General features: G+C 41.5%; 2 protein-coding genes across 31 annotated transcripts in view; one reads left to right on the forward strand and one right to left on the reverse strand.

Annotated features, from left to right (window-relative positions):
* Positions 1–18,301: 18,301 nt before the first annotated feature.
* Positions 18,302–96,854, forward strand: CD44 (CD44 molecule (IN blood group)). 25 transcript variants are annotated; one of them, XM_039866860.1, is made up of 16 exons: positions 18,302–18,521; positions 52,433–52,598; positions 56,130–56,263; positions 61,103–61,171; positions 63,310–63,549; positions 69,558–69,683; positions 70,412–70,567; positions 73,768–73,896; positions 75,244–75,372; positions 78,276–78,377; positions 80,146–80,235; positions 81,080–81,274; positions 84,417–84,482; positions 87,589–87,660; positions 89,985–90,063; positions 95,925–96,854. In XM_039866860.1, the coding sequence occupies exons 1-16, from the start codon at positions 18,455–18,457 to the stop codon at positions 96,127–96,129; spliced, it is 2,025 nt and encodes a 674-aa protein (XP_039722794.1). In that variant the 5' UTR covers positions 18,302–18,454; the 3' UTR covers positions 96,130–96,854. The 25 variants fall into 25 exon arrangements, with proteins under 25 accessions (XP_039722794.1, XP_039722802.1, XP_039722812.1 ...); XM_039866868.1 differs by having other exon boundaries at positions 18,303–18,521; positions 70,412–70,552; XM_039866878.1 differs by having other exon boundaries at positions 18,303–18,521; positions 70,433–70,567.
* An 18,282-nt stretch (positions 96,855–115,136) lies between these two features.
* Positions 115,137–144,179, reverse strand: part of SLC1A2 (solute carrier family 1 member 2) — a 139,440-nt gene continuing 110,397 nt past the window's right edge. For 3 of the 6 annotated variants that reach the window (XM_039867043.1, XM_039867033.1, XM_039867040.1), the window contains 3 exons: positions 140,592–140,726; positions 128,397–128,628; positions 115,137–124,460 (listed from right to left, as the gene is read on the reverse strand). In XM_039867043.1, the coding sequence (XP_039722977.1) occupies positions 124,389–124,460; positions 128,397–128,628; positions 140,592–140,726 (439 nt within the window). In that variant the 3' untranslated portion in view covers positions 115,137–124,388. Of the gene's footprint in view, positions 124,461–125,167; positions 125,239–128,396; positions 128,629–140,587; positions 140,727–144,179 lie in introns of those variants that run through there. The other 3 variants (XM_039867044.1, XM_039867048.1, XM_039867052.1) reach the window with 3 other exon arrangements.

Here is a 144,179-nt window from a genome sequence, read left to right on the forward strand (position 1 = left end):
CTACCTTGCATTTTGCTTGGGCATTTACTTTATACCATTCATGGTAGTTCAGCTGTCATTGATTGGTTCAGGAACGGGCAGTCCTAACTCATTTTGCATCAGTGGGATCTGAGGAGAGGTTTGCTCAGGATTGCTGGGAAAGAGAAATTTTTTTTTCTATGTGCTGGATGCATCTGGCAGCCATGTTACAGCCATGCAGATGGCCACCGTGAGAGCAGCATGAACACAGAGTGGGGGAGAACCCAGAGAAGACAGAAACAGACATGGAGCCCTGATCACACTGTTTCTGGAATTCCCCTGCCTTTGGACCTCCAGTGTGTGACACTTTTTATAGCCTAATCCAGTCTGAGACATTCTTTCGTTACTTACGGCGCAGAGAATCCTAACTGATACACCCACCTTTCCATCTTTACCTCCAACCGCACAGTAAAACTTGCCTGTTTTGAAATTTCCCTACACAGTCCCATCTTGGTGCCTTTGCTCATTCTTATCTTCACCTGGAATTTCCCAGACTCTACTTGGTAAAGTCTTTTGCATTCTTCAAAGTCCAGATTCAAAAGCACTGACTCATTCTTTCATTCAGAAGGACTCTCTTCCTTCCTGAATTTCCTAGATGCTTTGTATCTACCTGATAGCATTAGAACTTTCAGCTTCACAGTATGCTCATTTGCCTCCTGCCTGGATTGCATATTCCATCGAGCCCGTTTTTTTTTTTCATCATCTTTGAATCCTTTAGTCTGGAACCAGGTATCTTGGTAGATATTTGCTGCATTCATTTGTGGAATTCAATACAAATGAAAACCAAATCTCAAATGATGGTAACAAAAATCATCATTGTTCTGTAAGGCAGAAAGGAATGAGATCTGTCTGGGTTGAGAAGTGTGGAAAAGATTCGTAGGTCATGTGATGTGCCCCCAGTGGATAAGTAGAATTTAGATAGGTGGGGTCAGGGGAAATTTTCCATGGAGAGGGTCAAGCAGGTACAAGGGATCTGTTTCTCAGTTCTTCTAACCATTGCAGTGTGTTTGAGAGGTTTTCTGTAACTGTTGGGAAGTGTGGCCTCCGTAATGAAATTCTAGTAGGTGGAAAAGGAAAAAAATAGGTTTCGTCTAAGTGGAAATGGTGTCTTCATCTTTCATATGATTATAATATAAACAAAACAGAAGTGGCAACTGGGGATAGGGTAGGAGTATCTTGAGATGGTTCTCTATAAGCCCAACCAAGTATGGGCTGAGGTGGGGACAGGGAGGAATGTTTCACTTATCACCATCATTCCTCTCGGTATCCAGCCACTCACTCTGTTTCAATGGGCTTAAGTGAATTGCTATAAAGGAGATTGTCTACATGGGTACGATGACAGACACATTGCTATATATTCATCAACCATCTCATCTTCTCTGTGGTCACATAAGACAACTACATTTCTTTGACCTCTTACATTCAAGTGCTGCCACGTGACCAGTTCTTGCCAGTAGAATGTGAGTGGCAATGATGTATGCCCCTTCCAAGCCCAACCCTTAAAATGGCCCATTTTCCTTGCTCTTTCTCTTGGTTTGCTGTCTGTCTGAACACAGAAGCTCCACTAGAAGATTCCAGGGGGGCCTTAAGGTATGGTAAAGCCACCGGATGGAAGAAACCTGGATCCCTGAATCACTGCTTGGAGGAGAACTGCCCAGGAATGCTGCTTGATGGAGAATATCTGCATTGAAACTTGTATAAGAAAGAAAGTTCTACTGTGTAAAGCCACTAAAATGTTGAGGTTGTTTGCTAATTAGCCAACCCTGTCTAATGTGGGTGGTAAAGAGAGGGCTTAGCAAAATCTCAGGGCACAGGTAGATGGCAGTTCTACCCAGATGATCTGCAAGTGATAGGTAAGAGATTTTTACCTGATGGCCAGGAGGACAGCTAGTACAAGCCCTCAGCACTGGAAAGGTTCGATGTTTACTCAACTGGCAAGGGATGGTTTGCTATCTTTCTTAACGTTGATTACAAATGACACCTCCTGGGCAGAGGCTGGGCAGTCTCTGGACACTGGCTCTACTCCTTTTCTTGGGGTCCCATCTCGTGTTATTACATAATAGTTCTTTTAGGTCCAGTAGACCTTCTACCTGATAATGCTCCTCTGACTCTCCTCCCAAACCACCAACCACAAAAAATGAGCCCATTTAAAGTCTTATTAACTGTTTATGGGATGGAGATGAGTGCCTATGTCACTCCAAACTCTCAGCAGTGCATATTGTCAAACTTTAATTTAAAAATACTTTTATTATAGTAAAAAATGCATAACAAAAATGTTACCATCTTAACCATTTCTAAGTATACAATTCAGTGACATTAGGTACATTCACATTGCTGTGCAACCAATCTCCAGAACTCTTCTGTCTTGCAAAACTTAAAACAACTCCCCATTTCCCCTGCCCTCCAGCCCCTGGCAACTACCATTCTCCTTTCTGTTTCTATGAATTTGACTATTCTAGATACCTCACTTAAGTGGAAGCGTGCAGTACTTGTCTTTTTATGACTGGTTTATTTCACTTAACATAATGTCCTCAAGGTTCTTTCGTGTCGTAGTATCGTCAGCTTTCTTTTTAAGACCGAGTACTATTCCATTGTACATATATACCACGTTTGGTTATCCATTCATCCACCAATGGACACCGGGTTGCTTCCTTTTAGCTATTGTGAATAATCCAGCTATGAACAGGGTTGTGCAAATATCTCTTCAAAATCCTGCTTTCCATTCTTTTGTCTATATACCCAGAAGTGGAATTGATAGATCATATGGTAATTCTATTTAGAATTTTTTTCTAGGAACTAACACACTGCTTTCCGTAATGGCTGCATCACTTTACCTTCCTACCGACAGTGCAAAAAGATTATAATGTCTCCCTATCTTTTCCAGCACATGTTTTAGTAGCCATCCTAATGGGCATGAGGTGACATCTCACTGTGGCTTTGATTTGCATTTTCCTAATGATTAGTGACGTTTAGCATTTTTTCATGTTTCTTGATTTGATCTGCTTTAATTTTTTATTCGCATTTTTTCATTACATTTGGAAGTCAAAGAGAAACCCTTATTCCAATGATGAGATGTTTCCACTTTCCAGCTTTACAGGGACTACCCCAGCTTTGCAAACCACTGCACAAGTCTGGAATGAATTACATCTTAGCAGTGGTAGGAAAAGCCCATGTTCTGCTCACGCTCACCAGATGCAAGGTTTACACAGCACTTCGTCGTTTACACGTTATCTCACTTGATCATCATGGGAGCCTCTCAAGGTGCAGAAGACTGATGAGGAAATTGACTTTCAGAGATGAGAACACAGAATTAGGAGATTGGTTTGTTTTTTTTTTGAAAATCATAACCATTGAAAAAATGCCTAGGGATGCAAAATAGACATGGTTGGCTGCCTACCCAACATCCATTCTCCCCTTTTCCTTTTGTCAGAGCCCTGGTTTTGTAGGGTTTCACCCTATCTAGACATAGCTCCATGAGTAGGTCTAAGACAATAATGGTGGTTCCATCCTGTTGCTTATAGACATTGGTTTAGTAATGTCCAATACAGTGTGAGGGGGATTTTAGGAAAGACTTCTTCATTTAAAAAAAAGGTAAAACAGACCAATAATGGCCCTTTTCTTTTTCTGAATGAGGCAGTTCCTAGGTAGGATGCCTGGAATTGCAATATCTGTTTTAGGACTACAAGTGGGACCAGTCTTTGGATGAAGCCAAGGGGCAGTTGACAGAGCAGAAGGATAGAAAGAATCTGGGTTCAATATCGCTGAGTCAGTGGTAATACCACATTAGGATGTTCCCTTTTTGTGATGTGAAATAATACATTCCCTTATTGCTTGGGCAAGTTTTGAATTGAGATTTTTGTGTTTTTTGTTTGTGTGGTGTTTTTGTGTTTTTGTTTTTGTTCTGCTGCTGTTGTAATTCTTTTATGTGATGGATGGAATTATAAATTGACAGGAAAGTAGTGCGAAAACATGATTCAAGAGCTGTAAACATCAGAGCTCTGTAACTTTGTCTGGGGAGTTCCAGCTGTTGACCAACACTGTAAAACGGAACATTCTCCCCCGGCTCCGCCCCCTCCCTCTGTTTCAGACATGCCTGCCTGCAGCGAGGGTCCCTTCTGGGCTACCATCCACTCTGTGGCAAGTGGGGGAAGCCTGAATGGTTTTTTTTTGCATGGGCTGGGTGGGGGTGCAGTGCTTCAAGTTCATTTCAGAAGGCGGTATTAGAAAGCTCCTCGTGGCTAAGTATTTAAGCCATATTCTTTTCTTCAGCTTTCCCTAGTAATGAAGCTGGTGTCTTAATCTCCATCTCTCTGACTTCTGAATATATTTCTTATTTGGTTTTGAACTCAGGAAGGAAGGTGAAAGGCATTATTCATTGAACCCCTAAACCTTAACCCAAACTGCAAAATCAAAATTGATATTTAATTTAACACAAAATATCACGTACATCTACTCTTCTACTGCTCGCATATAGTCTGCTGCTCCTATGTAATTATATTTCTTGCAGGAGGGGGTGAGGTGGTTTTAATATGTCTGATGTGATCTCAAGTATGGCTTCCAAAATTAAGAGGGTCGGGGTCCCACAAAGGCCTTTAAAAAGCCTTCAAAGAGATGAAGTAAGGACTGAGATTTGACTGAAGTCAGACTTGGGATGGAGAGTAGATTTGTGAAGGAAGCAGGTGACACAGTTGAGAGTTATGAGTGGAGTGAGAAGTTCTAAAATAATTTGACCTGTTGGATGATTGCAGCCCAGCCTGTGTTTACCTCTAGAAAACATCCTGAATTTCAGCCACATGATGTTGAGTCAAAAGGAACAGAGAAATCATGTCAGTGGTAACAGTAGTCATAGCAGCAGTAGTGCTATTGCTAGTGATAGCTAATGTATATGGAATTTAAACTGTTTCATTATAGTCAATGATTTTACCCACCCTCACTATAACCCCATGGATTAAATATTATATATTAACCTTGTTTTACATTGGACGAAACTGAGACTTAGAGAGAGATTAAGTAGTTTGTCCCACGTCACAGATAGCAAGTGCCAAACCTGGGTTTTGAACCTGGTCATAGGGACTCTATTCTTAATATTCACTCCATGTTGCATTCAAACTGTTCATAACCATTCCCATTCCTGGTAAATTTTCTGGGGAAATAATTCAATAGAAGCAAAAACCTACATGCATAAAAATTTCCTTTAGAATGCTTCATGTAACTGTGACCAGGGGAAGCAATTTAAATGTACACCAGCAGGGAGGTATTTTAATACGCTCTGCCACATCCAGTCTATGGATGCTAGACCTAATTTTAAAATGACGATTCTGGAGCTTACATTGAAAAATGAGCACCACAGACAACAATGCTCAGGGAACAAAACAGAAGAGAAAATGATGCGTACACCATGATGGCAACCATGTAAAAAGGAAGAATCTGCCCATATGTGATCCAAAACTGAAAGCAAATATGCAAAGCAAAAATAACTTTTAATAACAAGTGATATCTAGATGACTTTTTTTTTTAATATAGCGAAAAATGTTTTCAACATTGCAGATGCACTACCTTGTCAGTAAAAGCAGAAGAGACCTGCACTAGGTGTCGTGGGCGGGGTCACGTGTTTGTACACTGGCTAGTTCACTGGTGGGCGGTGGGGTCCCTGGGCATGATTGGAGGAGCTTCATGCCTCTCAGCCTCCACCCAGCCAGCAGCTTTTATCTTGACCTTGAGAAGGTGGCGATCTAGTCACATTTTCCTTCTCTCCTGATCCCAGGTCTCATATAACTTGAGGCAGACGCTGAAGTCCTGAGTGCTGGTTCCTATAAGCACCCCACAGGGGAGGGAAGCTTTGGCCCTGCCTCCAGACAGCTTGAAATCTGAAGCTTCGTGTAGCTGAGAGGTTTCCCAAAACTTGCCCAAGATGCTGGTGACATCACTGAGACATGGGAGGAGAAGCGCATGGGCCGGACAAGGGAGGAGTCAAAGACTTATACACCATAAACTTTTCTGGAGGAAATGACATGCAAATGAGTAAAGAGCAAGCAAGCAAGAAACAAATGCTAAGGTGCTGGTGGTAAGATACTTTCTTGGATGGTTAAGATAGAAATAGACAGTCTAATTAGCCCGTTTTCTCAGTCTTAAAGGCTCTCACTGCAGTGGAATGAATAAGAAAGAGGCCAGGTTTCATCTGTGGCTCCACTGCTTCCTAGCTGTGTGACTGTGGGCAAGCCACTTAACTTCTCTGAACCTCAGATGCTTTATCTGTAAGTGGCAACAGCCATGCAACCTAAAATTCAGTGGCTCTCCTGAGGAAGCCATTCTCCCAGTGCCTTCTAATAACCTAAATGGTACTTTTGTTGTCCTCCCTTTCTCCTTGGAGATGGAGCTCTCCATAACCAGAGATAGCTAAGCATTTCTTATGCCCTCCGCACCCACCCCGTGGGATAACTCCCTGTCTTCCCAGCAAGAGACCAGAGAAGCCTGTTACTGCTTCCTGAGGAAAGGGAAAGGGGTAATACGGGGCTGTCCTCAGGCTGCACCCCAGAGCCATCCTATTGCTCAGAGGGTGAGTTTCCAGATTGCGTGTGATGAGAATGGAAACGCACTAAAGACCTGAATCAGGCCGCCAGGGGCTGATGCTCTGTGGGTGGGGAAAGAGAAAGGGACAAACCCAGGCTGAGGAGCTGGCAGAAGGGCAGACCAAGGTGGGAGGAGAGAGAGAGAAGTTTTAAAAGGTCATATATACGGCTGGTGGGAGGGGAAGCCAGTCAAGAGATAGGAATGAAGAAAAATGGAGAGAGGCTAAGCAATGAGGACGTGATGAGGGCAGGGGAAAGAGAAAAGGAAACAAGTCAGGAGGAAAAGAGAAGTTAAAAGAAGAAAGAAAGAAAGGGAGTGAGAAAGATGAGAAGTATCTGAGAAATTGATAGAACTCCCATCATCCCTCTGTATCCTACAGACCTCATCCACTCATGCCCAGCACAGGTGCAGTACAAATACAATGTTGAAGGGAGCTGGCACCGGTCCCTGTTTCTCCACAGGGTGAGGCAATAGAAATGCCACTATTGGATTTGTCTGTGGAGATTCAAGACCCACTTTCCTGGGGGTCCCGCTGCCCCACAAGGCTAAACCAGAATAAAGAAAGTTTTCCATCCTTGAGCTAGGGCCAGCCATGACTCCAACAGTGCCAGTCATCGTTGGCATAGCCCCATCCGGACTGGGAGGAAGGACAGTGCTTACTTCTGAGAAGGTCATACTAGGAACAATTGAAACAAAAGCCAAAAATGTCTAAACGCTCTCTCTCTGGGGTTTCTCTCTGATTTTTCCTGAGTATTCAAAGTTCTCATGCCCTTGCCAAACTTCTGGTGATAAACGGTCTTCTAAATTAATTGACCCAGAGGCGAAAGAGACTGAAAAGGCTTTAAAAGTTCAGAAAGTAGACATTGGGGCATCAACTGGCTGGCAGAAGAGGGGCCAACAGGACCTTCTCTGAAGGACATAACATGGTGGCCCTGCCTCCTGCCACCTCCCAGGTCTACCACCTCCCCTGCATCACTTCAGAGGCCACTCAGAGCACTTGCAAAACTGGGTCAGTTCCCCCTCCTCCCGTTTCCCACAGAACTGGGGTGAGAATGGGTGGGACTTCCTTCCCATTTCCACTGCAGGCAGAATGGGGCACAAAGCACGGGGCGGAGAGTGCCCTCAGGGCCAGGGTGCTTCCCTAGAGATGATGTCAGAGCCACTTACCGCGCATGTGCACCTGAACGCACTGGTTAGGCTTATTATGTTTTAATAAAGTTTTAAAATAAGATCGTTGTTTGCTTCAAAAGTAATACATACACATTATAAAGAATGTATATGTACAATAATACCTATACGAATCTCTATTGGAGAAAAAAAAAATCTCCAATATGTAATAATAGCATCGTGGTTATGTTATTTTAAAGAGCCCTTATCTTTTAGAGATAACATATTGAAATATTTACAGATAAAATATGATGTCTGGAATTTGTTTCAAAATAATGCAGTAGTGTGGAAGGAAGTAGGAGGTGCAGATAGATAAAATAGGCCATGAGTTGCTAATTGTTGAAGCTGGGCGATGGGTACATGGGAATTTATTATACTTTTCTCACTACCTGTATGTCTGTATTTATGATTAAAATTTTCCATAATTAAAAAATTTTTAAAGATTTTCATCTTTCTTTTTTGTGCTAGATGTATCCTCCCATTAAAACTTCATTCACTCATTTGGGAAAAAAAAAAATCAATAATCCCACCCCATATTCTTCCAGTCCTTTTTCTATATGTAGATATACATAGAGAGAAATTGTACTTTATTGGGATTTAGAACAATGCATTGAAAATAAGATCTTTTGGGGCGGGGGGGTTGATATTGATATTTTATACATTCTATTCCAGGGATTTCAAAATTATGTTTTGCATTAATTTCTTTGGGAAATTTCTTTTTAAAAGCGGGGCGGGGAGGTGTCTGTAGTCAAATGATGCTGGAAAAAACTGCATACCATGGCCCTCTCTTGGAAACTTACAATGTGTGTAAGTATTGGAATATGTACGATTGAAGGATAGGGGAGACAGGGTGTGCTCAGCACTGATCTGCAGTGCCTGGCATAGTACCTGGCACTAGCTAACACTCAACAAATGGTTGATAGGCAAAAAAACACAAAGGCTCTGCAGTAAGGAAACCCGTTAACTTATATTTAATTCAATCTTTCCCAATTATATTTCTCAAATATATTTGTCTATGAAAGCATTTTATTGAGGAGGATCCTATATTAACATCCCTTGGGAATTTTGGGAAAATGGTCTCAAAGTATTTTTAAAATAGTATTAACACTAGTGATTTGGCAGAGAAAGGCAAAGGTTTATAGTCTGGGCCTACACGGACCATCTCCTTGCCTGTAGACTGTGTACAAGTTCCCACATGGCCAATCTTGGAATCAAACCCATACTGGCACCACGTTATCCTTCTTTTTGCCTCAAACCTTCTCCCAGTGTCTGCAGCTGGACTTACCCAGAATTCAAGTGGAGGGTGAAGAAGGAAAGTGAATAGGAACTCTTGGAAGAGGTAGGCATGCTCAGTGACGAGCGTCAACCTCGTGACTCTTTTTTTATCATTGTGGCATGGCAGGTGGAGTAAGCCTAGGGAAAAAGTGAAGAAACAGAGCATCTACTCAGGAACTCTACATCAAGAGAAGGAATTGTGCAAGAGACTCAGAGGAGGAGCCAGGTTAGGGAGAGAAGTGTAGCAAAAACAACAGCTTATTAAACTTCATGTTCTCCTCTTTCCCTTGGACTCCATTTCCCAGCTTCCTTATAGTCAAGTATGACTAGAACCCAGTGGAATGTGAGTTGGTCCCATAACAGGCTTGGCTCATTAAAAACCTCCCAAACACTGCTCCTCCATGCTCTTTTTCCTTCCACAAATCGAATGGAAATGATCTCAGCAAATTTGGAAGGCATGCGTTGAGAATTTCAGAGCCTCCATCAGCCTGAATCCTCCATCTCTCTCCGTCTTTACCCAGAAACCCTATGAGTGTTAGATGACCCCCAAATTTTTTTTTCTGTGTTCGAGCTATTATATATTGTTGAGTTCATTTATTAGTAGCTAAAATTAGACTACAAAATACAGAAAGAGAAATCTATCTGAAAGGTAGAATAAAAGATAGGCTAGGGAGTATCTATAAAGCCAAGAAAGAATAGAATTTAGAAAAAGAATGAATCCATAGTAATAGTAACTACATCTAGACATGAACAACTAGAACTTGAGACATGAGATCAGCTGGGGGTTGGTGAGCTTCTGGGCATATTTTTTCTGTTTGATTAAAGGAGAGAACCATATGATGAAAGATCCTTTTCTTCCTGTCTACCTCCTTTCTTCAGTTTTGGACATTGTCATGTGAGGATGTAATGCCTGAATCTGTGGCAATTATTTTGTAACATGAGGCAAACAGCATGAGACTGGAAACTAGCAGGCTAAGAGTAGTACAGAGGGTGAACTAATTTTCTGTCTGCGACACTACGATTGAGCTACTGAACCAACCCTGGAATAACCTTTCATTCTATTTTCGGTTACTAAAAAAAAAAAAAAATGAAGTACTCCTTTAAAAAAATAATAACTATAATTTTTCAGATCCTGCTATATTCCAAACCTTATGTTAAATAGGTAGATTGTTATTGTTACATTAACAATGGATATATTGTTACATTCATGCTTTAATTTTCACAATAATTATGTAAAGCATTAAATGAGGAACTTAAGCTTTATGAAGTTGAATAAATTGCCCAAGATTATACAGCAAATAAATAATGCTCTTCAGCATCATATAATATTGCATCCAAAATGATAAGTCTATAGAGCCAGATAGGTACAAAGAGCCCATTTCAGGATGGTGGATGGGAGTGGATCATGGGAAGAGAAAGGTTTAATGGGCTTGAGGTAACCATCTAACAAAACTATCCATCAAGATCTCACTCCTTTTAGAGTCTTTCTGAATTATACTCATCTCCCTCACTACTCTTAGAACTCCTTCATTATTTACTACTCCTCATCCAGCTCGTTTACAGTAGGCTGCCTTGGAGCGTCACTGGACTTTCTTTAAAGTTGACTTATATGCTAGATTTTTATTGTTTACTTACATTAAGTTCTTCTCTACCTTTCGGCACATCTAAGTGATGGAGAATTACCCTTCCCCAGCCTCCTTGCAATTAGATGGGGTCATGTAACTAGTTCTAGCCAATGGATTTTGAGCAGAAAATGGCATATATTGTTACTGAGATGAAGCATGTAATCACTGGTGTGAGAGGACTTCTACTGTTCTCTTTCCCTGATTTCAGCAACTGTGTTAGAAATGGTGGTGCCATAAAATCAAAACACCCAAATCACTGAGCTACTGCGTGGAAGACGGCTGCCTTGAAGAATTGCCTGGACTCGCAGCATACTAAGCATGGCAAGGAGTCACTTGGGTGATTGTGTTAAGCCATTGAGATTTTGGCGATGTTGTTACTGCAGCATAACCTGGACTATCCTGAATAATACCGCTTAATATTTCATTCTGATCAGAGATAGCTAATATTGATTATTCATGTTATCCTTGCTCCATCTTGCAGATGTGATATATACTATTAACCCATTACTGAACTCTTATCAGTTGAGCTTTAAGTCCTCAGAATCTTTCTCATCACATTGATGGTTGTAGGAGGGCATAGCTCTGGTTGATTGGAAGACTTTTATTTCCCTTCATGTCATAATGGATTCATGTCTGTGCCTTTTGTCCTTCTTCCACTTCTCATATACTTTCTTAAGATGTCTCTTTTTTTCTCTCTCTCCCTCCCCCTCCTTCACCACATCCTCTCCTAATTAAGTTCAGTTCAAGTCTCTTTCTCACCCACGCAATGCCTGCTAAAGCAGCAGTCTACCGTGGGTTCTGGCCTGGCCTCCCATCCAATTTCAGCACCCATTCCCTTTCTGCAGGAGTTGATGATAAGCCCCATCAGGACTTGGCTGGAACCTCACACCTGTACAGTGAAGCCCAGAAGTTTTACCCTTTGGGTGTTTAGAAGAGAAGCAGCTGTTACCATTTGCCAGCTTAAAGGTTTTGCCTTTGAAATAGACTGCAGGGCATGGCACGTTCAGACAGAAAGGGGCTTTCTGGAGAAGTCCTAGGAAGACAGGACTCAGAAGACCTGCCATTCATTTGGATTACATGCAACTGTGGGCAAATCATCAGAAATGTCTAGTTTCTATAACAGTGAAGAAGTAATTGCATTCTTTGGGTATAATTGTATGATATGGAGGAGAGGTCGTAGGAGCTACAAGGTAGTGAAAAGAGCATGGAACTTAGATTCAGAAGACCTGAGATTTTGAGTCAGAAGTCTGAATTTAGGACCCAAATTTAGGCACATCCCCTATTCATCTTAGCCTCTGTTACTTTATTGTAAAACAGTGATGGTTTCCTATTCATCAAATTTTTTTGTTTGCAACAGAAACTAGTTTAAGCTGCTATCAGGAGAATCAAAAGGGTTTATTGAAGGACATCAGGGTGCATCACGGAAGTCAGGGGCAAGAATGGATGAGAACAAGGAACCTGAAAAGTGTCAAAACTCAAGTTTTTCTTCTTTCTTCTGAGTTTCTGCCATTTTCTCCTTGCTTCTGTTTTTCCATTCTTGGGGAGGTATATGGTTACCCCACAGCTTCCAAGTTTGTCTCTTATAGGTTCAGCCACACTTCCATTCCAAATTTCTAAAGAAAGACTCTGATTGGCACAACTTACATCAGCTGTCCAATCAGTCATGTGATTGGGAAATAGGGTAACATAGTGAAATTATGGCTGCCAGGGGACTACTTTAAGCACTAATCGGAGAAGGATCTAAAACATGGGGGCTGGGCCAGCAATCCAGAAAGTGTCTTATAAGGAGTCCAGTCACTGAATGAACTCTCAGGTGCTCTACACAGAGACTAGTGCTCATTTCTAGGCAGGATACAGCTATCTCACAGTGACACTACACGGAATGAAGGCACAGGTCTATGTAAATTAAAAATTTTCTAGTAAGTAACCAAGGTCTGAGTCTATGCATTTAAAGTTGCTCCATTATAAGAGGCTAATGTTTCAGTGAAAATAAACATTTTCCACCCTGTACCTTAGCAACCTCTTCTCTACCTCCCAAACTCCAATAAACAAAAGCCTCCAAGGGAGCTCTTTCTTCTTAAAAGAAATTCACTGGAATAAAATTCAGTGAAAACTAATTAAGACTCCACCAAATTACCCTTAACTCAGGAATCAGGAATGGGTCAAAATTTTCTATTTCTACATCTCTTAATAGCAAGAAAGATTTCCTTTAAATAAAATGAAGATGTGACTTTGGATAAGTCACCCAACCTCCCTAAGGCTTGCTTTCTTTATCTGTAAAGTGGGAATGAAATTTTCATAGGGTTGTTGTGACAACTAAATGTCATTAGATTTGACTTGTATTGAGTACTGGTGGTTAGCTGCAGTGTTGACAATAATGGTAGTTGTGGTGTTGGTGTTGGTGATGGTGGTGGTGGCGGTGATAATAATAACATCAGTGGCAGAATGGTGATGATTAATTATGACAGAATCAAGAATGTTTAACTTTTTCTCAGCACAGCGTAATCACATAGTAAGTAAATGAAGTGAACAAACAATTTTCAGACACCCCCTCGAGGGTATTAGTCACTGTTTATATATTAACCCTGAATGTGATCAACGCAAATTATGCTTAAATGTTCATTAATGCTGATACTTTAAAGCCTTCCAAAAGATGTTTAACTAACAATTTGTTGGGAATGGAGAGAAGATGAATAAATAAGAATTTTAGTTACTACATGTACTTAAAAGAAATACAATTACATTACTTTTAAATAATAGTGCATACAATATACTCTTTCATTTGTCTTCCTCCCTATTAGCTTGCTACATAAAGTCACACATCATTAATTCAAATTTCATCTTCAAAAAGTCACATTTAGATGGTAACATAAAAAAATTAGTTACCATCCAATTATGGGATTTGGTCCTATTGGTGGACTATTTTAACACCAAAGGTCTGTGTAAAACCCACTTTGCAACTGATATGGACATATCTAGAATCTAGAGGCATCTTGTCCCCTTGGAATTTCCAGGGTGCGACAAACACGCAGACTACTTTAGATGCCATAATTTAAAAGCCTTAGTAACCCTAAGGCATCAGTTCCGTAATCACACATGGTTAGCTAGAGACTGATTCAACATCATTTTTTTATTGTGAATATTATTTCCCAAATTACCAGTTTATCTAGACTTTGCTAATAATTATTTCACTAGAGCCTTGTCACCACTGCTCATTTGCGTATGTAGAATTCACATAGTCAGAGTAAACTAAGAACGGATTATTTTTGAGTTAAAGTTTAACTGGAACAGCACTTTTTTTTTTTTTTTTAACCTTGCCAGATTACTCCTTCTTTGGGACACAGAATTGAATGTTGTCCCTTTAAGACTCTGGTGGTGTGCCGTGTTCATAATCCTCAAATCCCATGATTCAGCCCCACATTTCCCATCCTTGCTCCACACGTTCCTGCTCACATTTGGTTTAGATTTGACTTTTCTTGGCTTAAAAAAGAACAAGATTTATTACAAGGCAGAGGCCAGCAGTCTCCAATATTTTAGGAAAAAAATAAATACACAATCTCTAGTCTGCCACAGTGAACCATGCTCTGGCTCCACTGGGTCTTCTGAAAGAGGTCACCTAGATATGACACTTGCATTTGTCTAGAAAGTGTCAGGTTGTCTAAATGCTTCTATCTATTGGCTCAGGTGATTCCTGAAGTCACATCCTGTCCTCAGGTTATCGAGTCCCGCCATGAGGCAGGCATCCCTGTAAAGGGTCTTGATGACTTCTTTCACTTACTACTCAGAACAAACTGTGAGAAAGGTCATATTAACCTCATTTTGTGGATGGGATAACTGAAACTCCCAGAGGTTAAGTGACCTGAGTAAAGTCACCGGCTGATAAGAGCTCGGAGAGCCAGTGATCAGACTTGGGCATTCTTAGTCCAAGGCTGCTGATTGCATCCTGGACTCCTTCCAAATATGTGATCTCATGTCAACCTAGATCAATTCAAGCTCTCTTTTTCAGTTTCCCACATCTCATGGTTTGTATAAAAAGGTATCTGGTACAACACACACCAGATATTGAGCATTTAAAATTAGTAAATTTAAGAACTTAATCTTCATGAAGGCTCAGAGAAGAGCATGGGACAGTCTTTGTGAGACCATTGGTGAGGGTAGGGTATCTGGACTGGACCGAGGATGAGAGTGGAGCTCAGAGAGGTGATCTAGGATTTCCCAAAGGCTGGCCCTGACTCAGTAAGTCACCAGGTCATTTTGAAATGAGTCAGTTGTGGCATGGGGGCAAACAAGCACAGCCCCTCACTAAACCATCTGGAAGCAGGCAGGTCAAATATTCTCCCTGGGAGAATAATCCTAATTACAATCCCCAGAATTTGCATGCCCCTCTACAGTTTGCAAAGTACTTTCACACCCGTTTCTTCATTTGCTAATTGCTTATGCTAATTGTTTACGGCATAAATGCAGAAGGGACCAGGATTCAAGATGACTTAGTCTAGTGGTTTTTATATATTTTTAAAAAAGTAAATCCTTTGTCAAAACGAAATCTCACATAGTAGTCTAGTGTATAAAATTGATATGAGTGGAATTTCTATGGTTGGAATGGGGACAGGGATAGGGGAGGCATAGCCCATGCTTAAGACTGCTTGGACCTCTGTGTCTGTTTCTGAGAGTCTCCAAGGAACCTCCAAGTTCCATAAAACACGGTGAGATGAAGATTGTTTCTAGTGAAGACCCATCCCGCTTCACTCCCCTCCTCCAAAAACAGAAAGCCGAACACGCGGGAGGTAACATGAGATGCCCAAGGCCACTCTTCCCCTAATATCTTTTCCGCGGAATTCACCAGGGCTGGTTTCTCAGATGGTTAATGCCTGAAGATCTACTTGGGAGCCAGTTTGCCCCGAGTTGTCTCAGGAAAGTGTCCTCTTGGTCACAGACAGCAGCAGGGCCAACTCGGCTACTACCCACAGCATTTCTCAAAGTGCCTGCTCTTCAGGTGGGGCACAGAGGTATTGCCTTCACTTCATACAGGCCACCCTTGAGTCATGGGCTGCCAGCCACTGAATGGTAGGGAGTTGGTCCAGTGAATTTTCAGCCCTAAACACTCTCCCTGAAAATGCAGGAGGAGCAGCCTCTCAGCACACGGTCTCTCCCCAACTAAAAAACTTACATTGAACTAGATAGTGGTTGTTATTGGCTGAATGTTTGTTTCCCTCTAAAATTCCTATGTTGAAATCCTAAGTCCCATGGTGATGATATTAAGAGATGGGGCCTTTGAGAGGTAGTTAGGTCCTGAGGGTGGGGCCTTCATGAATGGAATTAGTGCCTTTATAAGAAAAGACACACAAGAGCACTTCTCCCCACTTCCTCTCTGCCTCATGTGAGGACAGGAGAAGATGGCCATCTGCAAACCAGGGAGAGTGCTCTCACCAAAACTCAACCATTTCGACACCCTAATCTCAAACTTCTCAACCTCCTGTACTGTAAGAAATAAATTTCTATTGTTTAAGCCACCCAGTCTGTGGTATTCTGTTATAACAGCCTGAACTAAGAGAGTGGTGATGGCTGCACAATTTAAATGCTTTTGAAGAGTTAAAATGGCAAATTTCATGTTATGTATATTTTAACAAATAATAATAACAACAACGATAATAAAACTTACATTAGCTCCCTATTTCCTAGGGATCAAGTTCAAACTTCCTGGTACAGCTTATGACCCGGCCTCTGCTTACCTCTCCAGCCTTGTGTCTCGATATCCCCCTTAAACTCTCCTCTGATCGATGTCCAAACTGCTCTCCACTGCCTGAAGAAGCCATACACTTTCACTTTTCCATGTTCACTCACCATTTATGGCTTTTAGTAATAATAGCAAAGTTTATATATAGCGCTTATTCTATGTATATATACACACACATATCTAGTGCTTAATATATACAGGACTTTTGACTCATTAATTCTCACCAATTCTATGAAATAAATAGTTAGACTTGAGGAAATCAGAGCTAATTGACTTGTTCAAGGTCACACAACTATCGAGCAGCCAAGGCAAGGTGTGAACCCAGATATTATGGCTCCTGAGTCCTTGCTGTCGATCACTACATAGTACTGCCTATGGATGCTTTGTCCCTGCATTGTCTTCTGAAGAATTCCTTCTCCTTCTGGTTCAAATATCACCTCCACTGTGAAGTCCCCCACCCGTTGTTCCCTAAAAAAGGGCGCAGCTCTTTCTTCTTGGATCCGTAGCACTCTGTGCACACATATTGTGTGGTAATGGACTGCTGGTGAGTCCCTGCCAAAGTGTGAGGCCCCTGAAGACAGGGCAGGTCTTATTTCTCCTGATATCTTTGAGCGCTCACTACATGTTTGATGAATTAAAGATGGCCGAATACACTTTCTCTCAATTTTTCAATTTCTTTCAATAAATGACAAAATCGAAAGGGGATTACTTCCTCTCAGAAATTCTGGCATAGCTCCTTCTGGGTCTGGCCATGGTCATTGATAACCACTATCATTTTCTGGTATCTCAATAGGCAAGCAGACCATTAGGATTTACTTTCAGTAGTCCACATCAACAATAAATACTGCTTTGCTTTTTGAATATTGAACAGTATGTAGAGGTAGACATGAAATTATAATGCAAATATGATTTTTCAAACTCAAAACGCCTCTCTGAAGGATGGATACAGTGATGAACAGATAAGTGGATGGATGGATGGAGGATAGATGAATGTGAATTTGTGAAGAAATATGAAAAAAGAAAGCATATGGAAAGACAGTTGAGAAGTTGTATGGGAGGATGATTGGATAGGTGAAAGGAAGTGTGGTTGGATAAGTGATGGACAGGAGGATGGATGAATGTGTGAACCCTGAAGGGAGGTAAGGAAAGATGGGCTGGGAGATAAACAGATGGAAGGAAGAATATTTGGGAGGATGAATAAGAGTGTGGGTGAGTGAATGGATGGATGGGTGGATGAATCCAGGTGCCAGCCTGAGACTGGAGAATGACACATGGATTAGTGGAACCAAATGCCAGCCCCAAGGCTGGCCAGCATCATCTTTCTCTGAGCAGTCCTAATAAGGAGCAAAAATCCACCTGAGCCATGTGGACTTAGCTGCTCTTTCACGGAAAGAAGAAATGAGCTCTTCCTCCCTCCTCTGGGAAGAGTCGCTCTCCATCCCTCCTCCCTACCGTGGGCAGGGAAGCACCGCTATCCAGTGCAGGACCTCGCCTCTCTCCCAGCTCCTCTCCCAGACTATCCAGCTGCCTGTGAAACCCAGAAAGAATCATCCTCCGTCCAGATTCAAAGAGAAACTTAGCGGAAAGAGTCCTGAGGCTGAACCCAGTGGCGTGAGGTTTCAGGACTCAGTCGCTCTCCTTCCTGAGGCCGCTCTTCCAGCCGGCGGGCGAGCTGTGGGGAGAAGAAAGCCGGTGCGTCCCAAGGCACCCGCGGCTCTCCTGGCGCCCGCCCAGCCTGCCCCGATTTACAGCCTTCTTAGAAAACGGGGAGGAGGCGCAGAGGCCCGCGCAGAGGAGAGCTGATACGTTTTGAAACCTCTGCCTGCTGCTTAGTCACAGCCCCCCTCGCTTGGGTGTGTCCTTAGCTAGCTCCCTCCCTCTCTCTCTTAGGTCATTTCTGAATAAAAACTGCAGCCAACTTCCGAGGCGCCCTCATTGCCCAGCTGGACCCCAGCCTCTGTCAGGTTCCGGCTGCCCTCCTCGCCCCGTCCTCCGCCCGCCCCCCACTCAACGCAAGAGGACCCTCCACCTCCACTCGCTTGCTCCCGTGGTCCGCTGTAACACCATGGGCAAATTTGGGTGGCGCGCAGTCTGGGGACTCTGCCTTGTGCAGCTGAGCCTGGCGCAAATCGGTGAGTGCCCACCGGGGCAGCGGGAGGGAGTGGCATGCGTGGCCGGGACAGACCCAACCGCTGCGCAAACTGAGTTGGCCCTGGGGACCGGAGTCAAGAGGGCGGTGAGCGGCTTGGATTTGGTTAAGGAGGGCTAGGATTTGCGCTAAGCTGCTGGAGTTTGTTGGTGTGAAGTGCGGTTTTGTTGAAAGGAAAAAAGAAAGAGAGAAGAAAGTTTGCTGGGCAGGCTGTCGGCGCGCAGTTTGGGGCGAGGTCGTCAGAGTCTGAGCACGGGGCAGAAAGTAACTGTACCCCTGGATGCGCGCAGCCGGTGTTTCGACTAAGAGGCTCCTGTGCCCAAGGGCGCTCCAAGCCCGACTAGGCTATGGCCGGGCAGGGCAAGGCTAGAGCCGTTGGTGAGATGGCCGTAGTGGTAGGTACAGTTGCATGTGTGAGGGATGGTGGCAATGAGCTGGGTGGCTATTTCCAGGAAGAGATCCTGGCTTCCTGTAGCTCCCCACTGCGCCTGGATTCCAAAGCTCTTACAGTTGGCTCCAGTCACTATCTTAGCGCTAGTGGGAACATGAACCAGTTCTGTGGTGAGGCTCTGGGTCTCCACAGGTGCCAGCCTGGGGCAGGGAGTGTGAGTCGGAAAGGCAAGGACTGGGTGAGTCACTCAGTCCTTGTAAACTCCTGTTTCTGCCAATCAGTTAGGGAGAAATCCAGACAGTAATGTGGCTCATATCCCACTCTGGCAACCTCAGGGGAGGAACTGGTGCCTGGGCACCAAGGTTGCATCAGGGTCCCCAGAGCTGGGCCTGCCAAAATCCCATTCAGACAAAGTCTATGACTTTCAGTGGTTGTGGAGGGGGTGGCTGCGTGTGAGGTATTCTGGTGAGGCTGAACTCCAAGCGTTCCTTTTCTTTGTCTATATATGTACAGATAATTACATGGCTGATTTGCTTATCGCTAGCGAAATTAATTTTTCTTTTAAGAAGTGCCAGCTGGGTCATTAAAACAGCTCAGCCTATGGTTAATTCTACCCAGCAAGCATTTATTAAACTTAGTTCTGGGGTACCAAGAAAGTAAAAGACAGAGTCTTTTTAGACTGTGAATAAGTGAAGATCTAGGATTTAGATTCCTGAAATAATACTAACAAGAGGAAGAACAGTGCTAGCCATCATTTTTTGCACACTTTCGCTATGTCAAGCACTGTGATAAATTCTTTACATGTGTTATGTCATTTTACCTTTATGACGGTCCATGAGAAGTGTCCGGTTACTAGCCCTGTCTTACAGGAGGGAAACAAACCGAAGCTCAGGAAGGTTAAATGACTTGCTGGTGTTCACACAGCCAGAGAATTGGTGTTCATATGAACCCAGGCCCATTAGCCTGTGCTTAGTCAAAATATGTTAGACTGTATGTATGTCTGAAAGGTTTTGGGGGACAGAGGGCTTGTAATGGACCAGAGGCCTCAGCAGAGGCAAGGGCTGGAGATCCAACAAGCCCTTGAAAGGCAGAAACACTTGGGATGAGAAAGAAGAGGGAAACTTGAGTACAGGAAGAGTCCTGGCCCTGGCCTCAGAGAAGAGGGGCCTCTAGGGAAGTTTATTTGTATGTTACCTTCTGGTGATGTCTTCTGCTTTGTTTTTGAGGATTCTGACTCCCAACTCCTTCTAACCTGTCTGCCTGATACTTCTAAAGGACCCTGTCCCCCAAACCTTTGTCACTGTCCTGATCCTTGCGATTCTCCCGAGACTAGCAGGCTCACTCCTGCCCCACGTTTCTATGGTTGCTTTGGGCAGCATCATTTGGAAGAGGCACAAAAAAGTGCCGGTAACAATAACTGCCTGGGACCTGGCTTTCATGTGCTCATAAAGTTGTTTGGCAGGAACTAAGACTTGGAAAGGAGATGTGACTTAACAGTGGGCTTGGGCTGGGCAGACAGAGAAGGGAAGGAGAAAGGGAGCGGGGAGAAGGCACTGTCGTTGCCCCTCTCCGAGGCATGGTGGGCTCTGGAAGACAACAAGGAAACTTTAGAAAGGCACAAGACTTCGGGGAGGAAGAAAGATCCAATCCCCATAACAGAAAGCAAAAAGTAGAGAAGTAGCCAAATATTGTTAAACCACATTGTACCCAGAAACCCTGAGTTAGAGAACAGATACCTTGAACTAGGTGCCACATGGGGGAGCAAGAAAGTGGCCCTTGGTGGAGAGTGGGGTGAGCCCCCCTGCACGCCTCTCCTCCTCCTTTCCTTTGTGGGGCAGAGGTCGTTGCTAGGAAATCGCGCCCCTAGTGTTGAGAAAGAGGAGTGCATCTGAGAGCTCTGGGACTTGAGCGCCGCATGCGCCTTTATGCTCCCTCTGAGCATTAGAGACCCCTCTTGCTGGGAGTTGGAGCTTTGGCAGTGTTTTCCCAGGTGAAGGAGGAAGGAAGCAAAGCTCCATCACTGCTGAAGTTAGCATCGATTAATTCAGTTATTTGCCAGATATACACTGGATATCTACTTCCTGCAAAGGCAGGATGCCAGGTAGGCGTGTTTGAGGCTGGCGGCTAGTAGGAAAAGGTTCTATTTTCTTCCAAATTAACCCACGCAGGAGGGGATGCTGCGCAGCCTGAAATTCTTAGTCTATGACAGACCGCCCGTCCATTCATTCAAGAAATATTTCTTGACTCATTGACATAAATTCAGAGCCGAGGATGCCAAGGATCATTCGGAAAAACCCCTTGTTTTTCCCTGGGAGGAAACAGACTCTGAAAGAGAGGGAGGTATGACTTCCCCTCTCTCTAACAGTGTTAGGGCAGGACACTTTTCATACACTGGTCTCTGAAATACCACTATCATCGAGGACTGTAATGATAACTGTAATGAGGACTGCAGAGGGTGAACAGGGCGTGGTCTAGTGATGTTTCAATCCTTAAATACTATCTTAAACACTTACGACATTTTTTAAATTTTAATCCACAACATACCCAGTTAGAGTTTCATATTGGAATAAGGAGATATATAGTTCTCATATATAAACCATAAAGCAAAGTTTGATACTCAAAGTGTCCTGGGGTTTCCAGCGCCTCTTGGACCATTGCTGGATCCCTCAGAGTTAGGAGTACCTCAGTTTTAAAAGCCTGACACTCGGCTACTGAACCATATGCTGCTGTGCAGAGTCCTAAGTCCCTAGGAAGTACCATTTACTGAGCACCATTTCTATATTAAGCATTCAGTAAGGGGTTAGCATACGTTATCATATAGAAGCCTCACAACAGCCCTATATACATTTAGCACTTTCTTAACTCCATTTTATAAATAAAGAATTTGAAGTTCAGGGAGGTGGGGGAGTTGGGATCCGCCATTGTCTAATATCCCCCACATTAGACTACAACTTCTGTGCTCCTTTGATTTATTACTTTGCCTCTGGCAGACTTTGGATATTGTGTGTGGTTCTCCTACCCTCCCCATCCCTTATGGCCAGCTAACATGAAGCCTGGCATGGGTGTCTTCGCTCTCTTGGCAGGCTGTGGACTTTTGGCTGCCCTGCCCTACCCTGCCCTGGCCTGTTTCTCCCCAGGTTTGGCCACAGCTGTCAAGAGATGCCAACCTAGTCATTTGTTACTAAAATAAGTCCCTTCCCTTATCAGAGTCCAGCTGCCCTTCTAGACATGCTCTCATTTGCAGGCTTGGAAAAAAGGGAGAAACTATTCCTTATCTAAGAGACAAGTTAGGGCAATGCCCTCCAACTGAAAATTAAGAAAGAGGCCCTACACGGGCTCTACGCTGACTCTGCCAGCTTTTAGATGCATTGACCCAGAAGGCTCCCTGGTTCCGTGCTCATTGGAAACCCTCAGCATTTAGCATGAGCTTCAGTAGGGGGAAGTCTTGAGGCCCCAGGGGGTGGGCTGACATCGTTCTCCACAAAAGTCAAGGACCTCGAACTGAAATCAAGGTGGAGCTCCAGGTGGCATGTAACCACCCGGGTGAGATTTCAGATCAGCGGGCGTTTCAGATGGCTCCCGGCTGAGGTCCCCTCACCTACCTGAGCCTCCTCAGCCTTCCGCCCTGGCTGTGGCTGAGGCAGGGGCGGCAGCTGCGTCTTCCCAGCCCCTCCCTTTTTAACTGACTCCACCCAGAGGCTGACAGGGAAGTAGCTCTTGTAAAAGCATAAGTGAAGCAGGTGGCAGATGCTGCCAGACAAAGCCTAGGGGATCTTTTCTGCCTCAGAGAGAAATTCTGGGGGCTTGTACAGCAAGAAACTGATGACTCAATTTCTTTTGTGTCTCTCCTTGAATGGGAAGCACGTGTTCTTTAGAATTACCAGGGTAGGCTAATGCCGCCTACCTTAAAATTAAAACCCACTTTTCACTCATGTAGCAAGTTGAAATTTTTCTATGAAAAGTATACTCTCCCAAAGCTGGCCAATAAGGGTTTGGGAAGCCAGCCCGATTTGCCAGAGTAAGGAAGAGGTGCTTTCTAAAGTTTGTGGTTGTGGGTTTGGCCTGGCATGGAGACAGCGATCATGCATTGCAGACTTTCCAGAGTCAGGGTTTTGAATATGCAAACACTCTACCAATTGACACATAGTATATATTTTGACCAAAAGTTTATATATTTTTCTATAAATAAATGCATGGCTTCAAGTGATTAAAAGTCAAAACTCTTACAAGACTTTTTGCATAAATAAATCCACATCTTCACAACTCTTTAATCAGTCTAATGTCTCATTAAATTGACGTTTGGTTCAGAAAATGTGTACTTTCGAGAAAAATATTTATTATTCTTCTGTTTTTTCATTTCTTGATCACCCCAATATATGAAGTACCAGGAAAAGACACATATTTGATTTTTGCCTGCTAGATGTGGACATACATACATGGTTATGTCTATAAGTAGATGTGCATCTGAATGCACGTGTCTACACATAATGTGGGTCTTGCTCGTCAATCATTAAGCATTTATAAGGTGTCTTCTGTGGGAATTAAATGTATGAGATGTGGGCCTTGCATTCAAGAACTTTATGGTTCTACATGTGTAACACAGGGCAGTTGAGTGATAGCCTGGCCAGTTTAGATGGTAAGGCTAATGGCATTGTCAAGTTGAGGCACAGCAAGGAGGACTGGAGGAATCAATGACAGAGGAGCTGTCAATGCAGACAAGATAGGATTTGAATATATGAACAAGAGGGAATGAGAAAGGGGTGTGTGTATTTGTGTTACCCTGCTATTAATTTACCCACCCTCAAATAAGTTAATTAACTTTCTAGATAATATATCCAACAAATGCTTATGCACTGCCTACTCTGTGCACCAGGTGGATAGGCACTGGAGAGGGTATTGTCAGGAGCACACAGTCCTTGCCCCTGCATAACTCATAGTCTAGCCTAGAGTTTCCTGGTAGAGGCTGACTGTGCATCTCTGGCTTCTACATGCTAGGTTCTGGTGGTACATCCGCCCACCTCAGGGGTGACAACAAAAAATACCTTCAGACATTGCCAGATTAGGGGAGGGGTTAAAGTTGCCCCCAGCTGAAAATCCCTGGTGTAACAGGATGGCAGCCATCCCAGTAACCTCATCTGTGACAGTGTGGTATGTCGTTCCGAAAAGTCACCAGTTAATTAGCCTTAAAGCTTCAGAGTGAAATCGTGCAGGAAGGCCTTGTGATTTGGGGGGTTCATGGAGTGCTAATGACTTTCACACTCCTTTAAGGAGAAACCCCGAACCCGACATATAATTTCTCTTATCTGTATTCTGCAGCACTGTGGATGCCCATGTCATAAAGGGGATGTGTGTGTGTGTGTGTGTGTGTGTGTGTGTGTGTGTGTGTGTGTGGTCCCAGAGCACAGTGCTGGTCCACAATTGTTACCAGTAATTGTTGAACTGAAATGAATGTCTAGAATATAGAAATATCTCTATCCATATATATGGCCACATGTTGGACAGTACACCTGAGATGCAAATATGTTTATGTTTATGCGATGATAATGGTGATGCTGTCTTGCTCAGGGCAGGCCCAAGGAGGGCGTTTGGCTGGCCAGCTGTCCATCGCAGAGCTCATGTTTGGTCTCCCCAAAGAGGGAGATCACCTATCTGTTTGCGGCTTTGGTGGCTGCTTGCTGTGGCTGGGATGTCTGAGTAAGGACAGGGTTACTAGACTCCTGAGCTGAGAAGGGAGTGGGAGCCAGGCAGGATGATAACACCAACCCTGAAATTTAAGCCTCAAAATAAAACACTCCCCAGCAGCCACCCGCTTAGAGGTCTAGTTATTTTAGAGATGCTGATCTGAGTTTGGACTCCTTGGGTGAGAGGCTCCCACCCATCCAGTGCCTATGCCTGCTCTGGAAGGCGGCGGCAGCTGGGAGAGAGGCAGAAGAGTTTCACAGAGATTCTTGCCCTCTTTGTGGGTCTCCTGCAGCTACTAAAGGGGCAATTCTTCAGGGAAGCCTGACATCTGACAGGGAGCCACTTTGGCAATGACGAACCTCTCTGCAGAGCTTACCAAATCTGAAGTGATTGGTAGATGACCCCGCTACCCATGGATCATCTGCCCAGTGAGACTCGGAGATGGAGTCAAATGCGAAATGAGGGGATGGGTGCTGTGAGTGAACAGAATCTCATGATGCCAAATCTCCCCGAGTTTGGGGTGTACTGGCTACCTGGATATGTTGTCCTGAGGCAGGTGTCCCTCCTAAGTGCAAGTGTGGGAAGACAGGTCCTAGGTGGCTGGAGAGAGGCTGAGTCACCAAGGAGGTGATTTGGAAAACTCAAGCCCTAAAAACCTACCTTGAGTCTTCGGCTTTTGAGAGCGTAGATTAATTGGAAAACTCCAGTGGGAAGAGAGATCATTCCCACAGACCAGTAATTTTGAGCATTTGCCGTGGTGTGTCATTGCCAGTCTCCTTTGGCGGTGCCTAAAAGTTCATCTTTCTTTCCCACAACCTTTCCTGAAATTTAAAGCTCTTATACCTTTTGCACTTGCTTCTTTGCAAATAGCTGTATGCTTTTGTGATACCATCACCACAATCAGTAATAATGGCAAACAGCGTGCTAACCGTGTGCCAGGACCATTCTAATTGTTTCCTATATACTAACTTGTTTAATATATTCCTAGTAACATATTTCTATATACTAATACATTGCTATATGCTAACTTTTAATCCATATACCAACCTTACGAGGGAGTGCTATTATTATCCCTCTTTTACATATGAGAAAACTGAGGCATAGAGAATTTAAGTAACTTGCCCAAAGCCAAAGAGCCAGTAAGCAATGGAGCTGGCATTCAAACCCAGGTAGCCTGGCTACTGGGTTCACGCTCTTAGTCATTACAGTACTGTGTTTCTTTTAGTATATCAGGATGTCAGGGTGCCCCCAGAAACTCAAATGATGACAACTGGTAACGCTCTGGTTGTTTTCATAAACCCCACTTGGGAATCGGGTGGGGTAGACTCCTAATGTCCACGGAGCTGCTTTTGCCCTCCTTTTTCACACGTGGTGTCCAAAGAGGAGCCCGAGACTGCAAAATGAAAAAGACATTGTAACGGAATCTTCTTCCCATTCGTACTCTGAGTGGCTCATTCGTTCCAGTCCCTAGATAGACGTTCTGATCTCTTCCATGTGATGGGAAGTTGAAAAGACTGTAGGACTGAAAGGGATGGTGAATTGAATTGTTTGTTCATTATCACATTATTACTTGTCGCCTGGATGAAAGGAGAAGGTCGCTGGTTAATATTTCTCTATCATATAGGACTTTGGCTCTTGATTGGACAAAGCTGGGAAATGAGTCAATCAAATAGCAATAAAATTTTTGCCTTCAACTTAAATCTTTGCCTTGGTGCCAGGGCCTTCTCTCCACCAGCTAGCATTAATGAGGGCAGGAGGGAAACTCTGAGAGAGGAGGTTGTCAGGAATCAGGCTCCACTTACCAGGGCACGAGGAATTGAGCTAATGCTGGAAGTGTTCTACAGCCCCTTTTCCCAGCCACAACCCAAACCAGATGGCCTGGCTTCTGTATGGCCCAGCAGGTGACCAATGCATGGGGAGGTAGAGGAAGTGGGGAAGTATTTCCTCTGGGTGTTCTGACTGAGAAACAAACCACCAAGAAGGGAGGAGGCAAAGTCCTCTGAGGACATCTGACTTAATCTGCAGAAAGGGGCCCAGGCCTTTGGCCTGGAGACAGGAATTCATCATAGATTCCCCATCTGTTTCCATTTCAGTGCATCTCTTTGCACTTGAGCAGGTCTACAGTGCCTTCTAGAAGAACCCACACACCAGTCATGGATCTAGCAAGATTCTTTTTCTATTTCTTCTGTCAAAGAGAATCCACCAAGATATTAGAATGATGATGGTACAGCTTCTTCGCCTATGATCACCATTATGCAAATTGAGGTGTCAGGTAGAAACCAACAATTTCACGCAGTCAGTATCTGATCTCTTGCCTCTGGTCTAGAAGGTCGTTTCTGCTCAGGCCCCTGGCCCCAGTCTTCTTACACTTAGAAAGTATTAAATGAGCATCTCTTATATGTCAGTCACAACTGTTGCCATTGCTGAGTGTGCTCAGTCCAAGAAGCAGAATCTAACAGAGCTGAGCACCATCTCATAGGCTGCAGAGGCCAGTTGATGTCACAGTTAGCCCCACAGCCACCACTTCCCTGCAAGGGCAGACGAGGGTGCAGGAACCCACAAGAGTGCTCGTCACGCAGATGCAGACAAGAGTTTGGAGAGGGAAGTGACACTGCCATAGAAATCTCCTGCCCAGAAGTTTGTCTTTGCAGTGGATCCTCTGTCGTGAGACTTCCCAGTGTCAGTCTTAGAGGTCAGGTACATCACTCTAGACTTCCCCAAGTGACTTTCACTTTCCCTGTTGTTTCCTGGTTGTTTCTCTCTGACAATTCATAAAAACCCCACAAGCATATCTCTATCTAAAATGAAGTTCAAGGGATGCCTCTGAGCTGTGTTATGGCGATCTGTTCTCTTTTGCCCTTGAACGTATAAGCTTCTTATGGCAAAGCTCATGCTTTATGTATCTAGTGATACATTTTTGTATCACTAGTCCCCAACTGTCAGCACAGTTTCCCACATATAGTAGGTGCTCAATAAATATTTGGATAGCTGATTGAATGAATGGAATTTCTAGATTTGGCTAGCAAAGCTCTCTTTACCATTTAACTCTGATTTACAGGTTCTGACTAATTCTTTTTCACCATTTAAAATTTTTTTTCTGGTTTATAAAAATCTTTTTATTTTAATTTTTCTAGTGCCTCTTGTAGTGATCCTTGAACCTCCTTGAAATTGCTTTGCTTCTCTCTCTCTCCAATTTGAGTGTATCTTTCTTGAAGTTTGACATGTCAGGCAAGGCAGGGGAAGTTTAGGGCTCATTAGGTTTTATCCAGTAGAACAGGGATCTTGATTTCCCATAGGTCTGTCTGCCTCTATGTCCCAGCACTTACTTACAAATCTAGCGTCAATTTTAAAGAACCCCAACCCTCAAATCATGTTCTCAGTGACACTCAGAGAAAAGATGTTGGCTTTGGTCACTATGTTAAAAGGGAAAAAAGGGGAAGTTGTTTCTTTCGATGGTTTAAAAAGCTTCCATACAAAAGACCACCCATGTCAACCTAGATGTTTAGCGTGGTGGAATGGACATGAGGAGGTTTGGTTTCGGAAGAAGGTCGTGTAGGAGGAGGAAGGGCGGTGAAACCAGAGAGACCTCAGGCTAAGTCCCTTCTCTGCCACCTAACATCAGCCTGAGCTCAGGCAGTTGCACATGTCAAGTTCTAGAACAATGTTTGGCACATCGAGCTAAGTGTCTAGCACACAGAAGGTGTCTCAAGAATAGAAATGGCTGTTATATTTTAGTTTCTCTCTATTAGTGATTCGATATTTGCTCAGCAAATTATTTTACCCTTTTTTGCCTCTAATTTTCCATGTGTAAAATGAGAGGGTTGGATTCTAGTTGATCTATAAAGTCCTTTCCAGGCCTCATGTTCCATAAATCCACCATTCTGTGGGCCCACAAATGCCTAAGCCTCATAAAACTTAACGGAAAGAATAACATGACTATAATGCAGTACTAAAAAAAAAAAAAAAAAAAAAAGTAATGCCTGGTTTATATTAAATGTCAGAAGTGAATTATCGAGCCATGTCAGAAACAAGCATATGGACCCAGTTGCATCCTAAACTCCAATGGCCAAGAATGACTTCTAGGGACAAGGTAATTTGCTCAGGAGACTCTGCCAAAACCTTTCGACCATTTGGAGTTGGGAAGGTGAAGAAGCTCAGGTCAGAGAAGTTAGCAACATGTCTCAGTCACACAGTTAAAACTGTAAGAAGCCAGTCCTAGGATTACCTGCAGGATCTGAAGGCAATACCTTTTCCTTTAAACTCTGCTTTACAAAACATTGCTATAAGTGTCCAGAAAAGCCAACCTTTGAAGAAAGGAAAAGATGGTGTCTTTCACTTTTAAAGCTCAACTTGGATTTCTCAGCTCCCACAAAGGAACTCTGTGATGTGTTGGTGCAAGAGGAATCACAATATTCAGCCAAAACAAAGCTCTTGCTCAGGAAAAAAATAAAAATAAAAAAGAAGTCATAAAGATTGCATATTACTTAGGAGTTTGCCAAAGTTGGTCAGAGACTAACCCCCCTGTCAGGGCTCCATCCTATCAGTCACCAAAAGTCCTTAGTCAGATTACTGTCCATTCTGGGTGTGCCCGTTTCATATCCATCTGAAATCTGCTGGCCAGAAGTTTGAATAAAATCCCAGATGGGTTCAGTTCTCATGTCATACGCAATGCACTCAGTTGTTGCTGGATATGGTCCAGTCGTCTGTGTCACCAGCCAGTCCCATAGACACGGCCTTCTAGGAGAAGCGAGAATCCACACGTACCCAGCAGAGGTTTAGCATTTCTCTGCCTCAGTCATGGCATGACTGTGGGCAAGGTTCTTCCCTGATCATTTGCCTCTGTTTCCCCAGTGGTAAAATGATGATGAACTTACTGATTCAATCGATGAAACAGTATTGTGTGATTGGCGCCGTGGAAAGAAGTGGGGGAAGAAGATGATCTAGTCTCTGTCCTTAGGGAGCTTACAGTTTGGTGGAAGAAAAATTAAATAGATGAAAGAAGTAAACAAGATGACATGTCATCGAGTGCCAGAGATGAGGAAAAGCAGACACCTCTATGAGAGTCAATTGTATGAGACAGCTTCACGGAAGGAGTGGAATTTGAGGATGCGATGAGTGTGGGAAGGAAGATGGGGAGAGAGGGGAGAGGAGAGCACCCCATGGAAGTGTAAAGCATGAGCCGAAAAGTTTAAAGTGGAGGAAATAAGTATGGCTTGACTGGGGCCAGGAGAGGGCCCAGCCTGTCCGGATGAGAGAGTTCATGCTGAAAAACAGTGAGGGGAGAGGGTGGACAAAATGCAGGTGATCAAGTAACACTGGCTCTGTCTTACCAGATTCAATTCTTCTACCTCAGAGTTCTCATAACATCCTGTTCAGACAGTGCTAGACAAAGTTCAGAAGAAAGCCAGCTCCTACATTGGTTGACATAGAACTTTAGCAACTTTGCCTGAGTTGAATAGTGGCAATTTAAGAGAATCCCAATCAAGCCCTATAGCAGCAACAGCAAATGGATTTCAGCCCCTGTAACATTTCCCACTGGTTACTAGAGGCTGCCTGGAGGGCTGTGCTAAGAAACCAAACTTTGGCTCAGCTGCAGAGAGCCCTGTGATCCATTAGTGATGTCTGCCATGGGTGTAATACAGAGGATGTGAGCCGAACATATCACACGAAGATCACCACAGTAGAACAGCGGGCGTTTCTAGTTTATGTTTCTGATAGTTGCATGTAACTCTGGTCGTTCGGCTATCGAATCTAGTCAGCTAGCCAAGCTGTAGACTCTGCCTCCTTTCAGAATAGAATAAATGCGGTCTCTTACCTAGAGGGAGTCAGTTGCTTGAGCCTTCTCTTATAATTCATTCCCACTGTGTTTTTCCATCACCCCAGTTGAAGTTAGATGCTGGGAGCCAGGAATCTCCTCTGTGCGAACAAGGGCCAGACTTCTTGGCAAAGGGCCCCTTCTCCACATCGGCTTCTCCATCTGCAAACTGAGAAGACAAAAATGATGCCTCACCCATAGAGGTGATGGGAGGAATTACTAGCTAATGTGAGTAAGGCTTTGAAGATGAAAGGGTTGTATGCACATGTTAATTACAACTTTTATCAGCCCTGGAGCGTCTGCATTCTCAGCTGCCACTCGGGGGCTCTTCGGTGCTTCCCAAATGCAGACAGCAGCAGCATTCCACAGACTGGCCCTGCTGGGTCCCGCTGGTAGTATCCAAGTCAAGAAGGTTGGATTCTGAACTCAGGCTGGTCAGCCTACTATGGCCCACTCAAGTTTCCCACTCATCCCCAGGGGAACAAGCAAGCCCAATACCTGGGCAGATAAGATAAGATAGAACCAAGGTATAAACAAAAGGCTCCACCAAGAGTCCCTAGAAATAGCCCTTGGGTGAGATTAGGACACTCTGCTCTAATTCCCACTTTGTCAAAGCCTAATTGTGTGACCTTGGGCTACTGGCTTTATCTATCTAATGCTGCAATACACTGTGAGCCACCTGGGAAATAATCCCTCTGCCTCCCCTAGACCTCTCCACCTTCGCCTGCTGGTGTGAAAGTGTTTCGTGATAGTCTGCAGAAGCACGTGATGTAGAACTACAAGGTCCTATTATTACTTGAAGTAACTTTCACCTTTATCTCTGTCTCTTGTTGCTGGTCGACCTCAATCATTGAAACTGTATTCTTTGGAATGCTCACCAATCTCCTCCCGTGCTGCCATCCCCTCTTGGCCAGTGCTTATCTAGGAAGTCTTGTTATATGCTCAGGCTTCTTAATTCTGCCATTTCCTGAGGCACACAGATGGAGTCAGGCTGGCAGGGGCCCCGGGGTGCCCTGCCAAGTCGAGTCACAATACCCTTTCTAGGGTAACTCAATAAAAGTGCTAGAGGCAAGGATGCGAGGCTTTCAGTTGCTTTGCTAGGGCTTAGAAGGTACAGGCTGAGCTGCACTCCTATAGCAGCTCCAAAGTATGAATCCAAAGAAGAGGAAGAAGAGGAAAAGGACCCTGTGTGAGATGTTATTGTGGGCTAGTGACAAAAAGCCGAAGACGATGGCATATCGGAATGGGAAAGGGTACTAGAAATTACATAGCCTACTTGTTATATTGGACGGGTAAGAGAAGGTCATTGCAAAGACTGCAGGTGACTTGCCCAACGTCACACACTAGTCAGAGTCAAAACCTTGGTCTTTTGACTCTCAGTCCAGTGTCCTTTCCTTTTCATTCTTCGAGATCATAAAAGAAAGGGCATTAAGCAAGAGAAGGATGGGATGACCAGAGCAGGAAGACTTGGAATGACAAAGAGAGGAAGATAAAAGGGTACTGGTTTTTTGTAACACGATGGGAAATGGTGTGGATGGAGCTTCCATTGTACTCAGGACTGGTTTCCTGTGCAGTATCTTATACATCCATACTTGGTGTTTGTTTTGATCCTTTTTTGACTTAATGAGTGTTTTGAAACCAGAGGCCCAATTTAACCTGGCCTGGCTTTCTTTTGCCCACTTCTCTGAGCAATTCTGTGAGTCAAGTCAACAATCAATGGTTTTCAAAGGATTCATTTGTTCATTCAACACATATGTATTGAATACTGATATGTGTCAGGCATTCTGCTAGGTGCTGGGGATACAACTTTAAACAAGAGAGGCACAGTTTCTGCTCTCGTGGAACTTACAGTGTATCTGGGAAGACAGACAGTAAACAACTAATTATACCCTTATTTAATTATACTTGAGGTAAATGCTGGGAGAGGACATAAGATCTGTGAGAGCATAAAACAAGGAGACCTCACCTGATCTAGAGCACCAGGGAAGGCTTCTTCAGACCTGAAGGATTAATAGCAGTAACTATGTTTGCAAGATCCACACAATTCCTTGGGGGGACTACTGGTTGGACTTTTTAAACCCACCAGCTCTCAGGACCAGGAGACAGTCTGGTGGGTGGGGTCAGAGCTACGCAAGCAAATCCAGCCAAGGCAGCCCTTCTTCTGGCTGCCTCACCCTTAGGCCATCTGAGTAAGAGAGCAAGAAAAGAAAGTTCTACTGAAAACTCTGAAAGCAACTGGTTTATCACGTCTGTCTTGCAATAGACAGTGGTGGAAAGAGAACCATGGGAACCTCCAAGCTCAATCAGGCTTTTAGAAGCACGTGTCGGGGCAGCCAAGGAACCCAAACTCTGGGAATCGACAAGTGTCCCGTGATACTGGAGTTATTTTAACCTGGGAGGGGGAGGATGTGAGATTCATAATTTACTTGGGAATCTTTAGCGTTCAGCCTTGGTTTAGGGCCATATCTCATCCATTTTATTGGAGGTTTCTTGGTCTTATCTCGAGCACTTTGGTGGCTAGAGCTCAGGCCCAGGGTCTCACTGGTGTGTGTGAGGAGGGTGGTTTGCAGGGTGACTTCCGGCAGTCATGCAGGTGCTTCTTTCAGGATCAGGAAAGAGAAACAGGCAAGAACCCTGGGGTGTGAATGTCCACTTGCTTGGCTACAAGGACCTCACTACTTTACCTGCTTCGTTGGTGGTAATTACTTAGAGATGACCAGAGTGGACGCTATCAGGAGAGCAGGACAGGTGTGATGAGAAAACAAAACCATCTTTCACATGAACGCATAGATAATAATAACAGTATCTGTCACTTGGTAGAACAGAGCTACCAGCTAATCCAAATGGTCAGTTATAAACGACTATGTCTTATAAATGAGAACGGATTCAAGGTTATCACCTCAATGATGGTATTACATCTTTTCATTTTTACTCAGATGTGCTTTCTTGGGTAGGAAAAATAGGGATGAAGTTATAGCTATCATGGTTGAACGTAAGCTACAACTTATCAATGCATTAAACCGTGATGCATCTCCCATGTAGTTGTCATCTGCCACATGTTTCTTGCTATACCCATATCAGTGCACGGCAGCTGAATATCTCTGTAAGTAATAGAGTAATCAACCCTCATAAAATGATATCTCCCATAACAAGTATGGAGGCAGGACAATTTCAGAAACTCAGTAATATTATCAAAGACCCAGTTTTCTCCCATTCTAGTGTCTTCTTAAAGTTTAGCCCCCTTCATGGCCCAAAATTGACTCCCACTGTTCCAGGATTCCTATGAAGAAAAAAAAAAAGATCAATATCCAGCACCAGAAGAAGGGATGCTTTTTACAAACATCTCTTCTAAAAAAGGGAGGAATAGCTTTTCCAGAAGTCTTTAATTAACTTCTCTTTATTTCTCATTGGAAGAAGAGGTCACATTCCATGGAATGCCCACACCCAACCCATCATTGGTAGGGAGTATTCTGACCACAGAGTACTTAAACCAGTCACGATCCACACACTGGAGCTGGGAGTTGGGCCTTCGCCTCCTCTGAAACACAAGTTCGGGCTTTAAACAAAATTGAGGTTCAATTAGAACTTTGTTGCGTTGGCAACAACGTCTCTTACAATGAGTAAGGCCCCAAAGGGTGTCTTCCCGCCTGGTAAGGTTGTGGCTTGAGATGCTCTGCAAGGTAAAGGGAAAAAGGCAAAGCTAAGTTCCTGTGTTCCTAAGCCACACCCTCCACTTTCTGAGAAGACACACCTCATGGGGAGAGTTCACACAGGGGACACACAGCAGTTTGAGGCTTAGATGGTCTGTGGCTTAATAATACTCAATACATAATAATAATAGCTATAATTTCATCCTTTTTACTTCCCAACAAAAGCATATCAGAGAATAACCTTAAATCTGATATAATTTACAAGAAATCGTCAATCTTTTGCACACATGAGCACTTTATTATTAGAAACTCATTATTGCAATCCAGCTCAGCGCTGCTAGAGCTGCACCATGCATAGGGACCACTAATCTGTAGTGATCCATTTAAAAAGAATTATTATGACCTCGGATGAGCATCTCTTCCTGTAAATTATGAGATGATGACCCCCATGGGAGATGACCGGTTTCTTTTTTCTATACCTACTCCTAGCGTGTTTTACTGTGTGTGTAGTATTTTCCGCTATATCACCTAATCCAGCCCTCGCATTAACTTTGTGGTTAGCACTATTATTATCTTCCTATACAGGAGAGAAATTTAATGAATTTGCCAAGGTCAAATAGGTAATTAGTGCGGATTCAGGATTTGAATCCTAGTTTTCTTCCCCCAGAGCTAAAGTCCATGTCACCACACTATGTTGGCTCACAATGGACCTGACTTACTTTCAAGGAGTTTAGAATGGACTATTGAATTTTATATTAATAATTGTTCTTTCATAAGCAAGAAAACTTCTTCCTAATAGTTTCTTTGAGTCTGAAGCTCAAGTGTCCAGTATCTTAACATTTTATTAAGCCCAAAGATGAACAGGAGAGTTTTCTGGGCAAGTCCCGTGCCTCCATGTAGTTAGCTAAGGAATCTAACAGAAGGGAGGTGAGGGGGAAACATCAGGATTTTTTTGTTTATTTCTTTTCATTCCTACTTATTACCTAAATACCATTAAAAGATTTATAATGACTGCATGCACGGAAGAGAAGCCTAGGGGATGTTTAATGTGGATTGTTTCTTACACAGGAAGGGGGCTGTTTCTTTCAGAATCTAATGATGAAAGAGCTGGAGGAAATGGATTCTGTTAAACCAAAATGATTTATACTTTAGTTTGAGGATGAATTTCCTGACCATGAGTCTTGCTGAGCGTTAGAATGGAGGCTAGTTCCCAATATATCCCTTTAGTTCTCAGAAGGAATGGCATTGCCTCAGAGAGGCATCTCCAGGGGACAGCAAAAGCCTTGAGGAGAAAAGATTTCCCTTTAAACCAAGTGCTCAGCACCTTGTACTTGGTCGTTGTGCTGTGCTGTTGATTTGTTGAATGTCTGTCCTCTCCCCAGGGACATCACTTGCAATGGGACAGTGACCTTGCTCAATGCCCTGGTCCCAGTGCCTAGAACAGTACCCCACACATAGGGAGCACTGAATGAAACCTTGTTGAATGAATGAAGTTGGGGCTGGGATTGTCTTTTCTGAAGGCCTGTATCCATTTCAATGTTGAGCTGATTTTGTGGGATTGTGACTTACCAAGGTTGTGATCTCCAAATTCAACTTAAAAAAAAAAATACACTTTATCTATCTATCTGTCTATCTGTCTATCTATCATCCATCATCTATCATCTATCATCTATCATCTATCTATCCATTCTACTGGAATAAGAGACGAGTGCTTAAAAAGCAACTAAGAGTTAGCAAGCAGCCATTTCTTCTCCCATTCTCTCCTTCCTCTTTATGGCTGTGCTCATCCCAATTCCCACCCCTTTTCCTTGGCTGGTGTAATTTAAGACAGCAGTCCCCAACCTTTTTGGCACCGAGAACTGGTGCTCCTATGAGAATATAATGCCTGATGATCCGAGGTGAGGCAGTGATGCTAGCGCTGGGGAGCAGGTACCGGTCCACGGCCTGGGGATTGGAGACCCCTGACTTAAGAAAGTCTCTTCCTTGTTTTTTGCAAGGGCACCTAGAGAAGCTGAATATGTACAATGTCTGACCACGCAGGATGGATGTGAAAGACAAAGAAGAAACCTTTTTTTTGCGGGGATGGGAAAGAAGGGATGAGGTTTGGGGAAGCAAGTCTTGGATACTTGAGACTCTTCTTGCTGGGGGCAGAGGGAGAGGCTTCCTATGGCTCCCTTCCTGGACGTGCTTGGGGCAGCTCTCTCTCAAACAAGCATCATCAGATGATCGCCAGCCTTCCTGAATGACTGTTTCTCAGGGTATAGGAAAAGTACTCTATTATCTGTTTGAGCTTCCCGTTCTTTATATTGTTTGGAAGGCTAAAGTCAACAGCCATTCTTGTATTCTGCATTGTTTGCATTGTCACAGCCTTTGGAAAACTCGTTTGTTTTCTTCTCCAAATGAGCTTTCCACACCCCCTGGAACAGATTCAGAAAAAGGCCTCACCTGAAACAGGCTAGCAGGGGATCGTGTCTCAAAGTCAGGGTTTCTATCTTCTTCTAAAGGTTAGGTTTGAGAGCGTGTAGCCAAGCCACATAGTTCAGTCTCTGGGTCAGGCACAGGCTATTAACAACGCACAAAGAGGGTTTGAGTTCAGTGTCTCGGGCACTCAGAAAGCAGTGTGTGTCCTGGAGTGAGCCCCGGGTTTGAGTCCTGCCACTCATCAATTATGTAGCTTTACACAATTAACGTCTCCAAGCCTCAATTGTCTTATCTTTAAAATAGAGTACCAACACCTACCTGTAGGGGAGTGTAAGGACTAACGTGACAGAGTGACTGGTGGGGATTAAGCCTTCATCAGTACCCACTGTGATCTCTGTTGTTGCTACTAGACCTGGGACCTCTCCCGGTACGAGTCAGCCCTCACTTTGTTCCAGCTGCACTTGAGAAAAAGCTACCAGCTTGCCTTTGGAAGATTTTCATTCCATTTCTGGGCAAAGCATTAGTCAATAAAATCTCATTGAATTCAGTAGGGAGGGTGCACCAGAGTGCTGACACCCACATGAAACAACTGTTGCTGAGTAGATAAAGCAGCACGGGTTGTTCCGGAAACCTTGGCTATTGCAGTAGCTCATGAAAGCGAATGGGGAAATGAGCTCCAGGTCCTGTCTTTACTTGCACAATGCCAGTCAGTCTCCCAGGCTGCTTGTCTCAGCAGGATCAGCCTCTTCCTGCCTTCCGTCCTGGCAGTTGTTGGTGGGGCCAGAGGAGGAGATGGTATTTTCTCCCTCTCAAGTGATGTGTTTCTTTACAATGCTCTTCCCTGGCCTCGGAGGATAGAAGAGCCCTCAGGGGTGGTTTAAGGAAGTAGCTTCCTTCTCGTTCGGGAAACTTACAGTTTTCCAGAGCACACATCTTCCCCAGAAACCCAAGCTTGGAATTTCCTGGTTGTGGATGAGAGACCAGCTTCTGAGGGCATAAAGTGCCCATCCATCAGTCACTGGGGTGTTCAGTTCTCTCATCTCCAAAAATACCTTTAATTGCCTGAGACTGCTTAGTTCTGCTCTCCTCTCAAGAAAGGAAGATCTGGCCACTCCCAGCCACACCTCAGAAGTGACTAAGACTTACACCTTTTTACGGGAATGTTTGAATTTGAGTCAGGTTCTCATTTTGCTTTTAATTTCATGAGAGTGTGGCTGTGGACTGTTAGTCAGGCTGAAAGGGGGAAATTATCAAAGCACAAATGATTTTTCATGGTGTAAATACATCATAAATGAGAACCTAAGGATCCTTTTGGTATCTGGGAGAGCTGAGGCCAGTCATCAAGATTTTATCTTCCTGTGGGAGAAGGAAAAAGATTAACATTTTTAAAGCACCTGCTATGAACCCAACTCAATGCTAGTGCTTTGCATATATTTATTACCTAACTCCCATAAACTTCTCTTTGAGGTACACACCAAATATCCATTGAATAAATGAATGACTAGATTTCCTCAGAGCCATTTTACAGGCTGAGAAACTAAGGCTTCTAAATATGAAGTAACTTGCCCAAGAATGGCTCGGCTCTTATGTGGTGGGGCTGCTCAATTCTGAGCTCCCCTCTTTTTTTAACATGACACCATGAGTTCCCATTCAGCTGTATGGGGTTAACTCTGTTCTCCCATTCCCAGAACCGGAGACCTTGAAAATTCAAGGCATCCTCTTTCCCAAAGAAATTGGATTTTTTTTTTCCTGGCTCTGTGAAAACGAAGGACTTTGAAACGCTTTAGGGCTACTGGGAGTTATCTTCAGGAGGGAGAAGATGGAAATCCCCCTCTCTTCCCTTTGCAGGGGCAGCGGGGCCCCCAAGACCACCAAAGACCAGGGAGCCAGGCACGGTGGGCGTCTGGGCTCTCAATTGTGCAGGTGGGGACTGCTTAACACTGGAATTGTCTCACGACTAAAGAATGGTTTGAATTGGCCTGCGATGGAGAAATCCACTGCAGGGAGCAATGCGGCTGCTTGTAGTGATTTAGGAGAAGTCTCTCAGGAAATCAGCAATTCTGCCGGTTTTCTCTCTTAATTAAAACCATTCTTTCCCTCCAGCTTCGTTGGGGGCAGGTTCTAGTCTCTGTGTGCTGGAGGCGTTTGTTTGGTGTAATCTGAGAGCAGGATACTGGTAACACTCTCTTGTTTTGTCTATTGTTTCTTTTTGCTGGCCTTGCCATCCTGCTTGATTGGTTCCAGAGTGAAATGCCACAACCCTGGAGGCAAGAGGAGCTACTCAGGTTTCTGGAGTGTTTAGAGAACAAATCACAAAGAGATGTAGACTTTTCCTTCTGGAGGTAGAAACCTAGGTTGGCTGGAGACCTAGAGAGCATCAAATCCAGCTTCTTCCTGGAATGATAAACAGAAGCCTTCTCCAAGTACTAACAGCTTATCAATAAGAAGTTTAGGACTAGACCCCAGGTCTCTGGACTCAGCCTAATTCTTTTCCCCCTAAACCAAAGAAACATCTATTAGGGACCACAGAATATATCAGATACTGGGGATATGAAGATGAGTTAGGCATGGTCCCAATGGAACCCATTCTGATTATATGAGTTAGTATCTCTTGAGGCAGGCTTCTTCCTCGAATGACGTTTTCTAGATACATACATAGTCTGTCTACCTGTCTATCCATCCATCCATCCCTTCTCATCCACCATCCACCCATCACCCATCCCATCCATCACCATCCATCCATCATCATCCATCCATCCATCCATCCATCCCTCCATCCAGTAAGAACATGTTATATGTCGACTAAGAACTCATATACCCAGATAATTAGGCTCCTCGTTCCTAACTAGAGGTCTTGAGTGGCTGTTACCAATGATGCATCTAGTGGCTAACCAGTTACTTAAGAATTAAGTCAGAGTATGAGGCACTTTGTATTTTAAGCTGCCTTAAATACACTTTAATCTTTGAGGTGATTGGTTAATATTGATTAATACCAGCCACTTTGCTAAGTGTCAGTTACTTTGCTAAGTGTTTTAGGTGCATTTCTTAATTTAATCCTTACAAGTACTCCATGAGGTAAGCATTACCTTCACTTTACTAAAGAAGACACTGAGTCTTAAATATTAAGAAAACATGGCCTGCCTAACATTCTACAAGAGCCAAAGTTGGGACTTGGACCCAAGTCTCTCTGTTACGAAATACTGTGAGCATGGCCATTATGCCGTCTTGAAATACCATGGGGGTAAATTGCTACAGTCACCAGTTACCGGTAACTATAAAATAAGAGATGCCAAAGATGCTGGGTGGCCAGGAGATTCTTGTAAGCCTTCAGAGGGCTTTTGAGTGGGCACATCACAGTAGGACTCTGATAAGCTGCTCTGTCATTCTATCTGACTTGTTGTCTCCTGGAAGTTCAGGCCAAGACTGAGAAGGGGCAGATGCACCCCATTTCCACCAACTCTGTACTTGACTTATGACTCAAATGGAATTCTTATCTTAGAAACCGGATCATTCGATTGCCGTAGGCTTTGCCTTCTGAGTTTCCCTCATTTACCCTTCTAAGTCCAAATTCTAGAGACATCTTTTGATGGACCATGGAAAGCAAAAAGAAATTCCAAATCTGATTTAATCTGTATGTGTTGACGTGTGTGGGGGGTGGGGGAGTGGCAGAAGGCGTATTTCCTTTCACGGGATGTCTGATCTGATCTCAACAGAAGCCCCATAATAAATAAGTAAAATATGCCCATAAGTTAATGGAAGAGTAAGCATCAGACCACACAGACTGCCTGACAAGGCAGCTCCCTGTCATTCTCTATTATAACATCCCTTTTTATGTTCTGTGTAGCACAGTCACTACCTGAAATTGCCTATTTATATATTAATCATTTACTTGTAAATTCCCGGTCTCCTCATCTAGAATGTAAGCTCTTTGAGGGCAGGGACCTTGTATGTCTCCCCAGGATCCAGGATCATACTGACATATAACATCTGTATCTTCTAGAAGGTGCTTTGAATTGATTTCTGTGCCACGCCCTAGCAGGGCTAATAGCAATTTGGGAGGCACAGATCAAACAGGAAGAGACCCAGTTGTCCTCACCCTGATATTTCCAGAGCACCTCTCAAATGTCCGTGGTGAAGGGAGCTTAGGCCTTCTCCAGTGCAGTCTCTTGCTGTTTGATGGCCACTTATTTGAAGGAAAATCAAAACCCTATTTTCTTTGACAACTTCACAGAAGCGTCATTTACAACTTCCTCCGTGTTTAAACCTCCTGGATCTTTGCACGGGCCATGTTCCTTAAAAGCAGGAAGTTATGGTTGGCCCACTCCAGATGAACATGAGATGGTAAAGATTTTGGTCCAAACCCTGTGACTTGAGTCAAATTTGAAAGCTTGTCAGAAACAGAGTTCTCTGGAGCTTGGCATTTGAGACCAGCATCTGCGGTTACAGATGAGATTTCACAGATTGAAAGCTCAGGAAGAGGTGTGAATTACAAGCTATTAGCTCACGGGGCCATTGGAACTATACTGATCCTGGAAATCTTTTGGCCCAGATTTTTAAAAATTTCTCCACAATCCAGCCTCGTTCTGTGCAAGGCTTCTGCTTGGAAACATTTGTGTTGCTCTTAAAAACACCTGATAGAGAGAGGGATAGTATAAGAAAAGACAGAGATTGAGTTATTAAAATGTGATCTAATGATGTTTGAGCCCAACAATCAGAATCAGTGCAAATCTATAACTCTCCTTAGTCACTTGCAATACTTGAAAATAAATATTTTATAGCTGCATCATTTCACTGATGATGTATTTGAAGAGGAAAGGAGTAACCAAGACATGATTCTTGTTCTGTCTCAATTCACCTGTAGGTCAGGATTGGTGGGAGGTAAGTTGTAAGTACAAGGCTACTGGCAACCAAGCGCTAAGGCTTATAAATGACTTTCTTTTCTTATAAATGGCATCAAACTCATAGCTATTCCTAGAAAAACTTGCATGCTCACTGGTAAGATTTTTTTTTTGAGTGACAGGGAAGGAGGCCACTGGGGATTTTAAGGTACCTGGTGCCCATCAGAGTCTGACTGGCGTTGTCCCTCCTATGAATTAAAGTGATGCTATGGGGAAAAGGTTAAATACTATTAAGCTAAAGAGTGTCTGATCAGATGCCATCCACCAGAGGTAGGGACCTGCCTACTATCACAGCCTGGCAGAAACCTAACCCATTCATCAAGCTTTTCCTCTTTCCGGATGGAAAAAAGGAGAAAGTTGTCAGCCCTGTTTGGGGCACCAGCTTCTACAGTTCCAGTGTAGGATGGATTTTTCTGTGAAATCTCCCTCTCTCATTTGGTCTGTTAGTTACCCCCTTGGAGGAGAGGGTAGTAACCAGCTCCCATCCCCAGCTCTATTTGCATGGCACTAGCAAATATTAACCCAGCAGTGCCCAAATTATACGGCAAGAAGTGTTATTCTGTAACCCAAATAGAGTCTCCCACAGTTCAGCAATGAGAGAGGCAGATGTTCGCGTGTGGCAGCTGAGAGAAGGGACGAGGCTGCCTGATCTCCTAATGGTGCAACCTTGGGCAGGTCTTTACCTCTCTAAACCTCAGTTCTCTTGTCTATAAAAAAGGTTTGATAATAGTACTTATCTCATATGGTTATTGTGAGAATTAAGTGAAATAATCAGTGTGAAGCACCAAGCTCAGACTTCTGCACACAGTAAGTGCTGCTGTATTAGTGTTGATATTACTGGGGAGCCCAGCCAGGAGCTCGGCTGTAGGTTCTGTAGGAGCTTGAATGTCCCAACTACATCCTTTACCCCACAATGATCTTGCGTTTCAGGCCCCCGGTGTGACATTCTGCCTGACATAAGCAGAGAGGTGTGGCTTCGGTAAACTGAGTCTTTGGCTAACTCACGTCAGAGACCAGGTATCATCTCAGGGTTTGACTCCTGGCTCTGCTGCTTTCACAGTGGGATGTTGGGTCAGTTGTGCTCTGAACCTCACTTATTTCATCTGCAAAATGGGAATGATAATTTGACCTCTCAAAGCTGTCGTGGGGATCATATGGTGTAATATCTGTTACAGCATCTAGACTACTGTCCAATACAGAATAGAGCCTCATAAATCCCACGGTTTTCTTTCTCACTGAGAAGACACTAACAGAAATAGACAAGAGGAAATGAAATCAATGTCTAGGATACCTGAGGCTGTGTGGTGGAGCTGGGCTCTGTGGGAATCGGTCATGGCTCTCTCTTGAAGGACAATAGCCTCATCTCAGTTTCTGATCGGATAAATCCTGTCAAGCCCACTCACTGTTCCTTAGCCCCAGTCCCTGTAGAATAGGATGGGACATCCAGACTTTGCTGTCTCTTCCCTACAGGGTGAACCAGGGACAACTGTTACGCAGAACTTTAAATTGCAAGGTACTTTTATTATTGAGACCTAAGGGAAAAAACACAAAAGTAGTAATACCAAGCCTGTGTCATTTGTAAAGCATTTTTACCCAGTGCATTTCATCTGGGCTACAGCCTTTGAGCTGCAGAGCCCTGTGCTAATTACTTAACGCTCTGACCCTCTTTCTCCATAGCTCTCACGTGGGATGACTAACCCTCTTAAAGCTCTAAATGCTTTGGAACCCCTGGCACTTTGGAGGCCTTGCTAAGTGGTGGTCATCGTCGCTATGGTTGGGTCCTACTGTGGTGGTTTCCAGAGTGTTCCACTGAGCCTTCTAGAGCATGGTGCAGGGTGCGAGGACCATTAGTGGGGCAGGGTGGGAGCCAGGGTGGCAGCAGGCAAATGGAGAGTCTAGGGTCTGTCCCTCTGCCCTCACTCCAGCTCCCAGTGTGGGGGCAGCTCTGCTTTTTCCCATCCTAGATGTTGTGATTCTGCCTGAGACAACATGGGGGGGTGACGTGAGGGTGAGGGTGGGGATGGGGATGGTCACACTGTTCTCTCTGAGTGTGACCACTTTTCCCCTTTGCCTTTTGACAATCCAGGAGGGAAAGGACAGCTTTACAGGGAATAGAGAAAAATCCTACCTCAAAAATCTGAGTCGAAGTCTGGATTTCACTCAAATTCTGTAAGACTTTGAGTCTTTGAATAGTTTCTTCCTTAGTTTCTTCATCTGTAAAAATTAACCAGTTCCTCAAAATGCTGGCTACAGACCTGAACAAAAGCTATACATGAATTAAATGATGTAGCCATAATTGTAACTACCTCAGGAAAAAAAAATCTAGTTATAAAACAAAGTGATACCCTCTTTTTTTTTTTCTACTTGCAACAGGAAAAAACCCCATGTGGGCCCCTGAGATGCTTTTTAATTTCATTTACCACATCCTGGGTTTGTGCTAGTTAATCTGCTAAACCGATACGATGCAAAAAAGCAGAAAACAAATGTTGCAAGGCTAGACCTGAGCATTTCCTGATCGCCATGGCAACACACAAGGATACATCCTGGGGTTTCTCTCCCTCAGCCATCTTCCTGGAGACTCACTCACCAAAGATCACTTGGCCTTTCAGAATCAGACATTGAGGTGACAGTTCTGGGACACACACTCTCCTTTGCCAGAAAGACGGTTGGACCTAAGATGAGGAGTGGAGGCCTAAATGGGCTTTCTCCACTTCCTACTTCCCCCCAGTTCCCACCATCCCTATAGGAGACAGGGGTGGGGGCTCCCCAGACTCTGTGAAACAATTCTAGAACTTCATGGGTCGATCGTTTGGAGACCTTGACAGAAGGGCCAGAGTAGTGCTGAGAGTCTCTTTGGACATTTCTCTGACGAAGTAATGTGATGGACCCCTGGTGGTTCCTTGTTGGCTGCCATGACAGGCTCCATGTTCCTTGGACAAAAAGCTGAGAGGTCAGGGGGTACAGCCAGGCACCAAGAAGTTAGGGCGCATTTCCTTTCCAAGTGCCAAGAGATGAATAGTTCAGTTGAAAGCCACCCAAGACCCATTCTGGAGGAAATTCTCTGGGTATGATTGTGTATGACTATTTTCTCTGCTCATTAAACCCTTACCCGCTTCTAGGGCAATTCCAGGAGAGACTGAGTCACTCAAGACTCATGGTCTGCACTGGGCAGCCAAAGGCGATCTGGCCACTGAGTGTGATTTTGGCCTCATTCAAAAGTGGATGCTGAACAATAGACCCTTTCACCAGGCGCCCGTCACGTGGGTGTCAGGGGATGGGGGCAAGTGACGTGGGGGCAGCAGGAAGACTGCCAGCCTTCTGGACTAGCAGGCCCGGGTGGCAGCAGGGTCTGTAATAGCTAGGGAGACTCCCAGATGGAAACTTCTGGGCTTCAAAGACATCAAACAATCAGAGAAATGAAGAACAGAATGTCTTCTTTATGTCTCATTAAGACACTGGATTTTGACTTTATTGGGAATGGCTTGCTCAGTCCACGTATAAAAGCGGTTCAATAGTAAGAGCACTGGCCTAGGAGTCAGGAATCCAGCAGTTATGGATCCCCGAGGTCCTGCTTTCCTCATAACTGGCTGGGAGACCATGCTCGGTCATTCTGGATTTTTTTTTTTCTCTCGTGTTGCAAGAGAATTTGATTAGAAGCTGTCTTTTGTTCCTACTGTCTTTAAACACAGATGATCCAATTAGCAATAATTTTTTTTTTTTTAATGGTCTTTTCTTTTTCTACTTCTGATGAGGATCAGTTCGGTTGGGTTGTGAGTTGCATAATCTTTTTCAGACATGAGCTCAGCAAATCAGAAGACAGAAATGGAATCCTGATTATTTCATGAAAAACACTATAAAAATAAGATATATGGAGAGTTTGCCCGTGCTTTGGACTGCCACTGCCCAGGAGGCTTGCATGTGACAGAATCCCAAGAGCTTGATGCAAGAGTAAGATGCAATCATTTGGAAAACTATGCTCTAGCAAATTGGCCTGGCATCTTGGCTTGGTCTGTTTAGATTTTGGGTTGGGTAACAGATATCTCAGACTGTCACAAGGACAGCCTGTGGTCTGACATCCATGCCCTGGGCGAACCCTGAGTCCCAGGATCCTCTATTCGCCCTGCCTGACCTTGGCCAGAGCCATCAGGCAAGAAGGGCAGAGAAAGCCTGAGGCTGCAGCTCAAGTTGGATTCTCAGTTCTGAAGGGATCATGGGAAGAGCACAGGTAGAATCAGAGAGAGGTAGCCAGTCCCTACTGAGGAAAGCCAATGACATGGAGACCTCAGAATCTTCTCCCCGGGAGAGAGTAGAAGTTCTGTTACTGAGGGTTTTCCCACCAAAGCCTTCCCAAGTTCTTAGGCAAAGGGTCTTGCCCTTTTATGACTTGTGGTCTGGAATCAAGAGAACTCTAATCTTAAAATAATATTCAATAAGTTCAAATTCCTCTCTCCAGAGCTCTCTATGAATGCTCACCTCTCCACACTTTAAAAACCACAGGAGAGTAAGTGGATTTCCTGTAGTTTTAGCATTTGTCCCATGCACAACTTAGCACTGCAATGTGACTAGTCGGACTGCTCAGTCTGAAACCCGGGGCTGCTGCCTACTAGCTCAGATAACTCATGTCTTCTCAATGAATCAGTTACCTCCTGCGTAAAATGGCAATAATGAAAGTGCCTATCACATAGGGTTGTTGTGAGAACTGAATGAGTTCTTGGGTGTAAAATGTTGAAAACCTCATATGGCCCAGAGGAAGCACTGGACGAGGACTTGCCATTGTTATCATGGCCAGAGGAACTGCACGAGTCATTGAGTTGTAGAAACTGGCTTTTTCCCATCTTCAGGAAAAAACAACTTCCCCCAGACAGACGGCCTACTCTGGGACCAAATCAGTAGAAGAATTCTAATTCTGCCACATCTCTCCTAAAGAGATGACAAATAGGAACCAGGGACATCTGAATGTCTCGTGTTAGAAAACTAATTTAAATCATTTTGGATGATCTGGAGAAGTCTGGTTGGAGAACTGAGTCTGGGCACAGTGTGACTGTAGATCGCCTTCTCATGGTCTTCACAAGGGGCACACTATGTCTGGTGCCCTCTTTCAGGGGATCTGACCTCAGAAACGGCCCCATGACAGGACGCAAAAAGGCATGCCCATCGCTGAGATGATATTTTTAAAGTCCGGACAGAAAAGCCAGTTACAAAACTGAAAGTTGGTCTCTGAAACATCTGCTTCCAGGGAAAACAGCAAAATTTCTCAGAAGCAAAAATGCCTCCAGCAAAAGACATTTTAAGTGTCCAATAAAGAATTCTCAGCAAGGCCCAGCTGGTGATGCTTTAGATGTGATGTGGGGAAATCACCTGAGAGATATCCTTTTTGTGCCCCACAAGTCTGCTTGTCCTCTCAGGTTGCAGAGAGAAAGAGAATATTCATTCATCCATTTGTTCATTTGTTCATTCATTTGTCCAACATGTGCCTACTCTGTGCAGTACTGTGCTGGGTACCGGGGATGCAGAGGTGAGGGACAGGCACAGCCTCTGCTGTCATGAAGCCCACAGAGAAGTTGCAAAATTCCAGAATCCTGGAATTTGATTCCTGAAGAGACCTTGGAGATAATAATTTCTTGCAATTCTTTCTATGTTTGGTTCACAGACTTCTTTGAGAAATGCAAGGATGCAGTTCTCACCAAAATAGTTACACGCACACACACATACACACACACATACGCATGAATGTACACACATATATACATACACACAAAATCCTGCATACAATTTCACAGTTTTATAGACCCCTGGAAGACCAACTCATGGATTCCGGGTTAAAAACCTCTTGTCGCCCAGCTCCATCACTAGCCACCTATGTGACACCTCCACTCCCACTTCCCTCTCGGGAAAGTTTGGGAAGATGTAGATAATGGCAAGTTGGGGAAAATTACACAGTGCTCTACTGCCAGCAGATCTCGTGATTTTCTACTACTCAGGAAATGACTGGGGCAAACCAAGGAGCCATTCCTCTCAGTCCCTGCAGTCTAGGCAAAGTTTTGAAACGTGCCGGGGTGATTTTACTACAGAGATCTGTTTTCCTTGATATGAGACTTAGTGGAAAATGTAGTCAAGGTTAATGGTGTATGGGTCAACTATTTATTGAAGTAAGAATGAATTTACCCAGAAGCCGCCATAATTGGCAGCATCACAGATCTCATGTGAGTTTGGTAGCAGAGAGCAGGTTAAACAATAAGGACACAGTCTTAGAGAGTTCCTTTTAAAAAAAAAAAATCTTCCTAACAAGTCATACTGGTAGGCCTCTTCCCATGTAGGTGATGAGATTCCCAGGTGCTGGGCCCTGTGACATCTCTGTCCTCCTCGCTACCCTATAGTAACAGGCACCCTGATGGTCTGGGTGCCATTTCTCCCTCCAGAGAGGCTCTACGTTGAATCCAAAAGTGACCCCAAACAATTATGTTGCCCCTTGGGTTTCTCAGAGGTAGGAACTTGGGACGGTTCATTTATTACATGATCCAGGAGGTTTAGTGGAGAACAGAGGGCTCAGTGGAAAACGTTCTTGATTTATTTCCAGTTGGAAAGCCTTGTTTGAAAGATGCAATCAGCCGTTTAATATCAGCCTCTTGACTCACAGCAGATCCTGAATCACAGAGGTCTCTGTTTCTCAGGAGAGACAGACAGACAGATATCTCAGGAGTCCTGTCTCTCTGCAGAGGTTTCCAGTGTGGTCAGTGTCATTGCCATGGACACTGGTGACCATCCGGTGATCTGTAGTCTGTGGCTACTCACGCCTCAGCCTTACTTTAACTTTACTTAAACCTTGGGAATATTCACAACTGTACATTAGGGAGGTTGAGAGACCATAAGTACTTACATCGGAATTAGGAGGAGTAGCCTAATGGTTAAGTCTGTGGACTCTTGCTGCCAGACTGGCTAGATTTGAATCCTGGCTCTACCAGCTTTGTGAACATGGGCATGTTTCATTCCTTGCTCTGTGACTCAGTTTCTGTATCTCGAAAGTGGGAATAATAACATTACCCATTTCATAGGGTTGTTATAAGGCTAAAATGAGTTAGTAATTGTAAAAGGTTTAGAAGAGTGCCTGGCATACACATAATAAGTACACAATATATATTAGCTGCTATTATTGCTGTTGATGTTATTAATACCCTTTGAGGTAATAATTTTAGTTTGTATAAGTGTTAAGGAAGCCCATTGGAAAGTCATCATAAGTTATCAGGACTTGAAGGATACACAACCCTAAAGGTTTGGTCCCTTTTAAGGGACAAGGGACTCAGAGGGAGGAACCGTGACACTCATGGGATAGTTGACCTGAAATAAATTCTGGGCACCATCTTTGCAATTCTTAGATGACTAAATGCCATCAGGGTTAGGAACTAACCCTGATGAGATTAAGATAAATGTATGCTGTGGAATTTTCACATGGCGTAGAATTCTTTCATTCATTTGGCAGCCTTTAGCTGATACCTACTTACTATAAATCAGGAATGTTTAAGTCTTGAAGTCTGGGAAGGCTGAAGTTTGAGTTTACCTGTTCCTTCCTGTCTGAGCTGACCAGAGCATACACAACCACGCACTTCTTGCATACACACATGTAGACGCACTCACACAATGCGTGCATATATTGTCTATAAAGTTACGTTGGCTGTGGCACAGGGATTTTATTCCAAAGTCTTACCCTGAATTTTTCTGATTGTATTTGCATATCTGTGTGCCAGGTTGCAAACTAGAATTAATTTTAATATGACAGAAACTGCCATTGAACACCAGCCACCGTCCATGCCTCAGACTTTATTTTTAACTTGGTAGTGACAGAAGCCACCTGGCTGAACACTGACAGGCAGCTGGCCTCTCCTGCCATCTGTCAAAGTCTCCCTATCAGCTTCATCTCCCAAAGGCTGATTGGAAGGCTTTGTTTTTCTTTTGTAGGCTAGACAAGAAGAGCCCCCCGGAAGGGCTATCGCCCAGCATGACAGTTTCCCTTTGCTAAGACTGGCCAACCTGGGCCAAAGCTGAAAACGTTAGTAAAAACAAACACTATTTCAGAAGGGCCTTGTGCATTTTCCTCCTCTGCGCTCTCCTTGCTTCATCGGCCAAGTGCTGTGAAAAAGCACCCAAAAAGGAACTAATCACACAAAAACAAATTTTCTCCATCTCACCTGGTTCCGATGCTTTTTTTAAGCACCTACACGTTAATGATACAAACAAAACCAATGATGTTATTGGCTTATGTTTTCAAAGCTCCATTTCTTGTTTCTTCCTTCACTACTTCCAGTCAAGAAAGATCACATGAAAGTTTAACAGCTCTGTTATCATCTCATTTTGCATTTGTCAGACTCTGTTTCCTAGTGGTTGGAACATGCTTCCTGCCCAGAAAAAAGAAAGCAGCTGCTGCCTTTAGAGCTCAGTAACACTGACCCTCTCTTAGTTCTTATGCAAAAATGGTTTTAGTGTACCTCTCTCTTTTACAGCAAAGACTCACTCTAATGATGAGAAAGGATCCTAGAGAAAATAACAAAGTGGTTCAGAACATGGTATTAAACAGACCTGAGATGGAATTTAATAGCTGGGAAGTTGTTTAATTTTTCTGAGCTTCAGTTTCTTCTCCTGTAGATAACATGTACATACATACATCAAACTCACCTGCTAAGGTTCTCAGAAGCTGATGCAACACAGAATCCCAAAGGTGCCAGGTACCTAGGACACTGTTATAACAGGCTTCCCCTATCCAGACTATTGGCTCAGAATTGTAGAACAAAGCAACTGAGATTCTGGAAGGTGACTACAGGTTCTGGACAGAAATTCTCACTTTCTTGGGCAACTCACTTTTCTGAGTCTCAATTTTCCTGTTGATAAATAAGCAGAATCTACCCTGACTACCTCCAGACCTGCCCAAGTGAGAAAAAAGGTCTGGGTTAAAGCTCGCCCTATCTGAATCATATGTATTTTATTTTATTTTATTTTATTTTTTATTTTATTTTATTTATTTTATTTTATTTTATTTTATTTTTATTTTATTTTATTTTATTTTATTTTACTTTACTTTATCTTATCTTATCTTATCTGTATTTTATTTTATTTTATTTTATTATTTTATTTTGTATTATTTTGTTTTATTTTAGTGGAATCGAGACCCGGCTCATAACCAAGTGGTGCCCAGCCTGGCATGTGGTACACCATGTGTTAGGCTCCCAAGGAAACTTCTTTAGTAAGCATCCTTAGAGAAGGACTGTCTTTGAGGCTCGAGGAAGTGCTCAGGAGGAATCATGCTTCACTAGGACAATTTTAATGACTTAACCTTTCTCTTTTGGCATTTATCCAAGTGCAAACCAGGGATAATATAGTCCTAGAAAAATAATGAGTTGTCAGTTAAGGTCTTTGAAATCTTTTGAGATTGTTACAGAGGATCCCGTAGAACCAGAGAATTTTTCAGCTCCTTATTGAGGTTTCAGATTAATGTCTGTGAAACTCACAGACGTCCTTGGATTGAATCACTCTTTAAGCAGTGGATAGGAGTTAGGCTTCACGTTAAATACCATTAACTCTTGGGAACAAACAGCAGGTCTTGGATCTATCTGTCAGGATGTTAAAAGTATGTTTTTGAGGAAATGTCAATGAATCATTCATTCAGTGTTTGTTGAGCATCTCCTCTCTGTCGAATACTGTTATGAGCATTAGAGAAACAGCTGTGAACCAGTACAAGGCCTTTGCTTTTTTTGGAGCTTCCATCACAGAAAGGGCAGGTGGATAATAACTAAATGCACAAATAAATAAACAAGTTGCTGTGAAGACACAAAAGCAAGGTGAGGTGAGGGAAACTCTGCAGGTTGGATAACAGTGTTCAGGGAAGGACTCTGAGATGAGGTGATGAGGAACTGAAAACGAGAATGTGATCATCTGAAGACAGAACATTCCAGGCAGAGGGAAAGGCAGATGTACATGTTCTAAGGTCGGAGAAAGCTCAGAGTGACCAAAGAAACTGAAGGAAAGCTTTGTACCTGGAGCCGCTACTTAAAGCTTGGAGAGAGAGATAAGAGCCAGATCATGTAGATCTTATCAGTCGAGATAAGGAAATTTATTCTGGGTGCAACTAGAAGCCACTGGAGATTATAAGCAAGGGAGCAACACCGCATGATTGTGGGAAAATGCTCATAATACAAAATTTAGTGGAAAAAAAGACTCCCAAATCTAAAATTGTATATTTAGTATCATTTTAACTAGAAACGCACCTACACGTATTCAGAAAACAAACTGAAAAAAAGATACAGCAAAATGTTTAAAATGTTAGCTATAATTTTCTTAGTAGTGGACTTGCTTTTCCTTCATTACTTTCCTGAATTTTATATATTTTCTACAAGTTTGTATTTAATAATCAGAAATAGGCTTCTGATTATGCTTTTCATCTCATTTTTTATTTCATTTTTTCTTATTTATCCATTCACCTACTGAGGGATATCTTGGTTGCTTCCAAATTTTGGCAGTTGTGAATAAGGCTACTGTAAACATCCGTGTGTAGGTTTTTGAGTGGACGTTACGTTCTCAACTCGTTTGGGTAAATACCAGGAGTGTGATTACTGGATCTCATAGTAAGAGAATGTTTAGTTTTCTAAGAAACCATCAAACGGCCTTCCGAAGTGGCTGTACCATTGTGCAATGTCACCGTTGTTAAAAGATTAACTGAGGCATAGTAAAATTTTTAAGAGTTTGAGCAAAAACCAATTCCAATCGGGCAGCTCCAAACCCAAAGTGGTTAGGCCGGCTCCCAATCACATGCTTTTTAAAAACTTGGTTGAGGAGTCATTGATGGAGAGAAAGTAAGAGCGATGCTACTTTACTGTATCTTACCTCAGATTTGAGCTTAATGTATGGTGCTTTGGAACGTTGCAGTGAATATGGAAGGCTCCAGCCAGTAGAAAAGTTTATTTGGCTTTTTAATGAGGCTATTCAAAAACAGACTTACCCCTTCCAAATTAGTTATGCAAAAGAATCTAACATGCTTGTTTTATCTCATAGATTTGAATATAACCTGCCGATATGCAGGTGTATTCCATGTGGAGAAAAATGGTCGCTACAGCATCTCGCGGACGGAGGCTGCTGACCTCTGCAAGGCTTTCAATTGCACCCTGCCCACCATGGCCCAGATGGAGAAAGCCCTGAGCGTGGGGTTTGAGACCTGCCGGTAAGAGACCAGCACCCGCCCCTTTCAGAAAGTGGCAGGTTGGGTCCAGGGGGTGGGGCTTAGAGTTGGGAAGTCTCCTCCTGACAGCTGATTGGGTGATTTCCTGAAGCGTAGGCCCCAACTATTAATTTGATCCAGTCGACCTGGAACCTGCATGACAACTGAAGTTTAAAGCCGTCTAAAACACTTTGTGAATCATAGTGGGGTTGCCCATTAAGGGTCATTGGCTGTAATCCTCTTCCCTGAAGTGCTTCTACAGCGCTCTTCTGGCTTTGAAGAAGCGTGCACTATCACTGTCGGAACCACAAGAAAATGTAAACCAAATAACAGTGTTTAAAATAAATACGTGCCTGGTGGAGTCTTGGTCTTGCGGACTTAGCTCACAGCGGATTTTCAAACACCTCTCTCTCTCTCTCTCTCTCTCTCTTTCTCTGTTAATTCTGTTCCTCTGGTTTGAAAGGGTTAAAACAAAAGCGGTATGAAAAAGATTAAGCTGTATTACAAGTGTTTGGGAAGCGATGGGAGGGACCCGCGAGGGGCCCCTGAGAGGCTATGGTAATCATGGTGCTCCATGGAGCCTTCCTCGAGCCCTCCTTCTCTCCGGAGGACAATCCCAGCAGGCAATGGACTTTTTTCCTTTTTCTTTTTTTTTTTTCTTTTTTGAGTTTCCAACCGCCCTGTGGCTAGTGGTGCACTTTACGAGCGAGCAAGCGGTAGTGAGGACCACAGTGATTGTAGTTTTGGTTTGTCTTCACTAGAAGAGCAACTGCTTTGAAGTTTCCACTCCAGCCTGTAGCTCCCTCCACTGTGCTTTTGCAATGTAATATCATTAGGTAACGTAGTTACCTTTTCTTTTCGAGGCACACATGTACAAACACAGACTGCTTTTTAAAAGTCCAGTTCGTAATTTCTTTATGAAAACCGTTAAATGTAAGCTGAATACATATATTGCCTATCTTTGGTTACAGAGTAAGACACCCACTTCATGAACGGTAGCTGAGACTTGCTGAAAAGGAAAAAGAAAATCTTTGCTCTAAAGCCACACTGTCTCATAGGGTACCCACTAGCCACATGTGGCAATTTACACTTAATTAAAATTAAATAAAATTAGAATCTAGCTATATTTCAATTGCTCAACTAGGCTAGCGGCTGCTGCATGGGACAATATAGATTACAGAATGTTTCCATTATCACAGAAAGTTCTGTTGAGTAGCACTGCTCTAAAACAAAGAGCAGCTGGATACAGACGTCTGTATGCGTTCAGAGCTAGGTCTGGGAGACCGCAAAAGGGAGCAGAAACAGGGAGATAGCTCTGGTAGCTGCTCGCCCTGCACTGCAGTTTGCAGTGAAGGAAGGCCAATCAGTAGATCCATTTATTCTATTCCCAAGGCTAATTGCTTAAACATGGCCTTGACTAGGTCAGGAGCCTAAGAAAGTAAATTTAGTAAGCTGCATTTTGATCGTGAAATGCACACAAGGCATACTTATAAAATGCAGAAATGTCCTCATATGCCGAAAAAGAGGGAAGTTCTTAGTCCTCCCACTGGCCAATGATCAGAACATTTAGATGCCGGGCACCCTGCTGCCCACCTGCCCACAACCTGCCAGTTAATCCTGGCCGATTATATCACCCCACTTACGGATGAAACAACCGAAAGTGGGAGTTCCCCAGCTCGCCTTGGGCCACTTCACTCGCATGGGGATGAGTCCAGGTCAGGTCCTGCTTCTTCCGAGCCCAGGGCAAGATTTTAGTGAACAAGCCCCCCAGAAGGACAGAGCAAAAGGGAGATAGAAGGATGCTGCATGGATTTGCTGAGTATTTCTTTCCTCTTTGTGAACAGCAATCTATTCGTGCAGTATACACACATATAAATGTTTATATCGCCAACTCATGTGCTACACATAAAACTGGCAGTTGACATGGCAAAAGCTCAGGAATAACTTACAAAGGGAATATAGATTCTAGAATGTCCCTCTCAAACAGACTTGGCACATGCATTGGGGTGGAAGAGAGAATAGGCTCAACAAGGAGTATTATTAGTTAAAAAGAAAAGAAAGAAAGAAAGAGAAAAACTATGCCAAAGAAATCTATTGTTCTACCTATAGCTAATATTAAGCATTGCAAAATTCATCTCCATAATTTCACTCAGGTAGCTAGCTACGAATCAGCTATCTGCCATCGGACAGATGGCAGTGTCTCAAGCTATGAGAAAACCTTAGCAGCTACTCTTCTGTCTGCCCCACCCTGACTAGTAGCAATTTTCAGATATATGGAAACTTATTAACATTTAATTGCAACCCTTACCCCCACCAAGCTAAGGAGTCTTTGGAGAAACCAGTCTGTCCGTTTAGGTGAGGGATTAGTCATGGGAGCTACAATTGCAACACATAAACATAATGAGTTCTATGTGCTTCAAAATTTCAAACTCACAGCCATTTCCATGGGTCTTGCAGGGTAATGCACTATTGTTGCCGCTGGCAGGAAAGATGCAAAGGATCAAGGCTGTGCATTACAGCCAACATTGTGTTTTCAAAAACTTGCTGGATTTAGCTTCTGTCTCTCTGACCTTCCCCTGCCATCACTTCTTCCTTTGCAAATGGTATTTTGTCAGCCCATATCTCATTTTTTGAGACATTTTATATGTGGGAGAAATTGTGCAGTGAGTACTTGGCCACCATGATGCTGATAGAAGAGGCTGGGTGCTATATGTTGTATCTGAAAGGGCCCCCCAGCTCCAATGTGCGCCCAGAAACACCTTGGTAGGAGCAGAAGGGCTGAAGCACTTCTCTGGCTATGCTGCTCCTGGAAAATTCCTGAGCTAAATGAGGCATCGCTATCTACTTACTTAATCACTATTACTCCCATTTTAAGGACAGTCAGTTTACTTCCACGAGCAATGAAACTATGCCTGGGATGCTCACGAGGCAAAACGCTCTTGTATTTCACATATGAACAAGGCTTTGTGTTTAGAGTAATGGAGTCTGGAATGAGGGTGTCCCAGGAAAAGGTGAATCTGGGAGAGAAGTGTAGAGGTTGGGAAATGAGACAGGTATGACATCTGTGGACTGAAATGAAGAGCTACGTAGTCCTATCTTATGGAAGCCGGTCATTTTATGTATTTTCTGAAAAATATGAAAGCAGTGGAGAGCCAGAACGAATCTCACATCATAAAGTGGTCATTCTTCTCTCTTCTGTGATTCAGGCTTCCCTCTGCTTGTTCCCACTGATTTGACACTGCTGACAACAAATTTGATTTGAAACTAATTTTTTCAAATTTCATGAATCTATTTTTCTAAAAACTCTTATGGAGCCCTAAACAAAATCACTCTGTCTCTATCAGCCTGTCGCTCCCTTTTCCTCTCCCTCTGCTGTTATTTTAGGATTTCATATAATTCAGCGGTGAGAACCTCTAACACCCCTTGAGGTGAGTTGAATGAAGCATTGCACTGCATGACATGTCATTCGATGGGATATGATGACATACTCATCACAGCCTTGCAGGTGTGTAACTGCTGGTATTTCTTTTGCAGGTACGGGTTCATAGAAGGGCATGTAGTGATCCCCCGCATCAACCCTAACTCCATCTGTGCCGCAAACAACACAGGGGTGTACATCCTCACCTCCAACACTTCCCAGTATGACACGTACTGCTTCAACGCTTCAGGTTGGTTCCAAGTGAATTGTCTGTGTTTTAGGTTGCTTTTGGCAGGCAAGCCTGTGGCAGAATGGCTAACAGCAGTTCAATCTTGGCTTAAGTGGGGATTCATGTAGCTTCCAGATGCTCATAGAATATCTCTACAGCAGAGACAAGATTCCTCTCTCCAGGGTGCTTACTTGCTAAGTTGGGGAGGTCAACAGTAAATGAATAAATAATAAATACCTTATATGAAGTCAGAAAGTGACAAGAGCTATAAATGAGAAAGCAGAACAAAAGGCTAAGGATGCTTTTGTTTTGAGATGCTAAGGATGCTTTTGTTCTGAGAAGGTGGTCAGGTAAAGAGCCCCTGAGGAGGTGTGTCTAGGAGAGCCCTGAGTGAAGTGAGGGAGGAAGGCCATGGCAGAGTGGACAGAGTGGACAGCCGGTGCAAAGCCAGGCCTGTTCTGGGAACAGCAGGAAGGCCAGGGTGGATATAACCCAGTGATCAAGGAGAGAATGCCAAGAAATGAATTCAGAGAGTGAGTAAGTGCCACATAAGTCCTTGTAGGCCATAGTCAAGAGTTTGGATTTTGTTCTCAGTGTGATGGGAAGTCACCGTAGGGTTTTGAATAGGGGAGTGACATGAATCTAATGATAGCATTGGGGTACAAGCCAAATGGCTTAGTTTAGAGGTATTTATTATATGTTGGGACTGGAGAGAAGGCTGGGAAGATATATGGTAGGCCTTTGACCCTGTTGAGTGTCGTTATCCAATAATTGAGAGCCTGACAACTAGAGAACAAGGAAGCCAAGTTAAGATTTGCACGCTGGGCTGCTGGCCAGGCCCCCTCCCTGTCTATGGGACTTGCTTCCCACTACCGGCCTAGAAACACATGCTCACAAGTCCAATACTGGCCTCAGCAAAGCTAAAGAATTCTATGCATCATGAATCTTCAAGATCTTTTGAGAAGGGTCAAACCCATAAATGTCAAAGTTTTGAATACCAACAGTCAAATGTCTTACTTCTCAAACTGGGCCTTCTGTTCTCCCTAAAGGTTTAAGATTGTGTGAAGGGGAGGAAGAAGCCATGAGGTAAACCTGACGCGTCTTCTTGACATATCAGGTTTCCTTAAAGACAGGAAGGGGATATTAAATTAGCTGGAAAGTGACTTAAGACACTTTCTGTATGAAACAAACGCAGATATTATTATATGATGACTTAAGGCATTTTTATGAGACAAACAGATATTATATATGGTAGTAGACTATAAAATCGGCATGGATTTTTAAGCTAAAGTAGGGACATCAAAGAAATTGCGAGATTACATCAGTTAGCTTTAGGCTACGCCACCCACCTACTGCCGTTGCAAGTAGTAGGGATCAGAGTGGAATTCAGAGGATTTTAAGATGAAGGGAAAGTATCAGGGCTGGTTAAAAGTATCAGGGCTGGTTAGTTAAAAATGGAGTGCATGAAGGCAGTAAATTAGATCAAATATATACATGTCACTAAACCTATGGAGGGACACTCAAAATAATAAGAAGAAAATTGTACAAGGTTTTTTCCTCTCTATCATATGAACAAAGAAAGCATATAGACTTTGACCAAAACGCCACACACACTGCACATGGCCCATACCCGGTTCCCACACCCATACCCAGAATGTCCATTCTAATTATATGACAACGAAAAAAACCTACATACAAATAGACAGGAAATAGGCATAGAGCCATATGTGGTCTAGCTAGCTTCTCTTAGAGCCAGAGCTTATGAAAGATTTAGGAAGGCTTTGTGCTTTAGATGACAGGGTTGGTCATATGAAAAAAGGCTAGCACCAGGCTGCACACCCTTGAGTGTCTCTGGGCACCGCCTGCAACGTCTCCCACTGAAACTTGTTGAGGGAACCTATGCCATAAATTATGTCGTTGTGTATCTACATTGTCTCACATGTTTTGCAAATCGATATCGCTCACTAGAAAGAACCTTTACTGAAAAAGGTAGAACCTCACACTATTTTTTTGCCTGGTAAATGAAGCCATCTAGGCAAGTTAGTACTGAGACTTTTCTCCCTTCCCTTATTTTTGCCCTAAGGTTGGGCCTATCCTCAGAGAAGGGAGTGAACACTACTGATTAACTTTCCTCTTCTTTGGGGGTAGTGGAGGGGGGTTAGTTCAATTGAAAAGTCTGAGAAGTCCTGGGGTTGCATTGCATACCAGAATCGCTGTATTAAAATAGTGAAGTTCGAAGTGACGTTTTTCCTTATCTCTTTTCCAAATTTATTCGGTATGGTTAGGCATCTTTTACAAGTTTTTCTTTAAGTTTTAAAACATGTATTTGTTGATCAGCTATATGCAGTCAGTACTGGGAGCCATTATTTTTATCTCAGGAGTTAATCTTATTGAAGCAACAGAACAAAAAGAAAAGGAGTTTGAAAAGAATGTTTATCTAAGGATAAATAAATTCTAAATGTCTTGGTTTAGAGTAGGATTATAGGGGTGTTAAGTGAGCTACAGACCTTGATAACCTACTCCAAAGGATCTCACTGGAAAGATCCTTGAATCCCACTGAGCCTCAGAAATACCAGTGGGACTCAGTGATGTGATCCCCACAGACAGGTTACAGAGACAAAGCCGGCTCAGTCTTAAGCAGATAGCTCCTGTATGCTTACAGTCTGAGCAGTGTTTTTATAAAACACAGCCCGTGGTTTACAAATGAGAATAAGGCAGACCCTGAAAAAAGTTTGTGATTGTTATTGCCTCATCTCTCAGCAGAAAGGCCCAGCATGATCATGCCTGGTGACTTCTGTGTTAACAGCACAGAGAGCTGACTTGAATTAGTTCATTTTTAAAGTTTGCTTTGCTTAAACTGCCTCATTCTCTTTTGAAGGAGAAATTTAGGGGATGATTCTATATTTATTTGTCTGTACATTCACTCAGTTAATCAAATATTTATTGAATACCTAGAATGTATCAGGAATTAAGAAAGATGTCTTTCTCTCTGGCACTGAGTGACCGGCTAGACTGAATAATGAACATTTCTCTTGGCTTTTTTGGTGCAGTGGAGGCAAGTTTTCTGAGATGCAGCCCACCAGGACGCTCCCCTGAGAGTCTTTCTAACAAGTCTTTAGGTTCAGGAAAACTGCACCAGACCTATCTCCCAGCAGCACAATGCTCATTAAACAGAATGAAAGGCTGTCTAATGAGGCCTTGCTCTCTGATATCGGAGCATGAATATATAATTGCACATTTGGGTCACCATCCAACTTAGTATGCTTGCCAGACTTGATGCTCTTTATAAAAGTTGAGATGAATTGGAGCATGAAGGGGGTCCATTTGAACAAATGCTGTATTCATTTACAGAACTGTCTTAGTGTTTGTGATATCACGTCTCATTCTATTACAACTTAACTCCTAGAAATTCCCAGTATACTACTGTTACCCACAATGGTATTTGAATTTGGGGGGATTCTTCTATCTCTGCCATTAAGAAGTAATCATCCATGGTCTGTTTCTGAGTATATTCAACATAATGACATCAGAATCATGTTGCAAATCAGGCCAGGTTCTAGTGGTGTCGCCAGAATAGACAGGGTAGATACTCTTTAAGATCGCCCAAGCTGACTATTTGCCTTGACTTTCAAATGAGGGTTTCATTGGGATTTTTTTTTTTTTTTGAAAACCGTAAAAATCTAAAGAAACATTAATTATTGTCCCTCATAATGTTGCGAATTCTTCAAAAGCAGGGACAGCAAGGTGTTCATCTTTTTGCTCCTTTTTCATTATATCATCTGTAATACATGTTGAGTAAATTCTTAAAATGCATAAATGAACTGACATATCTGAAACTTCCTTTAATAATTTCTTATGGCATTGCCATTCAGGGTTTATTTAAATGTTTTTTGACCTGTTTGTATTTGCAGACCATTTGGGGGGTTAACATATTAGGATTCTTTTTTGGGGGGAGAAGAATGGAACTTTCCCCCCTTTTTTATTGATTCGACAAATATTTATTGAGTGCGTCTCTGTACCCATCACACACAGAAGTTCTGGCTAAGACGGATAAGGTTCCTACTCATCTTGTAGAGCTTACCTATTTCTGTGGATGTGGGTGGGTAGCCGACAGTTGGGGTTGGGAGATGTGCCATGAACAGCCATCAAATAAAATGAACAAGATAATTTTAGGTAGTAATAAGCCTGAGGAAGAAACAAGCGCAGATAATATATAATGGTCATGGGTGTGGGGAAGTGGTGTGGGGCTAGTTTAGATTGGATGAAGTGGAATAGCCTTACCTAGAAGGCGACTTTCTCTTTGAAGAGTCTCTCTTCTGGGAAAACATTTAATCAGGTTTTGCAAGAATGGCTTTTCCTAAAACCTGCTTTTCTCCAGTTGAATATATAAAGCTACTATTTAGTTTCACTAGGAGGCCAAAGAAATAGGCAGATAAAAGGCATCCCTTTATCTGTGAAAAAGAGATGATCCTAGAAACTGGGAAGCAACCAAACCCTTTTTCATTCAACTTGTGATTATAATAACAAATTATTTTTAAAAATTCTAATGTGTGCTTCATTAGAGAAGGATCATGTGTCTCTTATTCACCATTATACGCCTAGCCTTCCACAATGCCTGATATAGAACATATGTATTTGTTGATGAATGAATTTATTGTGGTGGGAGGAGGAACAAGTAAGCTTCCAAAAATGTACGAAGCTAAATAAAAATGGAAAATGCATTATAAAGGTCAGAGATGTTCCCAGGAGACTTAACCGAGTTTCAGAAAAATTATTTGGGATAAGTTACAATAAAACTCCATTTAATTTGCTCAATTTTTTTTTAGAGTTCTCATGCCTTTTTTCTTTTCTATCCTGTAGCTCCGCCCGAAGAAGATTGTACATCAGTCACAGACCTGCCCAATGCCTTTGACGGACCAATTACCATAAGTATGTATCTCTTCTAACCTCGACTGAGTTTCCCCATTCTTGGGAAAGAGATCACATGCATTGTCTATGGTTTATATTTGAATAGAATAGCAGTCATTTCCCTAAAGCTGGGTACATTGCCTATGATTCTATGTCCCTTCCTCTTATCCTGTGATGGCTTGAAACTGCTATCGGATTTACCCAATATACTATTTCTCAAACTTCAGTCATTTAAAAAGTACATACACTTTTTTGGGGGGGACATTTCTGTGTCCCCAACATTATTTTTGATATTTTTCTTAACTGACCCATTCTTTTCCACTTAAAACACATTTATTCTTTTTAAAAACTGCAAATGAAAAACCAACATCAAGGTCATAATTAGAAGGTAACCTTAAAAATAAATCTAAATGTAAGGAAAATTAAATAATGTTCGTAAATTCCAGCTGCTGAAGGCTCTGAGCTGTGTGTGTTCTCTCTTACAGAGGGGGATTAATAAGCGGTAGGGGGAGGGGCATTCCAGCCTCCCAGACTTTGTGTTTGATTTAACTGCAGTATTGAAATATAATTATAAAGCATATAAACTTCCTGACATATAATTCAGCATTATTAATACCATGTTCACCTAAAATCATCTTGATTATCCCCAGAAGTAGGCATCTGGCACTGTAGGAAACAGAATATCTCAACCAAAACTTTCAAGTAGGTCAACCTATTAACTCCGCTCGTATTGCCTGTGAACTTCATTTCTTTGAGAAGTGTCACAGTGTTAAGAGGGCCTGATTTCTGCATCCTAAAAGCCAGGCCCCTTAGTGTGCATGGAAACACTGGCGGCAGTGGCAGGGGCATGAGAAACTTCCTGGACCATACAAGTGCAGCCTTCCATTGTATGTTGTCCCTGGCCTGTGCCTTGCAAAAGAAAGTGGAGGCCTGCAATGTGAGATGTACTGTCGCGGTCTGGTTTGAAATTCTAGTTCCTTACCACTTGGATGAACTTAGAGGAATGACTTATTCTTTCTGAACCTGTTTTCTCGTTGGGGTAATGGAACAATATATGAGATGTGTCATGAAAATTAAGAAAGATACTTGGCTCATAGTAGATGCTCAGTATCCCATTTCCTCGATCCCCACAGATCTCTTTTGAAGTTCAGATCTATACAAGTTTGATCATATTTCCTTATCATATCCTCATCTGCAGAGATTGTCAGGGTGATTGAGACTTTGGAATAATTTTAAATTTATGTTTTATTAATAGTCCCACTTGGGCAAGCCAGATAGGTGGACAAAAGGAACTTTAGTCCTACCTGTGTAATACAGCAGAAAATAATTTCAGCTAAATGCACACTTGTGCAGTCAGGGGCCCAGACTTGACGGTAACAAATACTTTTAGGGAATAACAATGAATGAATTCATCCTTGCTTTTTTACCTCCTGTCTATTCTAGTCATCTGCTTGTTTAAACCAAAGATTTCAACCTTTATATACATCCAAATTTCTAAATTTCTAGGCTGAATTTCATAACTCTGTCAATATTTAGGCATGCTAATTTCTTAGCCAGGAGTTAGAGTTCTCTTAAATTGACAAAAGTTAGCCCTTAGAAAGAAAATCGAATTCTTCTTGGATTTGTAAATGTGTATTCCCTGCTGAGGCTAGTAGCATCTTTGTCTCCTACTCCAAATCCTTTCTGGAAATAGCTAGAATTAATAACTACAAAGTTTACATGTTCTTAGGAAGGGAGAGTAGGGACCAGGTGAGAGATTTTTCATTTATCGAGCATCTGTACTTTGAATACAGTGCTAGCATTTTAAATACGATATCGTAAAGTGCTCCTAACAGAAAGTAGTATTATCTCTATTTTACAAATGACAAAACCAAAGCTTAGAGAGTTGCCTACCTTGTCTGGAGCCACACAAAACTGGAATTCAAACGTATGGACTCCCAAACACATCCTCTTTTCCTCTCCAAGGTGTGCGAGAGGGCAGGGGAGAAGTTTTCTCAGTGCTTCAGCTACTTATCCCCCCACTAGATAGGTAATTAAGTGTTGCTTTTCTTAATAAGAAGAAAAATAGCTTTAACTGTCTTATATGATCATTCTCAGTCTTTTCCATGCTCAGAAAGTGTCAGCTGTCAAGTTCTGAAAGTGCTGTCTCTTTCTCCCAGCTATCGTCAACCGTGATGGCACCCGCTACACCAAGAAAGGTGAATACAGAACTAACCCCGCAGACATCAACTCTAACTCTAGCAACTCCACTGAGGACGATATGAGCAGTGGATTCTCCAGTGAAAGAAGTACTTCAGGAGGTTACAGCATCTTCCACACCCACCTTCCAACTGCATACCCAACCCAAGACCAAGACAGTTTCTGGGTGTCCGACAATCCAGAGGAAGCCCCTACTACCAGTAAGGAGAATGAATCACTGTGCTCTCCAACAGCGATGTGTTTGCAAAAACACTCGTGATACTCTTGAGTGATATGCACTCATAAGTAGATCATCTCCTGTTTCTAGAAGCTGGTGACACCATCTGGGGAGGTGGGCAATTGTGGTCGTCAGTGCCCTGGATGCATTGATTATTCCTGCCAACAATTTTTTTCCATCTGCAACTGTTTTTTTAGCTTGGGATAAGAAGTGCCATATCGAAAGGCTTTTTTTTTTTTTTTTTTAAAGAACTTACCTTGTTCTTTTGGCCCAGGGATATGATAATGATTCAACAAAAGCTCTTTTCATTTTTGCATATTTCCTTCTGGTTCTTTTCCACCTCTGCATAAGATTATTTTCATAATAATGGGATCGTAGCAGATGCATAAACATTCCATCTGCTCCTATTTTTTCACCTAACTTTATATTTTAACCTGATTTATATTCACGTTGTCGATTGTGTACTATTCAGTCATATTCATTACTCATGATTTACTGAACAATTCCTTTGTTTTTAGTCTAAGGAAACATAACTGAAGGAGTTTGCTGATCAAAGTAAATCTGCTTAAGAGTTTTATATTCCAGCCTGAAGGGGAAGGCTCTTCATATTTGCTTGGTTTATGTGGGTAATTCATTACCTTGGGACCACGAGAGTGGAAATATGTAAACGTCGCCTTAGATTTCTTTGGGTTTTGGCCCCTCGTGTTTTGCTTTCATTGGAAAGCGGTTCCATCTCCCTCTTCTCTCCTTCTCTGCTTCCCTCGTTTCCTCCCCCCACCCCCATGGTTTGTTTTAAAACATGTTTCCAGATTGGCTGTGTTCCTTCTGTAGAGGATTATTCAAACTCAAATAGGGCATCTGCCTCTTGAGCAGCTTTCCTAGTATGGTGTGGCTTTGCTCTTTTCCTGGCTACAGCTCTTAAGGGGTGGGACTCTGGTCTCCAAAGAGTGTGACAGAAATTTACTGGTTTGTGAATGCTCAAGATGGGCACCTTTCTATTCCTCATTACCCAGAAGCCAGGGAAATCTCTAGAGCATGATGATTTAATGTAAGGTTATTTGCTCAACGGTGGTTTAAATTTCTATTAGCCCCTTGCTGAGGGGGTGGTACAAATAGGCTTGGGATTCCGGTCATTCTCTGCAGAATCTTTGAAGCATGTCAAAAAAGCAGAAATTTTCAAATTGCGCATTCTTTCCTGGATTATTGGTTCTCTAGAGCCAACCATTTGTAACTTAGTTGTCTGTAATTCCGTGGACAGGCCTTCTTGAGAGAAGTTTCTGCAAACTAGGCTGGCAGCACTGCTGCCTACTTGTTACTTCTTGTTACTCTGCCTTTTTAAAGTAGCCATGTTGAAGGTGCTTATCATCAGGGCATGTAGTTTTGTCAAATGTTGGCAGACGACAAGGGTGGTCTCAGCAGGAAGCAGATCAGGGCTACCCTAAAGTACCATTTCCCACCAAAGAAGAAAATCTTGACAAAATGTATCTTGCAGTTAATATTCAAGGCGCTAATAGCCCATATAAAATAATACTTCACATGTGCTTAGAAAAGGCAATTAGCATATTTATGAACATTCACAGCACATCTGTTAAGGATTGCACCTTTTCCTGCTTATTAATCAGCAAACAGATTTTGAGGAATTATTATGTACCAGGCCTATTCTAATGCTTAGGATCTGGTAGTAAACACCATTAGAAAGTGATATTGAAGAGAAGTAATGAGTAGTAAGCTAGTCATTCATTCAACCAATATTTGAGGTCTTCTCTGTGACAGACTAGAGCGGATGTTGCTCTAGTTACTGTGGACTCAGAGATGAACCTATCTTCGTGGAGTCTACGTATTTTTTGGAAGTCAAGGAAGAAGAGTACTACGAGATTTCATTGAAACAGAGTTCAGGATTTGGGCTGAGGAAAAAAGAATTGTGCTTTCTTTTTTCCAGAGCACTTAGCTAAGTTTCTAATAGTAGTTAAGGAAGAAAGAGACTTATTTGCCCACCAGAGTGAGTCCAGGGCTAACCTGAGAGTTGTCGAAGTGCTATGGGATTCAATTAGGCCAATAGCAGCTGCAAATCAATGCATGCAAAGAAGGGGCCAAAGAAAAAATCAGGTGAAAACTTGAAAGTAGCATGTGACATACAAGAAAAAAGTTAGTGCTGATAAATTCCCGAGTAGGCCATATTTTCCAAGCCCAGTGAGGAGAGTCGCAAAACCTTATGACTGTTAGACTGAGAGTTGGGACTAAATGAGAGGGAGTGATTGCAAATCCTGCCTAATGCACGCAGCGGGGCAAAGGTCAAGAGGAGGGCTGGCGGAGTACCTAGGATTGCTCTTTGGCTTGACTGGCTCATTCCTTCCGTAAGGGTCCTTAGTGGGTGGCAACAGGGAAAGCCAAAAGAACCATCTGGGTAAGTTTTGACTTCCAGCAGACTTTTTATTATAAGTGTTATTTTTGGAAGAGCCCTCCTGCAGGCGTGTCATCAGCCTCATTTCAATTGGTGATCTAGAATTCTTTGAAATCCAGAAACTTAAACTAATTCAGGAAGCAACTCCTGCCTGGGAACACTCTATTTCCTTCCTTGTCTTCTGGGTGTCGAAGAAATTTTTTTTTTTTTTTTTTTTTTTTTTTTTTTTGGGTCTGGCATGGTCTAATTGGATGGGGAAAATTGGAAACTCTGCTGGCTAGGCAGTAGCTTTTTTCATTTTCCCCAAATCTCATACAACTTCTTTCGGGCAAACAGAAATAAAGCCAGTTTCTTTCTGTCTTGCTCTTGTTGGCCTTTTCCTGGTGTATTATAGGGTGAGGGTGGCAGGAGCTGTGCATCTTTAATAAGTTTCTAGGCTGAGAATGGGATGTTGGCGAATTTTCCAGCGGATGTCCAGATTTATCTACGGGCATCATTGGTGAAATTTGTTCTGATTTCTCTACCGTTTATTCTGAGCAAACAAGTTCTTTGTAGCATAGAACATATTGTGCAGGTGTTTGACATCTGGTGTGTATAGAGTCCAAGTTTTTAACCTGGAGTTCATGGACTTCCAGTAGGGTCTATAACAGGCCATGAGGTATACAGGACCACCTGAAATAATATGCAAAATTTTGAGAATGTATTTGTGTAGGATCACTTTTTTGAGGAGAGAAGCCATAACTTATATCAGATTTTCAAATGATGTGTGACTCAAAGTGGTTTTTAAAAATCACAAGTGGTTTAAGTGGTTATCCTGATGATTTTTGCCATTTTCTTCTGCAGGGAAACATTCTGGACTCAGTCTAACTTGAAAGTCAAATGAGAGATTTCAAATTGTAAAACATTACTGATTATCCTTTCTCTGATTTGAACAGAGTCCAGAATTTCTCTAACTTGAGCAATTTTGTTTCTTTTCTTGAAACACATTCTGAAATAGAATTAAAAATGACAGAAAGTGATGGATACTTGAGAAAGTTTTATCTGATTTCAATAGTTGAATACACACTCTTTGCAAAGTTCCCTCTTAAGTATAAAGCTTAACTTGAGATTAATGAGTGTGGGTGGAGCTTTGAAATGCCAGTTGTCATAAGCTACCTGGATAAAATGATAGACACAAAAGATACAGAAAAGCACCTCTAAAGGTACTTCAAAAAATAGACGAATAAAAGCAACTTCATGAAATGCTGCACTGAAGACCTTCAGTTCACAGCTGGGTCACCTAGTTAAGTAAATATAAAATCTTTTTCAGTCATAGCTTATTAAGTTGCTACTTGATTTTGCTCTGAGCCTGTATTCAGGGGATTCCTTTTAAAGAATGGGTAGCACTGAATTGATACCCATACATAATTTGCGTTTCTGATGTTATCTTAAGATTCTAGGAGACTTTGGGAGAGTAGAAAGATAAAACCAGACCTCAATCCTTCTTTTCTAATCTTCATTCTACAATAGATACAGATATCATATATAGCCAGAACTGAGAGTAAAGATTTTGTAGAAAGATCTCGCTGAACAATATTTTAATAATTGATTCAGTTACTTCAGCTGTGCACTCAAACAGCCAGGCAGCAGCTCAGAAGCAAATTAATTGGATATGGTCCTGGTTTGATAGCTCACAGCCTAAGACTCAGGATCGAACAACAGCAATGACAGGTAAACTGTTATGTCTTTTGCTTATTTGTTGTCTTGAATGCCAAGTCCTTCAGTGTTAAGGAAAAGGTGATGGTGATCTGTCACCATTGTTAATTAGAACAGGGTCTGGTACCATTTGTTGATCAGAGAGGCCTATGGATCTGTGGATACAACTGGATACTCCTCAATGTATTTCATATTCTCCTTTTGGCAATATGAACTAGAATCAGAAACATTTTTCTTTAGGAGCTTCTATTAGGAGATTCATTCAGAGCAAGTCCTCTAGAAAGAAGTCTATTAAAAAATGCATACCCTTACTTTCTGCTAATTATCATAGTCAATAATAGTAGAGGGAAATATTGATTTACAGATGGAGAATGTAGGCCCTGAACACTTATTTGGACATCCAAAACCTCAGCTGCAGAGTGTAGGAAGTGACCTGCTGCTTTACATCAGAATATAGGCCTCTAACAAGCTCCCTGGATGTTTGACTATTAACCTTAAGTTACTACAAAATATTTTGATTTGAGGGCTTTTGTGGGAAAGGAATCAGTCTGTAATGAAAGCAGATTACAAGCATATCTTTATTTATTAACTTTTATTGATGGAAGATAGGGTCATATTTCAAAATAATTAGGCATTTTTTCAGCAGGAAGAAGGTAATAAAATGGTCCTTTACATTTGCTTAGCCTGTAAGACATTGAATAAATTATATTCTTTATTTCAACAAATACTCAAGGAAAATAATGCTGATGTTTTGATTGCCTGTCATAGTGATTAAGATAATGCTACAGGAAGGGAGGGAGGGAGAAAAGAAAGGAGCTAGATACTGCAGAATAAAGAACATGTTATTTAAAAATGTTTACAATGTTTATCTTCATAGGACAAACATTGTAAAGGAAATAGTCTTGTCAATGTTTCATCTTGGGTCTTTTCTGGGCTTTCCTGATGGCTGAAAAAAAAAGAATCTAATTCATCTTACTTTTGTATTTGAGAATTTAATGATGGTTTTGGTCTCTTTGCTTGAACTTTTTTCAGTTTTTCATCTATTATCGAATATTTTTATGATGTACATCATGATTATAGAAATGGCGGTCTTTAGAAGTTTTCAAATCAGGACTCTTGCTTTTGGTCCTGTTAGTGAGATCGTTGGGGCACTTCATCTCTGTCTGTCTTTCCTAATTACTCTATTTTCAAAAGCTGAGATTCAAAATGTCCTGTTCTACTTTGCAAAATATAGTGTTGATATAAAAAGTGACCATGGGCAAGGTTGCTAGAGGATTTGGACTTAGAAAAGGGGAAAGGCTTTTTTTTCTCTCCCATTTTTTGCTTCATGTGTCATTCTTCCACGTATTTGGGTTTGCTGGAATTAAGTGCTCAGAATTGCTTGTAGGAATATCGTATCTAAATTCTTGGAGAATGATATTGGTTGGCTAAGATAGAGTTCATAGAAGATAAAGGGCTAGGACTCTGAAGAGCTGGATTTTTCTGAAGGTAGCTTGGCAAAACAAATAGACACGTGTGAAAATTTGCCATTCTATTCTAGACATCTTAGCTTTAATGGTCTATGCTTAATAAGTTAATATGTGTATCTAAAAGCAAGGGGGAGTGTTTATTGGCCTTTTTTGCTTTTACTTCTTTGGTTGAGTTATGTTTATATTTATTCTTTTAACATCCTAAAGAGAATTGTTCAGTTGTAAAGATCATAGCCAGTTGTTTTTAGATCTACACATTAGCTTCAGAGACCAAGATATAAGAATTTGGGGGTATACACAACGAATGTTTCACTTTCTTCTTATAATCTTGGAAATTCCATTATACATTCTATTCGCAATTTCCTTCTTTTGTCAAATGGGTTGCTTGGCATCCAGCTCAGCTACTAACGCAAGTCACCACAACAGGTACGGATTCAAATATCATCTCAGCAGGCTGGGAGCCAACTGAAGAAAATGAAGATGAAAGAGACAAACACCCCAGTTATTCTGGATCAGGCATTGATGATGATGAAGATTTTGTCTCCAACACCAGTAAGAATAATCAATTACAGTAGAACCATTCGTTCAAGGCTTACCAGTTTCTCTGAGTGCTGCCTTATATTATCTGTCCTGGGATATAGTATGAAAAATGAGCATAAGCCTATGATCACACCTTAGTTATACCTTGATGAGATCATAAAAAAAAGGAATAGATTTTGTTTTAATGGAAGACAAAACATATTTGGAGGAGAAATTGGGAAAATATCTTTTATTAAATTCCTAATACCTCATGTTCTTTTTTTTTTCTATTAGTGCAGTTTGCTGTTACAGATTCTCTTTGAGAATGGCATAGTAAAATATTACAACAAATATTCATTCTGTACCTACTGTGACGCTACAGTGATCAATGATCAGAACACAGTGTGGGAAATTTAGTTAATATCTCATCACAAATTCTTAGTAAACTTTCTTGAGGATACTTAGATGAACTTAGGGGTCATGCCATCTGGGCACAAGATAGTTTATATTACTTCATTATATAAATGAATACATTAAAATGGTTTATGGTGCTGCCCTTGAGAAAGTGGTTATAGTGGAATAACAGGTCATCATTAAGAAATTCCGTGCCCATTGGTTTTCTCTTGAGAAAGATTATTGAAGTCACTCAAAAGTATTAAGAGTAGATGCAGAGAGATACTATTTAGGCATAGAACCATTAAATAGCATGCACTTTAATGGAAGAACAGAACCGTCAAGGGTTAGTTGATAAAAAGTCACAGTGTATATAACTATCATCACAGCAGACGTAGACAGAAGTGGCATCAGTGATTATGGAGAAAACTGGACCCAGGAACCACACTCTCCTCTCATTCACCATGAGCATCATGAGGAAGAGGAGACCCAGCATTCTACAAGCACAAGTAAGAAGGATGGAGGTCAGCAGTTCCGGGCTAGATGAGTTAGTGAAGTCATTCCAAAGGACAGGGAAGACTATTTTCAGACATTGGCCACATCTTCTACTTCCACACGGCAATTTTTTTTTTTTTTTTTATCCCCAGAACATGCAAAGCTGCCAAATCTGCACACAATTTTTAGAAATTGGAAGAAAAATGCTAACTTGTCTGGTTGCCCAACAGGCCAAAATGTTTACAAATATTTAGAAAGTTAAATTTTAAAGAGATCTGAGATATGGTTTTTGTGTTAAAGATTCCTAGAGGTTCCACTTGAGTGATTTTTTTGCATGTTTATGGAAATGCATAATGAAGAGCGTGTTCTTCCAGTGCCTGATAGTGGTATCTCCCACGATCTTCGGAAACTTTATTTTCCATGAAGATATTTGATGAATCCAGTTTCTTCTTCACATTCTGTTCCTTACTGCATTGTAGAAAAGCATCTCTTAATCCTCTTTGGAGGAAAGTCAAAGTCAATAGCTCAGATGGTCTATATTTGAATACTATGACTGTTATTTTTCTGTTTTTAAGCCCAGGGTAACTTTGGGGAGGCTTTGATGCTGTATTTTCTACTTATATTCAAACATCTCAGGTTTTCTAAAACAATTTCAAGTCTCACTATTGGACAATGAGGATAAGATAGAAAAAATAAGAAGTATATATACTCCTTCTTTTATTTTTATTTCCCAGAGTGCTGCTTATCATATTTGAAATAAAAGAAGATTTAATTTAAGATAACAACTTGTAGCATTTTTAAAACTGTGGCTCAACCATTATTCTCATAGTCTTGCATGCTCCTAAAGCAAAATGTAAGAAATAGCCACTTGAAAGCCAAAGAGAGGAGCAAAAGGGGTTTGGGGACCCAAAGTTGAAGGAATGTCTTCCGACAACAAAAGAAACATTTCAGACTCAGCTAGGACATAGGCTAATAAGGCCTGGACATCGCACTGAATATACCCAACAGGCCTCTATCTTACTACTTATCTCGATAGATTTGCCATACACATGAGGGTTATGGGCTGAGTTAACAACAGAGTCTTCTGATAGAAGAAAGAAATAAGAATCAGAAGTCTCTTCAGAATGGGATTCTGTACCAGTCCTCTTTGCGACCCAGCACTATATTTTAGAAATTATTTAAGACAGTTTGTACTTAAAAAGCAGAAAGATACTCAAGAGGCTTGGAATTAATGAGTCTCTTGTCAGAAGTCCTGGTGGGAAGGCATCGTTACTGATGGGTAGTTGACAAGTCAGACATAACAGAACCTAAGAGAGGGAAAACAGCACCAGCCACAGCAATTCTCTTATCAGCATTTGCAAAACATAAAGAGATTCTGGTGGGTGACCTCTGGGCTTTGTATCAAAGAACATTACAACATAACAGACACTTCAAAGAATTATGTGACTATCTCACAGGACAAAGGAAAGGCCCTGGGAAAAATTGATAAAGCTCTCGAATATTATACAAAAATGATCCGCTTTTTGATTATAGTATAAAACTCCAATGTGAAGTAAGGATGTCATAATCTCGTTGGAAAAATTATGCAAAAATCCATACACTTAATTTATTCTTGTTCTAAGAATTTGCATATAGTTAAATAAATGTAAAAAGGCTTATTTAAAAAAAATAAAAAGAATATTATGCGTTCTAGAAGAGAATCGACCTTCACGTTTGCAGCGGAAATCCTATATTCTCTGCTAACTCCTTTGCTGAAAACAACAGAGTGTCTGCTGGCTAGTTAAAGGGTTGCTGTGTTTAGAAAGATAGTGCTAGAAGGAGTTAGAGTAGTGTGTGTGTGTGCATTTTTTTCTCTTCCTTTTCTTTTCTTTTCTTTTCTTTTTTTTTAACTTTGAACAGGCAGTATATATTTGGGTAATTTTCCTTTTTTTGTAATTGCACTCAGTGGTTTTTCTAACTTCATTACTTGTCAGGAGGCAGTGATTTAGTCAGTGGGAAGTAAAGTTTAAGATTTTGGATTTTTTTTCCCTCCCATCGATAACAAGTTAAACCCAAGAAAGTTTTGGTCAATGCTAGGATAAAACAAGGACAACGAGTTTTATTTTTTAAATCTTTACTACTGTAAAATTGCACATATTTTCTAAAATAATGAAATACAACCTGTTTTACAAATTGCATAATACACTTCGGCTTGGCAAGTTGATAAGCTTTCTTTTTCTCGAGAACTAAAAATTTGCTATTTGTTGCTCTAGATGAAAATGTCAGTGGCTTTCTGTTTTTTCCCATAAGCATCCTGATTCAATTTTATTCCATTTGTCCTTTCAAAAACTGGACAATGACAACACCGAGTGGTTGAAATTTTAAGCTCATCACATTTATACTGTTTATATAATGCCAAACACTGGCTAGAATGGTTTTCTTCCACTGAATTAATTTTGTCAAAAAGTAATTTTGACAATTTTAGTTGCCATATAAGCATAACCTCATAATGTGTCAGTGGAGGAGCATCCCGGGCATTCCCGACATCTGTGCCAGGCAAATCCACTGCTGGTGCTTTTCCAGTGCATATGATTATGAGTCATGTGACTACCACTTCAGAAGGCCTCTTGCTATGTCAGGGGTCCCTAACTCCCAGCAGTGGACTGGTATCAGTCCGGACCGGTACCAGCCCATGGACTCTTAAGAACTAGGCCACACCGCAAGAGATGAGTGGCTGGAGAGCCAGCGAAGCTTCATCCGTATTTGCAGCCACTCCCCCTGGTTAGCATCACTGCCTCAGCTCTACCTCAGATCATCAGGCATTAGATTCTCATAGGAGCACTGGTCCCTGGTGCCAAAAAGGTTGGGGACTGCTGTGTTAGGCTATCTTGTTATCAATTGTTATGTAATAGATTTCTCCCCCAAAAATCACTGGAGCAAAGAAATGAACTCTTTGAGCAGTTCTCAGAATATATGAGGACTCAGACTCTAGTAAAATAAGAACGATACTGGAAGTTCATAAATTGTGGCTTAGTTCTGACTGTGCCAGTCTGGCTTTATGATTTTAAGCGAATCAAAACTTCTTTGGGTCCCATTGATTTCTAATATCCCTTTCAGAACATCAGTTCTCTCTCTCTCTCTTCTTGCTTCTTTCTTCTCCTACCCAAGTATATATGCACCTAAAATAGAAAGCTTTGTCTTGGTGAGGAAATTGAATAATAATGGCTCATAATAGACATTCTTCTCACAGCCCGGGCAACTTCTAATAGTGCAATGGAAGAAACTGCCACCCAGAAAGAACAATGGTTTGAGAACGGATGGCATGGGGTATATCCCCAAACGCCCAGAGAAGACTCTCATTCAACAGCAGGGACAGCTGGTAATGGATGGTTTAACAAATAGACTTGGGTAGAAACTTCCTCTTGGATTAAATGTTAAACATTGAGGACATTAAACAAAAAGACATTGAGGGAACTGTCACAAGACATTAAGGTTCCTTAATAAATTACGGTGCAGTCAACACAGACCCAACCCTTAATAAATGCTTATAACAAATCACTTGAACAGGAATGGATATTAGCACATAAAGGAGACCCAGACAATACACCCTTGTATATGTCACTTTCAGATCTAGTTTTGCGTTCCCCTGGTGAGATTATAGCAGAGACTCTAATCTTATAAAATACTCCTTTTTGTTTTTAAAAGAATCTGCTCTTTGATTGATGCAGGTCTAGGCTTTAAAGCACGGTTCTAGAGAAAACCGGGCTTCTTAGAAAGCATCGGTCAGAGCCCTAGTGTTTGAAAAAATGGAGCCAGACATTTTAAGAAAAATACTTTTGTCCTTTGGCCCTTTGTCCTGTCTGGAGATTTCTCCTTGAATGTGTAAGGTTTTTTTCTTAGATTTACAAAAATCACACCTACTCTTGGATTGCAGGATTGCGGAAATTAGAATCAAGTCTTGTCATCATCTCTAAGTGATGCCAGATAGCTTGATTCTTTCGTCTGCATGACAAAAACATTGACATGCATTTGTAAAAGAATGTGAATTCTATATTCTTACTTTGCATTAATGAGAAATATCCTTATATCTCTATTTGCGATATAGAATATAATATATAATGTCCTTCCAGTGTTTGGCAACTTCTTAATGCATTCCTGGCAGATCAATGGATTCGGTGACTGGCTATGTGGTGTGGTTGGGTTACTATTGTAATCTTTACTACCTATATTTCTTCATCAGCACAGAATGAAGCAAAAGCATGTGCTGCATTCTTGCATATCATTTATGGCATAAATCTCATTGTTAGAAGGTGATGCTTCTAACAGATTCCGTTCACGCTTTTGAGATGAATGACATTTACTTTCATGTTTATCTCATGGAAGCTGTTACCCGATTTCTTCTCTAAGTCTCTACCAGCCTAATGTGCATTTCTCTTAGACGTGGTTCTTTCGGAGTGACATCGTGTGCTGGGACTCTTACACTTCTTCCTTTTGGGGATGGTGGCAATGTGGCATGGGTAAAGAGCTATTTCTCCTTCATCTTCTCTTGATGTCTGTAACTCACCCTTTTTTCCACTGGTGAAGTCATTAATGCTTTTGTGTCCTGATATCAGGAAGATGTTTTCATTGTCTTTCTAGAGAAAAAAATTTATTAAAAAGTCAGTTTATCTCTGGTCAAATGTCAACTAACACTTTGACAATTGCTTGAACTGCATGGTCACAACAGCCTCAACCCATGACAACCATCCAAATCAAAGAATGACAACGCAGAGTCAAGAGGACAGTTCCTGGATTTATTTCTTCGATCCAATCTCACACCCAATGGGACGAGGTCATCAAACAGAAAAAAGAATGGGTAATAGCCTCTGAGCTTGTTTTATACTATGTTTTTGAAAGCCATCAAATGGCCATTTTCCTAGAAATATGACATTGGTATTAGACCAATCTGCTTTTCTGAGGACCTTGACATTTCTTCGAAAATTAGTTTCCTCGGTAGGAGTGATTTGTACATTCATCTGATTACAAAGTCCTGGGATGAAAGTGAAGAATTTAGCAGGAGGGTTAAAGAGAAATTAGTCCAAAGATGATGGGAGTGGCAGTCATTTCTTTTGAAGGAGCAGTTTGAAGATTTCTTTTCCATTTACTTATAAGTGCAGGATTTTTAATAGAGTGAAGCAATGGATTAAGTGACTATTTCCATTTTAGACATTGTAAACCCAACAATAACTTGTCTTTGGTAGAGAAATCTTAGAGATCAAAAATTGGTGGTGAGTACTCATTCTGAACAAGTAACTAAAAAGCTCAGGAAACTTTATTATTTACTCTTGTCATATTTAGAGATAAACATGATGCCTAGTAGCTTAAGATTTAGACCATTCTTGGCCCTCAATAAATGTTTGTGGATTTAATAAGTGGACAACTTTTACACGGGATGGAATTCCTGTTTTCTTAAACACCATTCTTGCTTACCTGTAAGCAATTCAAAAACAGAATTAAACAAGAGAGAGTAAAAAAAAAATACTAGTTGTTAATTCTTCAAGAATAGAAAATTGTGATTTTAGTTGACTAGTTTTTATTTATAAAGGAAGTCTTCCTTTATCAGAACTGATGACAACTTTCTTTAGAGAATCTGCAGAGTTGGTGGCAGGTAGTGTCCCTCTTTTCTCAGCCTTTACGAAGTTGAAGAACCATGTTCCTTACTACGCCCACGAATAATTACTCAAGTTTTATTTTGTTTTGTTATTTAACAAGATGTCTTTGTCACAGAAATGTAACATTTCAAAAAGGGAGATAAACCAAAACAACCAATATAGGGATGCGAATTTCGATTCCTGGCATTGAATATAGAATCTGGTTCCAAACTGCCAAGAGTGTGCATAACACGAACCTTACTGAAAAGAGTTCTAAGAGCACAATGAAGATGTCTCTTGATAGTGAATTGAACAAAATTATCTCCAAAATGAATCCAATGGTTTCTATGATTTCATTTCTTGAGACTACCCTATGTCATACCTAACTATTAGTGATCCAATATCACCAGATATTAGTGATTAGAAACTACATTGGTATTAAATATCTGCTAAATATGCAAGGCATTATGGAGATACAACAATGTATAATTGATGGCCCATGCTCTTAAGGAACTTCAAATTTAACTAGGAAAAGAAAACATTTAGCATCAAGATATATCTAACAAGACAGCAAGTAATAGATATCAAATGAAAGTTGCCAACAATAAACACCAAAGAAATTCAGAGGATCCTCCAGAGAGGTTCAGAGAAAGGTGGGTTGGATTTGGTTTTTGAAAAATGGGGGAAAACTTGAATAGTTAGAGAAAGAAAGTCAGGGAAGGTTTTTGTAGAAAGTAAACTTATGTAAGAAGAGGCATAAAGGAAGAAAAGCCAAGGGATGAATTGGCCAGAGTGAATGAATCCTTTTGTCATAAAGGAAGATGGGTTTGAATGGCTAGGTTGCGGCCATCATGCTGAGTGGCTGAAGTGCTACATGCACACTCAGCGCACATGTTTATGCACATGACTGCTAGAAGCTCTGATGATATGCATGGTGGAAAACCAAGCCAGTCAAACAACTTCAGAATCAGTATTAAGTCTCCGTAGTGAACAGGAAGATATTCTGTTAAATTGATGAACATGTCAAAGACAATGCAATTGGCTCAAATCATAAAATGATGTGATACCTCATAAAGAATTCTACTTTTAAAAGAGAAGCTGAACAAGAGTGTCTAGAGACCATCAATAGGAAGGACTTTTTCTGGTAGAGCATCCTTTTGGGGTTTTGATTTGGATAAGCTAGTCTTTCTTCTTTTTTGAAATCTGGGATAATAGTCAGCATGTTTTGTCCTGCGAAGATCTGATTTTCTTTCCTTTTTGTATGTAAAGGCTGCAGTATAGATATGGGTGGCCAATATTTTAGTTTTTCCCTCTGGAGCCATCTGGAATTGATGAAATCTCTCTAGAGGCAGTATTGTGGGTGGACTTTGAATTGGAGAGCCTGCAATAGTGATGACGTTTATGAATAATTTGGCCTTTACTTCAGGACTTGTTATTTCAACAGAACTGATCTGTGACATTTTAAAAAACATTTGTAAATATTTCAGTGAAATTTCTGTATCGTTCAACATGGTACCTATTAAATTCCAAAGATACCTCCTACTTGTATTCACAGGAAGACTGACAGTCCCTGGCATCCACTACTTATTTCTGCCCCTGAATACTCTCCGTAGCTTCCACCTAGGTAGTATCGGATGATGAGTTTATGTTTTATTTGTACATTCACTTTGTGAAGTGGAAGAGGACCAAATGAGGGAAGAGAGCAGCAAAGAAAGTTCTTTTGCCCAGTAAGGGGGTGTGACAAAATGGTGCCTAAACCAATGCACTTAGTCATTCCTCCGTGTGTCAGATCTCTTGTGTCTATAAGAAAGGCATAGGTTATGTTTCTGTCTCTCCGCAAGTTTTGAGAAGCTCATCATGTGTTCACTTAGAGTCCTTCCAGACTCAGCAAAAATAAACAAAAATTGTAGCTGTCATACAACTCAGCCCTTAAATGAAAGCCAGTTGCTTCTTGTGATGTTCTTTTGAAGAAACCACAATCTCTTCTAATTCTACAGACATGAATCAGTATGGACTTTCTTTCTTCTTAACCAGGTTTGAATATAAGAATAATTTAACTATAGATCATAAAACATCCTCAGGTAGCAGTTTAGGAAATCAAACAATAACACTGATTTAATTCCTTCAGATCTGGACTCCAGCCATAGTACAACACTTCAGCCTTCCACAGATTCAAACACAGGTTTGGTAGAAGACTTGGACACGATGGGACCTCTTTCAATGACAACTCGTAAGGATAATGACACTCAACTCCTTTATCAATCTGTGTTCCTGCTTCAGCTCTTGCTCACACTGGCCCAGACTCAGAGCTTGGTGGTAGAATGATGCATTTAGTGCTTTATGGCTCAGCTCAGCGCAGAGCATGGAAACTGTCTTCATTTCTATATTTTCTTGATGGGGTTCTTTAAATCTTATTTTGCCTTCATTTTTGGTGTTCTCCATATTCAATAACTTTATGTTAAAACAAGAAAAAAAAGGTTATGGGACTTTGTTAACTTGATTTTCCTTCCCTAAATAGTGTGTCAGTGACACCCAAGACCATGGCAAAGACAGTGATTTCTCTATGTTTTAACTAACCATCTCCTTTTGATTCCCATCTCAATCATGGCAGAGGAGGGGTAGGATTGTTTTAATGGTTGTGAAAAGACATTTTGGGACCAGATAATTATAGAGAATAGGGAAATCACATCAGCCCCCAGAGGAGGGGCAAGGCATGTTATTGACAATTGACAAAGGTAGCAGGAAACATTTGCTAATATCTCTTCCTATTACTAAACATCTGGTAGAAGCAATGCTAAACGTCTAGCAGCCTTAATTTCCATTATATGTACAAGGCTATCCTAGACATCAGACTGAAGTCATTCATAATTTTTTGACAGACTATGAAAGAAATCCAGAATTTCTGAAATATGAGGGCTTTTATTTCACTGCTTGTTGCATATAATGGACAGAGTCCTTCATGTGAGCCTTTTTAAGCAGAGGGAAAAAAATCAGCAACTATGTGTTGATCATCAAGAATGTAAAATAGTATTAAGCATCAAAGGAGATGCAGATGAGCAGAAGAATAGTCTCTGCCATGGAGGATCTTGTATTTCCACTTTATGTCCCTATTGACTTTTGTTCTGATGTTGGGTTTGGGATTTGGTGAATATCTCTCTCCTGGTTGTAATGTTTACTTGGTGGTGGACATGGCTTATGGGTGTGCTTTATGGAGGGCTTGCACCTGTAACTCAGAGGTCAGTACTTTTCTTAGAAGAACACAAAAGAAATTAACTTGAAACTGTCAAAGTGATTTCAGATACGGGCAATGGTTCAACCTCAAATTGCATACATGTCAGTGAGAGTCCTGTGTTTGCCCAGGCAAGCGTTTCCTGGCATTTCAAGGCAGTGATGAGAATCCCTATTAACAGATGAGATCAAAAACCTAATAGTAGAGTAAAATGGTAACTTTAATTTAATGTTCTTTAGGAGGGACTTAAATTTCCTTTATAAACTTGATCTGACTTACTTGAGCAAGTTATTCTAGATGAACTTCATCTTTTGTGGTTGCAAGTATGTGCTATTGTGGTGTTTATTTTTTCTGCAGTCACACTTCTTGACACACGCCAAGATATTTTTGATTATTGACAGGAACATCGGGATTCAGACATTACTTTCTCTGTCTCTGTGTTCTCTGGTTTTCCTGAGTGACTGGAAGCACTGCTACGAGTTCAGTCAGGAAGATCCAGGGTAGACAAACTTTGGCTCAGACTTCATGTCGGCACATAATCTTTGTTGATTATACTAAAAATCAAAGGGACTTAGGACCCAACTAGGGGCAAAACAGGATTCTGTTGTATATTTTTATCTGTCAGAGGAGAATGGCATGCACAAACTTTGATTTTCTTATCCATCTATCTGTCTGACGCTATTATAGCTAGGTCCTCCCTTTCAGGACAAAACAGGATATTTGTTTCATGGCTTCAAATTAATGTTGGATTCATCCCTTATTGCAACAGAGTGGAGTCATACTCAGAGGTTCTTTACATCACATGGAGGCTTGGAAGAAGATAAAGACCATCCAATGACTTCTACTCCAACATCTAGCAGTAAGGATTGTAAAGTTCAGGTGGCTTCTGCTATTAAAAACAATAAAGTATGGGTGTTTTTGTAGTGTTTTTGGTGGAGGTACATCAATTGGCTGCTATTATGCTGTTACTTCTGATCAGAAGGTGTGCTGGTGATGGTTCTCTAATTTTTCTGCTTTGTAGACCTCTTAGAAGCTGTTGTACATTGAGCGCAAACTATTTTCTTAGTCTTAAAGGTTGGGTTCCTTAAACTCTAGAGTTATATTGCTTATGTATGATTTATAATTGGTGTAAAGGTCTGAATGATATTACTTTCTATTTTCCTTGCATTAATAATATTATTTTGCCATTTATACTACGGACCATAAATCATGGTGCTGGTGAGTAAGAAGCAGTGCCTTTCTGGCAAAGGAAAGAATAAGGCTTTGGGTCTTTGAAACTGCACATTGGCTAGTCCAATTACATAATTTTATGTAATTAAGCATAATTTTACCTTCTGATTCAATGATGTGTTTCCTCCACTTCATCAAAGGTGGGTCCAATTGAGTAAGAGCTTAAGATTATTTAGTACGTGAGCTGACTTCAAGGTCACAGTTGTAGTGGCATAAATCCTGGCGAATGTTACGAGAAATGCCTCTCCTCGGTATTAGGATTACTAAAATCTCTTCCACTGAGTGATGTCCAGGTGGTGCCAATTGCAAAATATTGATTCTGTGCAATAGTGTAACGAGTTGCACTATCGTTTGTTCTGTGCTCACAAATAACAAATGGAAATCTTTCGTAGCAATTGCATATTCTAAAGACAAGCAGAGGATGGTGGTGGTCTCACAAATGCGGGTTTACCACTGATTCCACTTCCACACAGACAGGAATGATGGCACAGGTGAAAATACTCCTGAAGACTCAACTACTTCAGTAGAAGGTTATGCTCCTCATTTCCCAGACTCAGAGGGGTACAGGACCCCCACCCCAGTGACCCCTGCTAACACTGGGTCTCCTGAAGTTACTGAAGTCACTGTTGTTGGAAATTCCAATTCTGATGTTGATGGTTCCTTACCAGGTAATTTGCCTACTTGTTATCTGGTTTGCTTTCTCTATGTAGAGAAACAACAGATATTTTCATGTTACAGGGGATATTTTCTGTGTGGGCCGTGATTAGACTGATTTGTGACATGAGAATGGCTTGTATCGTGTTATCATTTTCGTGCAAGTAAACTTAGGTTGATTTTATGTATAGAATGCTTTCATTTACCGGTGTAATTTTCATTTATTTTTGTGACTTGGTTGTTAATGGTAGAATTCTTTTCTTTGTCTCATTCCTGATTTTGTGACATATTAAGTTGAACCATATGAAACTGATATTTTTGTAGGTCAAAGAAGTTAAATATTAGCAATTTCATTTGATTCAACTAATAGATGCTGCCTAGTTAGTAAGGTTTTACCCAACATGTGAATAATTTCCATATACTAATATCTTTGCTCTGAAATTATCTTTTACTGGTGATGGATTGGCGAATTTTACTTTTGGTGAAGGGTTTGTGAATAAATCTCTTCTAGTTATGATGCACACTCAAAACTTTATGATACAATCTACTGTTAATGAATAAGCATCATTTCTCTTGCTGTACCGGCAAAGAGATGACTGAAGATGACTTATTCAATTAACTTGGACATGGACCTAGAATGAGAATGAGACTTTTTTTTCTCAAATGCTTCTACTTTTCTTTGTTTCCCCTTTTGCATTAAGAAATGAACGTTGAAGAAAACGGAACTGGAAAATACCTACTCTGGTTAAGAAACTAAAATCAGATTCTTTCCTGCCGGTGTCAGTTATCAAGTACTTCTTACCACTCAACCACCAGGGCATATTAAAGATTAGTGACTTTAATATACAGTAGTTCCCCTTTATCTGCGGTTTTGCTCTTCTCGGTTTCAGTTACCCATGGTCAACTGTGTTTTGAAAATATTAAATGGAAAATTCCAGAAATAAACAATTTATAACTGTTAAATTGCGTGCCATTCATAGTAGTACCTGATGAAATCTCGTGCTATCCTGCTCCATCCTTCCAGAGATGTGAACCATCCCTTTGTCCACCACTTAGCACTGTAAATGCTACCTACCCCTGAGTCACTTCTTAACCATCTCGATTATCAGAACGACTGCTGTGGTATCACAGTGCTTGTGTTCAAGTAACCCTTATTTTACCTACTAACGCCACAGTTACATAACTTTTATTGTAGTAGATTGTTATAATTGTTCTATTTTATTATTAGTGATTGCTGTTAATTTCTTACTGTGCCTACTTTATAAATTAAACTTTATCATAGGTGTGTATGTACAGGAAAAAAATGTATAGAGAGAGTTTGATGCTACCTACAGTTTTCAGGCGTCCACTGGAGGTCTTGGAACGCATCCCCTGTGGATAAGGAGGGACTACTGTATTTGTGTGTGCGCAGCATAGCTTCTTTCCCTTCCCTCCCCTGCAAAGGAGAATAAATCTTATGAGAACCTAATATCTAAAACAGCTGACAGCTATGATGCTCTGACTGATGTGATGACAGAAAACCCAGAATGCCACATGCGTGGCCTCTGTTCTCTGGGCTGCCCCCACGGGGCTTCAAGAAAAACAGTTTTAAAAAATATTAACCTCAGCAATATTGGCAAGACAGAGCCCCTTAGATCCTTTGATTCTTTATTCAGCGTGATTCTGCTCTCAGTTATTAAAAATTCCAACTTTTAATTGTCAGTATTCTTCTGGAAAAATAAATCTTAGAGCGCTGCCTAATTTCTCTTGGCAAAATAAGGCCTATCATGCAACCTAATGAATTTAAATTTTAAATGAAAAATTTTAATAGTTACAATAGCCTAGATTACACAGCCTATCTGTTAGTAAATAAAATGCTTTCTACAAAATAGATGTTCACATATGCCAATTTCTTCTACATTCCATGATGGTATAGACAGATATTCCATGGTTCTCCATGGATTAAATAATTAGTTAAGTGATCTGACCATCACCCTCAGTTTTCTTCTAAAACATTCTGACAAGAGCTCATTTTGTCTCAAACATTTTTCTCAGTCTTTATGCTTAATGTTAAGAACTAAAACATTTGAAATTGTGGTGGTGGTGGTTGTGATGATGCTGGTGGTGGTCTTGGTGGTGATGATACTGAGGGCAGTGGTGTAAGTATTTCAGCAAATGCTGTTTTCCATTATTCTAACCATCAGCCAAGGAGCAAAACATTCTGTCCCCTCTGTACGATTACATGAGATGTTACAGATCACCTACCTCCACCTTTCGGAAAATAACGATGATCAGATTATTGTATACTCCTTATGGGTACCTTCATAATGGGTGACTATAGCCTTTTTACAAAACCATTGTCCTGTTTTGTTTTAAGATTTTTGGAAAACATGTCGGGAGGAGGGAGGAGAGTAAGAATTTTCATATGCTGAATCCAAGATCTGACCTGTGGATCCAGAGTTTAGCAATTCATAAACTTGTCTCAATCTAAAGCCTTTTGGTAATGGATATTTGAGAAGATGGATTATATTAACTCCTGGTGTTGAAATGCAGATTTCATTTTTCAAAAATATTACTATTTGAAATGTATCCTTATAACGAGATATACATTGGTCACGTGTTTTTTCCCCCGTTTTCTTCCCACTTATTTTCAGACTCGTTTTCTCTAAATAAGCAGTTGATTTTTATCTTTGGATCTTTACATAATTCGGCCCCCAAATCCCTTATCGCACACTAAAACATTGTGCTATTTCCTGCCAACCAAAAATCTTTTATATGTCTCATGACCTCAGATCACATTTGTCATAATCCAAAGCATGTAGTCCTAATTTCAAAGATATAATATCAAATCCCAACCTCAGACCTGTAAAGACATCATAATATTTTTGTTAGAGTGTTACAGTTACTGGGTTTCTACCAAAGCCACACTTCCTTGATGGACTGTACTATCTTGGTTTACTTAATTTGAATGAAAGCTCCAGCCCACTCATCCATGGATTAAGCAATGAATAGTAATTAATATTGTGGGCCTGTTCAAGCCTCCTTTGCCATCATTTTGGTTACCTTTAAAAGACTAAACTGTGTGATGGCTTGCACAAAAATGCAAACGTGTGGAAATACAGATGGCAGTGTGACTGGAACGCACAGTACTAAATCTTCTCTGATTGTTTCTTACAGAAGACCAAGGCTCATCCCATGACCCCAGCGGGAGGGCCCATACCACTCATGGATCTGAATCAGCTGGTGAGTTTAAGCTGCTTTAATCATTTACTGTGATCATCATTGAACCTACTGATTGTCAATGAAGTATAAGTCAGTGTCTCTCAAAAAGTGGTTCTCCAGCTCTCTTGGCATGCATCATGGTCACAGGGAGGGCTTAGTAGATCGCATTGATGGACTCCATCTTTAAAGTTTCCGATTTTGTAGGTCTGGGTTAGAGTCTGAGCATTTGCATTTCTAATAAGTTCCTTGGCGATGCTGATAGTGCTGAGATAGTATCTTTGAGAACTACTGCTTTGGAGAAAATCTTTCCATCTGAAGGATCAGAAAGAATTCCAGCAAGGGTCTTAATTTAACATTGCATTATGCTAGAGTGATTAAGAACATGGGTTTTGGAGTAAGAATGACCTGAATTCAATCCCAGCTCCTCCACATACTACCTGAGGACATTGCTTAACAAATCGGAGATTCAATTTCCTAACCAATAAATTGGGATAATAATTATCGCAAGACATTGTTTTAAAGACTAAATGATAGAATACATGTAAAGCATTTAACATAACCCCCAGCACATGGCATAATAGTTAGCATTTATTCAGAATTTACTGTGTGCCAGTGGCATAGTTCCAACCATTTTATATGTATTAGGTTGAACCATATGAAACTGCCATTTCTGTAGATTAATAGTCAAATATATCAGTGCTTTCATGTTTCACCTAGTATTAACTCATTTAATTATCCTATAAACCCTGTGACCTACTTAAGTACTATTATTATTCCAATATTACAGATGTGGAATCTAAGGCTCAAAGAGACTAAATAACTCGGCTGAGTTGATAAGACTGGTCAGTTGAGTGGTGGAGCTAGATTTCAAGCCCAGGGGTCTCACAGCACCTCTCGTAAGCACTGTCTGGAGAAAGCACTCTGTAATGACCATAATTACACCAGGCATGCATTATTAAATGGTTCTTGTTTGCTGTGACTCAGATCACACCCATGGAAACATTACTCCAGGCAGCCAAAGTCTGACATGAGGCAGGTTTACTTGTGACCACAGATACTGGGCTATGAAAGCTGTGCCAGTGCTGTCATACCGTGGTCTCCGTGAGCGTCACCAGTCCAGGTGACCCCCTCACCCCCATGCAAGACTGGTCATCCATGTGAACTAGTGTCCTCCCTTCCTTCATGCCGATGTTAGACGTGGGGTTGCCTCCAGACTTAATGTTGAACTATCTCTGTGCACATATCTCAGATTGGATCTCATTTCCCAACTACAGTGTAAAGTGTCCCTCTTTGCAGAACTTGCTTTTCCAGCCAGCCCTACCCTGGCTAGAATTGCAGTCCTCTCGGGCGCAAGGGGAGATCTGCTGTGTCTCGTTCATCTTGGCTTTTGCTTGAAGTGAGAATCAGGTGGGTGGGAGCAGTCTCTTTTGTGTATTGTTCAAATGGGAGGTTTCGTCTGGTTGTACACACACCCAGATCTTTCCTCGCTGGGAGCATTTTTTTGGAAAATCAAAATAAAGAGATTATGATCCATTAATGGCCTCTCTTTCAAATATCAAAAACTGCTGTGAGTCAGATAAGACTAGCAAGAGTGACTGTACTCTACGGTGGTTTTCAAGGCCAAAGATCTCCAGTTTAGGTAGCCAATATATCAGGACCTGTGCAGGTGAACACCTGTCAAAGACCAAGGACTCTGGTAGGCAGATAGAGAAAGTGCTTTGGACTCCTTCTGAGGTTTGTAAAGTCAGAGGCCACTGTCAAAATGGCATGGGGCTCATTGAAATAGCTAGACAAATGGTAAGACTGTTTTCCTCCATTTTGAATTTAACAAAAATGTTAAATTGCATAAACAGGAGCCATCATGTCCAAAATAGCCACTATAATTGAGATTTCAATGTCCACCATGCACAGTCTAAAGTTTGACTCTCTTGGGAAAGCTTTTCATTTAAGGACCAGCCATCTTCATCCACTGTTGCCCAAACAGACTTCCCTGTTGTTTTTTTTTTCTTCCCTTGGAAGAAAAAAAGGATTCTGCAATGGGTTCCATTTGGTAGAGGAAACAGAATTTGTTTTAGTGGGATGTTTTCAATTTTTGTTTTGCACGATAAAGGAAGCATTAAGAGACATAAATTAAAAACAGAGCTTTCATTTGGGTGAGTCTCTTTACAAAATGTCTGAGAAGTTTCTTTTAAAACATCATGCTTCTCTCCTTTTGATAAGCCTCCAGTTCTGACTGGTGGCTCCTTTGTCTTGCAATGCTGCCTTCCACTTTGAAATTTTGTTTGTTTCCTTATTTTGTTTTGTAGGAGTAGAAAATATTTATTCTTCACAAATAAAACATGTTTCAGTAATATATTAACAGAGACTCTAATGGGGTGATTTTTCATAGGCAGAAAGGGCCATGACCCCCCTAAGCCCTTATTTTATAATATTTATGTTTGTTTCGGTGATGACATTGGATTTGATTTTTGTATTTACTTTGGACTTCCTGGAGCATATGAATCCCCTAGGGATCTTTTAAAATGAAGATTTTGATTTGGTAGATTTGTGGGGAGGCCTGAGTTTCTGTATTCCCGGCAAGCTCCCACATGATGCCTATGCTGCTGGTCTAGGGACAACATATAGAGCAGCAAGGTCATAAATTAAAAATAGAAAATAACTACACACGATTACCATGCGTGTGTACTTCTTTAAACTTCTGTAAAATTCCAATGAAGTGGATTCTATTACTACCCCAACTGAGATTGGAGAGAGTAACTTGACCCAACAGAAGTTGCTAGCAAGGGACAGAAGCAGGAGTCAAAAACAAGGCCGACCTGCTCTAGAGCCCTGCACAACGCTGCTGCTGAGAATTCTCATGTTTTTGATGAAAAATAACATTTCCAAACCTTAGCCTGAATCAAACTGAACTTTTCTGGGGAAATATCTTTCTTGTAACACACACACACACACACACACACTCTTACACACTTGTGTGTGTGCGTGTGTAAATATATATATATATATAGTTTGTGGCTTGAATCTAAACAGCTTGCAGCGATGCAGGACACAAAGGCTGGCCCTGTGTGCTGCTCTAAAGCCTGGTTATGCATTCCAAACTTTGGCTGAGAAATGTTTCTCCCCTCAGGACATTCAAGTGAGAATCAAGAAGACGGGGCCAACACGACCTCTGGTCCTATAAGGAAACCTCAAATCCCAGGTGAGTTTCAAGTTGTTGGGGGATAGGAGATGGGGGGAAGATACTAAAAGCAGGTCTCTCTGAATGTCCCAGAAAGAAAGAAGCAACCAGTTTGAAAGCACAGTCTCCTAAATGTCTAACCTGAACCTGATTGTTCCTCCTTGTAAGCCAAAGATGAATGAAAGCATTACAGCTTCTTGATAGAAAATGATGGAACATTCTTTTCTTCCTGGTTCCATAGATTGGCTGAGCTTACATTCAGACTTGTCCCTGGACTGTCCCAAAGAAGTGGCTCGTTAGTTACTAAAGCTTCCTTCCCAAATGAGTGATCAACCAGGGGACTCTATGTCGTACCCCGGTCCTCCCTATCCCAGCTCAGTTTCCCCTTTGTTCCTGGGGGTTGGAGTGAAACTGTCCTCTCACATTGCAGACGTGTGTTTGGTGGAATGAAAATATTCTGGTCCCCAAACTACTGTTTCTTGAGGGACAGTCTTCACAGATCCAGACAGAAGAAAGTTTCAGAAAGTTTTAATGTGCAGTAAGGGGGCTGGGGCACCAGGCTCCCCTAGATGTCAAGATTTAAGGCATTGGAAGCAAATTCGTTATTTAACTTGGGCTCGAAATTGAGCATTTGTAAAGGAGGCTTACAGAAAAAGGAAGGGTTTTCTCAGGGTTGTAGATTATCGTTTTAATTCTCCACTTTTCAGAGGTCTCCAGATTGCGCCTCTGGTGGGCGAAGGGAAGAATGTGGTATGTGCCTCCCCCACCTTTGCCTCGGCTTGCCTGGGCACTGCTGGAGGCAGGGCATGTGCAGAGGGAGTGGGCTGCCAGGGAGCAGGTGGGTGGGTGAGACATAATTATCTATAATCAGGCAGCAGGATTCTTTCAAGCTCTAGTGAGAGTGAATGTGGGGCATTTCAGAACTGGAGAATGAGAAAGAACAGAAATGTTTCCCTCATGTCGGCCTCCCCTCCTCCTGAATCAACCTTGCTCCTCAAACTCACCTAACCAGGTAGAGGGCAGGCAGAGGCAGTACTGAGCAGGACCAAGACTCTCAAAGAGGGATGGAATGAATGACTGCCCATCTTTCTTGTTTCTCAAGCTGTCATTCATTGCACAGATGTCCGACCCACTTGGCAACTGAATTTATTCAAGTTGTCAAGTCATATTTTAATCCTGTTAAAGCTTGATTTTATTTTTCTTTTCGTTTTTTTAATTAAAAATTATTGGGGTTACACTGATTAAAAAAATCAAATAAGTTTCAAGTATACAATTCAACAGTAAATCGTATATATTGCATTTTGTGTTCACCATCCAAAGTTAGATTTCCTTTCGTCACTGAATAATTGACCCCTTTTATCCCTATCTACCTCCTCCCTCCCTAAAATTTAAAATGTGTATAACATTTTATTAGTCCATGAGTGATACATTAATTATTGGAGAAATTTTAGAAAATACAGTTAAACAAAAGGTACAAAAATATAAGTTACTTATTATCTACCTCACCATCCGGAAATACCATGGTTACCATTTTCATATATGTCCTTCTTGTCATTTTTCTAGGTGATGTTTATACTAAAATGTAACTGTATCACACATGCTTGTTTAGTAAACTACCACTCTCAACTGGTTTGCCACAGCTTTCCAATGTCATTAAATATTCTTCCCCTATATTGTGGACGATGGATGTACCCTAATTTATTCAACCAATCCTTTACAGTTGGGCATTAGGTTGTTCCAAACTTTTATAACTAGCACAGTAGTAAACATCTTCATAGCTAATTCCGAGGTCCTATAAAGTTCTGGAAGTGTAACCACCAGATCAAAATCACGTGCATTTTGAAGGTTTTCTGAAAAGTTTTGCTAAATGACCTCCCAGTGAATGTGCACAGGATCAGCATCCACAGCAGTGTCTTTTTTCCCACCCAGTGGTATGTGGCCTCCATTTTTGTTTCTTAATAAAATGTAGGGTGGATGCTCTCATCTAGGAAAGAAATGTTCCCTTCAAGGGAAGCATGTTTCCTTTAGTCTACTTAATAACATTGCACCAAAGGCATCTACAAGTTTCAATTCTACACTTTTTTGGAAACACGTGTCTCCCGGAGGGACTTGAAAAGCCCGACTGATGATGAGAGATTAAAACAAGAGGTCTGTTGGGTAAACACCATCTAGCAAATGCAAAATATACCAGTATTCTCTGCCTACTGGCTGGGCCATTTGGTTGGACTCATCCATAGTGCTGACTGCGATTCTTGTTTGGACCAGGTCAGTTTCATAAAGTGCATTTTTGTTTTCACAACACGTATTTCCCAAGTTCACGGTGTCTTTTGGTTCCCTCACACCAGAATGGCTGATCATCTTGTCATCCCTCCTGGCCCTGGCTTTGATTCTCGCAGTTTGCATCGCGGTCAACAGTCGAAGGAGGTAAGGAGATGCTCTTTGGAGCCTTCCACTTTGAAAGAGAATCTTTTAAATTCAGGCTCTATGTCCCTGGTTCTCAGAATCAGCAGCCTCGGCACCCTGAGAGCTTGTTATAAATGCAGAATCTCACTGCAGACCTCCTGTCTCAAAGCCTGTGTTTTGATCTTAGAGATTCACGTGCGTGGTACAGTGTGAGAAGCCCTGCTCTGGCACATTTTTCAGAGAAAGGACACACTATGATTATCTGGACCACCACTTTGAAATAGTAGTTGAATCTCTCGAGGCTCTTAATTACTTTGAAGTTAAACCCACAGAGTCTCTGTCTGATGAAAGTTAAGAAATACCTTGCCAGGAAGGTATAAAAGTAGATACTCATTCATTGATTTGTTAAACAACTATTTATTGAGTGCATTCACAACGCACAAAAACACCATATAAAGATTTGGGGGTTGGTCATCCCTCTGTCTGAGACCCATGAAACTTTCTAGAACTCTTACCTAAAATAGGCATTGAGTTTATGTGTTTGTTGTTTGTTTTTGTAAAGATATTACTTTCTATTTCCTGAAAGCTGCAGTAGAAGGGATTCAGATTCTGGCCTAAGAAGAGCCCTCTGACAGTGAGGTCCGTGAAACATGAAAGACTTTCCTTAGGAAGGTCTGAATAAAGACAGTCAACCCCCTGGAACTGGCGTGGGAACTGCTTTCACGTCCTCAGAGGTCCTTCTCTCTCCCTGTATCAACCAAGGCCTATTTTTCAGAACTTATTTGAACAATACATATACATGGTTGAGCTCTGACCAGGCTTCAGAAAGAATGCCACCTAAAGTGATGTGAAGGAAAACAGTTATTCTAGCAACAGTGGAAATGAACTCTGACGGGGTAGTCCATAAGTCTAAATTTCCTGTTTAGGATGCTTTAAAGATGCATCATTTTTCTCTAAGCATATGCATAGGAACACTAAACCTTTGGTTAGTGTCTCTTGAGATTTCTTCTTATAAGGTAAAATAATCTAATTTCCAAGTGGGGCCACCTTGACAGTATCACTAGATTATCTAACAGGCCAGAAAGTGCCCCTCAGTTTGGGAGAAGACCCAGAGAAAAATTATAGAATCTTTGTCGTTGGCTTTTTTGGAAAGCAACAAATACTTAATTCCACTGCCACATGCCACCTACATAGTATCTCTAATTATCTGAGGAAATCAAATAATGCCACCTTATACTGGTACAAGTCAATCAAAGTGCTATATTAAAGTTATAGCTATGTTGCTATCTGCACCTTTGAGGGCATAATGAAAAAAACAGTCATCATAGCTGATTGTATAAGGAACAAGAACATGGAAAGAAAATCTGAAAGACCTCCTAGAAGTTTCCTAAGACTAAATGGAAGATTTTTTTTTTTAGTTGAATTTAAATAATATGACTTGAGGGAGCCCTTACAAAGAGTCTTTATACTTTCCTCCAGCTTCCTTATTTTCTCTTAGATTACTTTTGCTCAGTTAAATATGAATTTCCTATTGTTGGAAATCAGTCTTTTGGTTCCAGGCCATAGAATGCACTGCCACTCACATACACAGTTCGTGAGCTTTGCACATGTCACCATAGAAACATTGGCCCCTAATGCTGTCGATGTGGGAGAGAACTCAGAGAAGCATCTCAGCTGTCCTCAAGAGCAGCTGGAGTCCGTGCAGTGTGGCTGGTTAGCTCACACGTCGCTCCCCATCATGTTAACAGCAAAAGGGGTCCCACTGCTACCTTCCCCCTCTTCACAAGACCAGCAGTCACCCTAGCAACAGGCAAATAGGGACCCATAAGATCCCTGCACAGCAAGTATCCATGGGGAAAGTAGCTGCTTGCACACCATAAATTACTATGTCCTGATCTGATAATAGAAAACAGATTTGCCACGCAGCCTAAGGGTGGTTAATGGCTTCACAGGCCCCTTAGTGTGCACTGTGTTTCTAAAACCACCAGCCTTTTTCTAATCCTCTTAAAGGCTGGGGCCTTTCTGCTTTACATTTTAGAGAGATACAGAATCCTATTTTCATCAAAGAAAGTTTGGTTGAAAGCAGGGACCAAGGACAGGCATTCATTTATTTGGCAAACATCTTTTGAGGGGTGATTGTGACTTGTCAGCACAGGCAAGGAGAAAAGGAAGATTAAAAATGAAAAAGGTACCATCCCTTCCCTAAAAGAATCCTGAGGTTTAGTGGTAATACTGACCTGTTGGATGAGTCAGCTAATATTTATCGAGTACATACTCTGCGCCAGGCACTATTTTATGAATTATGGTTAAAAGATAAACGTGAAGAAGCATTAGTCACTGAAGTTGATGTTCAAGGCTTGACCACGGGCTTCCATGGCACTGTGATCTGTGAATTGCATCATCATAAAGATTCTGATTTAGAGGTCCTGTTATTTCTTTAGCTTTTCCCATCCCTATCATAACCTACATCACCTTTCCTTGCTGTTCTTCAAGCAACCAGAGTCCTTGAATTGCAGCATTTTAATGGAAATTGTACTTTATTCCCTCCCCTCAACAGCAAACAATGGTTTTAGGAGTCAGTTGGCTTTGTAGATGTTGGATGAGGCCCAAGAGAAAAAGTTAGGTGCCTTTCCCTTAAATAATTGATCTGATTTATTATATGAAGAGGAGAAAAAATGTGAATGCCTGACCAGAGAAGGCTTCACAGAACAAGAATGATTAAAGAATGTTCCTCTGATAATTGTGCAGAAAAGGCCTTCGCCAACTTCCACAGTCATGGGAATAATCGTCTTTTCTGTAAACCCCATTTGGCAGCCATCTACCTTCTGCTTGGTAGGTCCCCTTTATAAAGCTCCATGATTTAAAAGTGTCTTCCTTCTTTTAAACTGTGGTCGAGCTCGAAAACAGTTCTACCTCTGCACTGTCTGATACACAACCACGAACCGCTTGTGGCTACCAAGCACTCAAAATATGGCTAGTCTGACTTAAGAAGTGAATTATTAATTTTATTTAATTTTAATTAGTTTAAATTTAAATAGTCACATGTGGCTTGTGTCTACAATGTTAAATGGCACAGCTCTAATTCCAAGAAAAATAAATCTCTAAATATCTTTAAGGGTTGTCAGGTAGAAGAGACATATGATCACTTGTTAAGTTACCACCCTCCACCCCAAGTTTTTCGAGAGAAATTCCTCTGTGCCCTAAATGTATGTTACCTGGTTTCTAAATCCCATCCAGCCTGCTCGCCCTCTCCAGCAAGGCTCCAGCCTCCCTGCTTCCACATTATATGGTCACTGTATGCTCAGATAAGGCCTGAGATTTAAGGGGAAAGAAGATAAAGCCAAGATGTAATTTGGCGCAGATCTCTGACCTTTGGACTCAGAAAATCTAAGCTGTAGATCCAATGTCTGTCCTGCCATAGCTAGCAGCGCAGCCTCGGACGATATCCTGGACTTCTTAAACTCTGTCTCCAGTTTACATTGGATGATTTCTGGAGTCCCTTCGACTTTATTACTCCTTTTAAAATTCCTCTAAGAAGAATGAAAATGTTAGAAGTTATCTTTTTAAAGCATTTATCTAAAAGCCTGGAGCAGTAAAATTTGGACTGAGTGATTTATGAGAATCATCCTACCTTCCGCAAAGAACTCAGGCGGTTAACAGAGACACACAAATCCAAAGGGACGTGCAGGCAGAACAAAACCCAAGCGCCAAGGTCCTAAGCCCTACAGGTCGAATGTTCTCTGCTTTCAAAATCAGCTTCATCTACATTAATAACACCAATCCGCACTTAACCCCCATGCACTTTTTTATGCTTATAAATCACTTTCCTGCAATATTTCATTCACCTTCTCTAGTACCCATTAGGCAAATGGGAATTACTTTAATAAGACACCGTTCCTCCAAAGAACCCAAGATACCACCTGAGAATCGGAAATAGCACTAGCAGAATCCCACCTTCAGCTTTTTAAGTCATCTTCATAATAAATGTAAGAAGGTGGGTGGAGACAGCCAGAAAAAATAAGCAAAACCCATTTCACATGGCTCTTGTTATATTCACAACTACAGCCAGTGATTCTTGAACACTTGCTGTGTTCCAGATACTGCTCTAAGTGCTTATCCGAGGTGTTGGTTTCCTCATCTCACAAAGTTCATAAGAGCAACAACAATAATAGACTCATGTATGCAATGCCAGGCTCTCGTTCTAGGGCTTTCTACAATCTTGTGAAACCGGTACTCTTAATAGCCTGATATTGTAAATAAGATAGCTGAGGCTCAAATAGGTTAAGTGAGTTGCCCCAGGCCACACAGCAGTAAGATCTCAAAACCAGGCCTTTCAAGCCCCTGCTCTTGTCTATGTGAACTGCATCCGTATTCCCAGCCCCACGATCTGTAGCATAGGTCAAGCATCCTTCCCTCTGCCCCTCATGGAGCATTCTGCCAGAGGAGACAGTATCTGCCTCCTATTGAGGAGGTATAATTTCTACTTCCCCGAACGAGATTAAAGTTTATGGCCTTGGCAGTCCTAGCGGAAATGGCCCATGATCATGAATAATAGAGACTTTGTCTCTACAACTCCAAATATCCGGCGGCAAAGTGAACAATTCCGACTTCATACTGTTCCCAAATGTCCAGATGGTTGGCAGCATGAATAGAGCTGGGCAGAGTCCAGGCTTTTGGTCCTAAAGGCCTCGATTTGAATATTGACTCTCTGTCTTACTAGAGTCAATACCTAGAGTCAACAGCTGTGTGACCTCAAGCTAGCAATTAAGCCTCCCTGGGCCTCAGTTTCCATTGCCGTACAATGGGAATAACGACTGTTTTGCGGAATTATTGTGAAAATTACTTGAAATTACATGTAAAGTGCAAGGCATTCAGGAAGTGTTCAATAATGCTAGCCCAGTTCCCTTCATCCTCGCCCCACTTGTGAGGCTCTGAAATTTTGCTTCCATCAAGCATGATCTGACTTCTAAATATGTAGCAGTGATCATGTTACAGGAAAGAGGGAGCATTGTGTCAGGTCGCGTGGGGTGAGTGATGACAATGCTACGACCGAGGGACAAGATCAAGATCATGGTCTTCTATGGAAGACCTTCTGCATTTGAATCTTAAGTAATGTTACTGAGAAACCTTAAAGTAACAGTGAACTATTTGCCTTGTGTCATTCAACTTCCTATATCCAGGGTTATATGGAAGTTAACCAATGTTAGAGAAAAATCAATATGGCCTTATACTTCTCAGTGCATGCAGTAATAACCCTGACAAGGTCAACGAAGTGTGATAGGGAAAGGAAGTAATGGGACTTTCTCAAATACACGAATCAGAATGATTTACAATCATCATGTAATGGTTTATCTAACTCTGCAGAAATTACTAAAGCGCATATGAGAGGCAAATATTTCCACTGCATAGTATGGTATAAGGAGAACTTGAGAGTCAGAGACACACTAGGGTTTAAATTCTGAATCTTTTATTACTTGCTGAGTAACCTGGGGCAAGTTACTGAATTTTCTGAGCCCCAAGGTCACTTCATGCATGCTAGGGGATGATAATAGGGGAAGCACTGCCTTCTCTGAGTTGTGACAAACTTGAGTGCTCATCAGAACCCTTTGAGGGCTCTTTAAACCACAGATCCTGGGACCCGCTCCTAGAATTTTTCTGATCCAATACTTCTAGGGTGAGGCCCAGAATTTGCATTTCTAACAAGTTCACAGTTGATGCTTTTGCTGTTGGTTCCAAGACCTCGGCGAAGTGCTGATTAAAAGTCAGTAAGACAAAACACACTAAGACCATTATAAACCATAGGGATAATGATGGTGGCGACAACAATGATGATGATAATTGGGCCATTGCACCCTTTTCTCATGTGATTTTTAAATTATTAGGTGTGGGCAGAAGAAAAAGTTGGTGATCAACAATGGAAATGGAGCTGTGGAGGAGAGGAAGGCAAGTGGACTCAATGGGGAGGCCAGCAAGTCTCAGGAGATGGTGCATTTGGTGAACAAGGAGCCATCAGAGACCCCAGACCAGTTTATGACAGCCGATGAGACGCGGAACCTGCAGAATGTGGACATGAAGATTGGGGTGTAACACCTACACCGTGACCTTGGAAAAAAATGACACGTAACCATTACAGGGAGCTGGGACACTTCACAGATGCAATGTGCTACTGATAATTTCATTGGGGTTCTTTTTTAGCATAAAATTTTCTACTCCTTTTTGTTTTTTTGTGTTTTGTTTCTTAAAGGCAGTCCAGTTTATAAAAACAGCATTGCTTTCTGAAACGAGGGCCCAATTAACAATCGGTAAGAATTTGACTGTTCCAGTTCCCACCTAGAAGCCTCTCACTCCCTGGGGTGTGCTATGGATGACTTCTAACAAAACCCAACAAATCCATCTTCCCAGTTGACTCCCAACCTTCCTTCCACCCCACCTCCCAGGGGACAGCCACATGCTAAGGACATCTCCAAGGCTAAGAGGGATTGGTTCCTGGGAGGAAATTTGGATGGGTTCATTTTGCCCCTCCAGCGGCCCAATCCCTGGGCGTTGCTTTCCAGCGGGTATAGGGGATCGGATGTACTGGTTATACATCCCTTTCCACAGATCCCCTGGAAATTTTTCAGATGCTTCTGGGAAATGCCCAAAGGGTGAAGCTATTTATCTGTAGTAAGCTATTTATCTGTGTTTTTGAATTGTTAAACCCTGGAGGTCCTTTGATCAGTATGATCTTTTTTTGTTTTGTTTTGTTACTTTGTCAGAGGCACAAAGGGGTTTAAGCTGATTCGTAATAAACATCTGTATTTCTTCTACTTTAATCCTTTGTGTTGTGATCCTTCCGTTTCTTAACCAGCAAGGTCTGGCTGGGTTCCAACAGCTCATCAGGAAGATGTGAGAAGGTCCTTCCTGAAAGTCTTCATCTCAGAGCCACTAAGACCCCACTCAAACTTACTCAACCAAATCTCACAGAAGATCAAGGAAGGCAGCACTGGTTTATTTCTGAGGCTCCAAAGGTTTTCTGTTCTGTCCTAGAACCATAATTGTGAGAGGAGGAGCTTCATCTGCTTTATGTTTTAATGGCCACCTGTTCTCTCCCCTGAAAACTGTGAAAAGTCACATTACATTTACCTGATTTACCATTATGGCATCTCATTTCATGGACGCAGACCTCATTAGTGATGCCCATAAACAATATGGAATTGCCTTTTGACCTCTTATAATCAAAAGAGAAGCAATGGAAATGAAAGAGAGCATAGACAGTAGCCAATTGATTGGCACAGATTGGGGAAAACGAGGGAGGGAGCAGTGCAGATCCTGTTTGAGTATTTTTATGGCTGTATTTATTTATACCTTAACAAGTTGTCTGCCCCCGGTGCAGTTGCTACTCAGGGTAAGTTAAGTGCCTGGGGAATCCCTCAAAAGTTCACAGGGCTTTCTCACCATTGGAATCCTATCACCAGATGCCAGGGTTATGGCCAAATAAGAGACCAATGGCTTTATCCCTTGCTTGGCAAGTCTTTTGTGGTCTTTATTTATAAGTTCAGAAGATCAAATTTGTCTTGGAATTTCCAAAGTCTACTACTTATAATAGAAGAGATTAAATCTATAAAGTAAGGGCTCCTATAAAATGGGGTACCCATAAAAAGTCATCTATTGCCTAAATGATATGCTTAACCGGCACTGTTTCTCACACAAAAAGAAGAAGGGAGTGGGGAGGAGGAGAGGAGAGAGGAAGAGGAGGAGGAGAAAAGGAAAAAGCTCCACATAAATCAGGGCTGGGCTTATACAACGAGTTGGTTCTGAAGGAATATTCAAAGGAGAGAAGCCCGCTTTCCACACTCATTCCCAAACTCTGCTCTCCCCCGTCCAACCTCACAGCCCCCTTTCTGCGTCTTTGAAAATCTCCTTTCTCTTCTTCTGTGAACATTATAGGCAACTTTGATGCGTCTGGTTTTCTTTTTATTTTCAAGTTGAAAGAAAAGATAATGGACATCTGACCACTCTCTTTTGACTGCCATTGGTATCTAAGTGCTCCCTGCTTTCCAAGAGCTTCCCTGGCTCTTTAGCTTGAATGGCACAAGCCACCGGGATCAGTTCAGAAGGGCTAGTCCAGTCTCTACCTGTCTCCCAGATTCTCCTTGAGGCCATGGATAGTCGTATGAGTGTCATAGCTAGGGGTGGTTTTCCACCCCTTCTAGACATTCCTAACCAATAAGTTGATATAGGAGATTGCTTTCTATTGCATGTTAAAATTAAATAGACTCTTTCCCTTTATTATTGTTGCAGTCTTTCACTTGGATATATCTCTGTGTTCTCGAGATAAGAATAGGAGAGGTCTAGGGCTTCCATTCCTTAGATGCACTTCTCCTGCAATATTGCCTGAAGTTTATGGGATAGGATATATTCTCTGTCATTTGAAAGAACGACATAATTCCAGAAGCACAACTTGACTACACTCCATTTTCTACCAGTGACTTGCCAGATGACCTGGGCTACGCCATTAAACTGGGCCTTGCTTGTAAAAGTAAGGGGCCAGCATTTCATTATTTTGCAAAGCTTAACAGAGCAAAGCTGAGAGCTTTGCAAAGCTGAGAGCTTAAGATGGAATTTTCCCTACAATCTCAAATCTCTCCTGGCTCTTGAGGGCTTCTTTTAAATGAGCACTGGGTGAAAATAAAATGGAACAAAAGACACCTTCTTATCCATTTATTTTTTGCAGATTCTACCCTGCAAAATAGATTTCTTCAGCAAAACCTCTCAAAAGGTTTTACATCGAGACCATGACATCATGAATCAATTTCATGGCCAACGTTCATTAAATTCTAGTACAGGAGTAAGAGAAAGGAAAACTCTGACTTCTCTAGAAGAGTAAAACGTACTTACGAATAAGAATAACATGGTCCACTCACTTTTATGTCATAAGCATGCCTTTTATAAATCACTTTGAGTTTTCAAAGACTAGTTCATTGTTCATGCACATACAATGACAATTGCTACTTTGATTTTTCACAGCACACCCTTCCTCTGATTTTTGTATATTTATTGATGGACCAGTAATAATGACGAAAGCATGATACGTATACTGCCCAGTTGAAGCACTTATTAGAAAAGTTAAAAAATTATTATTAAAAATTTAAAAGAAATGGACCCAGCAGTCTGATTTAAAGGAGCGGGAATCTGGGAGGGACAGGGCTGTGATTATCTGGCTGTCTGGGTGATGTAGAAGCACAGGGTTAAAGGTTTATGAGGTGGCTGAAGTTTTACGCTCATCTTATTTTTTTCTAAAAGAAAAAACTACCTGAATTCCTATCACGTGCAAGTCTCCTTTTGAAGAAAGTTTAAATTCTCATAGGAGGTGTGTGCTCCACATATTTCAAACTAAATAAGATATCATGAAGTGTTAGCTCTTCAAAAGCCGAGAACTACTCCTGGACTTCCAAGTAAAGAGAGGAGAGTGAACATACATCCGTTCCCTCACACAAGCCTCTAAAAGGACAGTAGAGAGGTATTTCAAACAGACAAAAATCTGGAAAGTAACAGTTCATAGATAACCAACCGAGTAAATTTGGGAAAGTTAAATCCTAACCCAGCAGTGGGGAAAGTTGAGAAGCAAACAGATTTGTGCAGCAGAACTCTTCAAAGGCTCAGGAACTGGGAGCATCAGCTATCTCCAGATATGGTAGAGAAGGCAGTGCAAAATTAAGAAGATGGGTTTAAAACCTATTTGAGACGTAATTTGAACCCAAGATCTCCTTCCCATCTCTAAATGGCTGAGTCACTGTTCTTTCCCAATTCCAGCAAATGACCAGAAGTTTGTTCTCTAAAGAGGGCAAAATAAAGACTCTCTGACTGAAGGGCAACAAGGCACATGCAACGGACATTGAAAATACTGTACTGAAAAGCGAAACCATGCATAAGGAATGTTGAGACTGCCCAGCCTTCTCCCCAGCCTTGGCTTCCAGAACGTTGACAGCCAAGCATGCAAAGTGTCTTCCAGGCAGAAGTTCAGTCTTTCTGGGGAACCTGATAAGCCTGAGAGAAAACCCTAAAAATACTAGCACAATAAGTCCCCAAGGAAATGACCCAGCAAAATAATCTACAGTGAGTATCATATCTCAAGCCTCACCAGGACCACACAAGGCTCTTAGCTTTCTGTGGCTCACTATTACACATGAGAAGAAGAGACAATTCACAGAGAAAAGAACTTTTAATAATAATAATAAAAAAAAGATCATTAATGACCTCAGTAAGGTAAGAAGAGATAATATATCTAGGAAACAAGAATGCAATGCTAAGATAAAAAAGGAACATTCAGAGAACACCTTAGAAAAAGGAGAGCTCTTTAAAATTCAAAGATGAAACTACCTATTTAAAAATAAACTGAATAGAAGGTCTGGAAAATAAAGTTGAAATATTCAGAAAATAGAGTGAATAAAAAGCAACAGAAACAGAGGAGAAAAGATAAGTAGAGAATCATTGTAGAAAAATCTAACATGCAAATAATAGGAGTTGCAGAAAGAGAAAACTAGAGAAAATGAAAAGAAAGAAATTATCTAAGAAATGAATTTTTAAAAATTTCCCAGAATCGAAAAACATGAATATCTACACTAAAAGAAGCAAGTGAGTGCTTAACACAGTGAATGAAAACAGACCCACACTAAAGCACATCATTTAAAAAAAATATAACAATTGAGGCAAAGAGATTATTCTATAAGCTTCTAGATTTAAAAAAAAAAAAAAAGATAATGTAGAAAATCAAGAATCAGAATAGAATCAGACTTCTCAACAGCCACATAGAAGACCCTGAAACAGTGCCTTAGAAATTCTGAGGGAACTGTTTTCAAGCTAGAACCTTAACTTGGCTAAACCACAAATTAAGTGAAAGGGTAAAATGAAGACACTTGAAATATGCATTGACTCCAAACCTATTCATCTATTCTCAGAAGACTCCCAAAGGATGTACTCCATCAAAACAAGGGTGTTACCAAGAAAAGGGAAGGCAGGAGATTCAGAAAGCAAAATAAAGGAGATTGCTAAAATGATGATGAAGAGACATCCCGAGATGACAGCTGTACAGCAAATCTAGGGAACAATTTGTCCAAATGGAGACACTGACTAATAAATGAAACAATAAACGCCTTGGCTTTATCAACCTCTAATTAAAAAGAAAATTACATTTTGGTTATTTCAGTTTGGTTATTTCAGGTGATGCATTTAAAACACACACACACACACACACACATGCACGCATGCACACACTCACACACACTCCAAAATGCATTAGCTTAAAACAACACGCATTTATTATTTCTCATGAATCCAGCCATTGACTGGTACATCTGCTGATCTGGGCAGGGCTCAGTTGAGCATGACTGGACTCAGGCAAGTGGCTGTGGTTAACAGATCAGCTAGAATCTATGATGCCTTCATCTAGGATGGCTGGGATGACTGGAGTCTCTTACTGTGTGTCCCTCACGTGCCTCCAGGTTCTTAGTCCAGGCCTGGCAGGGATCTGAGTAACAGCAGATGCTCACAAGGCTTCTTGAGGCATAGACCTAGAACTGTCACTCTATCGTTACACCTTATACTGTTGGCCAAGAGCAGCCCAGACTTAAAGGACGGGAAATATATCCTACATTTTAATGGGAGACACTGCAAAGTCATACTGCAAAACGTGTGGCTACAAGGAGGCCATGGATCAGAGCATTAGTGCAATCAATTTATAACAGATGTGTTGAAAGATTCTTGTTGAAAGGCACCTCGCATGTTTATGCTTAAGATATATATACACCATTTGCATAGGATATACACATCATTTTGAGAATAGCATTAATTAATTTCATAAATGCCATGTTTATCGGAAAAGGAACAATCAGGACCTCGTGTAAATATATGTTCTGGAAATTACATGGTATAGTAGAAAGAGCCTGAGCGTTGGAATCAGACAAACCTGGATTTTAATACTGATGCTACCACTGAACTGTGCGACCATGCTCACTCATCTTAAATACTAGTTTCCTCATCTGTAGAAGAGGGACAATAAAACCTTCATAGGTTTGCTATCAGCATTAAATGAGGTAATAAGTACACGGCAGTGCCTGGCATATTATCAGGTCCTCAAAAACATTAATTCCTATCTGAATATTAATTTATCTTCCCCGTATACACAGTAGGTACTAACCTTCTCCCTTCACTATCACCTCCAACTTCCTAAACTCTAACCAGCTTTGAAGTGTGTGTTGCTATTCACGTAGGATGCCTGGAATCAGAATATTTCAGTATCCATGCTCCTTGTGAGGGAAGCCCTTTGATAGTAAAAGAAAAGCTTTTTGCTTTCAGAACAAGACTGAAGAGCAGAGAGTCCAGGAAGCAGATTAGCTGGCATCCCTTGATGAAATCTTGGCCATTCAAGCTGTGGTTGTGGATTACCCAAAGCTGGGGCTCCACCATGCTTTGATCATAACCTCAAGGAGGTTGTCCCACTCCACCTCTACCTGGGCTGAGCCATATTCTTCTCAGTGCCCCTTCTTTACCTTGTCCACATGTCATTGAGGCAGGTCTTACTCTGCTATTTCATTAATTTGCCTATGGGCTTGTCTCTTCCAAGAGACAAGTGCGCCTCTTGAGGGCAGGATTTAGTTCTGTATCTCCAATGCACACGAAGGCCAAGATCAATAATAGCCTCAAAAGTTACCGTCTACTGAGTGTGTATGGATGCCTGCATTTACACATCTTGGAGACTTTCCCCCTTGGAGGAAAGAAGAATTTTTATCCCATTTTTAATAGGTGAGGCACCTGCGAAGAAGTTTATCATGGTCCCCAAGTTACATAAGTGCAAAGTGGTGGAACCCAGAGTGGTGCTTCTCTCCAAAGTCTCAGGCTTAATGTGCTTTATTGTCTATTGTCAAAAGTTTATTTAAGCAAATTTGTTAAAGTTAAGAGCTGTCTCCAAATACTACAAAGCAGGTCAACATGACCTTGCTCTCTGCGCCTGGTGAGGCCAAATGAGGCTTCTAGAAACCACAGGAAGGGTTTGGAGATGAGTAAGTGAGGACACACTAACCAGTTAAGCCATATTGGTGACAGAATTAATTTAGGAAACTATAAACAACAACATAGATGCTGTGTTTATTGGAAAGAGAAGGAGCAGGCTATGTGTAAATATAATTTTTGCTATGATGCCCTGAGCAAAGGGTCATGGGAACAGGAAGTCTGGCTAAACCATACTTCTTTTCCAATAACCCGCACCCCAATCTCCAGCCCCATTCCTTGCCTGTTTTGACATCTGACCTTCAACACCAGTAGTTTGCCCGTCAGGGCTCCCCATGACCTGCCTCCTCAATCCTGCCCCCTCAGGCTGCCAGACTGTTTGTTCATCATGTGATGACTACTATTTTCCAGTAGTCTAGTCCAAACCACTTCCTCCTTCCTCCCTCCCTCAAAAGAGAAATAGCAAGAACCTCAGGAAAGACGACTAAAGTTTAGTTAGACAATAGTGGCCTTTAAAATAAGACTCTGAGTTCAAATTCAATCCCTGCCACTTGCTCTGTGTGTGACCTTACAGAAGTTATTGAATAGCTCTGTGCCTCAATTTCCTCATCTATAAAATGGGAATAGTAATTATTATCAGAAAGGGTGCTGGGGGATTAGATAAAATAATGTATGTAAAATGCATGGAATACAGAAGATGCACACAGGTTTCCCTCCCTCCTTCCTGCTGTCTTCAAAGTTTTTCTCGTGTGAATACACAGTAGGGCCGTAGACAGACCATGAACTGTGAGGTAGAGGAGGTCAGGGCTAGTTCAAGAATTTCTGACCTTTTCCAAAGAATTAGCCCCTTCTTAGCTCCTTCCAAGAACTGAGGTCTTAAAAACTCACCCCCAACCCCCACCTCAAGAGTCTCAAACAGTCATCAAAAAAGAAAAGGTTCCCCTCTTTTTTCCAGGGAAAGGTAGAACATGCAAGCTAATCGTTGCCAACATCTTACCACACAAAGGCCCTACCAGAGCCAAGCTTCAGGGTGGCTCCTAGGTGGAGATCTGATGGGAATTCCGGAAGCCTCCTCGCTCTGGAGAGCCTAGGCCCACACCCTCGGAACTCTTTCATGCAAAAGTGGTGAGACAGGTTTTCAGCGCTAAAGGCTTGAAGGGTAATTCAAACTCCAGGCGAGGTTACTGGAGTTCAGGAAGAGCTTTACTTTTTATTTTCTCCTCGTCCTAGGATTCTTTAAATCTCATTAAGAAACAAAGGGGGAGGGTGGGTGGGAAATGTCAGGACAAGCTGTCAAACAGATAAAAATAAAGGAATGCGTACAAGAGCAAGACTCGAACAGCTGTTCTGAAATAAATTCAGTGAGTACTTATTTATTAAGGACCCGCTGCATATAGCAGACAGAGAAATCATATGTATAAAGTCATCCCAAAAGAGTCTCGCTAGGCACCGCCATCGCTCCTCTAATTCTCAGTGAGGTTTGCTGGCTGCACTTCCAAGGCGGGGTTGGCCGCGCTTCTCTTCATTTCCGCCCTCGGAAGCCGCTTTCACTGGACTCTGGGGCATGACACCTTCAGAAGCTCTGGGCTGCCCGGCAGAAATATTAGCGAAACTGGGCTCTGTCTCAGGGCAGCACCGAGCTGGGACCTCTCTCAACAGACCAAGACTCCCTGACGTCCTGTTTTGAACCAATTTCTCCTTCTGCAAAATCTAGAGCTTTGTGTAAAAGCTAGTTGAGAAAAGTCCTATGTGTTCATCTGGCCATCCAAGGGTGAAATCAATGGGAACTTTCTTTCAGAAACTTATTTTCCCTGCTTATTTCAACCATCTTGTTAGCCTTCTCTAGTCTGTTGATGATGCGCCCCCTAGTGGACTCTTCGGAATTCCCCCTGGTCCATGTGGAAATTGAGTCTTGCCACCTGAGTTTAGTTCTTGAAATCTCAAAGTAAAACCAGAAAGGAGAGCGTGAAGGTGAGTACCAAAGGCTTAGTGTGGAGTGCTAGTGGGACTGGGTTGTCTGTATGGTGGGACAGGGTATAACTGATGGTCTAAGTGTCCTTTTTAATCAATATCCTGTTTTGAAAAGGATTCGAAAATCATAAGGAGAAGGAAAAATTTATTAGTTGCCTTTGAATCATAATGTTGAATACTTCCTATGTGCTGGTCACTGCGCTATTTGCTGGGCCACATCCACATCCTTGTCTGAGGGACACAGGTGAGCATAACAGAGAATCTGCCAGGACTGCAGTATGTACAGGAGACATTTTTCTATGATGGCTGACATCGACTGGGTGTTCGCTATCTACCAGACACTGTTGAAAACATGTCATATGTATTAACTCAATTAAGTTATTTAACGTTTTTGGTTAAATAGATCATAGAACCTAGCTTACAGAGTTATCAGAGCTAAACAAATTAATATCTTGAAGGTCTTGGAACAGAGCCTGGCACAGAGCACTACATAAGGGTGTACTAAAATAAGAAAACTGAAATTAGACTCAGAAAAACCATGTGAGATAAAGTACCTTATTACTCTCAATTTACAGATGGGGAAACTAAGGCACAGGGAGTATAGTCAGTGGCAGAGCAGTGTGAACAGCACAGAGCCAGGTCTGCTTCCACAACCCCTACACCACACTGCTTCCACCCAAACATACCAATCCTCTTAACAGGGAAGATTTTCATGGTAGCTCCTAAGGAGGGTTGGCGTCAACATTGACAAGCTATTAAAGGAGTTTTGAAGTCATCCGGGACTCTAAAACAGTTTAGGCCTGTTAGTCAGTTCTAAATGCAGCACACGTTACTTGTCCATTTGGTGTTTGGGGAAAAGTTCAATTCTATATCAAATTTTGGCTCTAAATTTCGATTTAGAATTATAAGTATCCCCTGCTCTTTGGAAGTTCTTATTAAGCCACTTCGCTTTTACGAAAGACCTACCTCGGTATCTGTTTTCATCAACTGAAATTAATCCAAAGAGAATTTTTGCTTTTATGAGAAAAGGTGAAAGTGAAAATGGCCTTTAGCCTTTGTTTTGCAAGGAGCTGTTACAGAGGCAGCTGGACCCCTAGCAGTAAGTGTGGCTGGCCCTGCCAAGCCCCTTGCCTGGGAACCAGACTCAGCATCAAGTCTCAATAGTTTTTAACTGTGTCTGTGACCTTCTGTGCTTTGGCTTGATTTATTTCATGCATCCATTAGCAAGATGTGTCCTAGGGTAATTACTTCTTTGCTTGAATACATTTCAGCTTACAAAAGGTTTCAGAGAAATACTCTTCTTTTGGAAAACTAGGAATCCTGTATTATTTTGGCAAAGTAGATTTACTAAAAGAATCTAGGGCTACTCAAAGACAAGATTGGTTCATTTGCTGTCTTTTATTCTTCTTTTAAAAAGAATTTAACATTAAAATACAAATGTAATGGTCTACTTCATTTCTATAAAAGGTAAATAGATGGCCAAACATCTGTTTTATGGGAAATTTTTATTCCCAGAAGTTTTATGCTGGAAATGTTTCCTGTTCTAAAAAGTATCCTCTAAGTTTATTAACACGTTACACAAATGAGTTAAATTTCAAATAATATCAGTGTGACTGATATTAGATGAACCGAGAATTCCTTCTGCCTCTACAGTTTAGGGAAACATGACTTGGATAAGATATTCTTTACTGTCTAATGAGAGTAAGGTGTGTGATGAATTATCTCAGGGGCAAGATGGGTGTGAATGCTCTTTTAGCATATTGAGTCCATGGTATTAATTCTGTAAGGAGGAATGTCAGAATGAATGGAAGAAAATAGTATTTGTTATTTAGGTCTGGACAGGGGGTTTCTGGAGGTGATGAGATGTATTTGATTTTTGATAATCCAGGGGAAACCCAGCCCTCACCCAGAATGATAATATCTCCCCAAGTTTTTCCTCTCGCACCTCAAGTTCCCAGAGACAAGGTCTCATTCCTGGGAATCCAGAGGACACAAGACAAAGCCACCATTCTCTGTGGAGTAATTATAACTTGAAGGAGAAAAGCAATCGACATCAGGCACGGAAGGCTACAAATGCTGAGGGAAGCAGAAAGAGCTGAAATAGGCAGAGATTTGATTATTTCTATGGGAGAGGTTTATAGATATTAAGAGGAAAAAAAAGTGTTGTGGGGACACCAGAGGTAGAGGGGTCAATGGAGGAGAGATGAGGAGTGGGAATTAAAGGAGATGAAGAGCAAATCTTGCAAGATACATCTCACGCCTTGCCCACTCCAGGACAGGAAACATCTCACACACACACACACACACACACACACACACACACACACACACACACACACACCAGCTTATATGGTTTGGGTATAAGTAAGTTAAATCAGGTTCCCTATGTCTGATCTCCCTCTCCACACTACTTTCTGAATATTGTGTAAAGCTTTCAAATAATCGGTAGCTGGACATATAACTTACACAATAAGTTTCATGTTCCCTGCAGTGTCTTCTGCACCTGGAAGAATGCCTGGAACATAATAGGTGCTCGATCACATACACCGAATATACACACAGCTGAATCATGGCAAGAAACACATCTTACATGACAGAAAAAGAGGAACCAAATTCACTGATTGCATTCTGGAGGTTTTTCCAGTGTATTCGAATGTGGATTTCATGTCTGGTTACTTCCAATCCACGTCATAACCTAAAAAGAAGCTGGAAATATATTCCCCAGGCCAGCTGCTAAACAGAATCCTACCAAGATTTCAAAGTGGACCTAGCCAGCTAATGGAACAATGGTGTATAGAAGAGTTTCTTATACAGTGGTGTGTATAAGCAAGGCCTATATGGGAGGCAGCTAAATATGGGCCTGTGTTGCCATTGGAAAATGGTGCGACATGCACTGAGAATGAATATTCCATCTTAGACTTTCCGTTAAAGTCAATAGTTCGAATATTTATGTATTTTCCTTCCTAAGACGTACTCAAATGATAGTAAATACATTGAAAGAGTTTAGACCCACAAATACAAAATAAATGGAAAATGGCACTTTAGTAGCAAAAGAGACTCTGACAGATTTTGAGAGACAGAAAGTATAAGGTAGAGGGGTTCCTGTTTTAGCTGGTGTAGGAAGATATAACCCAAAGTGTGTGCAGAGCGAGTATCTCTGAGAAGAGGTCCAGCAGAACCCTGGGGTTGCCTCTGTCAGAGGCACCAACCGGACAGAGAGTGGCAGGGAGGAACACAAAAAGCACGACTTAAGCTCGAGCTGGACAAGCTTGGCCAAAAAGACACTGCTGCCCAGGACTCTGAATCTTGAGCAGAGGATGCACAGATAAGGGAGAAGGGAAAAGAGACTTACAGCTGTAAGAACATGGTAACTGTATCCACTGGCAGAGCTGATGTATGGAAGCTGTGATGGCAACATCCTTGCAAAATTAATCAGCCTCCCAGCCTCCAGATATCCAAGAGAAAAATAAAGGAGAGGATCCTTTCCTCCCTGGTTATTACTTACTGAACAGACACTGAGCCTGAGGATATCTTACTTATCATATTTGGGCCTTAGTTTCTTCATCTGTGAAATGGGGTTAATAAAAGTACCTATGCCACAGAGTTGTGAGGTTATGAATAAAGATATACAGAGATCAGGGGTGGCACCTAATAAATGCTCATTAAATGTCGAACGATAGCACTCTCTGTGTGCCCTGCTGGGCAGCACAAGCATTTCCCTATAGCGAGAATCTAGCTGGAGAAAGAGAAAAGTCCATCCTCCTAACTTCACCTCTTCAGAGACTAGCTAGAGACTCATTCCGTGAGAGTAGAAATAAAGGTGTAACATTAGTTTTCAGTTACTTTTTTTAATTAACCAAAATTTAACTCATCGTTTTAGCTCTCAATGACACAACTGTTGTAAAAGAATCTCACTTCTAATTTGAAATTGGTGCAGAAACTCTCTAGTCTCAATCTTAGAAAAACAACTCTAACATTCTATGAAGCATCACTGCTTTTATCTCTGCTGCCTTTTCCTCCACCCTGCCTTTGGAAGTCTTTGGTGATTGAGTTCCCCTTCCTTTAGGACAGTTAAACACGTATCATTTTCAGGGGCATCATCAGGACAGTTGCTGGCTTATAAGAAGTGTTTAATTTTGTTTCCAAATGAGGCTACAATAGAGAGGAAACATGAAAGTTAAAACTCCAGAGCAAGAGATAAATATGCCTAATATATCAGGAGGCAATTACAAGACAAACACGAATCACCCCTTCTTCCCTCTTTCTTTGCAGTCATTGTTAATCAATTGTGATTCTTTCCTAGTGAGCCCCAATAGAGTCTGCCTCACTCTCAGTTGATCAAAGTTGATATTCAAGATGGCACTCATGGGCCTGTTGACTTAACAATTGCTTTAGGAAAAAGAATAATCTGCTGCAACTAGCTGGGCCCACTATTACAAGTGCACTTTGGGGCTCCAGGTAGCCTTCAAGATCTGTTCTTTACCAAACACGGGTTTCATAACTCGATGGAGGCTGTTAAGTGATATAGGACCTTATGGGATGACAAGCATGACCAATCCTCTTTGAATGCCATAAAGTCTCATACATATTTGGGATTCAAGATTAGACATCAACAAGTATTGCACTGAGCATAGAGGTTCAGACACCACAGCAAAATTGATGACATGGCGATATATTCTGCTGGATTGTTTGGGAAAACAGAGCCAGTATACAGTGGCATTGAAACTAGAAAGACCTCTAGGCAGACCAGCTTCTTAGGTGTGTATTTTTCTGAATCTCAGTTTCATTATCTGTAAAATATGGAGGATGATAACAGCTATTTGAGAACAGGTGTGAGAGCTAAACCACCTAACACACACAAGAGCCTGATACACAGTAGACGTGTGTGGAATGAAAGCTTTAGTCGATGCTGTTGGTACTCTGCCCAGATCCCCTTCTCAGATTGGTGCACCCATCCCCTAACTTACACATTGACAACTAACAACCCACAGCTTCCTCTCTTCTCTAGAGAATGGCTCTCTGTAGATGGGACCGGCCTTACTCTGAGAGTTCTATCTCCCTCCCATAAGTAGCCCACATCTAATGATTAACTGGTATAGGTGCTCAAAAGCAAGTCTCCTTTCCTCAAGTGGGGAAAACTCAAAGTTAGACTTTGCCTGAGACTATCTTCTGGTTCAGCTTCTTCCCTTCCCTATCCTGCTTCCCTCATGTCCTTATAGGGTTTCCTGATAAGTACTCTCTCAAAAAGAAAAAAATCATGTGAATTTGAATCTTGCCTCAGGTTCTGCTCCTAGGGATCCCACTGAAGACAATAGCTATTATTAATCATAAAGAGCAGGCTCCCAAGATTGTAGTCATGCTGCGAAGCTGCTGAAAACTGTAGAGGGGCACTTTGAGATGATTCTAGCACAGCGATAGATGAGCTCTCCCCTCAAAAAACTCCCCAAATTTTCTTCCAAGTTCTGTTCTTGAAACTGTTGAAGGAGAAAACGAATGTCATTTGTGAAAGAAGACAGGGCAAAGGAGAAAGGGAGGATGGGAAAGGAAGCTGCTGGACATAGACCCAACCAAGGGAGACCCGAAGCATCCTGCTAGGTCGGACACGTTCCATGGAAACAGCCTTTCTCATGACATTTGTCTCTTCTAGCACATGCAGTGCTGTGAGCTGGAGACTCCCCAAGGGACTTCTCCAGTAAAGAAAAGAATTGCTTCATTTCTGGATGTCCTGCTTCTTACTGGAAGAGCCAGCTCAGGCTCCCATCCCAGTGAGAGGCCACTTTGGCCAGGATGAGATTCACTTTCTTTCCCTGAAGAAATCTGATGTCTTCTCTTGATGCCAAGAATCAGAGCCTTGGCAAGTAACTGAAAGTATAGAGGGGCATTTGGAACTAAGATAGTACAGACTCATGATGTCCAGGAAACTTCTTTAGGAGAAAAGGCAGAATTATCCTAGGCTGGATCAGGAAAGATCATAATCTACCAAAAAAAGCCCGGATTTTTGGGAGACCAGCTGAGCTCTGGGTTACATGCTGGTGTTCATATGATACGCTAGAAAATAGGCCAAAGTGAGAAAGAAGAAGCATGGCTTCTTCCAACGTGGTCACTAAGAAATTGTGATTGATAATGCTAAGGATGATAATACTGATGATGATGATGATGATGATGACGATGATAATGAAGATAATAGCTATTATCTATTGAACCCTTACTATGTGCCAAGTACGGTACTAACTACTTTATGGATGTTCTCTCATCAAATCCCCTATTTTAATCATGATCAGCTCCCTTCCACAGATGAGCAAACTGAGGCTAAATATACAACCCAATGGCTCATAGCTAGGAAAGAGACAGAACCAGGATTTAACCTTGGTTTGCCACTGCGTTACCTCTAATTCATTTTTACCAGGATATCAATTTCCTCATCTGCAAAAAGGCATGGCTAAACTTCAAACATTCACCCTATGAGGTCTTTTCTGGACTCACATCTGAAATGATCTCTGTCCTCGTCACCAATACGAGAGGAAAGTTTGGGTCCAGGCGGGTAAGCAACTGAGAGGGAGACAGCGTTCCAGCTGAACTTTTCACTCAGATGAAGGCAATTTGGAAATTCCATGGCCCCTCCCTCCATGAGTGGCATGTTATCCAGGCTTGGAAAACATCTGAGAAGTGATGGAAACCGTTGGGGAATTCTGGGAAAGCCAGGTCATGCAACAAAAGGATTGTACCACCGATGACAGCAGTCCTGTATTTGCCTTTTTCCCGTTAACTGGAGGACACTAGTTTTTTCCAGGCAATATTTGGTAGGCTAAAATCATGGACAAAAATAGATCTTAAGGTTTTGTGTATTCATTCTAACCCAGCAAACAGAAACGGGGGAACACAATAGTGTTTTATTTGTCCTCTTTGTGGAATTCGTAAGAGTTTAAAGTGGTTGCTTTTAAATGTTCGAGAGTAAGAACAGTATTTACATTAGACAGCTTTATTCTCTTTATATCCTTCTTGGACAAGCATTGTGGACCCTGCCAACTCTCTTGAATTTCAGTCTGACTCTGTGGCTCAGTTTTTCTTGAAAAGACATGGGAATTGAATATGGCCTCTCACTGCCTCAGTGGGAGGGCAAATTAACTTTAAAAAACTGCCAGAAAGAAAAGTATTCAGCTAAAAGCATTTGCATTTTTGTCATGGACTGCACAGTCTTCTATTCTTGCATGGCTCACGTCAAACGTGTGGGCATCTCCGCCCATGCCTTCCTGTCTGCTCTGAGAAGTGACAAGAGGGAAGAGCACCTTGTGAAAGCTTCCATGGAGGCGCCTGAAGCTTTTGTCACCTGTGGTTCTTTGAAATATAGAATCCTGACTTCCTGTTGATGTCACTGTACCTGGAAGGAGAGTCGCCCAGAAGGTCAACGCCTTAGGTGGTAGCCACACAGCTCATCCTCTTTAGAGTCACTGCTGTATATAGTTCTTCAATTTTCCATTGTAGGGCAAGGGGGTGTAGCTGAAGAGTCTACAAGTGGTTCTTGGGGGTAGGTGGAGAGATTTCTTGCACTTCCTGTAAGTTTTTCTGTCAAACGACCATCCCCATCATAGCAAACAGCCTAAACTCGGGTGGAGCTTGCCAGGCCAGACACATCATTGTTCAAAGAGAGATGAAAGATTCGTGGGCCCTGACTAGCTACCATCAGAGCTGTGCTCAAAGGCTTTACTTACCATGTGAGCCTGAGGAAAGCAGGCTTCAGATTTACACTTAAATTCCCTTCCTAAAAATGCTCTGCTTTTACCTACCTCAGTATTGCCGTCAGAGAGATGGACTCCTTTAAGCAACTGGCAGTGTACGAGTCACCAGGGGTTCCAACAGTGGTCCAGCAGGGACCCACTGAGGGAGCCATGGACAAATAAGTAGAATATTTGAATAGAGGCTTTCCAGGCACAGGTGCGTGCACACACCTACATAATTTTTTAATATCGTATCTAAGAGCACGTGTCACAGCCTCCCTAGGTTATGTACCCAGGAGACATATACTAGAATATTCACAGCAGTGCCGTTTGACATAGAAAAACAACCGGAAGTGAGGCAAATGTCCACTGGCCGGAAAATGAAAAATCAAAATGAATGAATCACAGCTACTTGTAGCAACAGGAATGAACTGAGAAACAATGTTAAATAGAAAAGAGACATGTTCAAGAATACCGCACAGATTCTGATACCTTTCTTTATTAAGTTCAAAAATAAGCAAAGCATAGGTGTGAGGTAAAACTATTTTTTTTAGAGCAGGAGACTGATAAACACGAAACGTTTAGTAGTAGTTTCCTCTGGGGAGTAAAGCAGATCAAGGGGATACGAGAAGAGGGGAGCACGGAGGTCAAGGGAAATTTTTGGTGATGCTTTAGTTCTTGCCCTGGGTAATGGATTCATGTGCTTCTATATCATCTGGTATTATAAGTTAGATATAGGCTACATATAGTATGTTCGTATGAGATATTATGTTAAAATAATAATAAGAAAAAATAAACTATCATGATGACCTACCTGGATGATAGAATTCAAATTTCAGAGTTCAAACATTTTGAAATTATCTAATCCAAACCTCTAATTTTACATATATAGAAATAATTTCCAAATTACAAAGGGACATGGCCATGTCTATATACTCCTTAGGAACTATGTGACCTAAAGAATATCTCTTAACTCCTAATACACACTTCTTTTCCTTCTTATCCACAAAATTATTATTTTTTTCTTTCAGTGGCAAGTAACAGCAAAATTTAATTGACCTTCACAATGACAATGAATGGAATAATACCTCTGTTCCAGAAGAAAAGATAAAAAGTTAGAACATGGGGATCATACTCCCTAAGCAAGCAAAGTCAGGTTTCTATCTGGCTGCATCCTCTTGTGAAAGAGTGATTGATATTGACCAAATTGTACCCATACCAAAGTGTTAAGTTTATTTCAGCTCTGATCTGTGGCTCTTTGCTATCCTAAAACAAAACGTCACCCTGAATTTTTACTGATGGGCGTATTTTCTGTAAATAAGATTTTAATAACATTTTGAATATGGATATGATGTAGACTTGACTCCAAGGGAAGTAAAAAAGTGTCTTTTCAAATGAAGTGTTCATTTCCATCAACATTTTAGATAAATTGCATACACTGGTGAAAAGAATTGTGATGTATCACATTTATGCATTTTACTTATTTAAAAGCAAATATTTCTCTCCTTTCCTCCCTCCAAAAAGAATTTAAACCAAGCCATTCTATTCAATATAGAGATGCCTGGACTGTAAAAAGAGAACCTGCTGTTTTCTCATTGGGTCTTCACTCCTGTATATACAGCTTTCATTGTCTGAAAATCTCATTATGTTGAGTGTGATCCCACTTTTGAAGATCATATATTTTATTTCTACATGACTGTTAAATGCTTGCCATACACTTCCACAGTAATGATTTTTCAATCTTAGAGGAAGACCTGCTATGTTAGACTTACTGAAAGACTATGTTTGTCTACTACCCTTTATGAATGAGTGAATGAGTGAAGTCATTTTTATGGAGTGATAGTCATTATTGTTATTCACCAACTATTTCCAGGTTTCTTCCTGGGCACTTAGCAAAGCTGAATTTCCTTGCATCCTTGAAGTTAGGTAGATCCATATGACTTGCTCTGGCCATTAAAATACAAGCAGAAGTGAGGTACATAACATTTACGAGGAAGCTTTAAGAGTCAGTATAAGATTTGCCATGTTCCTTTTTCCTGTATTTGGCAACTGCATAAGCATGGAGATGAAGTCTCTCTCAGACTCTCTCAGTGAGGATGACGTGGGGCAGAGTCCTCCAGTTAACTTGTAATAAACATGTCACATGAGTAAGAAATAAACCTTGGTTGTTTTAAGACACTGAAATTTGGGGAATAGGCCATACTGGGTGATTCACAGGGATAATTTCGATTATACACCATATTTGTCCACCTCACTAACTTTATATCACAAGATGTGACTCCAGTCTATACGTAGGCTTCCTAGAAAATATTCATCTGGACACTGCAGTTTTCACTCCTCAAATTTCTCCAAAAGGAACACCGGAGACCCTTACTAAATAATAAACATTAGTTTAAAATGAGAACTGAAGGCAAGGCAGCAACCAAATTGAAATCCACATTTATTGATGAGAGATATATACACAAAAGTTAAAACACTTAGTGAAATATTGGATTCACAGATTATTTCCAGTATATAAAGAATATCCAGTTATTTTATACATGAAATATTATGGTAATCAGTCCACATTATAAGAAAGCTTAGAAAGCTAAAGGTGAAAACAAAAGACTTCAACTACTCAAAATGTGCTTTGCCAACAAGGCATTTCCTAGTACAATACATAAGAAACAACCCAAAAAATTAGTTGAAAGGTTTTTTTCATTCATTAGTCTTTAAACACTATGTGCTATAGATGCTCTATGCTACATGACTTTAGACAGATGGGGATTGTGAATGTGAAGGAAATAATTATTCTTATCTTTCATTCTGGGCACACGAGAATCTTCAGAGAATCCTGCCTAAGGGCTAGCTTTCTTTCAGTAAGGTTTCTATCTTGAATTTGATAGAAGTTAAAGAATGTGGCTGTCCATTATGTATATCCTCTCACTCCAATCACTGGAGAAGCCACTGAAAATTAATGTGCTTTGTGCCTTCAGGGGATCTTTTAGGCTCTGCTCATCTTGTGAAAAGAGAACTCAGTGTTCCCAACTGCACATGGCCATTCTTCTCTGTTCTTGCAGAGAAGAAAGGGGTTACAGGAACTATAGACTCCACAGCATCCATTTAGTGATAATTAGACAGAACGTGTGTTTTAGGAGGCAAGTGTGTAATTTGCATTAGTTAATCTCATCTTCAACCACTCAAAAGATGCACACAGAGCCTATTAGGTAGAGTTCACACTCCCTTCACATAAGTGGGATCTGTGCATTATCAGTTGCCTTTCTGAAACCCTATAGCTGTACACTGACCATTCCTGTGCTTCTAGTGCTCTATCTTTCTAAAGACAACTATGCAGTTTACTATGGAACTGTGCTCTTGTGGGGTTTGGTCTGCATGGCAGTTAGTCAGTAAATATCTTTCCTGTACTCTGACTCAAGAAAGCAAGGAAGACAAAGCTCTTCAGAGCCTTTAAGTCATGAGCATCATGATCAGTATTTGGCAATCAGAGAGGCAGACATTTACCTAAGGACATGATGCTAACATGCACAGAAGCAGACTAATCTTTTGTCTCTCTGAGCCCAATCCACCAAGTGGAGGAGGGCTATAGATAAATGTCTTCATTCTAAACCTACTTAAACCTAGACAATTAAAAGTTCCATATTTGCATTCAACATGCATTATACAGATGTCAGATGACATTTCACTAAGACCCGTGACCCACGTCTAATCTTCTCTTGCTCTGAATTGCATATTTACAAAGATGCTGGACACACCCAGACTTTCAGTCATCAGTACAAAAGATTCACAGATAAGTTCTTCACTGATATACATCCCCAAATCACATTAAGAGGAGAATTTATTCACTACTAGGTATCCGAGAAGGAAAAGAAGGGTTTTCAAAAACACCAATCAACAAGTCTACTACATATAAATGAACAGCCAAAAATAACATTTAAATTAAATTACATCTATGCACCATTTCACTGAAATTACACATAGATACCTACATTATAGCTACACAAGTGCATAGGCACTGTTCTTCATGCGTGAACCAAGCGTTACTGTGTATGCACAAGAACTCCATGCTTTGACAGCTAGCTGTGCTTGAAAATCACAGGTACAATCATTGCCAGTTGAGGGAACTTCTGTTTGCTTAATGAGGAACAGGTTCGAATACAGCCCACTACACTTTCTATAGAACCAAACATGTCTTAAAACATGGCAAAAATCCTAGCCCTACAACCATATCAGAAAGTGTGTTTGGCAGAAAGAAGAACCCCCTCCTCCCATCTTTGAAGAACCTATTGATTTGCCTTTCGGGGAAATTATATAGATTGTTATTCACCTGAGGACAGAATCTACCTGGGCTGCTGCTAAACAATTTCAGTGTGACTTTAAGCCCCCACCTCCAGCCCCAGTGATTAGAGTATTGCTTCATAGCCGGTACTAATATTTTTTTTTTTCTTAAAAATATGTGCTTAATTCACATAACAATGTGACATTTACTACCAATTTGCTTGGCAAGAATGAACTGCAACAAATCTGTCCTGATTTGCTTCCTAGCACCCACCCTCAATTTCTGCTATTCAAGATTTTCCTAAGCCAATTTTCACATAAATTACTAGGAAGGCATGGGAGATTCTGATATAAAAGTGATATCACTATTATCACCTTATTTTTCATCTTCTTGGAGAAAAGCAACATTAGAATGCTTAGCTGGAAAAACAAGGCCTGGCGTCAAAAATAAGAAATCAGCACCATTCCTTGAGTTAAAAAGACTAATTATTTAAATGTATATCCTAACCAGCTAAGGGATTTAAGTTATTCCTTGTTCTTTATGGTCATTTTGTTCGTTGCATCACAAAGGACTGGGTTCTTACATTTTTCAAATGTGGCTGTATGCTCAGGAAACAACTGATAGTTCTAAATTGCTGTAGAAACTTCTTGTGCTCTAATTGGTTATAATTCTACATATGTGTTATATAGAAAATGCCATAAGAAAAATATCTGTCTGCAAAATTACAGATACTAAATAGAGTACTTCAATCTACATTGAGTTCTTTATGGTTTATGAAGAATAGATACAAACCTATAACATTATTAAAGGCTAAATCAATATTAAACATATAATATTCAGGACTATAAATACATTTTCTCATGCTTTTAATAAATAATAGCAAAGAAGCCCAGGGATTTGTTTAAAAAACAATGTAAGATTGGGCTGAAGAAATATGTGAATTTGGGGTGCAATACTGATCAGAGGGCAATATATTGTCCCTGGTAACATAGATTCTTACCAGGAAGCCAAAATATATTTGCTGGCAGCAAGATCAAATTAGATTCACAGTTTGCCAGCTCTCTCCTCAAGCCATAGAAAACAAATAGAAAAACAATATACAAAAATCCTCACAAAAGTAGTTTTTTATATACAAATCTCTATAGTGACCAGATAATCTGATCTGTGTTGTGCAACGTGGATACAATGCTGGGGTTTGCCAGGGAGGGAGGAAAGGAGAGAGTTAAGGTGATGTGTGGAAAGATCTGCATGCCAAAGGACGAGTTCCCAGCAAGGAGTAACTCTCCCGGAGGATTAAGCGAGAGTGCCAGCTTTCTGACAGTACGCCTCGGATAGTTCACTCCACGGGGTGAAACCTCAGAGACGTGCTAGACCAACTTCCTTGGCTAGTGTGTGCATTTCTCTCCCACCAAAGGCAACGGGCTGTTTCGAGGCAGGCTAAATGGTTGCCATGAGAAGAAACGGAGCCCCAGAAGCTCTGACTGTATCATCCCTGTCTCCATGGAAGATGAGGAGAGGGTAGCAGTCAGCTGCTACATTCCAACACTCATCCAGGAGTTGGGGGTGTCTCCGGAGGCCCCGGAGACTTGTTGCTACCTATGCTCCAGGTCAAGTTCTGGCTCTGCAAAGCAGTGGGGTCTGCTTTATTCTCTGCGAAACAGTAGCAGGTTTTGTTCTCAGCACAAAAGGGCCCCATATAACAATCAGAAGGACTTCTAAAAATATCAGAATGGATACTTGGTCCGGAGGTAGGAAGGTAAAGTGAGGCTGGACATAGAAAAAAAAAACTGATAAGTAATTACTCAGGATATTACTTCAAGTGAATGAAATAAGAACTTGGGAGCTTCTCTTACTTTTCTATAGGTTCATATATGGGTCAGTTAAGAAATCGTGTTTTTCTTGCAGCTCTTAAATCAGGTCTGCTACACTAAAACAAACAAACAAAACAAACAAACAAACAAAAATAACCAAATCCTTTTAGTCCTAGCTTTGCATTTTGCTCCCCCAAATCTAAAAAGCTGAAGTCTTCTCTGGCAATAAAGGCGCGGACAACATAATAAATACCAGACCTATTCCACAGTCGGCTGAAGTTTGGACAAAGAGCAAGGATGCAAGCAGTGGCCCATTGCAGCAGTAGCAGGAAGTACAAGAGGATGCTCCAAGGCCATGGCTGCTGGCACGCATCTTGGAGACAGACCACGCATTCTACCTACCCTAGAAACCCCTCAGGCATGAAGATAGCCATCACAACTCCACTCTCGTCAGATAGAGCTTCTCTATCTGTGATGTGATGTCCACGAAGGAAGCAAACCAAGAGGAAAATTGGAAAATGAATTCCATCAAATATCCTCGTACATCTCTCCAGAGAAAGGAGTTGGCCCGGGCTCACCCTGTGTACAGAGGTGCATGTCTGCGTACAGGTGGAAAGGGGAGGTATTTACAGACAGTTGTTGGTATTGTGTAAGTCTTGCACCAAATTTCATAAGAGTGTTCAGGTTTATTTGCCAAAGGCTCCCAAATTCCCACCCTGCGTTGGCAATTAGGACTGTTTGGAGAAAACTGTGTGTGTGATGGGTATTCGGAGTGGGCTCCATTGCTACAGCAGGAATGATGCAAGAGCTTGAGTGAGGCTGCAGACGCATCTAGTCCTCTCTTGGTGACTCTGGCAGCATTTTTCCCTGAGCTGAATCGCTACTCCGACTAGGACAGTGAGTTTAGGCAAAGACAGTTGTATGTCTGCCTGTGTTCCAAAACACCAAACAATAAATTAACATGGCCGTCTTCCAAGCTTGTTGTAAAATATCAGATGAAGAGAGGCTGGAATTTAATTTTCCCCAAAGGGGATGAGAAAAATCTGAATCGATTAGTCATTATTATAGGCCCCTCTGACTTAAAATATAAAGTTATATTTAATAGTAGTAAGCCTCTGAGGAAAAAAGAAATTAAAGCAGAGATCATACATAATATTATGGATTCTAGAAGGGGGTTTTAATTATTTAAGTCAACACCTTCCTTTAAATATTCGAGGAATAAGGCTTGGCCATAAAGTGAGTTATATAAGTTATCCAGCTAAAAATTGGTAGAGTCTAAGTCAAATATTGCCTCTACTCAACTGTGTTATTTCTTACCATCTCAATGGCATTATCTGAATTAGCTGTGCTATGCAATAAAATGAAATACTATTTAATTAAGATTCTCTGTCATCTATTCTAAAACCAACCCTTATACTTATTTGTATGGTTGTTTACAAAACTGTCTCTTAAGCAGCAACAATGACAAGTGGAATGAGAAGAAAGGAGGAAGAAGAGTGGGAAACTGGGTTTTCCTTTCAGGAAAATCATAAGCAAATGTTGCATGAGCAGTTTTGAACTCACCCCATTCAAGAACAATCTACCTATAGTGCAACCTGCCTGGGTTAGCACTCAGTGGCCTTTCTCCTAGGTTTTAGCCAGAAAGTACCAGATAGGGAAACCATTAATCTCGTCTGACCACTAGATTTACAAAACTGTCACATCAGAATTGCTTCAGGCTCTTTGCTTACACTTAATCTTCCTAGGCTCCCAGGTCCTACTACTCTTATTCACAATGTGAAACATCCCATGTGGTACTTTTTCTTGGCTTGGAATAAATTCACTTGGAGAATAAGCAAAGCAAAAGCAACAACCTAGATAACTGCATGGCCCTGAGAGTTTAAGAGCAATGAAGGGGAAGAGCTACTTCCCTTGGGTGTAACTGCTGAGCATGTTAAGTCACCAAACCAGGCAAACACCGCTGAGACTTGTTTCAGCAAGAGTGTGAACTACGGGGAGTTCTTTCTGAGCTTGGGTATACCTATTTGGATTTACTGCTATATTTCATGGGAAAATAGAGCACAGACAGAAGCCTTGATCCTGAAAAAAGTGAAATAGTGTACCATAACATTTGCTACTGAGAACATAGGGAAAGTGTGGTATTTGCAAAAAAAAAAAAAAAGTGGCAGGATTGAGTTTTCTTGCAGGGACCCAGTAAGTAGATGAGTTACTTAACTCTGAAAGGGCTTCTTGATTTTTAATACACGTGAAAATAACGTCATGCATGAGTAGGAATGACCTGAGACCCTCTAATCAACAGGTCACGGGATTTCTGGTATTACTTACCAGGAGTATATCGTTCTGAGAACTGAATTTTCCCTAAGCCTTTCTCAGCTTTCAGCAGTCTAAATCCAGGCATCCTTGCTTTAGGCTTTCATGAATATCCAGACTAAATAACAGTCGGAAAAGAGAAGTAAATATTTGTCTTTTAGGGGACATGGTAACTTCTTCAGGAAATGGGATTATAGGCTGTGTTTCCACACCCTGTAGTAACTATTGAACCTGATAGCTACCTGGTTCAATATCATCACCTGAAGTCCTATATCGAGGATCTGTGTGACCTAGATCATTGCCTGGATTCTCTGATGCTCTTTGCATGGGGAGGACATCCTCAAAGATCTAAGATAAAACCTTACCTTGAGAGAGAAGCCATTCTTCTCACTGATTGGATTTGATTCGTTGAATGGTAAGTAGGTAACCTATGATGATTTCACTTGGGTTTCTCAATGGGCAAAAACGAGAGAAGGAAGGATTAACATCTGCTTAGGTTTTCTTCCGAAACAATTCTGATTCCTAAAAAGAGTAAATAAGTCTATAACAAAATGGCGTTGCCAAAGCACTGACTTAGAGACCTCACAGGATGTAGTGTATGCACCTGGCCTGCCATGTCTGTATATAAATATAACATTTATGCATCGTCCAATATTAGGGTACGATTACAAGCATTTTTATCTGTGTTGGACCTGTTAATATAAATCTATGCATATAACTGACAGGTCTTACATGTCCTTTTTAGAAAAAGTTGTTAGAGGTACAATCTGGATCTATTTGTTCTGTTTATGGCACATATACTGGACAAGGAAAACCCCAAAGGACATGGCATGAGAAGAATGAATGAGGCCTAAAAAAAATCAGAGGGCACAGTCATATGTCAGCTCTACATGCATCCTGGATTTTCAAGCTTGTCTTGAATTTGAGAAAGTGTTTATTTTTAATATGTTTTGCTGAATCCAGATAAATGTGATCTCCTTATTAAGGAACTTATTGCATACAGTCTCAAACTAGAAAAACCTGCTTTGTTAAGCTGTGCATCTTGTTTCTCCTGAACACACTGTCCCCTTACAGATTTACAAGCCAACTGGGTAACTAGGAAAAAGCTGAAGACAAAGCAAGCCAAGAGGACATTTAGGCAGAGTCTTGGGAAGATGATCCTGAGACAACTCCTTCAAGAAGCATGTCAGCCTGTCTAAGTGCTAAGCTGGCTTTAAACAGCAAAAACCACAAGCTTCTAGATGCCTTGCTTAGATCCTTCTCACCATAAAAAAAGCTCTTGGGCGCACCACTTAAAGACAATCCTTAACAGTTTCACAGCTGAATCCAAGAACTGTCCCCTTGATCCACAACATTTGCTATAAAGGATACATTTTCCACAGTTACATTTCAGCACATCCTTGGCCACCCTGTTAACTGCCCATATAATGAAAATGAAGACCAATGCCACTTTTTTTTTAAAATGCAAAAATCTGCTTAATACTGCTGAATAGCGATCCTTATCCAAAACAACTAGGGTTTAAGGGACACAAATAATTGGAATCTCTTGTCTCTTGTATGTTCCAAAGGTGTCTGCTTTGGAAAAGTCACAAGGAGTAGGTGATAAAGGGTATGTGATGTTTACAAATATCCTCTCCTTAGAGAATTTGGAGTCTACGACCATTCATGAGTATCTCAGCATCCATCTGCCAGCCTCAGATACCTCCTTACTCCCGTGTGCGGACCAAGGTTCTACACATTCCTTAGGGTTGAATGTGCTTTATTTATCAATGATTCATGTTCAAGTCCTCAGCAAACTCCCAAAGCCCACAACCTTAGGAAAATACTGTGGGTTATTCAATAGAAAATGAGGGGAGAGACATTGAAAAATCTAGCTTGCACAATCAATCATTCAGGATTTGTTGGGTGTCTACAGCATGCAAGGCACTGTACTACTCCAATTATATTATTTATTCTCCCAAACTTTCACAGCCTTGAAAAGGTTCCATCTTTGAGTTGAATTGTGTAGAGCTATCCTTTGTTCCCATTTCATGGTTCAAGGTTGCCCTGACTTTGCCATAGGAATGTCACCTTTATAGGATTTTGCACATATGTTTGTTTTCTGGTCCTTTCCACAGAGAAGACTAGGGCTCTGCTTCAAACTGTGTCCTGTAGTTGGTTTTATGTGCTTTGATATAATATAACAAAAGGCTTTTTACTTATTAGATAAGTGACAATCTTTTTGTTTTTATCAAGAGATGATATTAAAAGAGGCACAGCCAACACAACTGTTCTCTGTGTGTAAGGAGATTAAAATGATTAGGCCTTCTAGTTTGATGAGAATATTATTAAAATAATTTGGGGATCAAAAAATGTCTTTTTGTTAGAAACCCAAACAAGAATTTTATGGGGAAACAAAGAAAGTGAAGCAGAGATCAAAATAATCTCACTTGATTTCACTATGCCAGGTGAATGCAAAGCAAACGAAAATGAATTTGAATATTTGAATCTGGTTAAAATTTATGTTGACTGTGCTCCCTTAGTTTTGTCAATATATACAGTAGTTACATGTCAATTACATTCTAATCCATTATCAAATTTTAAGCAATTTATGAAACATACTCTGAAATTTCAATAATAAATTTCCACAGACTAGGTAGAGGAGAGCAGAGACTCAGTGGGTTTCATAATCAGCATCCTTAAGAGTATGGCTCCCCTTACAACTCTCTTGGAAACATTTAGCTAAAAAGAGGACACAGAAGATAAATTGTCACTGTTCCCTAAAACAGGTACTTGCTTTTATCAACACATGGGCAAGCTCTACAAGACATTTAAGAATCACTTCTAGAGGCTTCTAGAAGTGCGTAACGAGGTGAAGCACGGAGAACACTTGAAGGAATAACACACTGAGTGTCTGCTCACTATCCCAGATCCCTGGAGTGTACCGCACTGCTTAGTTGTGTCCCCTGGGAAAAGAGCAGCTACGGTTCTGCATCTTGAGAAAAAAAAAAAAAGGAAGCTGGCAAGAACGCGTCTTCAATTCAAACTGATTCCTCCAGCAGCAACCATTCAGACAATAATACAAGTGAGAAAATTAGATGGTTACAAAGCATTATTTGGCAAAGACACAGCACCATGCCTATCACTGACTCACAACAGATCCTCTAAGCCTCAGCTAACAGATTAAGTAAACATAGAAATATATGCATTTTTTCCTTTTTAAAGAAAGCTTGTTTATATCCTCTTTTACCATAACATACGCTGGGGAGTTTATTCAAGAATTTGTTGAGAGTCATATTCTTATTTTTCACGTTTCCAAGGTTCTTCCTCAACACTGCATTCTGCTGACTTTCCGTTGGCTGCCAGAGTTACCTGAAAATAATTATCATCAACATCCAGCTTACAGGCCACATACCAGAAAACCACCCCAGGGGTTATGTGGAGGAGCACCAGATCCAGGTTGTACTGCACGACTTATATATTAATTTTAAATGTTGTTCTTCTCAAACTGATTTTGAGCTGATCTTGGTTTTCAACACTGATTTGTGAACATTAAAAAATATATATTTGCCTTAGCAGGTAATGAGGGACTGGAGACACTTTGCAGTTTGGGGGATATAAACTGTGCTTTTAGAGTTGTGGGGGTGTCTAACTACCCATAGACCCGTCATCAAACAGTAATGCAATCCTTAACAAATAGTGCCCATGTGCTACTCCATACAACCACAGAGAAAAACAATCCAGAACTAGGCAGCTAGTTCTACTCATGCATGTGAAAGGTTCAGTTGCAATGAGGCCAGGTGAATTTTATACACATCCAATTTTAAAATCAGGAATCATGATGGTCTGTTTACCAAATAAGCTATCCAGATTTTAAAAATTAAAAATAAAAGAGGGGATTAAAAGCCTGAGATCAGTGACATGTCTATTTAAATTAGTTCAATGCAGACATCTAATAAAAATGTAATCACCAGACTGTCTATATTATGCTTCTCTGGCTCTAAGCAAACTGAACCCTTACACAATATGGTGGGGCGCGGGGGATTCCCCTCCACTTCTACACAGTTTTCCTAGCTTACCTTCCATCTGTCTGTCCTCAACGTCATGTGCAAACTTAAACCCACGACTGATATTCCACATAATGGAGAGACTGGATTTATGGAAGCATTAGAATATGGAGATATGACAAACGCAGCAATGTTTGAAAGAAATCTGACCTTTTTCTTACCCAAGTGGCAGTGAAACGCATGCGTTAGGGACACACACAACATGCTAGGAACAGAAGGCCAACTGCCCTTCACAAACCAAGCAAGTGAAAATAAAAATTGGCCATTCCTCCAATCCCCATTGGCCCCTACAGTGTTTCAGAAAAACCATGCAACAAGCAATGACCTCCTCACATGCAGTTATTATGATTAAAATTAAAAAGCTATTGCATAACTTTCAAACTACTCATTACAAGGCAAGAGTTTGAAAATAGAAAGAGCAATGTGACATAACGGTGCTTGAAGTGGTTAAAGTTTTGACCAGAGCTGCAGCAAATTGGTTTCCCCTTCAGTGAACTGTCAGGAGATACTTCCAGGAAGGGACAAACCATCTGCCTGGAGAAAGTTGCCTGTTCACTCAGACCTTGGAATGTGCCTATTTGGCTTTCAGTGATGAACCAGATCAATAGCTGTGCAAAATTATAAATCACAATGAGATGCCTTGGAAAACTAGACAGCACTTGGGAATGAGGGTGTTTTTTTTTTAAATACCGGGCCTGTGTTTCAAAAGTAGCTGGGAGAGCAGCTTTTTTGGCATGGTTGGGTTAAAGGGAGTCGGAACTCCATTCCCCCATCCATTCAACTCCTTTCTGCTCCAAACACCTGGGTAATAGAAAGAAAAAAAAAAGCAGAGGAGGGAACTGCCAGGAACCATTGGCGTCTTCCATCTCAGTTTCTAAAAAGCAGTGAGACAGAATGGACCAGAAGGAAGTTCCAAAGCATAAATAAACGTGTTTCAGATACTCTGGGAAAGTGTGCAAATTCATCTCCATAGCTCTGGCTGCCTCCTTCGCATATCAGTGTCAACTCAGTTAGTTGATCTAGAGTGGAAAGAGTCAATTTGCCTCACCTAGCAAAGGCTGAGGACCAACATAGTGAGCTGAACCTAATCATTTCACTAAAATGTGCAAACAGCTGGAGTAGTTATTAAACCTATATGGCCATTTCACCATTTCCATGACATGCTCAGTTTCACCATTTGACCAGCGAAATGCTACTTCGCCGATAAGTTTGCAAGTGGTTGGCTGGGTAGTCAATTATAGAGACTGAGCCACTATCTCTATAGAACGGTCAGCAAAAAAAAAAAAAAAAAAAAGGTTATCTGAATTAAAGCATAGGGTCAAGATGCTAAAAGGACACATTCAACAAATATTTCTAGAGAGCCTACTAGAAATATGCCAGGCACTGCTTCAGGTGCTAGGACACAGCAGTGATAAATGGGGACACAGTCTCTCTCCTCATGTAGGCTTACTTCCTATTGATAGCGACAGTTGACAAACATCTCCTTGTGGGACTTGAGTTGTTCTGCTTAAAATCTGAAGCAAATTTTTCCCGATATGCTTGATATCCTTTAAGAAAAAAAAATCTAGGACATCTGAAATCTAGAGATGTTTTCATGCCTATACAAAACAATATTATTAAGAAGCCTCTTAAAATACTCCAGAAGGGCCACAACATAGGCAATTAACCACTGGGATTGCAAAATTAAAAAAATATATGTATTTTCATCTTGTTTCATACTATACTATATTTCCTTGTATGGAAGTAATTTGGGGCCAAGCCTTATCTCCTCTACAGAATAGTACATTCATCTTGCTTTCCTCCTATTCCTAATTCAGGGCTTTGCAGATAATGGCCACTCAATAAACACTTGATGAATAATCAAAATATAGGTCATAGGAATGAGATGGGGGTGCTCATCTAAGCCTCACAAGGCACACAATAAATACTGATTAAATATAACAGAGTATAAAGTCATTCTTTGGGAATGTTGAGTTGACTCAAGCTAACATTTTAATGGGGAATAATCCAGCACATTCATTTAAATGTGGGAAACACTTTCTAGGAGAATGGAGTATATACTTTAAGTACATCTGAATTTCTAATAATGAGCCATTTTCACTGAGTTTATTAATTTACACGATTGCCTCTTGATGGATGGGGTCCCTCTGGGTGGGGTCCCTCCCTACTTTGTATCAGAGCCCTGGTTGACTCACACGTGTACCTGATATAGAGGGGATGAGCAAAAGGTAGTGGCTAGTCTGTTAGATTTCTGGACCTATGTTGCTGCCCACTAAAGAGAACTGCTTCTGTGTTAACCTCAGTTGCCCAGCAGAAGCCATCGGGTATATTTAGAACAACGTACAAGTAAGACAGAAAGAAATTAACAAATGAAATGAGATCTTGTCAACAAGAGTCAAGAAGATATCAGAAATCTGTACTGAGCCTGGAACCATTTTAGCAACCCAACCCCCAGAGGTGACTCTGCTCACCTGCCAGGGTTTCTCCAAGTTTGCTTCACTCTGGTCATGACACTCTGTCTTTGAGAATGTCAAGTTAGTTAAGTGAATGCTAGACAGAGCCCATCAAGCTTTAAGACTTAGCACCCAACAGCTTGGAAGAGTCCAGAACATCCATGCTTCAGGAAAGATGGTACTGCTGGGCAGTGAGAAATGTAGTGTTTTAGAAGACCTCTACGAATGATTGTCTTTCCTTTACTTGAAATTTGTTACCCATTCTTAGAGCAAAGTGACTGCCAAGTCAAAACTCACCTTCCCGCAAAAATAAGAGAAAGATAGCTGCATAGCTATGTGGGCACATTTTTGACCAATACATGATACAAAGAAAGAAGAAATGTTTGTGCTATATAAATCAAATGATTCTGGGTATTTCTCTTGATGTTTCACCTGAGGAATAGACTATTTGAATGCCAGCAAAATCCTAGGGACCACACATTCTTGGGCACAATATTCAAGAAAACCAATCAAATTTGTGAAGTGGGTGGATGGGGGCATCAGAACGACTGTTTTGCATCATATGGATGAAAGAAGTGACTGATTGGCTCTTTCACTGTTAGGCCTGTTGATTTCCAGCCATGTTAGACACAGAGTTAGATGATCTGGGACTCACAGAAGCTTGGGTTACATGATTCTTTAGAAAAATAAATATGACAATAATACGTGCAGGGCTTTGGTATTTGTTTTAAGAAATCGAGCATGCACTATTATATACAGGTCTCGATATCCATGAATGGGAAAGGTACCTTGCACTCATCTACTATGACAGAGTTGTGTGCAGCATAGACACATTGATTAGAGTTGCTTTCCCTATGATTCTTCATGTCATCATAAATGGACTGGGTCTTGGTCATTTCAATATCTTCATGCACTCGGTGCTGGGAATCAATGGTATCCAACTCGGACTTGGAGAGGTGATAGACAATCCCAGCCCCAAAAGAGTCACCCACAACATTGACTGAAGTTCTCATTCTGTCCCTGGGGACAAAGAACAGAAAATGTTTAGTGAGGAAGCAGAACGCTATGGTGGTTGAGAGGCCAAGGTCTAGAACCAGAGTCCTAAGGTTGAGTTCTGGCTCGACCTTTCCCTCTGCTTGATCTGGGGCAAGTTACTTAAACTTTATAAGCCTTCATTCCCTTGTTTATCAATTGGAGGTAACAGTCATACTTCTCTCATAAGGTTATATGAAAATTAAATGAGAAAATGTATGTAAATTGCTTAGAAAATTGTCTGGTGAATGGTGAGTACCCAATAAACAATAGCAAAGAAAAACGAGGAGGAGGGAAGGAAGAATTAGAGGAAAATAACATGTCCAGATCTCGGAATTAGGACCCAGGCTCCAGATACTCCTAGCAATTCCTCTTGATTTAAACTGTTCTTCCAAGACTCCACTTTGAATATTACCTCCACTTACTTTATTTTACAGGAAAGAAAAACTACCTGTGAATTCTCCCAACACACACATATACATAGACAAAGTTGTTGGGTAAGAAACTCAGCCACAATTTTCTCCCTGACCAATATGTGTAGTGACTATGTGTCCTGGAAAACTCAAAATACATTGTTTTGCTTTCTTTATTAACCTAAAAAACCTAAATCTTCCAGAGTATCTCTTGAACCAGGAAGTGTTAAGAAAAATCCTTCCTGAAATCTTGTTTTTCAAGTTCTGATTTGAAAAAAAATAAAATGTTTGCTAACTCTTCCTCTTAGAAGGTCAGCACCAGCAAAACTAATTAAGTTCTTAAAAGTAAGCTGTGTTCTCTCACCCATAATTTGAAAACAGTGTCAAGAGTCTTTTTGACCATGTTGATGATAATCAAAGTTCTAAAGAGAAGAATGCTGGAAAACCACACACACACACACACACACACACAAAGGATTTTCAGTAAAGATGGTGCTGAGGCATCCTAGTCCAGGACACTCTAGCCTTCGATTCTAAAAACATATGTATAAGGATGCTAGACTTAGCTCAAGTCAAAGTAGAAACTTTAATTGGTTCTTGGAACAAAGGCTTAAAATAAATTCTAGTTGTTATCAAATTTATTTCTCATTACAGAATAATAACAATGAAGCTGCACTAGGAGAAGTCTGGCCTGACTCCCTTGCAAAGAGCTTGTGAGCCAGCTGTCCTTCTGGTTTCAAGCAAGAAAATGTTGCCCATCAGAAAATACAGGTCAGAGCCCAACTTCAACTCTCGGGGGCATCTCTCCATCTGAGAATGCTCTTTTCCTCCCTTCTGCTTTGGAGAATTTGCTTCAGGATGTGTATGAATGAAGACTGGGTCTTGGGGTCATTCACAAAAATCAGGCACTTGTGGAGATTGTTAGAAAGTCCCAGTATAAGGGAATGAGGAGGAATACATGACAGTAGTTAAGGAAGAACATGTACTCTGGAGGCAGCCCAACTTGGATTCAAATGCCAGCTTTCTCCCTTACCTGTTGGACAACCCTGATCATATTAACATTCGTGAACCTTAGTTCCCTCATCTATAAAATGGAAATAATAAAAATGTCTACTACATAAGGGTTGTTGTGAAGATTAAATCAGATAACAAAGTGCTAGCAGTTCCAGACATTTAGTAAGAACTCACAAAACACTAATTATTACCTGACATGTACTTTTAACATTACTGTTAATCTCACTAAGTCAATTTCAATATATTTTTGGCAACTCCCAGATAGAACATCTAAATGTGCCTGGTTAAGCTACTGTCTCCTCCTGAAAACATTAACCCTGTTTATAGGACAGTTCTTCTGGCAACACTCCCAACTAACCAGCTGAGTTATTTGTCCACCATACGGTTGTAGTCTACTTTGTTGTTTTTCAATTATACTTTCAATCCCTCAAAGAATGTGTTCTGTGTCATGTACCCTACAGCCTTGACTAATTGTTAAATTCTGGAGTGCTAAAGTCTTCAAGAGGAATGCTCTGAGTACTCATTTATCTCATGGCCCAGAAAAATCTGCCTTATTGGCAAGTAGAACAATTAAAAGTGCTGTTGGCGGTGGTGGTGATGATGATGATAATGATGATGATAGCTAACATTTATATCACATTTAATATGTATAGGGATATGCTTTATAGATATTACTTTATTTAATCCTCACCATAACTCTATAAGAAGTATTATTTTCCACATTTTTTTTTAAAGGGAGGAGAATTTATTGCCGACCAAGTGCATGGGGCTTAACAGCACCAAAGCATGAGCTCCCACATCCCAGAGAGATTAAGAGGCTTCCCAGAGTCACACATCCTAGAAAAGTCATAGAACCAAATTTGAACACAGGCACTATGACTGCAGAATTCACTGTCTGCCACATGATGCAAAGGACCTGGGAGCCACACAGCTCTGATTTTGAATCCACTTACTAACTGTGTGATCTGGATGACTTTCTCAACCAGAATTTTTCTCATGCAGTTAAAATAACTATTTTATGAGATTTGAGAAAGACAAAACCAGTTACTGACCTATAGTTGATACTCATTATGTGCTCTTTCCCCTTTAGGTACAACCATCACTCATATCCCATCAAGTGGGCAAAAGCATGAAATACTAAGCTTAAGGACTAATAACTTTTTCAGTTTAATAAATCTATTTCCACTCAAATGGGTAATTCAAGTGTACAAACTCCTGTTTCCTCAGCCGTTGACTTTTTTTGAAACCAAATCGCTCTTTGAGCAGCCACTGAACCAAGTTTTGGGGAGAGAATTTCTGGGGGAGCTTTCCCCAAATTCACCCACTGCTCATATCTCTTCCACACTCTCACATCTCCTTTAATTTGAAGTGGAACTCTGGCCAGTAAAAATAGCCATCAGGATAGGAATGAATGAAAGACAGAGTTGGGTCGAATCAAAGCATACTGATATTTGACACCAAAGTCAAGATGGAAAGGACCCTGAACTTAGGGCTAAAACTTTAACCCAGATCTTCTGGTTCTCTTATCTTGAGCAAATCACTTCTCACCTGAGCATGAAATATAAAATAAAGCTAATTCCAACTTCACAGGAGTTTGTGAGGGTTAAAGGAGAGAAACACTTGGCTTGCCTTAAATACTCATTAAAGATTGCAGGAGCATAAGAGCATGAAAATGGCTAAGCGGAAATAAAAAGAGAACATAGGCTCTAATATTTTCTGCGCTCTTCATTAGTTCATTCATTCATTCACTCATTCATTCAATAGATGAATAATGAGCATCTTCATGTGTGCAAGGCACTATGCCAAGTGTCCAGGCAGCAAAGAATAAGACAAGACCTTTCCTATGCTTCCTTCTCCCAAAGAACCCATACTCTCTTTACTTGTCTGTGTTCTCCACTGGAGTAAGAGAAATGTTCTATAGGAATAAATGCTGGTTGCTATGGGGTTTTGTAGGTAGGAGACTTTACCCACAGTTAGGCCCCAGGAAAGGCTTGAGTGGAAGTGTCTCGAGTTAGGTCCTAAGGGTAAGTCTGAGATAATGAGCTAGAAAAAAAACAGAAAAATAATACATGTGAAATCTTGGAGGAAGGAGCACTGGTGAGTGTGGTGAGAGGCAGAAAGTAAGGTTGATCAAAGTTAGGACTTTATTCCAAGTGTAATGAGGAGCCACTGAAGAGAAAGAGTATACTCATTCCATTATGAAGAATGGACTAAGCAGGGCAAGACCAAAAGAGTAAAATCCACTTAGTGAAGAGGTAGTGGACATGGAGAAAGATGAATTTGAGAGAGTTAGGAGCTAGAATTACAGGACTTGAGGGCTGATGGGTCACAGAGAATAAAAGAGAAAAGAGTAAAAGACTCCTCTCAGGTTTCTGCTTTGGGCAACCAGTGGACAGTGCTACCATATTTATGGGCATATGTCGTTAGGATGGGAAAGATTCTGGTGTCGGCTTGAACATATTGAGTGTGAAGGCTGCAACCTAGCAAAAGGGAGATGTCCCACAAGTGGTTCTGAATATGGACTAAAGATCAAGAGGGGCATGTGAGCTGCAGGTAGTAAAGTAGGAGTAAGAACACCTAGAGAGGCCACAGGTGGACACCACAGGCAGGTTTAGTTTATCCTTGGAGAGAATGCGGAGTGAGAAGAGAAGAAAATCTAGTCTAGAACCCTGAGGGTAAACAACACTTAAGAAATGAGCAAAGGAATAAGAGTCAGCAAAGGAATAAGAGTCAGCAAAGATGTAAGGAAAGTAGAAGAGTTTGGGGGAAGCATGTTTCAAAAATTAGGGTGTAGTGGACAAGGACCACTACTGCCTAGAGGTCAGATAACACAAGGAAAAGAAGCGTCTCTTGATTGTAGCAACAAAGGTCATTATTGACCCAGCAAGGGCAGTTTCAATACAGAGGCTGAGAGAGAAGCCAGCTCACCATAGGCTGAAAATTGAATGACAAGTAAGGAAGTGGAGACATTATACATAATCGAGTTACTCAAGGAGATTGACTGAGAAGGAAAGGGGATGGTAGATGGAGGACAGAAGATGGAAGAATTTTCGTTTGGCTTCTGTGGCCACCAGGAGAATGTCTGACTAACTCTGGGGAAGTTTGACTCTGGCCAAAAGCAGGATATGGGAGTTTATGGTTCACATGTGGAAAATTTCTTCACAGGCAAATACTTTCATTTTCTCTCACAACAGCCCTGACCGTTTAGGAAACCCTGCTGACCTCAGGAGCTTGTAGGCTACCTAGTAGAAAGAATTATAGAGTGCTTGATGCTATCCTTGGGTCTGGATGCTATGTGTCAGGGCAGAGATGAGAAGGGAACAGAATGTTTAATTGAATGGAATTCACTACAGATGACGATAGCTTTGGGGGCCGCCAGGGACCAAAAATGAGAGAGGGGCTTGACTAAGCTGTTTCACACTGAGGCACTGGGTCTGGTTCTCTGGAAGAAAGGCCAAAGGACTTTCTCTCTCTTTTCTGTCCCTCAGTCTAAATCCTCCAGCAGCAAGGTAGTGGGATTGTCTGAAGGTCCTGGTTCTCACAGAATAACAGCGAAGGAAGCAAGGTCACCCAAAATTCATCTGGTTTCTTCTATCACCATTTCTATAAGTCCCCACATGTCATATATTGGCAATTTCATATGACTCAACTTAACAATCATAGAAATAAGCCATGGTGTCTGACTCTCAGGATGTGGGGTGCACAGTGTGGCAGAGGGGTCACCTGAGAAGGCTGGCATAATTCTGAGCATCCAAGGGCCAAATCTACGTGAGGTTGGGGAGGGAAGGAGAGCCCATGGAAGCACTGGTTGAGTGTGAACTTTGGATTCAAGCCTGGATTGCAATCCTGGCTCCAGCGGGGCAGGTTACTTAGTCTTTCCTGCTCAGCTTTCTCATTTGTAAAATACAAAAAGCAATACCCACCTCCAAAGGTGTTCAGTGGTTGACTAACATGTATTGAGTTCTTTTCATCTGGGTGGTCCTTTGCCAAACCTCTCCCTTAAGTGACTGAAAGAATTTAGAAAGGGGGCCTGTACCAGGCTTGACATCATGCCTGACACAAACTCAGTGCTCAGCTTTAGCTACTCATCATTATTGTTACTATGAGTCCAAGTGAAAAGGGGAGTAGATCACTTTCTCTTTTATTCCTCTACCAAGTCTTACCCATTCCTCTTCTTATACCTAGCACACTCTGTTGGGATTCTTTGACCACATCTCTTCCCATTCATAGACTATAAGTTCTTTGAGGGCCGATACCATGTTTTATCTGTTTATGATACGGAGGGGCCACAGGAAGGGGGCAGGCAGGTATGTGAAGGACGCAGGGCAGGGATGGGTCGTTAGTTTGAGAGGGCACATTAACTCTAGACAGAGAACTGGTTTTTGTTCAGCAAACTTCAGTTGGATGTTTTGGTGGTGAAGAGTTAGGACTCTGGGCAAGAGAGGGGAGACACGGAAAGCCAAATGATCTTGCCTATGAAAACGAGAGAGCTGAAGAAAGCTGTCCTGAAAGCTGAAGAAAGACACAGAGTTGGAGGGAAAAAAGGCCCAGCAAGGTGGGGAGAGACCGGGACTAAGTACAGGGAGAGATTCCTCGGGATGGAGAACACTGAAGCATGTTTTGTTTGTTTGTTTGTTTGTTTGTTTGTTTTAAGAAAAGGGATGCCTAATATTAAACTTTTACTTTTTGTGCTACTGAAAATTGATGAACAGTGATGACTTCAGAGAAATAAGATTTGAGGTTGTAGGGGCAGAGAAATTTTCCCTTCTTCCCTTCTACATTCTTTGGCTGATCTAATAATTAAATCAACATAAGACAGATGAACAGGAGAAAAACAAATTTAATTTTGTACATATGGGAGTGCCATAAAAATATGAGACTCCCAGCAGTCAGGCATTTGAGGATCACATACCACCCTGAGCTAAGGAGAAGAAGGAAGGGGTCTGGGCCTCCAAAGGGAGGGAAGACAAGTCACAGGATGATGAGAAGGGCAGATGTTTGGTAAACAAATCTTTGCCCTGCCATGCAGATAAGTCTCTCAGATGAAAAAGTTATCTCCAGTAATCGCTCTCTTCCCTGGTACAGGCCCCTTTCTGAATTCTTTCAGTCACTTAAGGGGGAGATAAAAAATTTTTCCTAAGTCTGTCGGATCTTGATTGCCTTCAGCTCAAAATAATCCACATGCCAACTGACGCATTCTGGAGTGGCCTCTTCTGCTCCCCTTCAAGATTCAATTGTAGGCGAAGGGAGATTTTTTTTTTTTCTTTTTCATCTTATAACTCTCCTGAGTTTTGCCCATCCCCTTGTTTTTCCATGAGAATGTCTTCCTCTTGTGATAGATGAAAGAATGATTTTGTTGTGCAGAACAATAGCCCCACACCCCCCCAGTCCCCATGAACTATAATCACACATTGAATCAGGGACACTGGGGCGGGAGAGGGAAGGACTGAGTAGAAAAGGGCCACATTCCATGCTCAGGTTGACATAGACTGGAGATGAGGTAAGATGTAGGAAAGAATTCAGTGGTAGTGGGAAATCAAAGCCAAAGACTTCAACATAAGGCCCTGGAATCTTCAGAGATAGTGTAGATGTAGGAATGACTTTTCTTTTCCACCAGATGTGGGGTAAGGTTTAAATCAGTTGTGAGTGTGTGTGGTGTGTGTGTGTGTGTGTGTGTGTGTGTGTGTGTGTGTGTGTATGCAGGTGCCTTAATGGCGGAACAGGCAAATTGGAAGGCCTGGAACAGCCCCAAGGAACAGCCAGATCATCTGGGTTTGAATCTCAGTTCAGTCATTTAATATCCAGCAAATTGGGATGTTACTTCTCTCTGAGCCTCAGTTTCCTCAACTGTAAAATGGAGGTAATACTGTTAGCTGCCTCATAATTTGCTGTGACTTTTAGGCAAGTCCGTGTAAAGTACTTAGAACAATGTCTAACACTGAAGGAGCACTCACTAAGAATTAGATATTAGTATCCTGCGTCCTTTTGATTTATTTTCATTGAATAGATTCATGAACTGTTAACTCTGTCAACTAGTGCTCAAAAAAGTATAGAGATGCTCAAATGCCCACAATCAAGAACTGTATTCCCTCTGCCCTATCTCTAGTCCATGGCTTCTAGAAGTGACATCCCTGGCTGGACTGCATCATCAGCATCACCTGGAAACTTGATAGACATGCCAATTCTTGGTCCTTTCCCCAGATCTCCTCAATCTCCAGGAGGGATGATAATGGGGAAGCTTCAGAGTCCCCACTGCATTGTAGAGGCTCTTTAAGGCTTTCCTTATAAGTGCCATCTAAACTATATTCAAATTAGCAAACATGTCTCCAGAAATGATCTCGCCAACAGTCTCATGTGATAAATGAGTCACAGATCTGCTTGGTTTTCACTTTATTTTGGCTTTCCTTTTCCTATCTGTGGCCAGACCCAGTATTTATCACCTCTCCCTAGTAGTAGCTCCCAGTTTTCGCTTCATCGTGTCTCCTTCAAAGAAAGACTGGTGTCAGCGAGGTCTCTTAGAAATATCTACCAAGCATTCCTGAGACAAAGGGCCTCCTGGACTCCGGGGAAGGTTCTGGTTTTACTAGCCCCACCTATCCGGTGTTCTAAGACTCAAGCACTTTTCAGGGCTCAGAATCCTGGTTTCCACCAGGACATTTATGGAGGAGCTAAGACTGTCCTTTGAAAAGTGTCCAGGGCTTGGCGGGCAGTAATGAGGCTGGCTGGTCTCCAGCAGTTGGCAAACAGCGTGGCACATTAAATGTCACTGCAGGCTTTGTTTGGTTTTAAATTGAAAAAATTTCTAGAGTTATGAAAGCTTACAAATCTTGCGTAGAGGAAAAAAAAACATCCCATCTTTTTCTGTTTTTCTTCCATAGACTCCTTTACTGGGGAAGGACCAGCCTTTCCCTGCACCCCTGTCTCAACTCATGCCCCTGTCCCACTCCTGCACTAATGGGCACCCAACAGCCACAAAACCCATGACCAAGAGCGTGCTTCCAGAACTCCTGTTTCTGGTGGGAAAGAATGTGGCACCATTACTAATTCAAAGCAGATCTGACCTAGCTACAGACCTTTGCGTGCATTTTCCCAAGATCCTCTACCCTCCCTTTTTCTTCTCTTCTTAAAAAGAACATTCATGCTTATTTGTATACAAACATCCATCAGGTGCAGAATCCTAGTCCTGGTCTTAACACTAGAAGGGCACTCAAGGGCATTCAAGGTCTAGACTCTGCTTTCAAGCCGGCAAGTTATTGTTCTCATCCTACCAGAGAGTAAACGCCCTGGGGGCCAGAGAGTAAACGCCCTGCCCGGAGTCCTGCAGAGAGTAAGTGCAGAGCTCAGACCCAGGGCACCTGCCTCTTCGCCTCTCTTCCCTTGATCGCCAGAGCTTCCCTCCATCTGAGATCAAACCCCAGAGCTAGAAACAGCTCTTCATTCCCTCCTTCCTTTCCAGTGCCAGCCTAGGATCAAGTTTTCTCATATACAATGTCATCAATATACCTAATCCCAATGTATCATCAGTTTTTTGTTCGGCCAACTCCCTTCTGCTAGCACGTTTCAGCCCTGGAGTTAGGACGCTCTGCGCTCCATGCAAGTGTGAGCATGTGAGCGCCTGTGTGGGGTGATCAGGGAGGACCTGGCCCTCTTATTCCATTTGCTGACATTTAGGTCAGAAGTAGGCAGGGTCTGGGATGCTTCATGATCTGACTCCTATCCAAGAAGCTTGGAAGTAAATCACTGCCAAGAAGACCAGGCTCACAATGGCTGACCCGCTGGGGCTGGAGGACTTGAATTGTAAGAGTAGCTGAGACCTTGATTGTACCCCATTTGTCCCTAGTTGTTTTGTTTTGTTTTAATCCTGGGAAGTGGAAAGAAAAACAGTTCCAACAAAGAATCCTCTGGTTAGTATGTAGAACCAGGGGTGACCCTAACAGCTGTCTTCCCCAATCGTCCCGTCTCTGGACCTCTCAGTTCCTCTTCCCCACTGTTAGACCCGCAGTAATAACTAGGAAGCTGTGTGGAGTGTGGTGAAGGGCCCTGGCCTGGCCGCACAAGCTCTCTTGTGTCCGGGGCGGGAGATTTGACCCTTCTGATTCCAGGCTTTTTAGGAACTAATCGTCAACAGAGGTATCCACGAAATATCAGTTCTTTTTCTTCATAACATTAATGCATTTTTTCCATTCAAAGGCATTTGCATTATAATGGGGCGAGGCAGCCTCTAGAATAATAATTTTTTAAAAAGACGACTCTCCAATGGTGAATTTCAGACCTCAGAAACAAGCCCTAAAAAAGACTAGGCAATGTCGTTGCAGCAGGCAAGGGACGGACACTTGATCGCATCATGGGTTTGAGAAACTCAAAGGGCAAAGAGGTGGAGAATGCAGTAAGCAAAAGTCACAGGATAAGTAGAAGGGACATTAGTGGCTTCCTCTGTCTTTCTTCTTGTGTGGAAAGGCCTCTAGTTATCACGCAGCAGTCCTGTGGTTAACTTTAGCATGAATTTATTGAGCTCCTACTGTATGCTCTGTTCTCAAACCATTTTGCCTGTGTCATTATTTTCTCTCTGTCCTCCTCACCAACCAAATCCTGCCCTACTCTTCTGTCTCTTCATCTTATTCTCCCCAATCCTTCTGCCCTGACCCCACCACCGAATCTCAGCTGCCCCAAGACTGCCTTGTCTGCAGACGTCATGAGAAAGTTGCCCTTGGAGCCAGCACGGGGCCCAGAGAACCACCACACTAGCACAAAGGACCTCCACCACCAACTGAGAGAGACAGGCAGAGACAGGTTAGAGTTTGTTCCATGTGCTCTTCCCCTTCCCACTGAAGGCGTTTCCAGAGCATTTCTGATTTAATTCAGGAAGATCTATGACTTTCCTCACAGCCCTCCTCCACTGAGGAGGTGATGTCCAGGGAGCCGCTTCTCATTTCTAACCTAAACGTCAATGCCAGCAAGTTGGATGGAGAGAGAGAGCAGGCTTCCTTCTAGCCTTCCCAGATGTCCTTCTTCCCTTCAGCCATTTTCATGTTTCCCTCTTTGGAAGGCTGACTAGAGGGGAAGGAACTTGTTTTACTGCTGGGGAAACTCAAGTCTATAAAATGTGGCTTCTGGCTCTTAAAATCTGTGCCAATCAATGTCAGAAAAAAAATGCCACTGACATGTGGGGCAGTTTAAAAAATGTGTGGGCACTTTGGCTACGGACCTCTGTGCCAGCATTTGTCACTCAGCTCTAAGAGTTGACAGGAGGCCTCAGCATACATAGCACAGAACATCAGAGCCTGAATGGGCCTTCAGCCCACATATGGATTCCAACCTCCGTGCTGGGGATCATCTGGCTATAGCTTGTGAGTGGACAGTAAGTGTCTTACACTAGGAAAATGCCCTTCACTGGGAAAGATAGCTAGGCTATGTCTCCTCAGTCAAGGTCAAGATTCTCTGCATGGCCTTCGAGGCTATCCATCTTGCCTCGCATTTCGCCACTCTGACTCACACTGTGCTCTAACAATACTGAACCACTCGTAGGTCCCCACGCTCTTGCCGCAGTGCCTTCGTGCAGGCTGGCCTTGATTGGAATGTCCTGTTTCCCCCTCCACCTATGTATATTTGAGTAACTTCTACCTACCAATGACGATTCTGCTCAGTTATCACTGCCTTCAGAAGCCTGACTTTGGCCAGGATTGTGAAGGCGGTAGCCTCCAAAACCAAGCAGACCTAGTGTCAAATCTTTGTTCATTTTCAAGTCACATTATCGCCTTAAACTTCAGCTTTCTCATCTACAAAATAGGGGCGATAACATCAAACTCGTGGAAGAAGAAGACGTAAAGTGCTCAGTAGAGTAGCTGGGACATAGCAGACACTCAAACTCCATAGCCATTCTCACAGTTACCTGATTTCTCCACTCTGCCCTCCCATCCTAGACTGGCATTGTGCCTCTCCCTACCACTATCCTTTTACCTGTGTGCTACCCTTTAATCTACTTTATTGAAGAGTACATACAATACATGTACCCATTTTAAATACATGGTTTGATGAGTTTTGACAAATGTACAACCTATACGTACCTGTGTCTATGGAACATTTCTATCGCTCCTAAAGGTTTCCTTGAGCCACTTCCCAGTTAATCTTCACACCGTTTGCCAGGGCCGAGGCAACCACTGATCTCTTGCTATTGCTAGAGATTACACTGTCTTTCCTAGAGCTTCATATAAATGGAATCGTACAGTATATTCTCCTTTGTGCTTCATTCACTCAACATAATGGTGTGAGATCCTTACTGCTATGCTTTTAACTGTATTAAAATGTATCTGATTCCTCCACTAGACTGTGAGGCCCTCAAAGATTCTATCTTTTTCCTTTTTGGCTCCTAAGTAGGCACTCGGTAATGTCAGAGGGAAGAATGGAGGGAGGAGATGAGGGAGTCACAGCGAGGACGAGCTAAGGTCATGGCTGCGACCTTGCATCTTGTCCACCCCTGGAGGCAGTACTCACGGCCCCAGCTGAAACCTATCTTCCAGCACTTACAGCAGCCAGTCTACAGCCACCAGCAGGCTGATGTCCTCCGTTGGCAGGCCCACAGCTGTCAGAATGAGGAGCATGGTGACCAGCCCAGCACTGGGGATGCTGGCTGCGCCGACGCTCGCCAGTGTGGCCGTGAGGCTGTGAGAACAGAGAAAGCCAGGTCATGGGAAGAGAAAGAAGCCTTGGCAAAACCGTCTCTGGCAATTGTAAGCTCTAATTTTCTCAACAATCACACAAAATTCTTTTTCCTTCCTAAGAAATAGAGAAATCTATAGTACCAAGATTTAGAATTAGGGCCTATTTGGATTCTGCTTAACTGTAATAGAGGCTTATAATTTCATGAACTGGAACTTTATCCTCCTCATGATATCCAATTAGCCTAAAATATCACAGTGCTCAAATAAGGTGAGCGTGGCTCTAAAACAAGGTAAGGAAATATTAGAGAAGAAAAACAAATCGCCCTTAATCCTCCCATGGGAATACCACCGCATTCACTTCTGCTTATGCCTTTAAGTCTCTGCACCAGAAACTTTTGGACTGCATGGCAAGAGTCTGGGAAGACCACTGCCAACGTGAACATGAGAACTCAGAATAGCAAATATCCAGACCCAACCGAGTGGACATCGGGGGAGCAAATCAACAGATTCCAAATGACATTAAGCTTCAGACACCTGGGCATTTCATTATGAATTGGAAAATCCATTATTCAGAAAGAGGATGCCAAGAAATGATAATGAAACAACGGGAGGTTTTCTTTTTGAAGCATCTCATCGTTTGCAATGCCAAGGGCGCACCCAATATCATTTTGAGGTTGTCTCTGGAAAAGAGTTTAATCCAGGGTTCACGCTCCCTCTCGAGACACCAGGGGCCTCTGTGGTCCAGCAAAGGGCAATGACTTTTTCTCCTCCATTCTAGATGCCATTTATGAAAGCTGTCACGTCTAAATAGAAGAATGCTTCTGAAAGTACAGATTCCCAACTTGCTTTTTTAGGCGCTGAAAAGAAAAGGGGAGCGGATTTCTCAGCAATAATAAAATTCTAGGGTTTCTAGAGGAGGCCCCTCAGCTCCAGACTAAATCCTAAACTGGTTTAACCAAGTCCAGACCATCAGTGTGACCAAGCACAGAATCCTGGGTGTGGGAGGGACCTAAATTTATCTGATCTCAGATAAGGAAAGGAAGCCCCTAGGAGTTTTGCAGTTTGTATTGTTTTTCCCATATTGCTGTCATTCCATACTTGGCCTGTTACAGTAAAGACACTTTCTCTAGGTGGGACCTACGGAACCCATCTGTGCTGTTCCCCTGCTAATACGGAGCTAGTGCTGGGTTTAGAGAACTCCATTTCCTTTGGACCCATCTGGGTCATAGGAGGTAGCAGTGTGCTGTGATTATCATTGGTGGTTCTAGAATTGAAGGAACTGGGTTCAAATCCCAGCTCAGTAGCTTATTAACCACACAACCTTAGGCAACTTACTTAACCTCTTTGTGTTTTGATTTCCTTATCTGTAAAAAAAAAAAAAAGCAGATAATAATGATGTCTTACTCACAGGATCGTCAGGAACCAATAAATAAAAAGCACTTAGAAGAGGCCAGGCACACTGTAATCATCTAATGAATGTGAATTATTATTCTTATTGGGGAAATCTCCACAGGGCGAGGCTACTTTGCAATGAAAACTTCCCTAAAGCCCCAAGAGCTGAAAGGTGGGAATTCTCAGCCATTTTCCTGACAGGGATGGAGCACCGGGAAAGGGGAATTTCTCAAGTTCCAAGGACCTTGGTTTCAACCGTTTTATTTACAACATCGGTTGCTTCTGTTATGAGTCACTCTTACACATCCCTTGCACTGTGGCCTCATTGTCTGGTTACCTCTTGGTTGTGTGTGACAAACGCTATAAAAAAAATGCTTCCTGGCAGTTGGTCCCCTCTCTGTTCCTCCACCCAATCGTGCCCTCACGGGCGGAGTGTCTGTGCAATTCTAAGTCCTGCAGTAGCTCTCTAGGCAGCCATCTTCCTCCAATCCCTTTATCCCTTTCTGTTTGTCCTGTCCTTCCCCTCCCTGGCTCATGTCTCTAGGGCTGGATCTTGGATGCTGTGCAAGGCACTGCACACACATTACCACAGCAGAGCCTCATGGCAGCCCTGCACAGTGCATATGGTAGGACCTGTTTCCACACAAGGAAACCAGGGATCAGATGGGTGGAGAAAGGTAGGATCACAAAGCCTGAACATGGTCTGCTGGGATGTGAACACTTGTCTGCTTGATTCTAATGCCCTGCTGGTTCCCGGTGTCCCTTGATCCCTCCTCACAGTAAAAACTCAATGAATTAATGAATCTCAATCACTTGGTTACTGTTCCTTTCTCCTATGTCTAAGTTCTCATCTAATGGCGTGAACTTGATGGGAAGTGCAGTTGCATTCAGGGACCAGAAATCACCTTTGCTTGGCTTCAGAAGAAGGGGCTTCATTAAGGAGAACTTTTCATCTCTGAGTTTTAAAGCAAGGGAGGTTGGCAGTCTGACATGCATTCTGTTAAGACATGATTTGGAAGGCTTTATACTTTGATCTGAAACTTGTTTCCCCTCATTATGTCACTGTTACATTTTTCATTCATATTTAAGAGCATTGTATTTTATTGAGCATGATAACAGTAGTAATACTAGTAGCTAACATTTATTGGCAGGTGACTGTATAGCAGGCACAATGCTCTCAGTCCTCCTAGAATTGTGATTATTGTCCCCATTATACACATAAGGAAACTGAGGCTCCCCTATAGTACTGTTATGGGCTGAGTTGTGTCTCCCCCAAATTTATTTGTTGAAACCCTACTCTCTATGGTCTTTAGGAGGTAATTAGGTCAGGAGAGTAGAGCTCTCAAGATGAAATTAGTGCCCTTGTAAGAAGAGACATAAGAGAGTTGGCTATTTCTCTTCACACACCAAGGAAGGGGCATGTGAGCAAACAGGTATCAAGAGGTCCATATGCAAGCCAGGAAGAGGGCATTTATCAAGAGATGAATCTGCCAGCAACTTGATCTTGAACTTCTCAGCCTCCAGAACTGTGAGAAATAAATGTGTGCTGTTTGAGCCATCCAGTCTATGCTATTTTGTTATAGCAGCCTGAGGTGACAAAGGCAATTACATAACTTATAGGGTGGTTGTGAGAATTAGATAAATTAATGTATGCAAGTAGGTGTGATCTTAAAATTTATGGAAAAGTAATGTGTTTTTAATGACCTCTTGGGAAAGCGTTCTTCCTGAATTTTTTAAACAATGAATACATATGGTAAAAATAGCTTTAGTAAAAACAAAAACATTTGCTATTTATTTGTAATAAAAGGTTTTATGTTGTATTGAGGAATCTCTTCCTTCCAGTATTTCATCATTTCTTCCCTCCTGTAATGCTGAAGAGAGCATATTTTAATGAGAAAAAAACTGGAACCAGAGTCAGATGACATTGGCCCTAGTTACACCCCTGCTGGCTCAATACTAATGCTGTAGCCGTGGACAAGCTTCCAAGCCCCTTGAAGCCTGTGCTTCCCATCTATTAAATGGGCACAGAAATAACTGTCTTGCAACATCACAGGGTTGTTAG

Source organism: Pteropus medius, unplaced genomic scaffold, assembly GCF_902729225.1.
Source record: "Pteropus medius unplaced genomic scaffold, Ma_sr-lr_union100, whole genome shotgun sequence".
NCBI lineage: Eukaryota > Metazoa > Chordata > Mammalia > Chiroptera > Pteropodidae > Pteropus > Pteropus medius.

Excerpts from the sequence above, each read along its gene's own strand:
- CD44 (XM_039866860.1), top strand. The coding sequence starts at position 18,455 with ATGGGCAAATTTGGGTGGCGCGCAGTCTGGGGACTCTGCCTTGTGCAG. Across the intron at positions 69,684-70,411 it reads AGATTTTGTCTCCAACACCA|TGTATATAACTATCATCACA; the intron begins GTAAGAATAATC and ends AAAAAGTCACAG. Across the intron at positions 90,064-95,924 it reads GCGGTCAACAGTCGAAGGAG|GTGTGGGCAGAAGAAAAAGT; the intron begins GTAAGGAGATGC and ends TTAAATTATTAG.